This window comes from Triturus cristatus, chromosome 6, assembly GCF_964204655.1.
Source record: "Triturus cristatus chromosome 6, aTriCri1.1, whole genome shotgun sequence".
Taxonomy (NCBI): domain Eukaryota; kingdom Metazoa; phylum Chordata; class Amphibia; order Caudata; family Salamandridae; genus Triturus; species Triturus cristatus.
In genome coordinates this window covers 97,600,598-97,744,776 of record NC_140589.1, presented here as the reverse complement: position 1 = coordinate 97,744,776, position 144,179 = coordinate 97,600,598, and the positions used below count along the sequence as shown (strand labels likewise).

The 144,179-nt window shown below is 48.9% G+C and overlaps 1 pseudogene; it reads left to right on the top strand.

The window, feature by feature from the left end:
- The first annotated feature begins 32,392 nt into the window (after positions 1 to 32,392).
- LOC146813823 (uncharacterized) lies at positions 32,393 to 106,498 on the top strand (annotated as a pseudogene).
- The last annotated feature ends 37,681 nt before the right edge of the window (positions 106,499 to 144,179 follow it).

Here is a 144,179-nt window from a genome sequence, read left to right as displayed (position 1 = left end):
TGTGTTTGTGTGTGTGGTTGTGTGGGGTTGTGTGTGTGGTTGTGTATGTGGTTGTGGTTGTGTGTGTGGTTGTGTGTGTGGTTATGTGTGGTTGTGTGTGTGTGGTTGTGTGTGTGGTTGTGTGTGGTTGTGGTTGTGTGTGTGGTTGTGTGTGTGATTGTGGTTGTGTGTGGTTGTGGGAGTGGTTGGGTATGGTTGTGGTTGTGTGTGTGTGGTTGTGGGTGGGGTTGTTTGTGTGGTTGTGTGTGTGTGGTTGTGTGTGTGGTTGTAGTTGTGACTGTGTGTGTGGTTGTGTGTGGTTGTGTGTGTGTTTGTGTGTGTGTGGCTGTGTGTGTGGTTGTGTGTGTGTGGTTGTGTGTGTGTGGTTGTATGTGTGTGGTTGTGTGTGTGGTTGTATGTGTGTGGTTGTGTGTGTGTGGTTGTGGTTGTGTGTGTGTGTGGGGGTGTGTGGTTGTGTGTGTGGTTGAGGGTGTGGTTGTGTGTGTATGATTGTTTGTGTGGCTGTGTGTGTGGTTGTGTGTGTGTGGTTGTGGTTGTGTCTGTGTGGTTGTGTGTGTGGTTGTATGTGTGTGGTTGTGTGGGTGGTTGTGTGTGTGTGGTTGTATGTGTGGGTGTTTGTGTGGTTGTGTGCGTGGTTGTGTGTGTGTGTGGTTGTGTGTGTGTGATTGTGTGTGTGGTTGTGTGTGTTGTGTGTTTGGTTGTGTGTGTGTGGTTGTGTGTGTGTGGTTGTGTGTGTGGTTGTGTGTGTGGTTGTGTGTGTGTGTGGTTGTGTGTGTGTGGTTGTGATTGTGTGTGTGATTGTGTGTGTGGTTGTGGGTGCGGTTGTGTGTGTGTGGTGTTTGTGTGGTTGTGTGTATGTGTGGTTGTGTGTGGTTGTGTGTGTGTGGTTGTGTGTGTATGTGTGTGTGTGTGTGGTTGTGTGTGTGTGGTTGTGTGTGTGGTTGTGGTTGTGGTTGTGTGTGTGGGTGTGGTTGTGTGGGTGTGTTTGTGTGTGTGTGTGTGTGGTTGTATGTGTGGTTGTGTGTGTGGTTGTGTTTGTGTGTGTGTGGTTGTGTGTGCTTGTGTGGTTGTACGTGTGGTTGTGGTTGTGTGTGTGGTTGTGTGTGTGGTTGTGTGTGTGACAGCAATACTAAAAGCATCTCAAAATAAAGGAACACAAACATCGAGTTTGTAGAAAGAGAAAGCACTTTGTTAGTCAAACGGGCGCAGCAAAGCATTAACACAACAACAAAACAAACAAGATCACTTAGTGAAGACTGAGTGCTTATAATGGATACACATAGCTCATCATCTTAAGAGTTCGATTGCAGCCAATGTGCACTCAAACCTGCCCCCTCCTTGTGAGTTGCACCCCATATTTCATGAGTTGTAACTGCTGCACCCACCATAGCGCATTGAGATCGAAAGCGCTACATAGGTCTAATCGATTAACCAGTCGCCAACATGCTGTGCTTTTAAAGAGAATGTGCCAAAAGTTTCCAGCTTCCTTATCATGTCCTCATGAAAGCGCCAACGAAAGGACTCCCTGAATAGTGTAACGGACATGAATCAGCCGCTGCGATCAGAAATAAACACTGTGAACGTTGTCCAGTCAAACGGGCGCAGCAAAGCATTAACACAACATGTTCTTTGATGTTTGATGTTCTTTGAAAGAGAACATCAAGGGGGCGCAGCAAAAGTGTTCGCGGGTGAAAGTGAAAGTGATGGCGGGCGCTTAATGAGCATGACGATGTTTGCCAGCCTCTGCTCCTAAGCGCGCGCCCGCGCTCATGCCCTGTAGCTCTAGACTGGCCATGGTAGCATTTTTTTGAGCCCTCACAAAAAGTATAGCCAGACCAGCGCGTGCGCTGGGTCAGGCAAGACCTAAAAAGGGGTGTTAATATACACACACTATCCCTAAATAAAGTTCTAGCGATTATCGTACCATTCCATTCACAGCTCATTAGAGATGTCATGAGTGATGTCATGAGTGATGTAACTGACCATGTCATGAATGATGTAATGTTTGAGGTCATTAGCAGTACATTTCGGGGGCGTAAGTTATAGTTAGCTCAGGTAACTATAACTGCTGAATTTCACTGGTTGTGTATGAGTGAAATCTGAGTCTAACTATACCGTCACTGTAATCTTTGTTTTTTTCAGCAAATTTCTAGTTTTTTTTAACGTTAAGTAAGATGCATTTCACAAAGGATGGTGGGGGGTTGGAAGCAGGGCCTGACATTGTGCTGCCCCCACCCAAGCTTGCTGCTCCTGCCTTCCCTCCTCCTAGCCATCCATTGTCCAAGTCCATGACCCTGCTCCCTTATTACAGCCCTCTGTGGCCGTTGTTCTGCCACTGGCCTTCCCGCCTTCTCTGAACAGTTAGCTTGCTGCCCCATCCACCTCCTCCCTATCATCTGATGTGCTGCCACTGCCCTCCATTTAGCATGATGTACCAGCCCACTCCTCCTGCCCTCCATTGCCCAATTCTATGCCTCATCATTGACCTCCTGCTTAGCCTCTGGGCTTAGCTTGCTGCCCCTATTCTCCTTCCCCCGCCCTCCGATGTCTTTGTGCATGCCCCTGCTCCATCCTTTTTGCCAACCATGTTCCATGGACCTGCCCATCCTATCTACTCTGAGTGTTCTGTTGAGCTGCCACTCCCCTCCCACCTGCCTAGCATTGTCAGATGACTGTAACCTGTCCCTGCCACCTCCACCCTGCCTGTCCACATTCCATGCCCCTATCCCCTTCCTCCTGTTCTCCATGGTGCATTTTACTGCCACACCCTTCTGCCCTCCCTGGTCTGTTGTGCTGCAACTGCTCCTCCTGTCTGCCTCGCGTGGTCTGTTGTGAGGCCCATTCCCCTGAACTCTCTTGTCTGTGCCCAGATCCTGACCCTCCCTTCTATCCTCCATGGTCCTTTGTGCACGCCCCTGCACCCTCCTTCTTGGCCATCATAGCCATTGTGCTGCCACTAACCCTCCCGCTTGCCATGCATGGTCTTCTGTGCTGCCACGGCCCCTCCCACCTTCCCTGAGTGGTCAGCTAGCTGCCCCTTACCCCTTCCCACCTTCCCTCCATGGTCTGTGTGTATGCCATCATAGTCTCACTGTTGCTCTCCATGGTGTGTCTTGCTTCTAGTGCCCATCCTGCCTGACCTCCATGGTCATCTTGCTGCTCCTACCCTTGCCCCTTGCCCCCAGCCCTCTGTTTCCATGTGCAGACCCCTATTCCCTCCCTCCTGGCTTGTCTGTTCCATTGTAATGCCCCTGATCCATCCCTCCTGCCCTTTATGGTCTGTTATGCTGCAGCTTTCTCTCCTGTCTGTCCATTATGGTCAGCTAGCTACCATTGCCTCTTTCCACACTGTTCTCTGTTGTCCATGTGCATGGTTCTGTCCCTCCCTATTGCTTTCTATGGATTGTTGTGCTGCACTCCCGTCCCGCATGCCCTGTGTGGTGTATTGTGCTGCTGCAAACCCTGATGCCTGCCCTGTAGGGTCAGTTTGGTGCACCTCTCCATGTCCCTCCTGTCCTCTGTTATCCGAGTCCATGTCCCTACCCCAATTCCTCCTGCCTTCCATGATCCAAAGTACCATACTTGCGAACATTTTGAACTTGGTAAGAGGGAGATTTTGAAAAAAACCTGGGGTATTAATTTTCCCCTTTGAGTTATATTGAAAAAGAGGAGATTGTAGACAGGAGACAGATCAAATAAAGCCCATTTGAGCTTAAAAACATTGGACGTTTCCTCGCTGAATCGGGTCTGTTGGCATGTATGGTTGTACTACCACTGCCTCTTTCTTCTGCCCACAATGGTCTATTAGATTGCCACAGCCTCTCTTGCCAGTCCTGTATTGTTGGTTTGTTGCCCCTGCCCCCCTTTCCACTACCCTCCATAGTCTGTTGTGCTGCCAATGCCCTTCCTGCCTGCCCAGTGTGGTCAAATTGTTGCCTCTGCAGCCTCCTACCTGCCTTCAATTTTCAGAGTCCGTGCCCCTGGCCTCTGCCTCTCAACAGTATCCTAATGAACAACTAGATTGCTAACATTCTATATTTATTACAAAAGTGTGGAACGCCTGACGTCATCTTGATGTAATCAAAACTATAATACCTAGAGCATTTCCTTTAGAAATTACATATATGAGAGGGTCTTATTTGCATCAAAATGATGGTTAGTGCTATAAAAAACTAAAATGAGGACATATTTTCTGAGTTTTCAAATAGCGACAAAGCACTTTAAAATTATTTGTTATCTTTATATTTTGTATCCAGTTGACCACTTGATTAAATGTTGCACTTAGGGGAGAGGATGTTGTGTTACTTTCAGAGCTGCAGACTTTGCAACTGGGGAACCAGGTTGGAGTTTCTGTTTCAGCTCGACATTCTGTGATTCTGGTCAAATCCCTTAATCTCCCCATGTCTACAACCAAAATTAATTTGTTCTTGTGTGATGTAACCAATCCTCATTTAAGCACTCCAATACCTGACAAGTCTGCACTATATAAAACTGAAAAACACAAAAAATAAAAAGTGTTTTGCACACTTCTGTCATTGGGCTACATGTGGGCCACATCTGGGTGATATTTGTGCTGCATTTTGTCTCTGGTGGCCATTTTGGGAGATTTATTGCCTTTCGAAACTTTATTCGACAATTAAGTCATAAAAGTGTCATACATCAACCATTTACATCGATACAGGTTAAAACAAAACATAATTATCAATATAATTTTTATAAATAAATGCCATGAATTGCGCTATTCGCCATTTTTAATACACAATGTTGATGCCTATACATCCAAATGGATAGAGACATTTCATATTTACACAACAATGTTTAGTCCACCTCTAGAATAAACTATAAAAACGACAAGATATCCTAGAATAACATTTTGTATATATGAATAAATATATAAATGAACAAGTAAGTAAATAAATACGGGCGCCTATTCGTTGGGCACTTTAGTATTAATCTGTCTGGACCGTATTATCCAAGCCCACTTTATATATTTTGCCATTGCTATTGCAATTATCGGGCTCGGATCTGTACACAGAATTCTTATGGCCTCCTCATGCCTTTGGAAGCCTATTAGTCGACAGACAGGTAGTACCCATATTTTACGTGGGAGCACATAGAGGGGGCAAAAGAACACAAAATGACTCAAAGATTCGATCGTATCCAAACACTTGGGACAATTATCCTGAGACCCTTTAACCCATTTAGATGTAAAAGTGCGAATCGGGAGGGTACCTATTCTAAGCTGGAAGTAGAGTTTACGGTCTGTTGGGGCTTCAATCAAGCCCCAGAATGGTTCCTGTCTAGGGTAGGCCTTAATTTCTAGATATCTGGATGTTAAGTGGGATATACTCCCCTTAGCTATTGATTCTAAACCGATCAATTCCCAATACTTAGCCTTAAGAGTTTCTTTTGAAGGGAACACCGCATTTTGGGGATCATCCCATAGGTTGTTCCATCCCAGTCTATAAAGTAATGATTTTATAGACCTCAGCCAGTCTATCTTATGAAAAAGATCTTTATCCATAATTTCCTTTAGGCCCATAGCATAATGCTTAAGCTCCTCGGTTGACCAGACCCTACGCCAATACAGCAGAGGCCGCAAATTGGCTGTGTCTTGTAAGGGTTTCAGACCAAGGTCCCAGAATAGAGGTAACAAGGGAGTACTTTGCGGCACACCAACAACTTTCCGAATAAACTCGCTCTCCATAACGTTCAGACGTTTTGGGTTATTGCCGTACCCCCATAGCTCAGAACCATATAGAGACGAGCTGCGAATCTTCATCGAGTATATCTCGAGGAGTGGGCCAATTGGTTGTGTCTGCGAGGTTTTAAATCTTTTTAGAAGGAAACCTGTCTGTTGTTGGAACTTCAATATAGACAAGTCTAATGACTATTCCAACGCATATTCTTCTGTAGCGTGACTCCCAGGTAAGTGAATGCGTCAACCTGCTCTAAAGGTATACCATTCATAAGGATTACACCATTGAAGGGTTTATAAGACCTACACGGATTAGGACCGTTAAGGACCATAAACTTGGTCTTGGCAACATTTATTTCCAGTCCGCGCAGCAAACAAAACTCTTCAAAGCGCCGGAGGGTAAGCTGCAGGCCACTAGGAGTTTTAGAAATCAGCAAGGTGTCGTCCGCGAACATGAGGACTGGGATGCGATTACCTGCCATAGCCGGGGCATCCGAGGGGACCCGGGAGAGGAACTCGGCCACCCCGTTCACGAAGAGTGAGAACAGGGTCGGTGCCAAAACACAACCCTGCCGAACTCCTCGCTCGACGGGGAAGGACTCCGTAACCTCACCCTGCCGTCCCCACCGTACCCGGGCAAAATTGTCCTCATGCAAACGAACGACCAATGCCAACAACTCCGGTGCCATCCCCAGCCCCTCCAGTACTTGCCATAGTTTGCTGCGCGGGTCTAGTTCGAATGCCGCCCGCAGGTCAACAAACACTGCGTACAGAACCTCTTTTCCTAAGACCACGGTCCTCCAATAGAGGACAATGAACCTGAAAACCTGGTCTATAGTGCTGGTTTTTGGACGTAACCCAGCCTGGAGAGGACTTAAAATGTTATTATCCTCCATCCAGGTCTGGATCCTGCCCAAGACCAGCCGGCCCAAGATTTTTTGCATAGCATCAATCAAACTGATGGGCCTGTAATTGCTGGCCAGCGATGTATCCCCTTTTTTGTATATCGGGACAATTTCAGCACCTTTTCCAGGATTGGGGAATGGCCATTCTCTGAGCTATAGCATTGGCTAAGTAGGTGATATATAGGCGCCATCTTTGTCTATCGTGCAAAAATACATCGGCCGGGATACAATCCATGCCGGGTGCACGTCCCTGGGTTACTGTGTCAAGCGCCATGTCAACCTCCTCAACACCAAAAACAGGATTATTGTAAAACACCCTCTCCTGGTGAAGCATACTGACTTCCTCAGCGCCTTTTGCATATTGTGGTTTAAAAAATTCGACCCAGGAACTCTGAGGTACATGATTGTGCGGGATGTCAGTAATTTCACCCCTCTTCCACTTAAATATGTCCCAAAACTTTTTCTGGTTTTTGTCAATACATGCTGTCTTTAAGTCTTGCCACTCGCTCTCTTCCCATTCCTTTTTTGCTTTCCGTTGGACCTTCCTATAGGTGTTGCGGGCTGCTTTAATCTTGCTTGGATCTTTTAATTTCAGAGCAAGTCCCAGATCACTACGAGCTAGTTTACAGGAGGCGTTGTACCATTCCTCCTGTTTGCTTCTAGGGGCTTTTTTTCCTGAAAAAGGTCTACAAAAGCAGGATTTAAGGTTGGTAAATAGTTTTTCATGTATTTTCTCAATTACAGCTGGAGGTTGACTTTTAGTTCCTCCTGCCATTATTGATGTCAACGCATCTTCAACATTAGTCTTGATGCTGTCTAAGAGATCAGGGTGCTCTGCAACTTTATGCCACTTAAGGTGGCGTTCATCATTTGATAAAGCAGCAGCCTGACATGTCATTTCAGGAACTCGATCCATTCTATCTCCCAGACCCAAATTAAAAGTAGCAACTAGTGGGTTGTGGTCACTTTCGATCCGTGACATAACCACCATATCCACTAGGGTATACCACATCTTCAAGTGGACCAGAAGGTAATCTATATTACTTGCCCTGATTCCATTATCATAAGTTTTGCTACATATCCTGTCTGATATGGTTCTGCCGTTTGCTGCCCTCAGTTGGTTACCCAGGCAGAACCCTTTCAAATACAGGGCCGCCTCTGTCCATTTGCTGACTGACTTAGTCTCAAGCTGTGGGACGCCCCATCTAAGGTCTTCCTCCTCTGTTAAAAGCGTGTCATGAGGCCCCAGTGGCTCGAAAGTCGTATTAAAATCTCCCGCAACCAATGGGAGCACATCAATGGGGCTGGATTCAACGAGGGTATTTAATGCTGAAACCACCTCCGATCTTTTCCCTCCTGGTAAGCCCCTTGCATACACATTATATGTAACAATTTTAAAATTTGGCAGGAAATTCAACCTGATTCCCAAAATGTCATTATTCTGAGTTGGGACAGGTTGAATGTTACACTCCAGACTTTGTTTAATCCAAATAACCAAGCCTCCTGCTGGCCGGCCCTTAGCCCTTTTTTCCGCTGGGACAAAAAAATTCAAATAACCCAACATAAACACGGGCTCTAGTGACCATGGGGCATATGTATCAAACGATTTTTTAATCGCAAACGCTGCGATTCGCAAAATAACAGCGTTTGCGATTAAAAAATCGGTAATCGGGATGTATGAGCCAAATCCCATTGCAAAATTAAGGAATTGCTAATTTAGCGATTTCTTAATTTTGCGTAAGCATTTAAGAAATCGCAAATTGCGATTTCTTAAATGATATGTAAAAAGCACCCAAGTTGTGCGAATTATCCTTAAGAAATCGCAAATTACCACCAACTTCCAGTTGGTGGTAATTTGCAATTTCCTTTCAAAATGCACTTTTTTGGATTTTACAAAGTGCCACGTGGCGCTCATACATGCCTTTAGGGCATGTATGTGCGCCATATGCACACACATGCTCATTTCAGGGGTGCATCAGGGTGTCATCATGACACCCTTGCACCTTTGAAATTATTCTCAAATTGCGATTAGCAAATTGCGATTCACTATTTGAGAATTACTTCCCATTCATTCCTATGGGTCTCCTGGCCCATAGAAATGAATGGGCAGGTATTCCTTAATTGCAATTTCGCAATTTGCTAATCGCAGTTAAGGAATTTTAAGAAATCGCAAAAAGTTTGCGATTTTTTAAATACATCCCGTTTTGCAATTCTCAAATAGCGATTCTTTAAAAATCGCTATTTGAGAATCGCAAATGGTGATGTTGATACATATGCCCCTTGGTCTCCTGAAAAAGACAGATGTCATGCTTGTTAATAAAATCTGACCAGAGGGGAGAAGATAGTTTAGATCCCACGCCCGCCACATTCCAGGATAAAAACATGATATGGCCTGTAGTATTGATACCCCCTTCATCACTTCTTATATTTGACATAGGAGGAGCAACTGCAACATACCTAGAGAGATTACCCACGTTGCTTAACATTTCTTTTTGTGGCACAACTTGTAGGCCTTGTTCCCCAGCCCCAGTAGTATTTATTAGAGCAGAAAGCTCAATTTCACCTCTGTTGCTACTTATTATACCCTCCTTTATCTCTCGAGCTACAGATGGCTGTTCATGATTGAAATACCCTCTTCCATCTTTCAGTCAATCACAGGCCGCTAACCCGGATAACACATCAAATCTATTAATGGACCTTATGTCCTCCAAAGAACATCCATTTGTCTGAGGTCCCCCACGTGTTACCCCTCCTAGGGGCTGAGATAGAGGAGCGTAAAAATAAGACAGTGGCATTGTGCAAATAAAAGATGAAGAATCATCCTGGGGCCAAGAGCAGATATATTCCACACAACGCCTGTCCCTGAAATTAATGATGATGCAATCCCCCTTTCTCATCTTAGATCTCCTGCCCACCCAATTTACTCTTCTAGCGTACAACATTTAAGCACACATATGGGCCGGCAATGGACGCTTAACATTGAGCCAAAATGTACATTTGTTCTTTAGGTCCCTATAAGATTCCCTTGCTCCTTTAGCCAATGGTGGAACCCCTGTTAGGACCACCACATAGGGGGCTGCTTCGAGGGGTAGATGTATGTCAATTAAGCCTGATGAAGCCTGCGCTAAAGGCTGTACAGGTGTCGGTTGCTTAGCACTTCTAGCCCTACCTATCCCGGGACTATTTGATACAACACGTTGAGGAAGATGTTCAGCTCTTGGTTGATTGTCAGCGACAGAAATAGCTTGGGGCACCTTCGAGATAGGGGGGTTATCTTTCACAATACCACTTATTGGATTATCAGTGGTAGATTTAATCTCAGAGCATTGGCCTACCCCACGAGGACATTCCTTTTGCAGACCCGCACCCTCTCTACGTCCCCGTGACTGAGCCGAGGCAAGTGAAACTTCCATACGTACAAGCCTACTTTCGATGGAGCCTAGCCTTTCATAAATTGGATCACATAAATTCTTTACAATACTTTCCAATTTTTTCCAAAACATTACGTCTGTGTCTTCCGTAGTTTGTATCCCCAGTGATAATGATGAGTTTGTCCTCGCCTCAGCAGTTGTGGGTTTTGGGCCTGGAACTATGTCCTTCCTTAAAACAGAAACAAAGTCAGGTGTAGCATTTTTCCCAGCTGCAGACTGTTGGTTTCCCCTACGTTTTTTTTTCAAGGTTTGGGCTAGTTGTTGATGGACAGGAGCCGTTTTCCCTTTACTAGCAGAGCGAGTCTTTATGCTTGGTAGAGGCTTAGAGATTGGGACCATTTTGTCAATATTCGAGATATCTTCAATTTCACCCGGTTTTTCAATTAAAGTTGGGGAGCATGTCGTTATTTCGCCAGAGCGCTCCTCCATCAGAGAAGTTATTGAACCCTGAGAGTTCGACATAACAGACTGGCGACACGGTGGTGATCTTACGTTGGCCATGTTTCCCAGTGAAGACCTCTTGTCACAAAGGATATCTAGGGATAATCTTTTTTCAGTTAGTTCTATGTCCTTGGCAAGCACTGATTGTACTCGCACTAAGAAGTTATCTAAAGTTCCCAATAGAGCTCCCCCGGGCGATTGCATAATGGGTCCATCCTTTTTAGCAAATTTATCCATTACTAGGTATTGTTAGCAACCTCAATTAACAGATATCCCTCTAAGATACAAACTAGGTGCTTGGGCTTACCCTCGATAGTTTGATGTCCTTGATCTGTGCTTGTTAGAGGAAGGTCCCGTTCCGTTCTCTGACGATCTCGAACGGGCTCAGACGGGCCCGCCCTTGGCCCGGGCTTCGCCCGGCGCTCGCCCGCGCGCGTCCCGCGGGGCGGGGCGGGGGCCGTGAGGAGTATTATAGCGTCAGGGTGGGAGGACGGGAAGAGGACACAGCTGGTTGCAGTTACGGGGCTGCTGGTCCTCGCAGTCCCGTATTAGATTCCCTCAGGCAGCAGTCACCAGTGGTTGATTAAACAACACCTCCGTTGGCAGCACTCGTGAAGGTAAAATGAGCAAGTTAAAAAGGCACGCTAAGGCTCCAGCCACGAACGGCACGGAGATTTATTTGTTATGAAGTTTCCTAATTTCCTCATTTACTGCAGTCTCCTCAGTAGGAAACACTTTCAGTTTCTTACTTTGATTCCATCAAGAAGGTATTCAGATATGTCATACATTTGCCATAAATTCTGAATGTTAGCACTCTAGTTGCTCATTAGATCCCTGTAGTAAAGCTACTACTCACCACAATAGTCTGCCGCTGGTATTAAAAGTGCATGTTTCAGTCTGCATGTCAGAATATTTTAATGAAATAGAAGAGGACTGGAGAAGTCACTCAAAATGTGCCCTACTTTTTCTTTCTTCAGCACTAATCATAATTTCTGTGGCAAAATGAACCCCCTCATTGTGTTCCTTTTTAAATTAAATGTTTTAAGTGTTACCAGTTTATTCCAATCAAGATGGCTTCAGATGTGCCATACTTTTGACATAAGTAAGACAGTAAGCGCTCTAGTTGTTCTTAAGAACACTCTGGGACATTCTGTCATTGGGCTATACTTGGGCTACATCTGGGTGATATTTATGCTACATTTGGGCTCTTTTGTCTCTGGTGGCCATCTTGGGAGAGTTATTTGTTATGAAGTTTCCTAATTTCCTCATTTACTGCAGTCTCCTCAGTAGGAAATACTTTCAGTTTTTTACTTTGGTTCCATCGAGATCGTATTCAGATGTGTCACACATTTGTTAAATTCTGAATGTTAGCACTAGTTGCTCATTAGATCACTGTAGTAAAGCTACTGCTCACCAGGTAAGTCTGCTGCTGCTGGTATTGAAAGTGCATGTTTCAGTCTGCATGTCAGACTTTTTTAATGAAATAGAAGAGGATTTGAGAAGTCACTCAAAATGTGCCCTATTTTTTCTTTCTGCAGCACTAATCATACTTTCTATGGCAAAATGAACCCCCTCATTTTGTTCCTTTTTCAATTAAATGTTTGAAGTGTTACCACTTTATTCCAATCAAGATGACTTCAGGTGTGCAATACGTTTGTCATAAGTAGGACTGTTAGCGCTCTAGTTGTTCCTTAGAACACTCTGGGAAGCTGCAGTAGAACTCAAAGGAATCAACTGACAGTCTCTGCCCTTGTTGGATGTACATGTTTTACTGAGAATGTCAGACTTCATTCTCACATGACTGAGAAAGATAATGTGAATTTACAGAAAATATTCTCTCAGTTTAGCTTATAGATCACATTCCAAACCTCTGTGGGAAAAGCATGAGAAAATAGTTTTCTCTCAAACATGATTCATGATATCCCATCAGAAGGCTTTTTCACATGGTAAAATCACCTTAGAACACACCACAATTCCTAAAATGAGTATGGTACCATCAACAAATGATTCATAATGTAACTAGAGTCTTAAAACTGTCTATTAACTGCAATGCTTTTCAATGGGGTGCTATCATGTATATTGGTCCCAAGATGGCTGCCAACACTTCTTGGATGAATTGCTGACAGCCAATTAGATCTCACGATGAGATGTGTGGTTAGGCTCCTCCCAGATATATATGTGATTTTACTTTTGATTTTTCAGGAACTACTGAACGGATTTACACCATTTAACCAAAAGGCACGACTCTGAACTAACGGCTACCTTTTTGCCAAATTTGGTTTAATTCCGTTCAGCAGTTTGGGCTGTAGCTGAGACTAAAGGTTCCTATGGAAAATTGCATGGGGAAAACACGTTTTGGGACCCCCCTTTTTTCTCGGCCCCTGCTTGACGAATCACCCTGAGACTTTCAGGATAGGAGCGGACCGGAGCTGGCCAAAAGTTTTGAAAATTTTGCAAAGATTCGTCAACGGGCACTAAAGTTATTGTGAATAGAATATTGTGGATTTCCTATAGGAAATAGGTCCTAACTATAACTACCTACTGGCCAGTAGGTAATTAATATATATATATATATATATATATATATATATATATATATATATATATATATATATATATATATATATATATATATATATATATATATATATATATATATATATATATATATATATATATATGTATACTTTTTTTTTTTGCCTATAACTTTGGCTACCATGGACAGATCTGCACCAAATCTAAAACCCATGAAAATGAAATTTACAACTTGTACGCTATGAGAATCATAACTTGCGCCCTCGCTATGCACTGCTAATGACCTCACATATGACATCACTGGTGACCTTTCAAATAATATCACTGATAACATCACTGATGGCAAAACATATGCCTTGTCCGTGGGCACAAGGTATATTTCTCTAAGAGTACCAGAACCGGAAAATATCAGAAGTTTTGAAGTTTTGCAGTTGAACCATAACAGTTAAGCCAGTTTTTGTTCAGGGAACACAAAACCAAAAAAGCCTTGAGATTATAGTTATGGTGTGCAACACACAATGCACACCATAACACACAATGTTAATGTTATCAGAACTTATAAAGAGCACTATCACCCTACGGGTACCCTGGCGCTGAGATACGCATGCCTTGCTGAACACAGATGCTGCAGTGAAAGGCAGTACTCATGAAGAATGGAAGAGGACTAAAAGTATACTCTGGGAAAGAGCCAGGTCTTTATATTCTTCCTGAACTGCAGCAGGTCTTCCATGTGTCTAAGTCCAGTTGGAAGTTTATTCCAGAGGTGCGCCGCTGCGGCACTGAAAGCCCTTCCTCCCGATTTTATTCTTCTAAACCTAGGCACTTTCACCAATTTGGCTGAAGATGAGCGAAGATTACGGGTAGGGCCATTCATATTTGTTCTGCAACGGTATAGGCACAAGACCATGCAGAGCTTTAAAAACAGTACAGAACAACTTAAATTGTATCCTCTGTGATAATGGAAGCCAATGAAGCTCTGTAAGAGTCTGAGAGGCTGATGATCGTCGTGGTCTCATTAGGGCTTGTTTGGCCGCTATTATCTGTATTCTCTGGAGTCTCCCAATCAAATATCTTGGGGACTCCAAAAGCAGGGCATTACAATAACCCAGCCGGCTCAGGATAACACTTCTTACTATCAGTGCTCTGGTTTGGGTTGGTAGTATCGGAAGAATCTGACGAAGCACTCCTGACTATTTTATTCACTTGAGTTTCCAAACTCAACTTGCCATCAAAAATAACTCCCAATTTACGCACCGTCTCAGAGGGTATCAATGGTGTATCCGTAGGGATAGGCCAAAAATTAATCGGAAGTAGGGGTGGAACTTTTCCAGCCGCACAGAATAGAATCTCCGTCTTATCGCCATTAAATTGCAAAGAATAGTTTTTTAACCATTGTGCCGTGTCCTGCATACACGCATGGAAATTTTCCAATGATGTGGATTGGTTTCCCTCCAGTGACAGGATAAGGTGGGTATCGTCTGCATAGTTCACCAATTTAACATTGTGAGACTTAATGACAGCAATCAACTGACTCATATAGATATTAAATATTATCGGGCTAATCGCAGATCCCTGAGGGACACCATGCTCAATGTTGGTAACCATGCCATTTTTTGCTCTTTGTATACAGGATTTTCATTTTACATGTCCTCCACCAAGAGCTGTACTGAGCATGACGTACGTGTAAGTTACTGTGTGCATTGTGCGGTTCTCCCCTTGATAGATCTGCACAAAACTGAAAATAGCAAGAGAAGTCTGCATGTGCAAAGTATGCGACAAATCTAATTCAGATCCGTCTTAAACAGTACCAAAGATAGTAGTTAAGTATCACTATAGTTGTCAGGCCCACCCCCCCAGGGCCTCACAACCATAGTGTCCTGCTGTGAGGCCCTTGGGAAGAGACAATCCTCTTCCTTGGACCTCACAGCCATGGTCTGGTGCTGTGAGTCCCAGGGGAGGATGTCTTTTCCCTTCAGATGCACAACCATGGTCCAAGGCTGCAAGGCCTGGCGAGGGGGGGGGGGGTGCTGACTACTCTGTACCTCTCAGCTGTGGTCTACTGGTGCAAGGCAAGGGGAGGATGTCCTTTCCCTTCAGACACACAACCATGGTCTATAGCTGCAATTCTGTACCTTTCAGCTGTGGTCTACTGGTTCAAGGCCAGGGGAGGATGTACTTTTCCCACAGACACACAACCATGGTCTAAGGCTGAAAGGCCTAGGGGAGAATCCCTGACTACTCTGTACCTCTCAGCTGGAGTCTGGTGCTGCAACCCACAGGGGAGGAGAACCTCATTAATCCTGCAACGCCCATGGGAGGGCTACCCTGGGCCTCACAGGCATAGGAGAGCCCTCATCCCTGGACCTTGAAGCCATGATCCAGTGCTGTCAGGTCCAGTGTCAACTCTTTGAAGCTCTGGGCAGACAGGCCTTTCTCCTGGGCCTCAAGGGTGTGGTCCAGCGGTGTAAGGCTTTGGGGCCAAGCCTTCTACCATAGACTATACAGCTATGGGCTAGAGTTGTGAGGCCCAGGGGTAGAGAGCCGACTCCCCTGGGCTTGGCACTATGACCCAGCACTGTGAGGCCCAGCCTAGGAAGAGAGAAAAAGAGAGATGCAGGCCCCATGTTGGTGACCTCAGCACAGAGCCTTGGGCAATTGGCCATGTCTATTGCTGGCCCTGCTGTCAGTACTACTTTCCGGCCTACTCCTGTAGATGCCAACCCAAGTTCATTCCCCTCAGAGGTGCTGATGAATGTGCACCCATATAGTTCCAGCACAATGCTTGGGAACCCTGTACAGATTCCTCAAGAGGCACCTATTGTCATGCCTGATCCTACCTGGGCACCCCATACCTCCCAGGGTCAGTTCACTGCACAACAATTCATACATTTCAAAAATCATGTTTGTGGCTTCCAATGCTATTTTCTGAGACTTTCTTTAGGTCCTACTGAGAAGACAGAAAAGGGACAAGGGAGGGTTCAACTGCAGCAGAGAAGTTGACAGGAAGAGAGGATTTAAGTAAGAGGATTGAGGGCCATTCAGAGCAAACCAAACTGACAGTGTGTAGAAAAAGACCTGAAACAATACAGAAATGTCCATGATGCTTTTTCGAAAGCATAGAATAGATCCTTATGCCTGGTTCCCCAGTCCCAAAGTCTACTGCTCTAGCGGTAATGCCACAACCTACTCAGAGGCCCACCTGGAGTCAGGGCAGTAGCTGGCTCTGTATACGAGCTCCATTGCCTCTCTGATTGTAGGCTCTCCCTCAGACCCTTAGCCCTCTCCAGTGCCTTTGAAAGGTATAAAAGACGTTTGTTTTAATTCACTGCCCCCCCCTCCCAATACAGTGCAATGGTCCCTGAATGTGTCTGAGCCAGGCAATGGCGCTCCCTGGGGATTAAGCCACATACCTCAAGGGGGCACGCCCCACACTTTGAATGTTCGACTATAATATGCAAACAATGTCCATATTATGCCCCGGCCAGCTAGAGACCCTCACTATACCAAAAGCGGCCTATATTAGCCAGGTAACCATTTTACTATGGCTGGCCACTGTATACCAAATGTGAGAGGGCGCAATCAGCTATTCACACCCTCATTATACCAGGATACCTTTGCAGTGAATATTATAGTATTAGCTTTCAGCTGAGCCGGGAGAGCGAGAGAGCCGCTGTTTCGATATTGGATACTATAATAATAATCACTGCACTCTAGAATCTCGTCTCATAATGCTTTGCGGTGCCTTTGGTTGGGATTGTATTTTTGCCCATAACTGTGCTTGGGTAGTCCTAGGAGGATGGGACCACCACCAAATCGTTCAGCATGATGTGCTCTTTGTGTTCAAGGCATCTGCTTGGTTCTCTCCCTAGGGTAGGGAGGACCCCAAAATCATCACCTCTCTCACTGTTTGCTATATTTTCAATTTCACTTTTGTGAGATGACTATATGCATTTTTGCATGTAAAGATAGAGTTACTTGTTGTTTTACCAAAGGTATGTGAAGTTTCTGTTTAATTAATTGGGGTGAGACGGAGCAGAGTGAAAGTTGAATTCCGCGTAGTGGTACTCAGCTAACTTCGCCCACCCTTACTACTAACATGATTCTGGCAAATAATTACCCACAATGCCAATCCAAGGACTGTTAAGCTGTTGAGTTTGTTCATTGGAGCTTCTGTCACTATTTTCCGGATTTAATAGATAGATTTTAGCACTTGGCAGCCTCCATCTTTCCCTCTCTTTGGTATTCTCTGACGTGTGCCACTCATCCAGTGGAGAAGTGTGGCTCAATGGTTAGAGCGGCAGACCCTGATGCAGAGGTCTGGCCCGGACCAGGGTTCAATGCCCGCCTCGGCGCGTCTTGGTATCAGTTTCCCCAGACCCGATAATTCTTGCCTCGGTGCCTATTCTAATCATGGGTCACACTCTGCAACTCTGGGCAATAGCTTGCTTAATCTCCACAATGGCCCCAACAGTGCTAGGATGCCTAGGCTTCACCTTGGGGGTGCCCAGGAGTGGGCACTTCACAGGGAAAAGGCCAGGAAGGGGTGCACAGCGCCTGAGAGACCCTTTTGGGGGTGTGCGGAGCGCTATATAAATGCACTACATTTACATCCACTTTAAATGTGTTTCTATGATTAAAAGTAAACAAGCATTTGGGAAATCCAACAAGTCTGACATGCCTGTTATTATTGGCACCAGGTGGCATCATTACTGCATGTATTTTAGATTGTGAAGACTAAAACCTCGGTTACTGGGTACTAGGTGGAAAGAGCACCACCAGCAACACTCGCGCAGGCAGCAACCACAGGCTTTAACAGTCCATTGAACCCAGGGTGCAGTAGGTTGCCAGAACAGCCCTTCAGCGTGATATGCAGCCGACGCAAAGTACCCAACATGAGGCAAATAGTTTTCACTCCTGATCAGAACAAGGCCACGGGGGTGAGTGTAGGGAGCCACCCGACCACCATGCCCTGGCCCGACATGGATGTGATGCACTGCATCCTCTGGCCGGGCGTAGGTGGAGGCTAAAAATAAAAGGGAAAATACCGCTCAGGGTCTTTGTCCACAACTACATTACTGGTGTACGTGTGCAGTCATTCCTGGCAAGCGACCACTGCAGAGGCCTTCAAAGTAGACTTCACCACACTGGCGATGAGGAAGTGCCTGTCTCCTCCTACCACCTCGCTCCTGCCTGGTATCCGCAACCACTCAGCCAGGCTCCACCCTCTTGTCCCTGCCAGTGCGACCACTCCCTGTGCCCGCAGTGCTGTTCTCTCTCTCACCGGACAATGCCCAATAGCATCAGGGTCTGCCATCAATTTGCTCACACCCCGGGTGCCTCATTACCCTTCACTGCTGGCCCACTCCAGGACTTGGCAACATGCCGGTTGAATGGGCGTGGAGTAGGGAGACTCTGCCGCCACTTGGCCTGAGGATGTACAAGCATTTGAACTTTGGGATATATTCAGCAGCTGAAGTGTTCCAAAATGCCAGAAGGGAAGTGCTCTCAGGTCTCAGGTAGGTATGAACATCAGCGATGACATCTTGATTTACTTCACCACAGCCGAGGAACACCACCAAAGGCTGGAGGGCTTGCCATCGCACACAAGTGCTCCCTCAAACTCACGACCCACAGCTCAAGCCACAGCCCGCCCTCCACCGAACACCTCCACTTCCAGATCTAGACCAGCCCCAGAACAACTCTAAGAGGCACCCTCCCGCACCTCGAACTGCGTTCACCACCACAATCACCAACCTCACCCCCTCCATGGACTACATACTCATCGGAGACCTCAACTTCCACCTTGACAACCTCAGCGACCCCAACTCCGCCACCCTCTTGGACAACCTCACCAACCTCGGAATTAAACAACTCAAAACCACCCCACCCACAAACCCATCTTCGCAGGAGGTAACAACATCCACTTCAGCCACATCACGCAACCCCCATGGACGGACCACCACTGCGTACACTTCCATGTCGACAAACCAACACCACCCAAACCTGCACCCTGCCCTCCATGAAGAAACTGGCACAAGATCACTGAGGAGCAGCTCAACTCCATCCTGAACCGCGAGGCCCCCACCACCACGACCGACGCCAACCTGCAGCCAAAGAACTTCACAGATGGATCTCCAACTGCGCAGGTGACCTTGCACCCCTACGCAACCCCAACAAACAACTTCCCAGGAAGGCCACCTGGTTCTCTGCAGACCTCCAAGAATCCAGGCGCATCTGCAGATGTCTCGAGAAGAACTGGAGAAACAGCAAATCCTAAGAAGACCACGCCACCTGCAAAAACGCCATGACAGAACACCACTAACACATCAGATCCACCAAAAAGACCTTCATTCAGAACAAGATCCTCGCCAACTCCAGCAACTCCAAGGAACTCTTCAGCATCATCCAGGAATTCACCAAACCCCCTAGTGAAAACACAGACCTCTGCAACAAGCTGGGCTCCTACTTCTATCTGAAGATCAAGGGCCTCTACGACAATTTCAATAACCAGGGACCTGACTTTGAAACCACTCCTCCCTCCAGCACCTCCAGACAGCCTATCATCTCCTCCTGGACCCCAGTCAACACCGAATACACCGTATCGACCATGAAAAGCATCCACTCAGGAGCCCCCATGGACCCATGCACCCCGGCCGTCTTCCACAGAGCCGCCGCTGCCATCGCCCCAGAACTACAACGCATCATCCACGCCACCTTCAAAACCGGCATCTTTTCCAACGCGCAGAAGTCAGACCATTGCTCAAGAAACTCTCAGCAGATCCCACGGACCTCAAGAACTACCACCCCATCTTCCTCCTTCCCTTCATGGCAAAAGTCGCTGAGAAGACCGCCAACATCCAGCTGACGAAATACATCGAAGAAAACTCCATCCTCAACCCTGCCTAATCCGTATTCTGCAGCAACCACAGCACTGAGACCACTCTTCTTGACACCACAGACGACATCAGCACCGAAGAGGAACCTCCGATCCACTGACCTCGCCCCACCCCCACTCATCCGCAGAGCAAGAACACGTGGAAGAACCTTCTCCTACATCCCTGCCAAGGCCTGGAATGAACTGCCAATCGGCATCAGGCATGCCCCCATCCTGCACAACTTCAGGAAGACCCTCAAGACCTTGCTCTTCGACTTCGGAGCTGCTACCCCCGCCCCCAGAGCCTTGAGACCCTCACGGGTGAGTAGTGCGCCTAAAACTCCTTGGTTGATTGATTGAAAGTCACTCTAAAATTACTGTTTGACCACAGCCTCACACTCCACCGGGAGAAGGGCTCCTTCTTCGAGCAGAGCATTGAATTCTTTGGCTACGTTTTTACCAAAGATGGAATCCAGATTGACCCATGGAAATCATTATCAATCCAACATGCCCAAGCGTGGGGCAACGTCACCGAAGTTATCAGCTCATCCCTAACTCGCCGACCATCGCTGAACAATTCAAGGCACTGATGAAGGCTGATGCCAGGTTGTACTGAGGCCCTCGAGATGAAGTGTTCCAGAGTGTCAGGTCGGCGCTCCTCAGCAACACCACAATGGCCTACATTGACCCGAAGCAAAGAACTGTGCTAATTGTCGATGCCAGCCCAGTATGGCTGGGAGCTGTGTTGACATAAGACATCGACCAGGGCGGTGGACACTCCTTGCTTTTGCTAGCAGTGCTCTCTCCCCCACGAAAGCCACATATGCCCAGACTGATTGGGAGGCCCTGGCTATCAAGTGGGCCTGTGGGCACTTTCACCTGTATCTGTGTGGACAGTCATTCCAAGTTATCACAGACCATCAGCCGCTGGCCCCACTTTTCAAGAGCGTGGCACCACATACGAGGATTGAATGCTGGACGAGTCAGCTGCAACACTATCAGCTCGAGGTGGTGTACCATCAAGACTCCAGGAATCCACAGACTTCCTGTCCAGACACCCACCGCAAGCAGATGGCAGACTAGGACTCAATTAAGGACGGACAGAGGAATACAACAGCATGATTAGCTTAAGTTCATGCCCAAGAGCGTTAAGTCTACTAGAGTTCAGCCAGGCGACTACGGAAGACACAGTACTTGTGAAAGTCATAGAGATATTGCAGAAGGGGGCCTGGAACACGTTCCTGTGGAACGCCAACCAGTGGGGTGGCGCTGACAAAGAATGCTGACGCAACTCTGAAGCTGAGTTCCCCCTTACGGTCTGGTACTACGAGGGCACAGCATTGTCATACTGCAAGTCTGCCATGGCAGGTGGCAGAGCTCAAGGATGCAGGGCACCAAGGGATGGCCAAGACCAGAAGCCAACATAGGGGTCGAAGGTCAGAAGGGCTCCGAATCAGTTTCAGTTTGCCAAAACCGACCCGGAGCCCTTGTTTCCGACTGCTTCGTTCCCAGTTCTGAACGAACAAGTACGATGCCTGGAAACCGTTAGGGCTGACCGAATTGGTTCCGAAAGGCATTCTTAGAGGTCAAGCCTTTCCGGAGCCGATTCGTACAGCGATTCGTACAGCTCTATGGACTTGGTTTCCGAACGAGCGAGTACAATGACCGATTCGGACAGCCTTTCCGATTCAATTTGCCCGGAACGAAAAGGCTGCTGGAATCGGTCTTTGGGGGCCCGTAGCAGGCCCCCCCTTTACCCAAGGCCCTCCGAATCAGGCCTGTGGGGATACCCAAGGGACTCCTCATCCTAACCATGCACAGTGTAGCACGCACCCACCACAGGATGCACGATTTTCCCCAGCCACCCCTTCTTCAATGGGAGACTGTGTTCTCGTTCAGAACATAGGCTCCCATTGAAGTCAATGGGAGTCCAACCGAATCGTATCCGGATGCATATGGATGCATCGTACTCGCTCGGTCGGACTCCCTGGATCCGAGTCGTACAAAAAGCATTCTGGAACCGATTTGGTCAGTAGGCTTTCCGAACAAGATTGTAATTGGGCCCTAAGAGGAAAGTTTGGTTTTCCGGATGGGAAACCATGGTGGATGATCTTGAGAGGAGATGTGATGCATGTATAATCACCAGCAGCCCGGAAACTTCAGCCCTGGTAATTACAGAAGAACCATGTGACACTCCGTGAAAGGAAGTCAGCCCAGACTATGGCAGCTTCCCAGATGGAAGGACCACCATGGATAGCCAACACAAGGGGATGATGGACGGAGCACTGAAACTTTTCAGACACTCATCCCAAGTCACAGATCTGGGTTGAATCCATCATAGTTCTTTAGTACACTTCGCCACCCCAGTTCAGACCCAGCCATATGCAAATCAGTCTTGAACCTGTGCCTCATTGGAACAGTCCATCCTGAACAGCCAGGCCAAATCCTCCCTGGACCAAATATAAGCATCCTGGGAGCGGTTTCAGGGTAACACCCCTCATCAGCCAGGCTAGCTTGAATCCAGTGGCAAAGTGAGCAAGGGTAACTCGCCGCCGAGGGGCGGAACTGGTGATCCGGAATGTGGCACGGTTCAAAAAGGTGGACGCCTTGGAATGGGGTAAGATGGATGATGAAGGGGCCCAAGAGGAAGAAGACATAACCGCAGAGGGAGAAGGCGACGCAAGCCAAGATGTAAATTGTAAATTTGTATAGCGCACTACTGACCCGCAAGGGTCTCAAGGCGCTTGTACGAATACCACTGTGGAACCCATCCTGGCTTTTCCTGTGAGGCGTCCACTCCTGGGCACCCCCAAGGTGGAGGCCAGGCATCCTTAGCGTTGTGGGGGCCGTTGTGGAGATTAAGCAAGCTATTGCCCAGAGTTGCAGAGTGGGACTCCATGATTGGAATTGGCACCGAGGCGAGAATGATCAGGTCCGTGGAATTTTTTAGCCCAAGACCCGCCGAGGCAGGGAATTGAACCCTGGTCCCGGGCTAGACCTCTGCATCAGGGTCTGCCGCTCTAATCATTGAGCCACACTTCTCCACTTCTCCAAGATGAAGTACCCAGTAGTTCCCGGAGCCAGCACTGCAACCTACATCCAAATACTCAGCCAAACCAAAGACTCAATAACGTTTTGTGTAGAACTCAGTTGCAAGAATCAGAGTAAAGTGGGGAAGGGATTTAGCGAGCCACCCAGCCACTGTCCTGATCCCCGACCCAGATGAGATGCTCTGTATCCTCCAGCCGGCTGCAACCACAGGCTATAAATAAAAGCAAAAAGAATGCTTGGGGTCTTTGCCCACAACTATGTTACGGGTGTACGTGTGTGGTCATTCTTGAGAAGCGACCTCTGCAGAGGGCTTCCATGCAGGCATCACCACAGTGAGACCCTGTGTGAACACTGTGCGGTAGAAATCCCCATCCTTCAACTCGGGTAAAGGTCCCCTGGGACGTCTCTTAGAACAGCAGGCATGAGGAGAGCCCAGCACCATGCAGTGTTGACTAGTATGGAAGGATTCTAACAAAACTGAGATTACTCTCCAGAGGGTTAACAGGGAGTCGGTAACAAATAAAAAGAGTATATGTTCCCTTGGACTTAACTTACCCACCAGTTCTTTATGTAATCAATCATACACTATACAACAATAAATCTTGTCAAAAACCCAAACTGTAATTATAAACGACACAATCAGTTAAAAAAACCTGTAAATTTATTCAATGTACATCATTAACAATCATCAATATACGAATTTAAAAAGGCAACAAACACTATCCATAATTCATAAAAACAATACTGATAACGAAAAAATTTTGTTGTCATGGGCACACGTAGATCATGGGTGTGTGCCATGACATATGCCTGTCTCACGAATTGCAGCCTTCTTGGAACACGAGAGGTGCCCAAAGTTCTACCCTCATAGTAGTGAAAGGTTATTGTTATTTTGCCAGGAGTAAAGCAGCATGAGTGTAGTGGTGGCAGCATACTGTGTAGTGATCAGTAGAAATGAATAGGCCTTTCTACCTGTGTCACTGGAGTGAGGCCTATAGGTTCACTCATGTAAAGCTCCACTGATGTGTGCTTGACTCACCTTTGGCCTACAAACTGAACGTAAACTAAAAACAAGATTAACTGAACACAAAAGTAATATAAGAACAAAAGTGTTTAAATCAGCGGTTGCCAACCATTTCATTGAACAAAATCATCAGATTAACCAGATCAGAGCATGTATATTGGAAATTGTGGAAAAAAATGAAGAGAGAGATAATAGAAAGACTTTATTGACACGTGAAAATCACTGGATATTCCACTTGCAAACCCTGCGTCCTCAGGGGATAAATGAAAGAACTGAATTTAGTTGTTATTTATAAATCCATTAATATTCTGTCATGATTATGTTAATTGTACATTATGATACACTGTTTCCGTGGTATAATATATTGTAACTATCATCATTGTCATTAAGTGTTAGTATTGCTTAATATGAAACACACATATAGACACTGGCCCTTTAACTGATACATGCGCGACTTTAAAACATCGTAGTACAGCCCACACGCGTCACACGCCAACTTGCATCGCGCTGAGAACGTTCTGCTTACAGCGCTGATAGAATTCAGTTTCCTGCATATTCGGTAAAGAAGGAATTACGTTCAAATGCTTGTAACCCACCCGAAGCAGCTTGCACTCATTTAATACCGGAACCGTGAGCATTTGCTTTAAGCGCTTACAAACATTTGTCGGCTAATGTGCCACGCCACTTAACCTGTCTGTAAGTTGAAATAGTAACGTTACCACGTTACGTTTAATGCTTGCAGCCCACTTGAGGCAATTTGAACCTTTTTAACATTAGAACCGCTAAAATTGGTTTAAAGCGTCAACGAATGTTTGTTAGTTAACGCGCTGCGCTAGCCAATCTGACTGTGAGATTAATTTGTAATGTTACTAGGCTCCAGTTAACAGCAGAAAAAACACGTACGCATTTGGTTTTAACAACGGAAAATAATCCATACGCGTAAATGTAAATGGCTACTTCAATTGTCGAACGTAACATAGTATGTATATCACTTGATGGTGCCAGATAATATGTGACAAAGATTTAGTGAGTTAAACATTGTTTGTTTTTGAAGAATTATTAGTGATAGATACCACTCTTTGTTTCATAGATTTCCCAGATGAAGGCCAGCAGGCCGAAATGCATTGGAATAGGAATATATGGATTGTTGGGAACATATGGATTGTTGTAAAAGGAATTGAATACCAAGTATAAACTATTGAATACTTCCATGAATATATCTTCATAAGTATGAATAAAATATTGCAATGAAGAGCAACTTCAAGTTTGGAAAACTTTATTGATCAAAATTTGCTGGTGAATCCAGCACACCAAAAATCAGTGCCCTTTGTGACACTAGCACTGACCAGCGCTAGTGCTTTCCTCAGTTCATAGCATATACTCCAAAGCAGGGAGTAAACGAAGGAGCACGATTTACGCCTTTAACCTAAAGATTACCTTGGAGCTGTGCACGACTATCATCTAAATCATTGTAACCTTTTGATACACATATCACTGAGGCTGACATCTAGGTGAGAACCTCTAGACAGAGAAGGACAGGGTAGAGAAGAGGGCACTTCACCCCCAACACAAACTTCAAATACTCATACCCTAAAACAAATTTGGTGTCTGGAAGTGGACTATAAAAAGGGCAGCTTGAGCCCCCAAGATTGTCAGCTACCAAGCAGCCAGTGGGGATGTGTGAAGAGAAGACGCTCTGGAAGACTTCCGCCTGTGACCAGGTCTGGGAGTTGAGGCCTGTCAGTCTCCCAGCTAGACGAAGGGACATCACCCCAGGAAAAGCCAAGACCACCTCCACTGGATCATTGACCACCAGTGACTGTCTGACTTCTTGCCAAGACCAGTGTGCCCTGTGAGGAAGAGATCGCTGGAGGAAGCGAAATCCACTGGGCAATACTGGCAAGCGGATCCCTTTAGCGAGGTGTGAGGAGAGGACTGAGGTGATGAACGGGCTGTTGCCCGTGTGCAGTGTGAAAGTCGATGTTCCTTTACATCTGAGGGAGCCGCTGTGAAGTTAACCATGACGATTGGGCTGTTGTCTGTATGTGGTATGAAAGTCAGTGACTCTGTATGCCAGAGAGGGCAGTTGTGAAATTATCCATGCCAATTGGTCCGTTGCCCATGTGCAGTGTGAAAATCGACAACCTAGTATGCCAGAGGGAGCCGCCATGAATTTAACCATGATGATCGGGCTGCCACCTGTGTGTGGTTGGAGAGTTGGGGACCGTGTATGCCAGGGGGGCCACCATGAAATGGAACTTGCTGCATTGCTGATCGGGCCATAACCCAATTGCGAAGTGAAAGGGTGACCCTTTATTCCAGAGAGGGCCACCTGAGAGGACAAGGATTGTAGCCTGGTTCAGGCCAATGTCAAGAGAAAAGGCCGCTGTGGCGACCTGTAGAGGACCGGGTCCGGACTGAGCATCAGAACCAGTAGCTGTTTAATCCTCCCCACCTGTGGGAAGGAGCAAAGGAAATTGATCACTACACTGAAGGATCACCGAGGACACCAATCCACTGCCCCTGCAAAGTTACAAGGGTTACGGACCAAGGGCAGCCGCGGCAGCCTCCACACCCATGAGTGAGATGCTCTTGGAGACTCCTGTCATGCAATCCCTGTTGGTGCGGATAAGACGGAAGGTCTCGGGGGGACTTGTCTCCCAAATAGCGTTTCAGCACTGGGACGTTTTTGGCTTGTCTAAGAGTCAGAGTGGGACTCACAAGATTCGGGCTGGTAGTGGGGCCCAACCTGATTGTCGCCAATTGTTAATGAGGAATAACCACTATCGCTATGGAGAGGAAAGTGGGACTCAGGGGCTGCCTATTGCACACTAGAACCCTGACCTTATGGGTCTGTGTGTACTGTTTGTATATGCCGTATTTTACTTTGTGTTTTTATATAAACACTGCTTTTGGCATCAAAGAAAGTATTTAACAGGACAACCATTTATTGCTATTGAATGTATTTTGAATTGTGAGCCTGTGTTCACTGTCTTGTATCTACCTCCCCTCCAAGAATCCTTGGACTTCTCAATCCACACCACCACTGAGAGCCAAGTGCAGAATGGGAACTTTGACCAGTTGCTCAGGATCCATAGAGGGTCGGGTGCTGGAACACCAGGGGTAATAGACCCAGGTTGGGCCCAACACCCCTCAGCGTGCCCCCAGGCTCACTGAAAGAGGTTCTGACAAGCAGATACTGAAGAGGAACACTACCAGAGAACCTCAGGCAGAAGTGTAATCTTCTCCTGCCATGTCTCTTGTTTGCCTACCAAGAGATTCGCAGAAGTGAGTAGGGTTTAATCACTTTGAGGTTCTGTATGGACACACGGTGAGGAGTCTACTAACCTTGTCAGCAAAGGGTGGGAAGGAACTTCATAGTCTACACAGAAGGATGTGGTGGGCTATGTGATTGGCCTCAGGAACTTGATGATGCAATACATGAGTCAGGCAAAGGGAAACCTCAGGCCAGCCAAGTGCTGATGAAGGAGTGGTAAGACCATAAAGCTACACAGACTTGATATCAGGAAGGTCAGGAGGTGCTGGTGCTAAAGCCTATTTGTCCTATTTTTGGGGGGACAGATAGTGTGAGCCATACAAGGCAATCCAGAAAGTTTCTGAGGTTAACTACATGGTGGACACAGGTTCCACAAGGGAACCCAAAAGGGTGCTCCAAGTGAACAGCTGAAACATTACTGGAGAGAATACCCAGTGAATATCATGGCTATGGCAGAGGACGTAGAAGACTGTAAGTAAGCCTCTTCCTCATTTGCTGCATAGTAACATGAAGGATGCTACTGTGTAAGGGTTCAGCTAGCCTCTGAGTTAACAGCTGAGCAGCAGAAAGAATGTGGAGGGGTGTTAGGACGGTTTGCTAACCTCTTCTCGCTGGCTCCAGGGTTGACACCTACCTGTGTGCAAGACGTAGACACAGGAAACAGTCTGCCAGTGAACGGCAGGATATACAGAATGTATGACCAGGTTCAGGGATGCATTAAGGCGGCACTTGCTGAAATGTTGGACCTGGGGATCATTGAAAGAAGTCATATTCTGTGGTCTAGTCCTGTAGTGCTAGTACCAAAGCAAGGGTCTACTGAATTGCAGTTCTGTGTGCTCTACCAAGCCTCTATGAGATAACCAAAACCGATACCCGTCCAATCCCCAGAGCGAAAGAGCTTGTGAATCAGTTTGGTGCTGCAGATTACATCAGCATCTTTGACCTGACCAGTGATGCTAGCAGATTGCTTTAGATCCAGATGCCAAGGAGAAGACTGAATTTTGTGCATCAGAGGGGCTGTATCAGTTTAAGTTGATGTCCTTTTGTAGTATGGGTTAACCACTCCCTATGTACAATGCTAAGTTAGCACAACCGCGTTAGCTGATAGAAAGCCATCTTGCCGCTTCTGCTGCTTTTTGCACGCGACACTGTTGTCACATGTTATTGCTTGAGAAATGCTGACTCGACTTTGCTTCACATGAGAACTGTCTGTTGTTTAACATCCTTAACAGTGAGTAGTGACCTTGGTCTGTACATCGTGTAAAGAACAAGTCTGGGTCACTAGACGGTGCATGTTGTTGTGTGCAGGTTGATCGTACCACCTTTTAGCCATAACATGCACGCAGCTGCAGATACCTGAAAGACGAGTGCTTTAATATTGCAGAGCAGCATGTTTTTAGATTCATTCGGAAGAAGAGCTGTTGCAGGAGAGAGCCTAGCTGATCCTGTGATGTGATTCCACTAAGCTGATCTATACGGTATGGGGTCCCCCATTCAAGCCTAGAGACCTTCTATTAGTCTAATAATAACCTATTAGTTTACTAAAGAAAGGAGGGTGTCTGATTTCACTGTCATTTTATTATGATTGCTCCTTTCATTTTCTATGGTATTGTAACAATGCTGATGGTTCTGATCTTAACCATTTTTCTGCTTATGTTAGCCAAGTTACTGCATCTCAGGACGCGAGGTTTATAAAATAAACTCTTTAAACTTTACCGTGTCTTTGTTTATTCTGTTGTGGACTGATATAATATTACGGACAGGTATTTCCGATTCCCATCATTCCTGAGAATATACAAAGTCGCTTGTTCTGGGTTGTCTATACATTGGGACCGGCAAGCTAAATCTCGGATAACGAATGGGACACTAAGCTAGTCGGATAAGGGGTTCTTGGTTCTGAGGGGAGTTTCTGGTACACCACAATTCTCTGAGGTCCTGGTTTCCTGCGCATAGTTCTGTGCATAAGCAGAATCCCTACAACATGGCGCACCTAACGTTTGGTCTGTTGATTTGAAATGCCTTAGTAGTGCTTGTATTAGTCCACAACGCCCTCACTCTGGTTTCCGGTTGACGGGAGTGATGGCTTAACCTACCTAGGTTTCGACTAAAGGTTCCTTCAAGCTTGATCATTAAAAAGGTTAATTTCTTTTCTGAACCCAAGTGCTACTGTGGATATCGTTGTTACTCTTTAGGGTGTCCTTATGGCGATCGATATTGCTGCACATAGTCGTGTTCCTCTACGTCAACACTTGAGGACATATGCGGTGCCTGATGATGGACTGCCTGTGATTTTTGTAGTGAGCGCAGATGCGTCTTACCCGTATGAGTTGTTTTACTCATGGGTGACGTTCCAGGCGGTGGATGCAGACGATGATACGTGTCACACCTATACTCACTCGCAGGTTCCTGCAAACTATGCTCCATATAGGACACTCGAAATTTCTCTCTCTGCCTGGCAGCATACCATTTGGTTTAATGGCGCCCTTCCCCATGCGGTAGTACTGGCGAGAATGGGCCCTTTGTCCATTGCAGGGGCCACTTGGCCGGTGCTAGCCGGCTTTACACCCCATCCCCGCTACTTAACGGTGGGGGTGGCTGACTTACGAGTACTACACACTGCCCTGATTACGATCCATAGGGCTTTAGTGCAGTACGTGTCACGCAACGTGCAGGTGGGGGCACCTGCAGTTGCGGGTCACGCGACTAACCACCACGCAGTGGTCATTAGTCCTATTATGGTTAATTCGATTGTTGGCAAGCACCCCCAAAGTAAGGATGAATTTCCCTACTGGCTTGCTGAGAAATTTGACCAGCTGGAAGCAGTTTATCAGAACACAACTCCTGTGGAAAAACAGAGGATACTCACCATTACTTTGCCAAAGGACCTGGTGCCGGATGTTGTCGACTGTGACAATTGGGGCAAGGTCTTTGCAGCGACCTACTCGAAGTGCTACGGCACTCCGTCTATGTCTGTACTACCCTCCGTCATCAAGAAAGTTCAAGACAATCATGGTGCGGAGGCAGCTATTGAATTGGGGATGAGGCTTGTCGACAGCTTCGATGTGGTTTGTTCCATGGTGATGGGCAACCTCAAAGGAGATGCAATGCAATTCCAAGTTGGAAATATGCTGGCGCTTGTGGATGCAGCTGACAGGCCCAGGGAATTCGCGAAAATTATTGCGAAAGCCTACAGAATGGTGGGGCGTAGCGCCCTTGGTGTGAAGCCCACCGTGATCATTCCTGATGTCGTACAGCGAACTAAGGTGAGTTCGTCTACGAAAGACGAGAAGCCCAACTTTCCTAAGCAAAGTTGGCGAGCCAAAAAACAGGGGAAACAGCAACAGAAACAGGGGTCTCGTTCTGCCTCACCCGTTCAGTCGTCCGGTGACCGCACGTATGATCTGCGCGATCGTTCTCAAATTAAGTCACCTGATAGATTTCAGGTTTCTGAACAACGCTCTCCTCGTTCTTCACAGGAAACATCGGCTTCACAACCCGGTGGCGGAGACCGTTGGAAAGGAAGAGGTACTCAAGGTCGTGAGCAACCTCGTCAGACTGACGGTAAAGGCAAGCAGGACGAGTCTGCACGTCAACGACCCCCGTTTCAGAAAAAGAAAGTTGCTGCACTAACTGCGAGGTATGCCTCAGATGGTACGGACACAGCTTCGGAACCAGACATGGGCACTGACGCTGCTCGACAGCGCGGCGGAAGTTACAGTAGTGCGGGAAGCATTGCATCCATATCTGGCGGCGACAGCAACTGATACATTTGTGAGTGTTGAAACTGCTGATACTCGCGTGGCTCCCCCTGAAAGACTATTTGAAATTGTCCTTATAATTGAGGGTGACATACAACGCAAAATTAAAGTGGTTTTTTGGGATAATCTGACCTCCACATATGATATTCTTTTGGCGGAGGCTGATTGGCCCCCGGCTTTCATTTTAGATGCTCCTCGAGGGGAGGACGTAATCCTCCCGTCCTTTGGGCACACAGTGCCGACGGCACATTCTGTTAGGTTGGCCGGGGAGTGGGCGCAGGTGCTAGCACCTGCGTTGTATCGTAATCAAGTGGGCTGGGATAAATTTTCTCCCAACCATACGATTCCGTTGCGGTCCAATCCCCAGCCTCAACCCCAAAATCCCATGCGTCGTGAAGCTAGACATCACGTCGCATCAATCCTTGAACAATTAGAATATCAGGGTGTAATTGAAACGTGTGTGTCACCAATGAATAACCCTTTATTCACCGTGACGAAGCCTGACGGGTCGTACCGACTAGTTTTGGATTACCGGCACTTAAACTCACACTGCCGGACGTGCGCGGTACAGAATACCCACTGTTCGGCTCTCGTCGATAGTCTTGTGAGAAAACGGTTTAAAACCACACTTGACATTTCCAATGGCTTTTACAGCCATAATCTGTCCCCTCATAGTTATGAGTGGACGGCGTTCACCTCGGCTGGCAAACAAAAACAGTTCAAAAGGCTCCCGATGGGCTATAAAAACAGCCCTGGGGTCTTTGCCGCTTGCGTGGTCTCTCTCTTAGAGATGGTAGACCCGGAAGCGTACTCGTATGTAGATGACATCTATCTGACGGACGACGAGTTGCTTCCACACCTTGCTCGTGTGGATAACATAATTACTATGTTTGCAGGCTTCAGTTACAAGTTCAACTTTGCGAAGTCCCACATTGCTGAGTACACAGTGTTGTTCTTGGGGTATGAACTCAACAATGAAGGTCGAGGTTTGGCTCCGCACTTCTTGAGAAATGCGCACGCCTTCGTGCTCCTACGACACTGAAAAAATTACAATCCTTGCTGGGCTTTCTGAATTTCGGTCGTACCTACATTCCTGACTATGCCCAGCGTATCAAGCCACTTTATGCCTTGGTACAACCTACTTTTTCCAAATCTTGTTGGCTGCCAGAGCACTCAGCTGCATTGCAATCATTGCAGGCTGATCTTCTTGCTTCTAAATTTCTACAAACTCGTGATAACCACACTAACCTGGTCATTAGAATTGTCCCGGTTGCAGTGGGTTTCACTTACTTAACGTTCAATGAGGGCGACACCGTCCCCATTGCCTACAAATCTCATCTGTACACTTCTGCTGAACTGCGATTTTCCGCTGTCGAAAAAGTGTTGACAGCAGTTCAGATGGCGATCCTGAAAGAATGAGCGCTATCACAAGGGAAACGCATGTTGGTGGTGACACCTTATCCTGCCCTTGAGGCAGTGACTAAAGCAAGTGTACCGAATTCTAAAGCTTTGCATCCTCGGTGGATACAATGGGCCACTTCCTTGACTTCGCCCGACGTCACATATATCTTTGACGCGGCATTACAGACTCAGGAGTTCTTGGAGTATGAATTCGTTCATCCGGCCCCTCTGACTTTGCGCCCGCTCGAGGATTACCATTGTGTCATATACACTGACGGGTCTGCGCAACCCGCAACTGGATCAAAGCACGCCTATTCGTCGGCTTGCGCAATTGTAGTCGGTACTTTCGTGAATGGTGAATTCATATCTGATGTCGTGCATACGCAGTCATTGGGTGATTGTACCGCGCAGTTAGCAGAGCTTCGGGCTCTGGTGCTTGCACGAGAGTTTGCTGAACCTCGGGTCACTACTCTTATAGTAAGTGACTCGTTCTACTGTGTACAATCTTACAACGACAATCTACATTTTTGGATTCAAAATGACTTTCGTGATTCCAAAGGTAGCACAGTGAAGCATAAAACGCTTTGGGTTCGAGTGGCAGATCTTAAAGAACGTCTACCACTCGTGAATGTAATTCACACTCTTGGTCACCAACGAGTTGGTGTCCATGCTGTCGGTAACAGTTTGGCTGATGAGGCAGCAAAAACCGCAGTGGCGACATATTTAGTAGCAGCAGTTACAAGATCCAAAAGTAAGATCGATGATGACATCTTGGCAGCTATTGCTGCTACAGAGACGGGAAAGAACTTTCCAAGAGGTTTCCCTTCTCGCTACCATTATCGCTTAAGTCCTGATAACGTCCCGTTAGTGAGGATTAACGACGTTGGTGACAGATTGATTCCCAACGCGGACTGCAGACCATCTTTGATAACAGCGGCCCATGAGGGCATTGCGTCCGCGCATGCCGGAGTTTCGGCTACTGTGTCTCTGCTACAGGAGCGTTACTGGTGGTATGGTTTATATAAACAAGCGCGCGCATATGTCCTTTTGTGTGACATTTGCCAGCAGATAAAACCTTCATCTGCGGCGCGTCCACCACAAACGCAACTGTGTATATCTAATAAACCGCTTGCGTGTGTTTATTTGGATCATTGCAGTCCTTTTACCTCTGATACTGCGTACAAGTACATCTTGGTTGCAGTGGATTCGTGCACACGTTTTCTGTGGGTGTGGCCACAAAGGAGTGCTGATGCTCGTACTGTCATCAAGGATTTGCGTGTCTTTGTTGGAAGTTTTGCATGTGGTACCCTTCATTCTGACCAGGGCCCTGCATTTGGCTCTAGGGCGTACAAGGAAGCCATGAGAAGTTTGGGGGTCCAAGTCAAATTTTCGTCTCCATACCGGCCTGAGGGCAACAGTGTTGTGGAGCAAATGAACCGTGACCTAAAGCAATCTTTGACAGCAAGGGTTTTAGGTACTGGCCGGGACTGGCTAGCCCACTTGTATGACGTGCAAAGTGCACTTAATAATCTCCCTAGAAGGTCTCTGGGTGGGCGGACCCCGTACATGATGCTCTTCGGGATACGAATGTTTGTCCCAGACCTTGATGGTCTAGACATGGCGGCGGCCGCCGCGCCTTTTAACCTAGATGATCACTGTGCTGTATTGCAGAATCTACAAGAAGCCAGAGACACTCTAGCGAAGGAACACGTACCCTCCACAGCTGATGCTGCACTCCAGATTCCGGTAGTTGGCTGGCTACCTCGAGTTGGTGACCTGGTCCGTGAGAAGGTGGTGAACAAGAAGGAGTTCGGCCCCTCTTATCGTGCACCAGTTCCGGTGCTTGGAGTACAGGGTACACGTACAGTCATTTTACCTCCACTTCCTAGTCGCACGGATAACAGGTACATCTCAATTGACAATGTCAAGCTACAACGCGTGGCCGATACTTCATAGTATGACACCAGCGGTTTCTTGTCCTTCGATGCTGAGAAATTCTATTGTGGCCCCTACTTCTAACACCTTGCCTGATGTTGCCGTCGAGATGCATACAGTTACTGGTCCTTTGTTGCCACCGACTGCTGGTGGTTTGCCTGAAGATACTGAGTATGCTTATCCATCAGAGGTCCCTGTATCTCTTTTGCAATCTACTGCTATTGATCAGTCACGTTCCTCCTTTGACACTGATTCAATGACTTCCATTGCCCAGTCAAAAGTTTCGATTTTTGTTGCCTGGTTTAAAAGACATTTTTTAATTCCTCCTTGGATTTACATTTGGCTGCTGCTCATATGTATTTTTTTATTCATGTCTGTTGGTTTTGTGGTAGTGTTTTTTAGACTTATCAATGGACACTACCTGAAAGAACGATCTACAATTGGTTTAATTGATGGAACTTTGCCCCCCCCTCCTCATCACATATTATGAAAAGGGACCAGACTTTTGTGAACATCACCGCCTGGCCTGTCCGTGATGGGATCGCTTGGGATGCTGTTAAATTTCAAATTCACGGCCCCACCGAAGTTATTAATGTGCCTAATGTCTTTCGTGTTTCTATGGGTGATGTAGTTAAGCAGAACATCCGATCGGATGATTGGGATGTACAAGCCATAGAAGCACTGTTTTCTGATTTGAAATATTATGCTGCATTTGATGCTGAGGATTTGTATTTAGATACTGCAAATTATGATGAGCAATTTTGCTATCAACATTATGGCACACATTTCCTACACAGAGCAAATACTTTTAGAAATTTTGTTAATTTCACACAATGGGAACATTGTCCCGCCCCTATGCTTGGCAGCTCCACCACGTTGGTGAACAAATTCACATACTTTTCGGATTTTAGTGTGTCTGATCCAGCCTCTTTTTATTTTAAAGTGGCGGCTGAATCTGCTTCTAAAGTTAGACTGACACACACCAAATTATTGTATTCCAAATCCTTTATGGATGACTTGGCTATCGGGGGTTATGACCTATGGAAAGCTACTATCGATCTTAAATCGGTTTGGTGTTCTAAACCGTGGCAGGTACAAGGAACAGAGGCTTTGCATCGTGCCTGCCTCATCCCGAACCACATTTTGTTTTTAAATTCATCTATTTTTCACACCACCTGTTTTGGATTGGCTATAACTAAAAAATTAAATTCGCCCTCTGTCCCGGATCTGATGCTTATCCTAATTTGGAAAATCACACAGATCTTACCCTTGATGAGTTGCAGTCCTACATTTCAAACGCTACCTTCAATGTTTCTTCATTAAATCCTGAAGGGTGGTTGGTGTGGCAAACGAGCTCTGATTCCTGTCAACATCGTTTTCTGGGTCTGAAACCAGGGTATACACAGGTAGACCCCCGTTTTGAGTCTTCACACACGGTAACTACCTACTCAGTAGGTAAGTTATGCCAGTCATGGCTGTAACATTCCACCTTAGGAGCTGTTAAACTTCATTTATCGCGTTTAAACGACAAAATTGATTTGAATGATTTTGCTAAGGGTCCTGCGACTGGCAGGTCCAAAAGATGGGTATATGCTATTTACAATGAAGTATGGAAACTATCACAGATTGAAGCTGCGTCAAGATTACGAGTTATTGACCAAGCAAATATGGAGAAAGTGTTAGCTGTGATAGATAATAGCATTAACACTTTGTCTTCCAGAATTTATACCTTAGATAATATTGTTTCTTCTGTCGTAGACATTGTGCAGGATGATTTGTCTGTATTGTATCATGGTCAAAATCAATTGCGTTCTATTATGCAGTTTGCATGGACTTTGCAAACTTTAAAGGCTGGGAAAGTCCCTTGGGATTACATGAATACTTCATCTTTGTTCCTTCCCTTTAATTTAACTGCGAGACAACAGTTCATGTCCATGAAGGACGCTACATACTCATTGCTGCACATTGAAAAGTTAGAACCTTTGCCTTTTTCTGTTGCTGAATTAAACTCGGCTGTGTGGCTTATTCATGGGTTGATAACTTTACCGTTTCCCCTGTTTAAGTTCAGCTCATGCATGAAACACTATGCCCTGGGCAGATATGAACAGCTTGGTACTGCCTTCCTGCATGAGGTCTGGTCTCTCCCGTTCACTTATAGATGCGTGAGAGACGGCAAGGAAGTTTACTTAAAAGGTGAAGAGTGCACTACCACTCCGGATCACTCTGTAGTAAATGTAAATGTTATATATTTGTAAAGCACACAGCTGCCCCAGCAAAGGGGCATCCCGGCACTGTATACCACTGGGGAACCCATCCTGGCTTTCCCTGTGAGATGGTCCCTACTGGGCATTTCCATGGTGAAGACAAGCATCCCTGGCACTGATGGGGCCGTAAGTGGAGATTAAGCAAGCTATTGCCCAGAGTTGCTGAGTGGGATCCATGGTTAGAGTAGGCACTGAGGCGAGAATTATCGAGTCCACTGACCTTGGCCCAAGACCCTGATGCGTCAGGAATTGAACCCTGGTCCCAAACTGACCTCTGCTTCCGGGTCTGCCGCCTCTGACCAGTGAGCCACACCACTCCACTTGTGTGTAGACACATTCAATTACACGGTGCATGTAATGTGCACGCCCCTAATTTAGCTTGCATTTTAAAGGGGATTCCGGTGCCTGTTATAACGCCATCTTTTACCTGCTTGCTAATGGCAGTTATTTGCTGTTAAATAATGAAGCTTGCTGTGGGATGCTAGTGGGAATTCCTTACATAGTGACTGTATCACAACGAGTAGTGTGCTGTAATAACGTCCTTTTGCCACCCCCGCATGGACGGCTCGATGTATCCATCTGGCCTTCTATTCCAACCTTGAAAGCAGAGTTCAACAAGATGAGCAGAATAAGGGCTCTATTGTCTCAAAAAGAAGTCGTGTTGACTTCATCCTGAGAAACATTTGTCCTTCACGTGGCTAACACCCGCACGGAGGTACAAGCGCTTCTGAATACTGATCTCCCCCTGCATTTTGGGACCTTGATTCAGACTATCTTTAATGCCTTGTCAACAACTGGCCTGGTACATTTTTTTAAAATTGTGGGCTCCAGCCTCGTGACCTCCTTTCAAACTATTTTTGGTGGGATCCCCGCATTTTTTCATTCTATTTTTTCCAGCGTCTTCGGAGGTCTCCCTTTACTTCTCGCCCTTGTAGCTGGGGTGCTATTATTGATCTGCGCTCTATGCTATGGCTGCACAACTTGCGTAACAAGACAGCCTGCCCCGGCAGCTCCATCTTCGTAACCGGATGCTTGAATACTATGGCACTCTGCCGCTGGTGACCTTAAGCATCGCTTATGGATTGTCCTTCCGGTTTCCTTTCTTTTCTTGTGTGCAACCAGTCTTTCATTGCCTAGATTGTCCATTCCAATGGGCTCTGGATTTGTGCCTCTCGAACACGGTGTCTCCTGCCCCGGATTATGACCGGCTGATGAGCCCCTTAGTGGCTCATGAGTTGGACTGTTCTGGTATCAGGATTATGGCCTGCGGAGCTGCACATGGAGTCCTAGGGAATTGGGACATCGGAACGGCAGCTGTTGAATTCTTGGAGAGAAGTTACCTTGAGGTGCCGATCTGTTGTCCTCGATTGGTACTGGAAGCTCCGATTGTCGAAGAACATGTGTGTTCTTTCCCCTTGTTAAACTGGATGGCAGATACTTTTGCGGAACGTTCCAATGATTTTCTCTTGGAAGCCGTTGCAACTTACTGTGCCTATACCTTGATGGATTGACTTTTTTCCCTCGTCACTTCATGGTGCATCCATCGATGTTATTTTTTTTTCCTCCCCGTTTTGGATGGTTTTTTTCTCACTGAACATCGTTTTTCTTTTTAATTTATTTTCTACTTTTTTCTTCGAACTTTTCACTTACCTTATATGGACTTATAGTTCATGCCCTTGGTTCCGTTCTATCTAACTTGAACTCTGCATTCTTGAAATTGCGCCCCTAGTGGTTAGTGGTCCGATCAAGGGGGGGTGTAGTATGGGTTAACCACTCCCTATGTACAATGCTAAGTTAGCACAACCGCGTCAGCTGATAGAAAGCCATCTTGCCGCTTCTGCTGCTTTTTGCACGCGACACTGTTGTCACATGTTATTGCTTGAGAAATGCTGACTCGACTTTGCTTCACATGAGAACTGTCTGTTGTTTAACCCCTTCGGTGCTCATGACGGAACGGTTCCGTCATGAGCCACGGTTGAGCTGTGCTCATGACGGAACCGTTCCGTCATGACCACGCCCGCGCAAGATTCCGTCAGCACAGCGGCGGAATTTGCGCAGCATGGAAGGGGTTAACATCCTTAACAGTGAGTAGTGACCTTGGTCTGTACATCGTGTAAAGAACAAGTCTGGGTCACTAGACGGTGCATGTTGTTGTGTGCAGGTTGATCGTACCACCTTTTAGCCATAACATGCACGCAGCTGCAGATACCTGAAAGACGAGTGCTTTAATATTGCAGAGCAGCATGTTTTTAGATTCATTCGGAAGAAGAGCTGTTGCAGGAGAGAGCCTAGCTGATCCTGTGATGTGATTCCACTAAGCTGATCTATACGGTATGGGGTCCCCCATTCAAGCCTAGAGACCTTCTATTAGTCTAATAATAACCTATTAGTTTACTAAAGAAAGGAGGGTGTCTGATTTCACTGTCATTTTATTATGATTTCTCCTTTCATTTTCTATGGTATTGTAACAATGCTGATGGTTCTGATCTTAACCATTTGTCTGCTTATGTTAGCCAAGTTACTGCATCTTAGGACGCGAGGTTTATAAAATAAACTCTTTAAACTTTACCGTGTCTTTGTTTATTCTGTTGTGGACTGATATAATATTACGGACAGGTATTTCCGATTCCCACCATTCCTGAGAATATACAAAGTCGCTTGTTCTGGGTTGTCTATACATTGGGACCGCCAAGCTAAATCTCGGATAACGAATGGGACACTAAGCTAGTCGGATAAGGGGTTCTTGGTTCTGAGGGGAGTTTCTGGTACACCACAATTCTCTGAGGTCCTGGTTTCCTGCGCATAGTTCTGTGCATAAGCAGAATCCCTACAACATGGCGCACCTAACGTTTGGTCTGTTGATTTGAAACGCCTTAGTAGTGCTTGTATTAGTCCACAACGCCCTCACTCTGGTTTCCGGTTGACGGGAGTGATGGCTTAACCTACCTAGGTTTCGACTAAAGGTTCCTTCAAGCTTGATCATTAAAAAGGTTAATTTCTTTTCTGAACCCAAGTGCTACTGTGGATATCGTTGTTACTCTTTAGGGTGTCCTTATGGCGATCGATATTGCTGCACATAGTCGTGTTCCTCTACGTCAACACTTGAGGACATATGCGGTGCCTGATGATGGACTGCCTGTGATTTTTGTAGTGAGCGCAGATGCGTCTTACCCGTATGAGTTGTTTTACTCATGGGTGACGTTCCAGGCGGTGAATGCAGACGATGATACGTGTCACACCTATACTCACTCGCAGGTTCCTGCAAACTATGCTCCATATAGGACACTCGAAATTCCTCTCTCTGCCTGGCAGCATACCATTTGGTTTAATGGCGCCCTTCCCCATGCGGTAGTACTGGCGAGAATGGGCCCTTTGTCCATTGCAGGGGCCACTTGGCCGGTGCTAGCCGGCTTTACACCCCATCCCCGCTACTTAACGGTGGGGGTGGCTGACTTACGAGTACTACACACTGCCCTGATTACGATCCATAGGGCTTTAGTGCAGTACGTGTCACGCAACGTGCAGGTGGGGGCACCTGCAGTTGCGGGTCATGCGACTGACCACCAGGCAGTGGTCATTAGTCCTATTATGGTTAATTCGATTATTGGCAAGCGCCCCCAAAGTAAGGATGAATTTCCCTACTGGCTTGCTGAGAAAGGTTGATCGTACCACCTTTTAGCCATAACATGCACGCAGCTGCAGATACCTGAAAGACGAGTGCTTTAATATTGCAGAGCAGCATGTTTTTAGATTCATTCGGAAGAAGAGCTGTTGCAGGAGAGAGCCTAGCTGATCCTGTGATGTGATTCCACTAAGCTGATCTATACGGTATGGGGTACCCCATTCAAGCCTAGAGACATTCTATTAGTCTAATAATAACCTATTAGTTTACTAAAGAAAGGAGGGTGTCTGATTTCACTGTCATTTTATCATGATTGCTCCTTTCATTTTCTATGGTATTGTAACAATGCTGATAGTTCTGATCTTAACCATTTGTCTGCTTATGTTAGCCAAGTTACTGCATCTTAGGACGCGAGGTTTATAAAATAAACTCTTTAAACTTTACCGTGTCTTTGTTTATTCTGTTGTGGACTGATATAATAATACGAACAGGTATTTCCGATTCCCACCATTCTTGAGAATATACAAAGTCGCTTGTTCTGGGTTGTCTATACATTGGGACCGCCGAGCTAAATCTCGGATAACGAATGGGACACTAAGCTAGTCGGATAAGGGGTTCTTGGTTCTGAGGGGAGTTTCTGGTACACCACAATTCTCTGAGGTCCTGGTTTCCTGTGCATAGTTCTGTGCGTAAGCAACACTTTCTTTTGAAGAATGCTCCTGCCTCTTTTCAGCACCTGTTGAACCATGATCTCACAGGGCGGGAGGAGTTCTGTGTGGGTTACCTGGATGACACTGCAGTGTTCCACAATTCATGACAGGACCCCCTAAGACACCTAGAACAGGTGTTGGTTAGGACACAGGAGGCGAAACTGACTGTGAAGATGACCAAGTATCAGGTCTGTCAATCCTCTGTAGGCTACCTTTGGCATGATTTGGGGAACTGAAAGGTTCACCCGTGAGACGCCAACGTTCAGTCTGTAATGTAGTGGGAGGTGCCTATGAATCAAACTGAAGTGAAGGCCATTTTAAAGCTCACCAGGTATTACACAAACTTTGCGGCAAACTATGGAAGTATAGTTACCCCATTTACTGCTTCATCCTTCAAGAAGCAGCCGAGGAAATTGCTATGGGCTGATAAGTATCAAAAAGGCATTTGAAGAACTGAAGAATACAGTATGCACTACAGCTGTACTGAAAGTACCTGACTACTGTCAGCCTTTCGTTGTACAGACAGGTGTCTACCACTATTCGATTGCAAGCTACCAGTAGCTCACCGGCACCCTTGGAGTAACTTGCAGCCTTGTGTTTGCTAATATTTTTAATGTTTTTTGAAAATATCAACAGGTCACGTTTTAATTATAATAGCTATGAAATCTTATTTCATTATTATAGTAAGCCTCTGCAATTGAATGCTCCGGGCTCTGGCTTGTCACTTGCCTGAGGCCGGAGTGACACTAGCGGCTGCCAAGCATCAGAGTCTTGTGGGAGGACTAAGGGTGTGGCTGCGGGGCTGACACTGGGACTGTGTCTGTTGGCAGTGCCCAGCACACAGTCCTGCCAGAGTCCTGTCATCGGGCTGCAAAGAGCAGGGCCTTACATTAATTGGTGCGTGACTCAGTTTTTCACCTCCGCACTGTATTAAGGTGCAAAAATAAAACGCGAGGTTAATTCAATTATGGGAGTGTGAGAGCAAGAAGTGAATGCTTTTAAATGGGAGAAAAGTAAAATGAAGAGTTAACTTAAAGACCTTAAGTCTTAAAAATTAAGTTAACTGTCCTTTTTTATACTCTCCCATCTAAAAGTGTCGCATTTACGAACAGCAGGAATCTTGCTCCAAATTGATGTTTGACGCGGTGCCATATTTATAAGAGAAAAACACACCAGGTTTTAAAAGGGAAAAATTGAAAGTGAAGAAAAATTCTTCATAAATCTTTAAGTTTTAATGTTTTAGAAAACATTTTTCCTCGCTTTCAGTCAAGCCGACTATGTCTTATGAAACTTTTTCTTCACTTTCCATTCTTCCCATTTGAAAAATGACTGTTTTTTCTGACTAAATATGCACTGTGCCTACCGACCACTGGGAGCAAGATGGCCGCTGCTTGAAAATGCAACTCTTTTCAATAGGAGAAGATTAAAATGAAGACGGTCATGGAATCTATAAACATAGGGGCTGATTACGATGTCGGGCACCATAGGTCAGCGGTTCCGACCTCAACATTTGACTGGAAAAATTCATCTTGCTATAGCTGCTTGTTTGTAAACATCCCTGCACCATGCGACAGGCACCTCACGATGCCTGCCACATGGTGCAGGGATGTTTAGGGGGCCACCATAGTTGCCTCCCAGGCGCTATAGAGGAGGGCCAGGAGGGAAGGGGGGCCTGCTAGGGGCCCCCAAAGTCATTTTTCAACAGACTTCCAATGTTGGAAAGGCCGACATGGAAAGTCTGTTGGAAAATGACATCATAATGCTGAGGGCGGAGCCGCTCTCATTAGGGGATTATCAGCATTTCCAAAGCTCGGACAGTCGGAACAGAAGCGGACAGTCCCTCCACCCAGTGTCTCTGCCCACCACATGTAATGCGGCGGGTGACCACAGGGGCAGATGTCTGTGTCCAGCACCGATGTGCCGTCGGTGTCGGACCCACCGACATCGTAATCAGCCCCATAATGTTAATTTATACAATGTACATACTTGGACATAAATTACAGGAGTTTTAGGCAGGTCCTTCATGTCAGACGGGTCTAGTGGATTGGTCCAGCGCCAAAAGCATTTTAGAACGGTACGACTGTGGTCAACTGTAAAAACCCTCATTTGGTTCAATTTCTTCTCTCTAGGGTTTTCAACCTACTGGATGGTGGAAGCTGCATTCAAGCTTTAAAACCATTTTTTATAAGCTTTTATCCATCAGATTTAATCTATCATAGTGCTTGAATCTGAGCTCTCTCCTGCTAACTACAAGCTCCCTCCCTCTAAGGAATCGCCACCTACCCCTGCAGGATGTGGCAGACATTGATTGACAATCACAACTCCTCCCTTTTGTAGCATTTGGCCTTTATTGAAATCCAAACCTTTTAACGCACCAGACTCAACTCTCTTTTTAGGCCCTCTGTGAATTGTCGGCTGGAACATTGCGGGGTTTGCTGCCAAGGTAGATAATAGTGAATGCTTGTCTTTTGCTGAAACCTTTGATATTACTCTTCAGGATACGTGTGAGATACCCACAATGTAACATATTGGATTTAGTTGCTACTCTGTTCCTGCACAACCAACTACATATGGTAGAGTAAAAAGGGGCCTATCTATTTGGGTCAGGATATAGTTAAACGTAAGTTAATCCCTGTTAACTTTGCAAGTAACATGATTTAGGCAATTATTGTCAAATGCTAAAAAAATCTTAATTTTTGCTCATTTAACATTTCATACTCTAATACTAGCAATTTCAGGAGCTTGTTTGAGATTGTTGATAGAATTTCTGAGCAAATTGAGGTTGCCCGGGATGGTTTTAATGTTGTATGTGGGGATTTTAACGCTGCACTAAACATTAATAGCCATGAAATAGGCCCCGTTAAAGGTTGTCTGCCAACACTCTCTTCCTCCAGGACTAACCTTAGAGGGAACAAACTCGCGAAATACGTCTTGGGGAGGGACCTGATTAAGTTCACAAACACCATTTAAGCAACAGACCTTTTATGCCAACTTGGACTTTTGTATTCAAGTAAGAACTATGCCACTCCAATATACCCGTGAGTCGAATAACTGCATTCCCAGGTGGGTTGACGCAGCCTACTCACAAGTAAACCATACTATGAGGCATACATTGGGATGCAACCCCAAGGATGTAGAGGAAGTAAAGAGGTGTAGGGCTTTTTACAACAGAACCCTGCACTGGAGAAAGCGGAAGATTAGGGATTCTAATCTCATTGCATTAATGGCCGCTAGTGAGACTAAAGCAGAGGTCTTCAAACTTTTGGGTGCCGAGACCCCCCTGTCAACATTTTCAGTCGTAAGGACCCCCTCCTGATAAACATTTCTAAACCTGTAGGCAGGGCTTCTGGAATTACGAGGCAGGTGAGGACCAAATTACACAACAGGCTTGACTAAATTGTGTGGGAAGAAAACTTAAATAATGTTATGTGATGCAGCGTTATTTTGGGATAGAATTGCTTCATTATTTTTAATTTTTTTGCACACAGTAACACTGAGGAAAGATTTCACCCCATCAGTACCAGTTTATAACCAAAATACAGCAATGAACATCAGAAAGATGTCTAGTCAACCTTTGAGATGGGTCTTCCACTCTGCAGGAATACGTGCTGCCACATTAGTAGCTCACCTGGCCCTGGCCGGGAGCAGCAGGGGTCCCTTAAAACCCTGGCGGTCTTGTGCAGAGTTTACCCATGCCACTTTCCTCTCACCCCTCCCTTCCATCCCTCTCTCCTCTCCTCTCTTGGATCCCTCTCTCACTTTGCAGGCCATTTTCTTCCACCCCTTCTTACAACTTCTAAACTCTCCCCATTCAACTTCTCACTTCACCCTTAATCACCTCTTGCCATTCTGCCTTTTCACTGCCCTCATCTCTAACAGTTTCTCACATTTATCTCATGGCCTCTCTGGCCCTGTCACCGCCTGTGCCCATCTGCACTTCTCATTCATGTCAAGTCTCTCCGTTCAAATTGTTGTCTATTTGTATCTTACACCTCTCCAGTCCCCCATTCATCTTTCACATCTATCATTTGTTTTTTCACAGCTTCTTGAACCAATGTCCCCCTCCCCTGTTACCTCAGCACCAGTGCTTAATTTGAGCAGGTGGTTTCCGGTGCTCCGCACTGGCACCTAATTGTGCACACTGGCACTTTGACCGTCTGCCACATGGTGGCTCTCTCTGTGTAATTTAGAGATGAGCAGAACAGCTGTTTATTAATTCAATATACATTAAAAACGATAAACTCCTGACATCCATGCCATTCTTATAGCTTTGGGGGCTTGAAATAGTTACACTTGTACAGTGTTATGGTTGGTATTTGCATAGGTATCCTCACGGGCCGCACAGGCAAGGCAATGGGTGGGTGGTTAAAGTTGCAGTGGCCTACTGGTGAGGTTCCTGGCACATGTTTTATTATACAATAATCACTGCTCAGCACCCACGCCAGTATTCCCTCTCTTTCCCTAGAGCTGCTGTCCCTCACCCAAGTCGCATCCAATTACTTTTTCGGTCACAGATCATCTCTCAGCTATCTTCTCTCACAGTTTGACAGTAGCCCTCCTCTGTGCCCTCAACCTTCCCTCACACTCACTTCTTGCGTGTCCGCACTTCCCTTCGGCACTTCACATTTCTCCTCATCCCTTACCTCTTCAATCAAATTCCCTCACTCCCTCGCTGTCCTTTCTCATCCTCTCATCTCTCCTCACCGAGCACACGGGTTGGGCCCGTATACTCCTCTTGGCCTGTGCCACTCTGCTTATTGTTCCCTAATTCAGGAAGGCATGAATTGTCTGTCTTGCTGTTTTGGTGCAGGCAGCGCAGTTATGGAACGTGCACCCTCCTTTGCTTCGCTCCACCAAGACTCTATTATCCTTTGGGAAGATATCAAAACCTGGCTCTATGCTCTGCAGGTCACCCCATTTGGCTGGTTCTCCTTCCCCTTCTGTATGTTTCTCATTTGCCTTCAGGCAGCAGATGGCTATTAGCCCCTGGACACCTTTTCGTAATAGCAGCACACTACAAATGTAAATAATAATAATAGTAGTAGGCAGAAGCATGGGAGCGACTAGACCCAAACTTCGCGAGGGGGCCTACACTCCCAGGCAGGGCTGGCCATAGCACTGGCTACACACGGCGCAACAGTCTTTTTTGGTGCCCCATCCCCCTTTCCTCATTCTCCATAAATTCCCTCACTACCACTCATCAACAAAGCACCTCATCTCTCTGTAGCACCTTTCTGACAAACATTTTTTTTTTATAGTGCTATTCAGTTTACTCAAAGATCTGTGATCTGCATAGTACATGTTCTTTGTAGCAGGCACATTAACCCTCTGCACTCTGTGGATGAGAAGTGTGCCCATGTGAGTGCACTGTGAGTGATGCAACAGTGTGAGAGTAGGGAAAGAGGAGTGACTGCAGGGTGAGTGAGGTGACCCTGAATTTGGGTGCGGATGCAAGTGCAGAGTGGGACGAATGAATGCATGGTTAATGATGGGCTTGTTTGAGCGAGTTGCAAATTGAGCAGTGAGGGAGCAGGTGAATGAGGTGTCACATAAGTGCAGATGAGTAGTGTGACTGCAGGCTGAGGTACAGGGTGAACAACGCAAGTGCATTGTGATTGCAGAGTGATCACTGTGAGTGCAGGGTGAGAGGGTGAATGATGTGAGTGCATGGTGATCAGTGTGAGTGCATTGCGATCGCTGTGAGTGCAGGGTGAGCGTGAAAGTGAAGTGCGAGAATGAGAAGTGAGTTCGCTGAATGCAGGGTGCATTCCCAAACACTTGAAGTAACTCAGCATATTATTGACGGCAGCGTAGGGTTTAAGATATAAGTTAAACTATTGCTATTATGACATTAATCAGGGATCGAGGGTGGAGGAAATAAATAATATGCTGATCCTGCAACACACTTCCAATCCTATGGTTAGGGTTGCCTGCTCATTATTTTGATGTCCCAGACGGTACAAAAATAAGCAGTCACCTAAAGCTGTATATTTCAGCACTCATCTGTGCGTACTTAGAACAGCAAATATAAATAGAAAGCACTTTTAATTGTGCTCTAGGGCTGCCTCAATGATCCATGACTGATAATTAAAGGGAACAAAGACAGAAAAGTCACATTACGAATGAATACATGTGATTTTATTTACAATCCCATTTAGTGTCAAGAGGATGCCTTTGCAGGCTCTTTAAACATCAAATGGCTGGTATTTTTCTTCTTGCAACCCTACTTTATATTTATTTTCATGAAATGCATTCTCACACTACTGCAGTAACTGTAAAATACAAATTTAAGAAAAAGGCAGAGTTGGGGTCCAGGGGTTACTGGAACTAGAAAAAAAAACTAAGCCTCAGTAACCACTTTACAAAAGGTATGTAAATCTGCAAATGGTCCTTAACGACCTGTGAAAAACTCAGGAGATAAGACTGCAGACAGCCCAGCGGAGCCCACAGCAGCTCGAGGTGAGACACACTACGGGGGAGGAGGGGGGCTGAATCCCTTGTTGTGCCTGGGCAGAAGTGCGACCAGGAATGCGCGACCCCCTTTCCATCACTTCACGGCCCCCCTGGGGGTCGCGCCCCACACTTTGAAGACCCCTGGACTAAAGGGACCGAGGGCCTCATTTATGAGAAGTGACGCATCGCTGCATGAAAGCAGCGATGCGTCAGTTCTCAGTGCGCCCTCCTTCCGACACCAATGATGCGTCATATTTATAATATGACGCATCATGTCGCAAGGAAGGACAGATACGTCAATATAACTGACGTATCTGTCGGCGCGAAAAGTGGCGCATTGCTGGAGTTGTGTCGGAAGCCTGACGCAACTCCAGCAATGTTCCTTTCACATGGGGCAAGCCCCATGTGAAAGGGCCTGCGTCACCCTTACGCCTGCCATGAGGCAGGTGTAAGGTTTTGACGCATTGGCGTCCTAGAAGTGACGCAGCGAAATCTCGTAGATTTCGCTCCGCCACTCCTACGACCCTTTCTTGCGTGGGTACGCCCACCCTGCATGCATTATACCTGGCGCAGGTATAATGTAGCGCAGGGGTTTACGGAGTGACGCATCTACCTAGATGCGTCACTTCGTAAATATGGCGCAACAGGGCGCATGTTTTACGCCACTGGTTCGTCACAAAAAGTGACGCACCGGTGGCGCAAAAGTGACGCAGGGGCTCATAAATGAGCCCCCCAGTGTTTCTGGCTCACAGTCAAGCGTATTAGGAATGATAATGTTAGTAGGTCTCCCCTTAGTTGACATCCACACCAATGGCTAGGTTTCTCATTTTTCCAAAGTCTACTGTCCTTGCAGTAGCTCTGTTTCCAATTCAGCCCGTTTTGTAGCAGATGTTTCTATTGCAAACCTTACGTTTCATCTAGACGTTATTGCAGCTCTCAAGGACAGTCCTTCAAACAAAGCCCGGCCCCTGACTATTGAATTATTTAAGGGGAGGTGTGGCCTCTGACACCCATGCTTACAAATGTCTACAATCAACAGAAAGTGGCCTCCCTCCCTCCTTCATGGGTTTTCTCTTTAATTGTTCCTATTTTTAAAAGGGGGACTGCACTGGTCCACGCTGTTATCAACCAATATCGCTCATTGACTCCTACGCTAAAATCCTGGGTAGAGTGATCTATAACTGGAAAAAGCTTGGGCAAACGGCAAGGACATCTTGAGCTTTTGCCAGTACGGATTCAGGGAGGGCCTGGGCACAATAGAGCAGTTCAAATTCACATCTTATCTTAGGCAGGTATGTGTCAATCAGGCACTGCCTTCTGTACCTTGGTTTCATGGAGCTGTCTAGTGCCTTTGACTCCGTGAACAGGTCTAAGCTATGTTCAACGTGGCTCGACCTGGGTCTTGATACAACCCTAGTGAATGTTTAAAAAAATTTCCATCTGAATTTATCTGCCAGAGTTAGATACGGCCAAATGGGGCGTTCACTGATCCTCCTGGTCTCTCTGGAGAGGTGCAGCAGGGTGCATTCTGGTTCCCATTCTATTCATTTCTTCCATCAACAAATTGAGAATTTGTTGGAGAGTGGGCAGGAAGGACCACAGATCAGCAAGCAGCTGGTGCCTTCCATACTTGATGCCGATGATGCCATCCTTCTAGCCTGTACACCCAGAAGTCTTTCACTCCTAATATCCTCCTTTTCCTCGCTTAACTCCCTGGATATGGGCATTGATTACTCCACGTCTCATGAGATGGCGGGTGGTGCTAACAGAAGCAATATGAGACCAATTCATGTTCATTCCAACACTCTGTCAGCAGTATCCAGTTTTCCAGACTTGGGGAGTTTATTTATTTATTTATATAGCGCTGAATCGACCCCCGAAGGGGTAACTCTGCGCTTCGGACCGGGCTGCAGGAAAAAAACTGTTGAGCGGGATCAGAATAGAATGGTCTTAAGGAGCTTTCTGAATTGGGGATGATCAGACATAGTCTCAGATGAATAGGGAGCTGATTCCAATAAAGAGGGGCGAGGTGGGAGAATGCTTTCCCGCCCATCCTAGCTTTCCTGACTCGAGGAACTACAAGAAGAGATTTGGTTCCTGAGCGGCGGGTGCTGGAGGGCACGTAATGAGAGAACTTCTCAGCGAGATAGGAGTGGCCGATGTTTTCCAAGGCTTTATGAACAGTGCAGCAGATCTTGAACTTAACCTGCTTACGCACTGGGAGCCAGTGGAGCTGATGGAGGAGAGGGAGGGACGCAGTTCTGAGAGGGGCATTCAGGAACAGTCGCACAGCGGTGAACTGAACCACCTGCAATCTACTAAATGAGGACTCATTGGCAGAGACGAGGAGGGCATTGCAATAGTCCAGATGACTCAGTATAAGTGTCTGAGTCAGAGTTTTCCGAGTGGAATCAGGGAGAAAAGGAAAAACTTGGCATAAAAGACCCAGCGTGTGAAAGCAGGATCCGGCGGTCTGAGCTGCGTGCTCCTTCAGGGTGAGACCCTGGTTCAAACGGATGCCCAAAATGTTAACAAGGGACTTGGGGGCGGGGGGGACACCAAGGTCCACCGGCCACCATTCAGGAGTTCACAACAAAGGGGCCTTTCCGAAAAGCATAATTTCGGTCTTCCCAATGTTGAATTGGATAAAATTACTCTTCATCCCATTAGAAATGGCCCTCATACCAGAGGTGAAAGCAGACTGAACAGAGGGAGTGAACTTGCTAAGGCGAAACAAGAGCTGTGTATCGTTAGCATATGAAATGGGGGTAAACCCACATTTCCTGAGGAGATTGGCCAAGGAAGCAACATAGATATTAAACAAGGTAGGGCTCAAACAGGAGCCCTGAGGTACTCCCTTGGTCAATTCCATAGTTGCCGACCGGTACGAACCTAAATTGATGGTCTGGGAACGGGAGGAGAGGAAGCTCATCATCCATTGGAGAGCAGTGTCTCTGAGTCCAATCTCCTCCAGTCTCCTGAGCGGGATCTGATATGAGACCGTGTCGAACGTGGCGGAGAGGTCTAACAACACCAGTTACCATGATCACAAGGGTTCTTGGTCTACAAATACGGCTGCAAGAAGTCTTAAATTCACACGGTCACTTGGTGTCCTTTTTAACGTAGCTCCTAAAGTTGGAAATTTATCACACGCAATGGGCTCCTGTCATGATCTACGGCACAGGCGTTTGGGGATATGCACATGTCCCAGGCCTGCAAATTGAGAATTGTTTCTGCCGCATATTTTTGTTGCACCTCTTGGCTACTCACACTTTGCGTGCCATGAGGAATTGGGCCTCACATATATTGAGCACTATATTAAACATGCCCCCCTACGTTTATGGCTGGTGGTCTGTAACAATTTTAATGCATTGTCTACCAGCAAGTAATTATGGACTTCCTTAAATGTGATCAGGAGATGAACATCCCATGGTTGTCCTACATCAAAGAATGATTCACGTCTTTAAGTAGACTCTCCCTCTTCTCTAATCCTATCAGCATGAACAAGTCCGATAAGTAGTGGCTGAATCGTACCTTTTTAGAGGACAGGTGGACGAAGAGGGATGCAGCTGAACTTGAGAAGCCTACAGATAGGCAATTCTTCGAGTTACAAACTAGTGCTGTTATTGAGCCCTATCTGCAGTATACAGTTAACCCCTGGCAAAGGGCTCTGTTGTTTAAATTCAGAGTAGGTACTATTTGCAGCCTGCTTTGCTTCTTCTTGGGGCAGTATGGGGGTGGGGTCAGTTTTCTCATTTGTCCATGTGATGATGTTACTCCCAATCATTACTTCATTTGAACCTTTTCTGCAAATATTATGTTATGTACACTAAGTGCTTTTTATTATCTAAATTGAAAACTCATAATCTTAGCTTGTGTAAACCATCCCTCATTTTTGTTCAGACATTGCAAGATCCGTCCATTTGTGTTGGTGTGGGATCCTTTTTAAAATGTGCTGTACCTAGTCGAACTATTATGAACTTTTAATGTGAAATGAATTGTATTGCATGTTTTAACTGTGAATGTTTATGATTAATTATTTGTAATAGAATAAAGTACCATTTGAGTTGAGTAATGTTAAACAGCAGGTAACTTGCTCCTTGAGACTGTTATGCACGGTGCAATATTTATAATAGAAAAAGACAATTTTTTTCTCAAATGGGAGAAATGTGGAGAGAAGAAAAATGTTCCATATTATGGAACAATTTTCTTCACTATAAATTTCTCCCATTTAAGAAAAATAGCTGTATTTTTCTGTTACAAATGTAATGGTGTTTCATATGGTTTGAGCCCGAAGTGTGTCCTGTGCCACAAGTACATACGACATAGGGTCTCAGTCATTCTTGCATGTTTCCCATTCATACACACATGTTCATGATGCTCCACAGATCACACTCTTACGGGCACGCATAGGACCCTTGTCATAGTGCTCCCTACAATCAAGTTTAAGATAGATCGGTGGGTTTAAGTGCCACTGCAGGTCAAACGCAGACCTGTACTATAACCATGGCCTCTGGAATTAAGCAAATTTAGGGCTGCTTCATTTTTGCATAGTTATGGATTTGGCATATAATCCATTACCTGCTCATGATCTGCAGATTTTAACAAAAAAAGATTTCTAGCCCAAACGGATCTAAAGTTACTAAAAAGGCGGTAACACATGTTTGACTACTTCCATGTCTGTTGCTTATTGCTGTATTTGGGTGTTTATTCGAAGAGCCAAGCCTTCATCTTCATGCAGAACTCAAGAAGTGAGGTAGAAGCTCTGATTTGTTGAGAAAGGTCGTTCCATGTCTTGGGTGTGCTGTAGTAGAATGAGCGACCTCCAGGTTTCCTTTTACAGATTTGGGGAGTGTGAGGGTGTGAGGCAGACCGTAGGTGTCTGGTGGGTTGGTGAAAGTGTATGCAGGTGTTCAGATATTCTGGTCCTTTGTTGTGTAGGGCTTTGTATATGTGTGTGTGAGAAGTTTGAATTGGCGGTGCTTATGAATGGAGAGCCATTGAAGTTTCCTGAGGTGCAATGTGATCTGGGTGCAGCATGGTAGGTTGAGAATGAGTCTTGCGGTGGTGTTCTGGATGGTCTAGAGTCTGTGTAGAAGTTGTTTGGAGATTCTGGCATAGAGAGTGTTGCCATTGTCCATCCTGCTGGCTATGAGTGGTTGCGTGATTGTCTGTCTGTTTTTCTGAGGCAACCATTTTTAAGATCTTCCACAGCGTTCTGCAGAACGGGGTAGGGTTCAGTCCCTTTGAGCTTCTGTATGGACACTCAGTGAGGGGGTCCACTCAGCGTAGTCAGAGAAGGGTGGGGCAGAACCTCAGAGTCTCCAGAGAAGGATGTGGTGGACTATGTGATTGGCCTCAGTATGTTGATGGTGCAATACATGAGTCAGGCAAAGAAAAACCTTCAGGCTAGCCAAGTGCTGATGAAGGAGATGTATGACCAGAAAGCTACGCTGACTAGGTATCAAGAAAGTCAGGAGGTGTTGGTGCTAAAGCCTATTTTTCCCAGGGCTTTGGAGGACAAATAGTGGTAGCCATACAAGGTATTTCAGAGGTTTTCTGAGATTAACTACTTCGTGGACACATGTGCCACAAGGAACCCAAAAGGGTGTACATGTGAACAGACGAAGCCTTACTTCCAGATAGATTACACAGTGAATATCATGGCTATCACAGAGGAAGCAGAAGATAGTGAGTCTCTTCCCGACTTACTGCATAGTGACACAAGGGATGGCACTTTTGAAGGGATTGAGCTGGCCCCTGAGATAACGTTCCAGCTGCAGATAGAATGTAGAGCGGTGTTAGGTTGGTTCGCCAACTGCTGTTCACTGGCTCCAGGGTTGATACTTGACTGAATCGTTGACATAGACACAGGAAACAGTCAGCCAGAGAAGGGCAAGTTATACAGAATGTCAGACCAGATTCAGGGAGGCATTAAGGTGGGCGTTTAAAGTTTTTTCGACCTGGGGTCATTGAGAGATCTCGTAGTCCATGGTCTAGTCCTGTGTTTCTAGTACCAAATCTAGGGTCTACTAGCTTGTGGTTCTGTCTGGACTACCGAGCAAGAACTGATGCCCATCCAATCCCCAGAGCGGTTGACCTTGTGGATCGAATAAGTGCTTTAAAGTACTTGAGCAGCTTGGATTTGACCAGTGGTTACTTGCATATTTCTTTAGCAGCAGACAACAACGAAAATAATGACTTTCCAATGCCAGGGGGGCTGAATCAGTTCCCTTTGGGTTGAAGAATAGTCCTGCCACTTTTCAGCACCTGGTGAAATATGTTCTCGCAGGGTTGGAAGAGTTCTGTGTGACCTAGCTGGATGATACTTCAATGTTCAGCAATTCATAGCAGGAACACTTGAGACACATAGGATGGGTGTTGGCTAGAATACAGGAGGTGAAACTGACCATAAAGGTGACCAAGAGTCAAGTAGGGCAGTTCTGAGTAGACTACTTTGGGCATGAGGTGGGGAACGGGAAGATTGGCGTGTTGGAGACCGAGATTCAGTCTGTCATGCAATGGGATGTGCCTAATACCCAGACTGAAGCGAGGGCCGTTTTAGGACTCACCGGTTATTACAGTAACTTTGTGAACTATGGAAATATAGTGGCCTCATTTACTTCTTCATCCTCCAAGAGGCTGCAGAGGAAAGTGATAAGGGGTTAGATATGGGATAAGAAGTATCAAAAGGCATTTGAATAACTGAAGAGGGAACTATGCCCTTCACCTGTAATGAAGCACTTGACTATAGTCAGCCTTGCATTTTACTGACCAGGTGTCTCCAACCAGTCGATTGCAAGCTACCAGTAGTTAACTGGCACACTTTGAGTAACCTGCAGCCTTGAGGTTGTTAAAGTCAAAGAAAGTTTATTTTAATATAAACGTGGCACATTTTCTATTGTAATAGTGATTAAGCCTTATTTCATTATGCAAGCAAGCCTTTGCAAGTAATTTCTCTGTGCGCTGTGGTCCAAGTCCCGACTTTGGTCTCAGTTTGCATTCCACTTTCTTAGTATATGGTTTGGTCTCCCCCAAGAGACCACTGTGTATTGTGCTTACCCACATGTTTACAATTGAAGTATTGTGTGTATTTGCATTGATATCCACGGGTAGGAGATATACCAATGTGTTAGTGAGTATTGTATAATAAATAGACATATTTTTATAAATATATTGCGTGGTTTTTTTAATTTAACCTACACTTTATTAGATTCACTAAAACAAGCTGTGTAAAACTCCTTCTGGACTAAGCCTGAAGGCTACTCGCCATAGCTACCACTTTGGGAGCTTTCAATGGTTGTCTAAGACCCCTAAAATCACCATAAGGGTGATTTTCCATTTTCCATGCATATCACAGACATGTAGATATTGTAAATTACATTCTTTGACAGCGAAGGAGGGATTATCCTTGAAGTAAAAAGTAGGAAGGCTATGGTTACCTTATGTGGGAACCAAGAATGTCATTTACCTTGCAATCTGTGACTGATAAATATGAGTGGAAAATAGTGGAAAAGAATTAAGCTTGAAAATGGAAGGACGGATAGTAAGACGATGTGTCTGAGTGTGAGGCAATAATGACGTGGAGGTTAGTTAAGGTTTGTGTTTTGGTGAACCCCAGGCACTGAGAGCAAGATAGTGCTATGAAACAATTAGCTTTTTATGTTGGTCAAGCCGTTCTCTAACATTTGGTATCAAATGGAAATTAAGTTCTATGCCTGTTGATCAGTATCTGATCTTTTAAAGATATGATGACGATTTTTTGTTAGACTGGTGTAACACATTAGGATATGAATGTCAATATTTTGATAATAATAGCAGTATTTATGTGTTTCTGAATACAGGTTTTTTTTGTTTTTTTAAACTCTTTTTATTTGTTTTCTCATAACATACATGTGAGAAGTTGGCCTGATATATGATGTCACTAATTCTAGTGTACACCTTGTATCAGTCCAAACAACCCTTATGGTGATTGGTTGTAAAGTCAACCTTATAGACCAGCTATCCTAGTGGTAGCATGGACAAGAGCAGTCTTAGGCTAAACTCTGTATGGCATGTGAAGCCAGCTGTTATACCATTTGTAATCCCTTGAATACCAAATGAAAGGACACCATAACAGATATATATAAAAATAGAATGTATTTATTCTAGTCAAAATACCCTCAGCACTCTTTATGAGATTCGACGTAAGTACAACACAGTCTTATTCAAGCATACATTAAGTCACACAGGTAAGTAATACAGTTAGGCACTAGGGGCCACGCAAACCATATACTAAGTAAGTGGTATAAGAACCACTGTCACGAACACAGGATAGGCCTAGGCCTAGGGAATCGCTGGGGCTACACTATACTACCAAAGGTTAGGAAGTGGGAGGCCCACGGGATTCAGGTGCAGAGTGGAAACACTCATGCGTAATGCGTAAAAGTCAATAGAAATAGTAGTTATTAGAAATTAACAGTTTTAGGACACTTCTGGAATAGTTAGGAGTTCGAGACTTGGAAACTAGACCCTAGGATAGTCAATACCCTTGTGAGCACCGGAGTACTCAAGTTACCTAGCCCACGGGCTGCGGGTGCATAGGTGTGAACTTGCGTCGGGTTTTGTCGTTGACTCCTATGGATGCCTGAAGGAAAGTTGCTAACAGGCAGTCAGTGAAGAGTGTCCGGTGGATCCCAAGGATGGAATCAAGAAGGAAGGATACCTGCAAGCAGAAGGGACAGAGTCTAGGTCACCAGCCAGGAGCCGGGAAGGAACCAGGAAGGAACCAGGCGATGTTGTGCAGATGCAGGTGAAGAGGTGAAGCTTGTCGCAGCAGCCACGGGTACCAGGAGACGTCGAGGACGACCAGGACCAGCAGGCGAGCTGTCCCACAAAGGCTCTTGTTGTCGGCGGCGTCGATGTCGAGTTAGGACCCAACAAGCCTTGGCAAGCGGAACCCACGCAGAATGGAGGACTTGCTTCTGGTGCAGACCAGGAAGGTCTGGGGTGCTTCTCTTTAACAGCGGAGCGAGTGCCAGTCTGGAGGAGCCGGACCAGCAAAGTGAAATCAAAGGTTCATCGTCGCAGAGGTCACTAGCCAACGGGCCAGCAACCGGACAACACGTAGAGCAACTCAGGTGCAGAAGGGCCCCACACAGAACACGTGAAGTGTGGGGAGCTGGTCTTCTTTGCAGATGGTGCTCGGGATGGGGGCTTCTCAATTCCCCAAGCACAGCTTCGAGGATGCCTCAGAAGTCGCGCTAGTCAGTTACTAGCCACTTTTCCCAAGTCGCCGGTCCCACGTCCCTCGTCGCCTCCACGGGTCTCAGCTTTGCTGTTAAGGTGGACTGGTTCAGAGGTGTCTGGAAGTCTCGGCGCTGGTCAGTCTCTGCAGTCGTCCCTCGTAGGATCAGTCGCAAAGCAAGCAGCGGTCGCTGAATGGTGCCTGGTTGCCCAGGGTGGTCACTCCTTGGCCACAAGGGAGATTCTTCAGTCTTCTTACTGAGGTCGAATGTCGAAGGTCCAGAGTTTCTGTTCAAGTTGCAAATTCAGGATAATCTAATATTGCAGGGCTCAGCTACCTTCTAATAACTGGGCTAGTGGGCTGGGCTACCTGCAAGGTCCCTCCTATGGGTGGGACCAGGACGGAGGGGGGCTACACCCCCTTTCCTTTATCCAGTTTCGCGCCTGAGCTGGGGCTGGAGTGCCCCAGCACCGGTTTGAACTGGACTATGCATGGAGCACCTTGTGTGCCCCAGGCATGTCTCATTCCTTTCAGCCCTCCCTGCCCCAATACACTAAAGTCCATCTGGGGAGATGCTAGCACCTCCCCAAGCAGGAAACCTATTGTCCAGGCCTCCCTGGCTGGGAGGGCTCCCAGCTGCAGGAGGTCAGACTCGTATCTGTGGCAGCAGCATCCATTTTGTGACCTCAGTTCCGGTCCACAGGAGGGACTGTGGAGGGCTTGGACCAAGTGTCCTGCAGAACGTCAATGAGGGCCTCATTAAACTGCAGCAGAGGCTCAGTGGAGCTTGCTGTCGGTTGAAGGACCTCTGCGACGACGTTAGTCCTCACGGCCACAGCAGGCAACTCGAGCCCTAGGGCTTCGGCCGCCTTGCGCAGCACCACTGAGAAGGCTACACCCTCCTCCGAGGCCACAGTCGGAGGAGAGATGAAACCAGCGTCCGGGGAGGTATCCAGACCGTTGGCATCCCCCAATTCCTCTGCCCAGTCCTGAGAAAGTTGGGCCTGAGCGGCCATAGGGTCTTCAGACCCCTCCCAGTCGCCCTCGTCATCCGATTCCCGATAAACAGGAGGAACGATCGGAGCCGGGCAGTAGATGAAGCGTTCACCAATCGGCGCCGGTAGCGGCGCCGGGCCGGCGTCGGGCCCGGACCAGGGCTAAACTGGGGAACGACGTCGTCTGGGGACGGCGTCGGAGGTGGAACCGATGTCGGCGCCGGCAGAGGAGGCGTCGTGAGGTCGACCGGCGCCGACCGAGATCCAGGCCTGGATCCCTCGGGGACCTGCGGCATCGGGGCCGGAGCCGTCGACGGCGCCGGGGCCGGAGCCGCCGGCACGCGAGGTCACCCAGTCGAACCTGCGGGGCCTACAGGAATCAACGGCGGAGCCAGGCCCCTCATGGCCGAGAGGAAGGAACTGACTTCCGCCGGAGTCGCGTCCGTCCCAGGGACCGGCGGGTATGGGGACGGACGCGGGTCCTGCAGCTCCGACGGAGCCGCGGGGGTGGGACCACCCTGACCCTCAGCCGAGTTGCGCGACCGGCGAGGGGAGTCCGAAGAGCGATGTCGTCTCTTGGACTTCTTGGAGTGCTTCGACTTACCCGAAGACCCCGACGAGCGATGACGATGGCTGCGGAGCCGAGTGCCGAAGCTCGAGAAGCTTACGGGACCGCTCCCGCCTAGCTTTCGATGTCAAGGCCTGGCAATCGAGGCACGACTCCACGTCATGGTGGGGCCCCCAGGCAATAAAGGCACCGGCGATGGTGATCCGTCACCGACATCAGGCGATGACAGGCGTCACAGGCTTTGAAACCAGGCATCCTACCGGCACCAGAGTCGAGTCGATAGACCAAAATAAGTAAAAAAATTACTAGGCGTGAGCTCTTCCCGGATCGGCGCTTACTGGCGCGGAAAAAAGAAAAACTGACGTCAGCGCGCGAGGGCGGCGTATAAGTACTCCGACGACGTCATTCCGGCGCACGACGCCGACGACGGACGTGGAGCCGCAGATGACGCCTAGCGACGCGCAAGGGGTATTGCTACAAAAATCTTTCCGGATCCAGCCTGACGCCTGGGGATATTTTAAGGTGAGGAATCTAACTAACGTGTTTCTTTCAGATATGGCTCTTTTGTTGAGATGGTCTGTAAGGAGTCTATCCTCCAATGGTGAGGACTCTGCCAGTCGTGTGCCCGGTGCGATCACTGCCATAAGCGCATGCCTGATTTGTGTGTAACAGAACTGTTCGGTGTCTGCCATGTCATAAGCAGTCTGCAGTTGGGCAAAGGGAAGCACCTCTCCCTTCTTCCAGAGGTCTCCGACTCGCGAGATCCCTATCAGATCCCACTACTGGAATCCTTTAGTATTACGTAACATACCCAGTCTTTTTGTGTCCCATAATGGCATAGCCTGCGTTATCTTCCCCTCCCATCCCAACGTCCTCTGCGCCTCAAACCAAATTTGTATAGTGTGTGCCGTCGGGCCCGTGAGGTTGCGCCTCTTACTCTTGTTATACAATGCCCCCATGACTCCACCCTCGCCCAGCAACTGTCGATCCATACGGTACGCTGGGTCATCCCCAGATGCGTGAAGCCATTGGTTTACAACCACAAGTTGCGAGGCACAGTAGTATATTTTTATGTTAGGGAGGGCGATGCCTCCATCATAGCAACTTTTGGTTAATTTATGAAGTGCTATTCGCGGTGTCTTTCCCTCCCATAATAGACTGGTCACTTCGGCGTTTATCGCTGTAAAGTATGTGTGGGAGACTGGGAAAGGCGTGTTTTGTAGTGCGTACAAGAATCGTGGGAGCGCCATCATTTTGAAGAGGGCTGCTCTGCCCAGCAGCGTCAGTGGCAAGGAACGCCAATGCTTGACGTCGCAACGGAGCCGTGTTAGGGGCTGTGTGAGATTTTCTTTGATAAATTGTGTCCTCTCAGTTGTGACATATATCCCCAGATATTTGAACCCTTCCTCTGCTATCTGTATCCCGCATCCCCTTGGAAGCCGCGGTGGGGGGCCCTGGAGTACATAGAGGTGCGATTTTGCCCAGTTAATAGTATATCCAGACGCTTGTCCGTACGATGCACATATGTCCAAGAGACAGTTGATTGAGCGCGCCGGGGACGCTAAGTATAGCAGGATATCAACTGCATATAAGGATATGCGGTCTTCCCATCCCCCTGCCCATCTCAGGCCACGGATAACCTGATCTTGTCTTATCCAGGCCGCCAAGGGTTCCAGTACCAGTGCAAAAAGAAGCGGTGAGAGGGGGCATCCCTGCCTTGTTCCCCGCCCCAGCGGGAAGGTGGTTGATATGTGACCGTTTACTACGACCTGTGCTAGTGGGCGTGTGTAAAGCAGTTTGATCCAGGCACACAACTTGGGACCGAATCCCACATGTTGAAGGACTGCAAAAAGGAAGGGCCACTCCACCAGATCAAACGCCATTTTAGCATCTAACGATAGGATAACGGCCTCCTCCTCTATAGTGGATTGGCGTGCAAGGACACCGTGTAGACGCCGCAGGTTAAGGGCGGTATTGCGATTAGGCATAAATCCGGATTGGTCCGGGTGTATTATTGTGGCTAGATATGTCTGCAGCCTCGTCGCCAACACTTTTGCCAAGATCTTTGCTTCAGCATTGATCAAGGAGATCGGTCTGTAGGATGCGTATTCGTGCGGAGGTTTGTGGGGTTTATGTATGGCCACTACAGTGGCTAGTCTTTGGTCTCTTGGTAAGATCCCCTTTCCTAAACTATCGGTGTACATATTTAACAAATGGGGCACAATCTGCGTTGCTGCTTTTTTATATAGCTCCACTGGTATTCCATTCGGACCCAGTGCTTTCCCTGTGTGTAGTGCGGCTATTGTAGACGTCAGCTCCTCGGGAGCCAGATCTTTTTCAAGGGCTGTCACCGTGGAAGGGGCCAGTTTGGGCATAGCTATATCTTTGAGAAAAGCTAAGTTGTCCTCTACGGTGTTTATGGCTTCTGGGGTATATATTTTACGATAATGTACCGCAAATGCCTCCGCTATTTGCTGAGGTTCCGTCGTAGACGTGTCTTCATTCAATTGGATTTGTGCCACCCACCTATTGGCCCGCTCCTTTTGTTCTAGCCGCGCTAATAATTTATCCGCTTTATCTCCTAATTCGTATACAGTGTGTCGTGTTGCGGTGATTTTGCTTTTCGCCATCTCCCAGACATAGGACTTATATATTCCTGTTGTGTCAGTTGCACCTGGTGTGTTGTGTTTTCGTCGACATGTAACGCATGTTCTGCTTCTGCCCGGGACACCCTCTGCTCCAGACTGTCCACCTCTCTTTTCTGGGTCTTTTTATGATCTGTTACCAGTAAGATTGCCTGCCCTCGAAGGACCGTTTTGTAGGCTTCCCACAATGTCGTCGGGGATGGGACTGTATTTTTGTTTTCCGCAAAATATTGCTTCGTTGTGCATAGAAGCCCTTTAGCAATTTTTGGAACTTTGAGGTATCCGGGGGACAGCGGGAACATCCTACGTCTCTGAGGGGTAGAAGCTGTGTATGTGATTAGGACTGGGGAATGGTCAGAGATGCCTCTAGGGAGGTGTATCACTGCCGTCACACCCAGCACTCCAGTCGCCAGCGTGAACATATAGTCCAGTCTAGAAAGGCTATTGTGCACCCCGGAATGGAATGTATACTGTCGTTCTGTCGGCCATCTGAGTCTCCATACATCTACCAGTCCGAGAGCCTCCGTGAATTCTAATAGTTGAAGATTGGCAGTGTTGGGGCCTCTAGGGGGCTGCCTATCCATGGATGCGTCCATTGTCGCATTAAAATCCCCCCCTATTATTAATTCTCCGTGCGGAAGTGCAAGGAGGAATTCCCCCAACGCCCGGAAGGCGGTCTGGTGCAATGTAGGAGGGATGTATCCAGTCACTATGTTGTACACCTTCCCCTCCCATTGGCAGGTTATCGCCGCAAAGCATCCCTGGTCGTCTTTCCGGGAGTCAGTGATTATCAGTGGAAACGCTTGTTTACCAGTATACCTACTCCTCGTGACCCTGAGGTAAAGTCAGAGTGTATCAGCATTTTAAAGCCCGACCTATCTAGGGCTCTACAAGCCGAGCCTGTCAAATGTGATTCCTGGAGCAATGCCACTGCCGGACCCCTACGCTTGATGTACTGCAATACCAGCCCTCGTTTTATTCTATCGCCCAACCCATTCACGTTCCAGGACAGTACTGTGAATAGTGAGGTGGGCGTGCGGGGAGTCTGTATGTTCTTTTCTGTTTCAGCCATTGGGGTCTGAATTTGCGTCTTGACTGTCATCTATTGCCGTGTAAAGCCCCAGGATGTACATCATACCCCGGATTGCAATGCTCTGAATGCCATTTGCTATTAACCAATACATCACCACAATACTACTAAATGAACCAATAGCAACCATTAGAAACTGTACCCTTCCCTCCTCCCCCCTCCCTGCCTCCTTGCCCGGCGGATTCAAAACTACCCACCACCCCAACTCAGCAGAGTGCTTAGTCCCCATAACTTTGTACTTGCGTAGGGGGAAAGAGTCACTTCGTGCCGTTCAGCCACCCCCGGAATATGCCGCAGTTTAATGCAAAAAACTGTGAGTCCAAAAGGCATGAGTCTCGTACAGTGCGATGTGCGCGGATGCACATTTCAGCCAGCCTTCAGCATCATCCACCTCCGTCACCTGCGCAGTATCCGTGAATCAGTTTGCAGTGCGTATCTCATTCAGCTGTATGGCGTCATCTACTTCCGGGCCAGTATCACCTGAGAGTTTCGATAGCTGTGTCCGCTGCACGCGTGCAGGACCTGCACGTCTCGAGTCCTTTGCTGGTCGCCAGCCTTCCAGCCAGTCAGAGGCCTCTGCGGGCTTATTGAAGAACCACGTCTTCCCTTCCGCCTCTACACGCAGTTTTGCTGGGTAGAGCATTGCGTATATGAGTTCACGGCTGCAGAGTTCCTTTTTTATATCCAGGAAATCCCGACGTTGTTTAGTCACCGCAGCCGTGTAGTCTGGGTACAGTGTTATTGTAGAGTTGTCCACTCTCAGGGGGGGGCAGTGCGTGCCCGTTGTAGGATGGCACCCCGGTCCCGAAAGTTGAATACTCTTGCCAGGATCGGCCGTGGGGGGGCTCCTGGTCGGGGCCTACCCCCGGGCACCCGATGCGCCCTTTCCACGGAAAAGAAGTTAGACAATCCACGAGGCTGAAGCTGGTCCATAATCAGTTTCTCCACGAATAGGTCTAGGGCCGGTCCCCTTGCGCTTTCCGGCACGCCCACCAGGCGTATGTTATTCCTTCTGGACCGTCCCTCCTGATCATCCAGCTTGTCAATCAATTGTTTCTGCATCATTTCCAAAGCATGTATTTGCTTTTTGAAGGTTGCTGTGTCTTTAGTAAGAGTCTCGGTGGTCATTTCCACCTCTTTAACTTGTGTGTTCATTTCTTAGATGTCCGCGCGGAGCAGCCCAACATCGGTCGAGATCGCCCCCATGGTGCCCTGCATCTGAGCCAGCGCGGCCATCACGTCTTTGAGAGTGATCTCCGGTGATGTTTCTGGCGAAGGATGGGGTCCACGGCATCTTGCGGTGCCGGCGCCTCGGTGCGCCCTTTATGATATGCATATTTGTCCAGTTTGTTGTGCGACATCGTGCGTTGCCCCCTGCTCCCCATCACATCCAGCGGGGGAGAGCGAGATCCCGCACACCAGGGGACTTACCAATAATGGCGGTAACCAGCAGTCGCTGCCGCCTGCCACGAGGGTTTTTTCTACGTGCGGCCTGTCCGTTTTACTGGTCCCTGACTAGCAGGTTTTGTGGGGTCCAGACAGCCTTCTTAAAGTTAGACAGAGCTGGATGGTGTCTTTTGCCTCTCACCGGATCTTGGGCCCCGGGATCACGCCAGGCCACAGGGGTCCGCCCCGGCCGTCCCGTCGCTGGCGGTGCTTATTGAAACCCAGGGGCCCTGGGGCATGTATACACCAACACGATTTCTCGCACCCTCGCACAGGGCGGTACCCCAGGCAGAGGCCTCCACATACGGAGCAGCGGGACCCGGGGAGCGGCAGGCTCGTCTCCCTCTCAGCAGCATCTGCCCCTCAAGGGCTTTTCCAGCAACAGAGCCCACCACGATAGGCCCGCGCATATCACGCTCCCCCTGGCATCACGGGGTCCCTCTCACCTCTTTGCCGCTTCTCCGGGGGGAGCCTCAGGACCCTTCTCTCAGTCCCACCTCCGCAGCAGGCGCAAAGCCCAGGAGAGCGCCACACGCAGGCCACAGGGATCGGGACGAGCGCACCTCCTACAAATCGAGGCCCCGGTCCGCTTGCCGCCGCGAGTCCCCAATCGCTCTATCTCCGTTCGTCCAGATGTAGGGCGGAGCTGTCACCATATATCATCTATCGCCTCCAGGTCCCTATCTCCACATCGTCGCCAGATCTCGCGTAGCGCCGCAGTCCGCGCCCTCATGCGCGAGAGTCCCACGCCTCCAAGCGCCTCCCTCAGTACAGGTGAAATCGAGGCCCCGGCTCCCCCGCCATCACCAGGCCTCAGTCTGCAAGCACCGTTGCGCCGCAACCAGGTGCCCGCGCGGGGTCGGAGCTGCTCTCAACCGCTGCCGCGGCACCTCCAGATCGCCACCGCTATGTCGCCTCTCAGTTTTGTGCCGGATTTATGTCAGGATTGTTCGGCGGGCGGGTTTCAGGCACGGAGCTCCCCTAGGCTGCGGCCATCTTCGTTGGCTGCTGGCCACGCCCCCTGAATACAGGTTTTAATCATTGGGCCCGATTCACAGAACTAACTTAAGACAAAATCCTAAACTTACTACTTTTGGTATTCAAAGAAGTTAGGATTTTGTCTTAAGTTTGTCTTAAGTCTGTCTTAAGTCTGTCTTAAGCCTGTCTTAAGTTTGTCTTAAGTCTGTCTTAAGACTGTCTTAAGACTGTCTTAAGTCTGTCTTAAGACTGTCTTAAGTCTGTCTTAAGTTTGTCTTAAGACAAACTTAAGACAAAATCCTAACTTCTGTGAATACCAAAAGTAGTAAGTTTAGGATTTTGCCTTAAGTTAGTTCTGTGAATCGGCCCCATTGTTTTTACACATGAGAGATATTCTTTTGTCTTGAAGGTGATCAAAACCAGCAAAAATTACCAAAACGTGACAACTCCATATATGTTGCTAAAAATGTGGCACATGTGGGGGGGCGTGGCCAACCGGGCAACATGGCGGACGCGAGCTGCTGAGGCTCCGACCGTAATCCCCTGATGATCCTGACAGCGATCCTGTGAGGGGACAGGACGTGGCGGCGAGACGCGGGCCCAGAGAGAGGAGACCGCGAGGACTCCGCGCAGCCCAGCGGGCGGTGATTTCATAGCGCCGGGGCCCAGCGCGGCTCGGGAGACGAGGACGCGCGCGGCGGCCTGCGAGGAGGGGCCGGCCGCTGGAGCCCGCGCTGGCACTCGACGGAGGCCCTGTGACGGTGCCTCGGAGCGGAGAGACCTGCAGGCTGCAAACTGCCGGCGCCTGGGGACGCGACCTGACGAGACCCCTGCCGGGTGCTGGGGCATTGTGCGGGGCCCAGAGGAGGCGGCACGAGGCGGTGCCCAAGACTGCCTGCTGGAGGCCAGCTGCACCCTGCGAGGCGACTGGAGACGTGGCATCGTGGGGCTGTGGCCCGTGCGGACGAAGAGACCCGGACTGCGAGGGGGAGCCTGACGCCTTGAACCATCGCCGAGCACTGGACAGTACGGTGAGCTGGGGCCGGGGGCCTGTGCCGGTCTCCCTGATGAATGTGAGCCCGCCATGACTGCGACGGCGATGTGAGGTGCGGAAGGCCTTGGCGCCGGGGGGTGATCCACGGTCGCGCCTGAGGCAAGACGTGGGCGCAGGAGCCTGGACTGGAGTGGCCTAGAGCCGGTGCACATTGAGGGACGCTGGGCGGTGAGGGGTACAGCGAGCCCGGAGGACCCGGAGGCCGCGCGCGGGCGGCCGCTGCTGAACCTGAGGCCGGGCATAAACAGGGGCGGACGCCATTTCGTCGGAGGCGCCATCTTGGGTGCGGCTGTGGATGCGCCTGGCCCGCAGGACGCTGCGGGGGTCGTCGACCGGCACACAGCGGAGCAATCTGGGGCCCCCCCCATGAGCCGGTGAGCTGGGGAGTGGAGATCGCGGGAGTGGGACCCCACCCGTGGGACTGGCTGATGGGACTGGACTGACTCACGCCCCAGTGGGCACGAAGACGGCGAAGGCAGAGTGCGTCGAGGGGTGCAGCGGTCTGCTAGCGGGCACCGGTCGGGTGTACCTGGCAGGACTGGAGAGGGCCTAGACCGGAGGACGCGCCAGGGACAAGTGCTGTGGTGCGGTGCCCTGAGGAGTGAGGGGTGACTGGTCCCGAGCGCCCCACCTGGGCGGGGAAGCCTTGCTGGTGTGTTTCCCTTTGGAGCCTGTTGTCTGAGCGGACTGTGGGGTGCTCTCTGTCCTCCTCCCGGTTGTTCGCGGCCTGGCGACTGCGCCCTCGGAGCCCGAGGAGGACCCCGGCGGCCGCGCCGGGCGACGTGTTGGTTGGTCCGGAGAGCCCACGCCTGGCTGTGGCCGCGACGCCTGGGGCTGAATCGTGAATGCCGTCCGCCCAGCAGTACGCAATGGGCCGGCTTCGAGACAAATCGCAGCAGGGACAGCTGCGCGCTGGGAGCCTGAACCCCCGCAGGGGCGCTCGGAGGGAGGTGCGGAGCCGCAAACGGCGGCCCTCTCCGCCAAAATGGACACCATGCTCGCGGCGGTGGAGAAACTCAGCACCACCCTGGACCAGACACGGGAGTCCCTTGAAACAAGGATAGACAAGGTCGCATCGGACTTCACCCTCCTTCATGCTGACCACCGCAAACTGGCCGAGAGGGTAGCGGCTCACGACCAAACGCTCCAGGAGCTTCCGCCTGTTGTCCAGAGCCACAGCGCGGCATTGCAGGATGTGCTGGACCGGGTCCATGCCCTTGAAGACCGGGTGGACGATGCGGAAGGGCGCTCCCGGCGCAACAACATCCGCGCAGTGGGCCTTCCGGAAGGAGTGGAGGGTAGGCACCCGGAGCGCTATGTGGAGACCTGGCTGCGTGATCTCCTGCCCCAAGGGGTACTGTCCCAGCACTTCGTGGTGGAACGGGCACACAGGGTGCCGGCGCAGAAGCCCAAGCCGGGGGCTCGGCCCCGGCCGTTCCTCTTCAGGCTTCTCAACTACCGGGACAGGGATGCAGTTCTGAGTGAAATCAGGAAGTCTGGCGACCTGACAGTGGGCAGCAGCCGTGTCATGCTGTTCCCGGACTACACTGCAGCCGTGCAGCGGCGAAGAAGCAACTACATGGCAGTGAAGAGGCAGCTCCGGGAGCTGGCGCTACCCTACTCCCTGCTGTTCCCGGCCCGCCTCCGAGTGGTGGCGAAAGAGGGGGCCCGCTTCTTCGACTCCCCGGCGGACGTGTGGGACTGGCTGGAGGAGACGGGGCAGTGGACGGGGGCGAGACCCAATGGTCCGGACAGCGAGGACCGCCCTAAGCGACGATCCAGAAGACGGGGGCGCAACGGGGCACGGCAGCTAGCACATCCAGGACGAGTGGCGCCTAGTCCAGAAAGAATGCAGATGGAACGGCAGGAGGCACTTGAGGCGGTGGCGACGCTTGGGGCATCGCCTGCCAGTGGGCGAATGGAGACTGGTGCGCACAGCGCCCCGGGCACGAGTGGGGCGTCGTCCCCGTCCACTGTGGTCTCGGAAGACTTGCTCTTGCCTGTGGTAACCCCACAAACTGCCGACCTAATGGTGTGATCAGCTGTTGCAGTGTTGTGGACTGGGTGGGGACCATGCAGGTTAGATGGTGCAGAGTACTTGCAGTGGCGCCGCGCTGGGTGACCCTGGGGACCCTAAGCCCGGTTTGGGGGGGGCGGGGGACAGGCGCGGGGAGTGACTGGCCTTGTGGGGGGGGTGGCGCATGGCACGCCCCACTAGATGTCGCAGCCGCGGGCTCCCACCGTTGCGCCTTGCGCGGGGTCTGCGCGGCAGTTTGGGCCTTGCCACGATGCTGCCCCTCCTTCTATCAGCGGCGATAGGGGAAGGGAACGGCCACTAAAGCGTAGTTACACTCGCGCGAACCCCATTAGGCACCACCCTGCCATAGCCGAATCTTGCTTAGCAACTCAGAAGTTTGGACGGATGCCCCATTGGGAATACGCCCCATTTGTTAACTTGTTCATAGTAGTTATATTGTTTGTATGGCAGCGCATTAACATGCTCCCTCCGCACTGTGGCCCGCCTTCCTCCCCCGGCGCTGACGCTTTGCCCCTGGCCCGGCTTGCTCGACTGGCTTCGCAATGGCGCACACCAACATTGTGACCTGGAATATACGGGGCATGCACACGCCGTCCAAGCGGTACTCCATCTTTTCCTACTTACAGCGACATTCCGTTGGGATTGCACTCCTGCAGGAGACGCATATGACCCAGACGGAGCTAGGCAGACTCTCCAGGCGCTGGAGGGGGCGGACTTATGGCACTGTTTACTCGGCGCACGCACGGGGCACGATGATCTGGGTGCGGGCAGGCGTCCCCTTCGACTGCAAGGAGGTGGTGGTGGACAGGGAAGGCAGATACACGCTTGTGCGAGGGAAGCTGAATGGGCAGGAGATGTTGCTGGGCTCACTCTACGCGCCTAACGTAGATCAGGCCTCCTTTTTGGTGCACTTGACACAGCTTCTACATCCTTATGCTGGGCTCCCCTGGATGTTAGGGGGGGACTTCAACATGGTGTTGGATGTCCAGTTAGATAGATCCTTCCCTCCCCTCCGTGCAACGACGGCAGAGTCCGGTGCCCGGGCGCTGGGAGACTGGCTCACACACTGGTCGCTGCTGGACCTGTGGCGCATACTACACCCTCAGGACAGGATATACTCTTACTATTCGGCAGTTCATGACCTACACGTACGGCTGGATAGGATCGTGGGCTCCCGGTCCTTGCTCCCGCTTATCGAGCAGTCTGAGTACCTGGGGCGGACACACTCCGACCATAACCCCTTGTGGTTTAGGATTGGCTGGGTGGCGGATCGCCCGCCTGTGCCTACCTGGCGACTCCAGCCGAGCGCGCTGGAGGACCCGGAGTTCCGCTCTTCTCTTGGCACGGCTGTGCTGGAATACTTTGACACCAATGAGGGGACGGCGGGTAGCGCCTTGGTGGAATGGGACGCCCATAAGGTGGCCGTTCGGGGGCACTGCCTGGGGGCCCAGTGGAACATACGTAAGACCCTGTCCGACTCCTTGGCGCGCCTGGAGGATGAACTCCTGCAGTATGAGAGGGAGGGAGAAGGAGGGGGTAGGTACTCCCGTAGCCTGGAGGACCTCCGTGGGAAACACGCGGAGCTCTTGGAGCGGCTCCGTTGCCACAACTACGCAGCGCACACGGCCAGAACGCACGCTAGAGCGGACAGGGCAGGCCGCCTGCTGGCCTGGTTGATCCGCCAGGACGATCGTCGTGACCCGGTCGGGGCGATCCGCACGGAAGAAGGGGTGGTAGTGTACACGCAGCACGAAATACACCGGGCCTTCACGGCTCACTACAGGCGACTGTACACGGCCAGGGGGACGGGTCCTCGACACCTCCTTGGGGAGTTTATGGCTTCCGTCCACCTACCGGTGGCCTCCAGGGAACACAATGCAGCGCTCGGTGGCCACCTTTCCCTAGAGGAAATTGGGGAGGCGATACAGTCCATGGCGTCGGGAAAAACGCCGGGGCCGGACGGACTGCCCGCGGAGTACTACAAGGCTTACCGCGAATCTTTAGTGCCGCTGCTGCGAGCACTCTACAGTAAGGCGCTGGAGGACGGGACGCTCCCACCCTCCATGCGGGAGGCGTTCCTGGTTTCTCTGCCTAAGCCGGATCGTGACAGCACATCCCTGGGCTCCTACCGACCCCTGGCAATGCTCAACGTGGATTACAAAATCCTAGCAAAGGCTCTGGCGGACCGGCTGGCGCCAGTGGTTCCTCACCTGGTGCATCCGGACCAAAACGGGTTTGTCCCTGCGAGGTCCACGTCATTGAACCTTCGGAGATACTTTCGGGTGGCTAGCGAGGCCGTGCACAGGTGGCCCAGAGCGGGGTGCCTTCTTCTAGATTTGGAGAAGGCGTTCGATTGCCTGGAATGGGGCTACCTGTCCACGGTACTGTTGCAGTACGGACTGGACGGGGAATTCCTCCAAATGGTCGACCTGCTCTACAGGAACCCCACGGTTCGTGTCCGGCTGGGCCCCTATGTCTCGGAGGCGGTGCCGGTGGGCCGGGGCACCCGGCAGGGATGCCCTCTGTCCCCACTGCTGTTCGCCCTGGCGATGGAGCCCCTGGCGGCGGCCATGCGGATGACCCTGGGAGATGGTATACCGCTGGGGGACGCGGTTCATCAAGTGTCGCTCTATGCCGATGACCTGTTGGTATACGTCAAGGATGTGGGGTGCATCCCGGAACAGTTGGCCCAGTTGTTGCAGACTTTTGCCACCGTCTCGGGGCTCCGCGTCAATGCAGGCAAATCTTGCCTATACGCTTTCAGCGCAGAAACGGAGAACCCGGGTTACCGCCTGCACGGCACGCCAGTTCAGTGGCGGGAGGGCACCTTTCGGTACCTGGGGTTGCAAATATACCGCTGCCCGACTGACCTCTTTGATGGCAACCTGGGAAGGGCGGTCACGGCGCTCCGGTCGCAGGTGCGTTTTTGGAGCATGCTCCCCCTGACGACCATGGGCAGGGTGGCACTCGCCAAAATGGTTATGCTCCCCCGCCTCCTGTACTTCTTTGTTAACCTGCCGACGTATGTTCCCCCCGCCTTTTTCGGTACGCTCACTAGGATGTTGCGGGATTTTGTTTGGGGAACCGGGAGACACAGGCTTGCGCTCGCAAAACTATATTTGCCGACGGACAGGGGTGGTCTGGCGGCTCCCTGCTTTGAGCACTACTACCTGGCCGCCCAGCTGCAATGGGTAGCACGATGGTTGGCTGATCGAGGCAGGGACGACACAGCAGCGGCGGAGGCACCCTACTCGCTGGAACGTGTGACCGGTCTCTTTCACCCCCTGGCCGCGGTTGGGGGGCCGCTGCCGCTCCTCTTAGCTGTGGCACACAGGTGCTTCCGGAGGGCACTGTACCTCACTCGCGCGGTCGTTCCATACGCACCGGCCATCCCCCTGGAGGGCTCCCCCGGAGGCAGGGGGGTGCTTGCGGCCTCTGCATTGGCGGGCTGGTGGGAGGCCGACGTGCACACGCTGGGGGACCTATATAGGGACGGGGAGCTAATACCATATGAGACTTTGGTGTCGGAGGATGGGCTCCCGCCCGGTGGGTTTCTTACACACCGCTCGCTCCTGGCGAGGTTAACCGCTAAATGGGGGAACTTGACTACGGAGCCCCGCCAGCACCTGACCGTGCAATACCTGCACGTCATGGGGAGGGGCGGGCACCTGGTCCGCTGGTTCGCGGCTTCGATGCGGGAGCACGCGGCGATTGATCTGGGCCCACTCCGCGTCAAGTGGGAGCGGGACCTGGGGCGGCCATTCGCCAATAAGGAGTGGGAGAGGGTGCTTAAAAGCCCAGTGCGTGTCCCCAGAAACATGCGGTTCCGCCAAATCCAGCTGTTCACAGTGCACAGGGCCTACCTCACCCCCGAGTTGATCAATAAGTACTTTCGCCGTGATGACGCATCCTGCCCGAGGTGCGGAGAGCTGGGGGCGGGGTTCTTACACATGCTGTGGAGCTGTCCTGGGTTGAGCGCCTATTGGAGGGAGGTCAATAGGCTACTGCAGGGGAGCGTGGGCCGCAACATCCCATTTGACTGGCCCGAGCACATTTTGCACCTCTTCAAGAGACCACCCAAAGACAAGGTAACGTCCCGATTCATGGACCTGGGGCTCGTAGTTGCAAAGCGCCTCATTACCAAGAGATGGAAGGCACACGACTCGCCACACACGTGGGCATGGACCTCCTCCTTCCAGGCGTGGGCTAGGGCGGAGGGGACAGCCATCCGCAGGGAGGAGACTCTGGGGCTGCGGAGGGAACCTATGGCGGACCGCTGGGAGCAATTACTTGCTGAGCTCAGGCGTCGGGGAGGGGCGCACAGACCAGGAGGGGATGGATGGAAATGCCTGCGCGAGTGACGGCGTGCGATCAGCTGCCCCGTAGATGGGATAGCATAGTCCCTGATGCTTCTGACCCGTAGACAGGGGCGCCTGCGGCCATATGGAGACAACTGCATTCTCAGGGCTGGGCGGGGCGGGCTTGGGGGGGGGGAGGGGGTCGCGGGCGAGAAAGGGGGGGGGGAACTTTCCGTGTACAACTGTTCAGGCTGCCACTGTTCTGAGTTTTTTTCGTTTGATCAGTTTGTGATTCATTGGTTCTCCATGTCTAAGTTGCTTGGATGGCTCACACTGGCTTGTATGGCTAAGTGGCTGATGTGTGGTGGCTGCTGCCCCCTTTTAAGAGACACCACTGGAACTGATGAGACACAGGCATCCAACCCCCGGGCAGGTTGCGACTGGTACATTTCTTAACTGTGGGGATGTCTGGCTGGCTAGGCCAGACACGGATCGGCGACCCGCATATGTTTATATACTTCCATGTGTAATGTATCCTGCTGAACCACGTATGCTTTCTTTGTTATACCTTGAAAAAAAGCAATAAAAACAGATTTGCAAAAAAAAAATGTGGCACATGTGGACAGATTTGAGTGAATTCTTACAGTCATGTGTCCGTGTTGATGATTTGCACATATTAGCATGTGATGAAGACAGAGTGCATTGTCTCTGTTGCTTATTATGAATATTTAATTTATTTGTTTTTTTTTTTAATTCATGAGGAATTCATAATTTTTTAACAAAAGAAGACAGGTTTTTAACTGGTCATCAGTTCTGTACCTGGATGGCTCATTGAGTACTTATGATGTAATATGATGAGATTTGTATTTAAGATTTTATATTGTTTACGTTTTCGTGGGACTTTAGTTACTCAGGCAAGTGCATGTATGACTGAACAATACTGAAGATATTGGTGTTATAATTAGTGGACCCAAATATTTGTGACTTCACAGTCTTACACGGAGCCCTGTCCCTTTGGATTTGAGGGCCACTCTCATTCAATTCTAGTTGTATTGTTCTTTTATACATGTAACAGTGTCACGTATGGTAGAAGCCTGAGGTATTGTTCTGTGCCATAATTACATACGATACAGGATATCAGTCACCCATATGTATATTTCCCGTTCATACACATGTTCATACGTTTCCGCAGACCACACTCTTACCGACACTCATGGCAGCCTTGTCATAGTGCCCCCCTACAATCAAGTTTAAGATCGATCAGTAGGTTTTAGCACCGATGCAGCTTAAATTTGGACCGGTCATATTACCAGGGCCACTAGAATTATGCAAATTTAGGGCTGCAGCATTTTCTACATTATTAAGGATTTGCTGCATTGGCCACATAATCCATCATCTGCTTTTTTAATCTGAAGATTGTAACAAAAAAACTGTTTCTGGGTCAAACAGATTAAAAGTTACTTAAAAGGCAGCAATACGTGTGCTGGGCAGAGGAAGTCTATTTGTAAAGATTGACTGGTCTCATATTTTGCTTATTGCTGTGTTTGGGTGTTAAACCAGTACTAATGAGGTCAAACCTTTGCCTAGACAGTTTTAACATATGTAGTAAATCTATCTCAAAATGTGCTTCATTACGCGACATCATTTACCTTTTTTCTTGCTGCATAATTAAGTCAATCCTACCGGATAATTTGGTCATCCCATTCCTCATAATTCCAGTGGCCCTATCTAACTAAATCCAGTGATGTTTGGTGGTTAATAAACCAGAAGAAATAGGATCACAAATAGTTGCACCATAAGTCTTTTCAATAAGGCTTTCTTGTTTGAAACCAATTTTGAAAGAGTTATTTTAAATTATTAGTTCTGTGGAATTAGTTAATTGAAAGGTCCTGAAGCTCGATGACAGTCCAGCATCAGTCTTATCATTGTTCCTATCTAGGGAACTCTCAGTATTTAGTTCAAACACAGTATCTAGCTCCATGGAAATTAGGCTTAAAGTCACTGAAGCTGGGTATGGAGATCTCTGGTAACAATGTGCAAGATACTTGGCCTTTAGTAGCTCACGATGATTTTCACTTATCAGATGTCGCGTTTACAATAGAGAAGGTTGGCGACCCCTGGTACAGACGGATGCACCTGACAAGGGAGTTGGAGCAGTGTTAGCTCAACTGGATGACAAAGGTAGATAGCGTCCAGCAGTCTTAATTAGTAGGAACTTACTACCCAGAGAAATAACTGGGCAGCAATTGAGAAAGAGTGTTCGCCATAGTGTGGTCCTGTGTGTAAGTTCCGCTGTTGTTTGTTTGACAATGATTTTGTGGTGCATATGCATCATAAGCCAATGAAATATTTATTGTCTATGAAGGTAAAGAATCCCAAGTTGTTGCAATGGTCTATTTCTCTGCAAGGGTTAGAGCCGGATTGAGTTACGGAAATGCTGATAGACTTTCCCTCTGGTTTTACCGATCTGACCACCCAGCAGGTTAGGAGTTAGTTTTGGGGTGGTCTGCTCTGGGAAGGCAGTCTGTTAGGACAGGAAATTCCTTTGCCTGGTAGGAGATGTGTACCCCTGCCCTGAGTGTCCCTGCTTCAACAAAGTCTGTATCCCTGGTGCTGTCTTTTCTTGTCATGGGTGAACACGGATCATGGCTAGGCCTGTCTCACAGACTGCAGTCTTGTTGGAATGGGAAAGGTGCCCAAAGTTCTACCCTCAGAGGTAAAAGGTAACTGCCTTTGCCAGTAGTTTAGCAGCATGAGCACGTTGTGGCAGCTTACCGTGTAGTGATCAGTAGAAGTGAACAGGCGATTTTACCATGTGTCATTATAGTGAGGTCTAAAGGCTCACTCATGTAAAGTTTCACTGCTCTGTATTTATCTTACGCTTGGCCTACATCAAATTATAATGTAGGCCTGTGTAGTGTGTGTGTTATATGCATGTGCTGAGTGTATGTGTGCCTGTGAATGGTACGATACATATAATATTCTGGGTTCCATTATGGGATACCCAGGGCTGACTAGGGGAGCATGAGGAGGTAGAGGAACACTCCCAGACAGATTTGTGTATTTCTGCATTTATGTGAGCTGGGTGGGACACATACTGGAGGAAGAAGAGCCTGGTTCTTCAGTACACTTCAAAGGGTGCTCATTGATTCAGAGAGGTGCCATTGGAAAGGGGCCTGGGCACATGCCATGAAGCAGATGAGGCTGATAAGGGAATTTTAAGGAGTAGGGCCGGGAGGCCCTGTAGTAACCTCTCAGTACACATATCACTGAGGGTACAATCAAGGTGTGAACTTCTAGTCACTTCCATGGCCTTTGTTGTGGGGTTACCTGATTTGGATTCCCCGCTGCTGTGACAGACCTTTTTCCAACTTCGACAGCCTGAGTGGAGTCCAATATGCCCTGTGGAGTGAAACAAGATGATCCCTTCTTAAATTGGCAGGATTAAGCACCTTATAAAGCAGATTCGGTGACATTTACCATAAGCTTTCCAGTTAGGTCTTCCGGCAGCGTAAAACCCCCATCAGCCAAGTCGATCATCAGCCAATACCATGTTTAGAATTCCTTGACCAGAGTCTTTCTTCCAGTTCGTTTGATCCACCTATCTTTGTACTAAGTGTCTGAAACCAGAGGAGGGCGTGGCCAGCTGGCCATGATGGCGGACACGCTTTAGCGAGGCTCTGCCCTGGGATCCGCAGATCCATCATTTATCCGGCACGAAGCAGCGCCATCAAGCCGGCAGAAGCACTCCACCGCACAAAGGTGTTGTTTTCAGTCTGTGTGGCAAGTTTGGAGCTCCCTGCACACCACGCAATGGCTTCCTGAGCTGGAGTGGCGCCATTGTATCGTGACGAGAGAAGTACGGCTGCGAAGAGTGTTGGATTGTAGTGGCCGATTCGGATGACCTCGACGGCGAATAGGAGACGAGGCGACCCCCGGACATTAACTGAGGTGTACGGTCTGTTCTCAAACTCAGTGTGGGCGGGTGACTGTTCGGACCGGCTGGGAGCCGCCACAAGGCCCCTGGACATAGAGAAAGGCCTTTGGCAGACGTGGATGGCTGGGTGCAGCCCTGCTGACTGGCGGCGGCACCCAAGTGTCAGCGGCAGATTGTACGCGTCAAGCGGGGTCCTGGCCTTGAAGTGAGGAATGCGTGTGGTATTGCTTCCTGCGACGGTAGGCTGGGAGCTCGTTAAGCGCCACCCCTTAGACGCCGGCTGGGAGCTGACCCAGGAGCAACGTTGCCGAGGCCTTTGATGCGGTGTATGATGTGAGTTACTACTGCAGCAATGACAGCAGGCTGAATTGGGCCCTTCCCTCCGGAGGTGCTACGGGGAGCAAGTGTAATTAGCACTGGCGCGTTGGATCCCGGCCCACTGCGCACCGCACGTAGGCGGACTATTGAACTGTGAGCACCCAGGCAGGTGGATGGTGATTGCCGTGGGTCTGCTGGCTGGCAAGACGTGCTGTGAGAACCCCCCTACTATCTATGGCACCGGCGAAGTGTGAAGCGTGAAGCGGGGTGCCGGCTAGACAGAGTAGCAGTGGATCGCCTGAGGGCCTGCTGTAAGAGGCATCGGAAGCTCACTCTCCAGTGAGTACGCTGGACTGCGAGCTGGGGTGCACCCTTGAGGCCAAGGACAACACCGTTGGACTGACAGAGTGGGTGTGCGGGCCTGGCTGAGTGGACAGGTGGGTCAACGCAGGATACGTGACTACCTGTCGGATAGCATAGGCGAACTCCTTCCACAGTAAGGCTAGGTGCACTGGGCTGCAGGAAGATTGGCTCACGCCACGTGCAAGGGACTTTGCATTCTCAGTCCGATGGGTAGGCAATGCCCGGGAACAGGAGCGGCGCCCGTGCGCTCGGCGTCAGGCCCAGCGCAATCAGATCAGAAATCCGAAATATCGGGGGGCCTCTGAGGCTGGGCCGATACCTTTCCTGATCTGCCTCATGAACTTTAAAGACAGGGATATAGTGCTTAGGGAAGTCAGGAAAAAGGACGCAATCAAAGTGGGCAACTCACAGGTCTTCCTTTTCCCAGACTAGGCCCTTGGTGTGCAATGGCAGCAAACTGCATTTCTAACTGTCAAGAGACGGATGCGTGACATAAATTTACAGTACTCCCTCATATTCCCGGCTCGGCTGCGGGTGGTAGCGGATCGATCCACACACTTCTTTGGCGCAGCTGAGGACGCAAGGGAATGGCTTGAATCTAAAGGACACCACACTTCGCCAAGTCAAAGGCAGGGCAGCGCAAACCCACGGATGGGAAATCGGAGAGGCCGTCGACCTAGGTGTAGGTCACATGCAGCGGAATCCCTGGTACAGTCGGCGGCTGCTCCGGACCGTGAGCAGGTACTTCGAGAGAGGAGAAACGCACTGCAGGAGGTGGTGGATTTGAGAGACTGGGGGAGCAGCATAGACGCTGATGCCTCTTCCGAGCAGTCGCAGAGTGAGGACAGCACACAGGCGATATGGCAGACTCCTGAGGACTCGCAGACACTTCCAGTTGTAACGGCCCAGACTGCTGATGATATAATGTAACGGTGCAGCGTAATTAGTGGTTACGCAAGTATTGTTTTGAATGGTCACTGTTAGAATTGGGGATCTCTGGTTGGCACAGGTAGGTACTTGTGACAAGCAGGGACCCTCTCCTCTAGTCAGGGTAAGGGGTTACACTCCTAACACAACCCCTGCTCACCACTTGGCGCCAGCAGACAAGGCTTATCTCAGAGCGTTATAGGGTAAGCATTTGTGACCATATACAGTAACTCAGTGACAACACTGTGAGAAGTTGGCCTGATATATGATGTCACTAGTTCTAGTGTACACCTTGTATCAGTCCAAACAACCCTTATGGTGATTGGTTGTAAAGTCAACCTTACAGACCAGCTATCCTAGTGGTAGCATGGACAAGAGCAGTCTTAGGCTAAACTCTGTATGGCATGTGAAGCCAGCTGATATACCATTTGCAATCCATTGAATACCAAATGAAAGGACACCACAACAGATGTTATAAAAATAGAATGTATTTATTCTAGTCAAAATACCCTCAGCACTCTTTATGAGATTCGAGGTAAGTACAACACAGTCTTATTTAAGCATACATAAGTCACACAGGTAAGTAATACAGTTAGGCCCTAGGGGCCACGCAAACCATATACTAAGTAAGTGGTATAAGAACCACTGTCACGAACACAGGTTAGGCCTAGGCCTAGGGAATCGCTGGGGCTACACTATCCTATCAGTTGCTAGGCAGTGGGAGGCCCACGGGATTCAGGTGCAGAGTGGAAACACTCACGCGTAATGCGTTAAAGTCGACAGAATTAGTAGTATTTAGAATTTAAGAGTTTTAGGACACTTCGGAAGGAACTAGGAGTTAGAGACTTGGAAACTAGACACTAGGATAGTCAATACCCTTGTGAGCACCGGAGTACTCAAGTTACCTAGCCCACGGGCTGCGGGTGCATAGGTGTGAACTTGTGTCGGATTTCGTTGTCGACTCCTATGGATGCCTGAAGAAAAGATGCTGACAGGCAGTCAGTGAAGAGTGTCCGGTGGATTCCCAGGATGGAATCGAGAAGGAGGATACCTGCAAGCAGAGGGGACAGAGTCTAGGTCACCAGCCAGGAGCCGGGAAGGAACCAGGAAGGAACCAGGCGATGTCGTGAAGATGCAGGTGAAGAGGTGAAGCTTGTCGCAGCAGCCACGGGTACCAGGAGGCGTCGAGGACGACCAGAACCAGGAGACGAACTGTCCTACGAGGGCTCTTGCTGTCGGCGGCGTCGATGTCAAGTTGGGACACAACATGCCTTGGCAAGCGCAGAATGAAGGATTCGCTTCTGTTGCAGACCAGGAAGGCCTGAGGTGCTTCTCTTTCACAGGGAAGCAAGGGCCAGTCTGGAGGAGCCAAACCAGCAGTGGAAAGTCAAAGGTTCATCGTCACAAAAGCTACTAGCCAACGGGCAAGCAACCGGACAGACGCGTCGAGCAGGAAAATGCAGAAGGGCCCCACGCAGAACTCGTGGAGTGTGGAGGGCTGATCTTCGGTGCATATGGTGCTCGGGGCTGGGGCTTCTCAATCCCCAGAGCACAACTTCGAGGATGCCTCAGAAGCTGCGCTGGAAGCAAGTAGCCAATTTTCCCAGGTAGCCGGTCCCACGTCTCTCGCCGCCTCCACGGATCTCAGCTTTGCTGTGGATGTGGATCAGGGTCGGAGAAGTTTGGAAGTCAAGGCGCTGGTCGGGCTCTGCAGTCGGTTCCTCGTAGAACGTTGAGCAAAGCAAACGGCAGGTCGCTTGATGGTGCCTGTTTGCACAGGGTGGCCACTCCTTGGCCACAAGGGAGATTCTTCAGTCTTCTTCCGTAGTCGAATGTCCAGAGTTTCTGTTCAAGTTCAGTTATCAGGATAATCCAAAGTCCTAGGGACTCAGCTCCCACTCTTATACTAATCTGGGGGGCTGGGTTACCTGCTAGGTCCCTCCTATGGGTGGGACCAGGGAGGGGGTGGTTACACCCCCTTCCCTTTGTCCAGTTTTGCGCCAGGACTGGGGCTGGAGTGCCCCAGCACCGGTTTGAACTGGACTATGCATGGGACAACTTGTGTGCCCCAGGCAGTGTCTCGTTTCATTCATCCCTCCCTGCCCCAATAAACTAAGGCCTGTCTAGGTTGGTGCTAGCACCTCCCAAGGCAGGAAACCTATTGTCCAAGCCTCCCTCGCTGGAAGGACTCCCAGCAGCAGGAGGTCAGACTTGTGTCTGTGGCAGCAGCGTCCATTTTGTGACGCTGGGGCTCTAGTTAACTTTAACCGGGTAGTAGGTCTTCAACATGTCTTCTCCCTCTAGAAGGGAGGAATACTATCCTCATCGCCAGAAACGGTGTGGGGGTAGTATTCCAAAGTGTTAGACACCTTACACGACATGTTTTGATAAAGCCAAACCATAGTTACCATAACCGTGAGGATTATAAGGCACTTTAAGAGTATATGGTAGGCGATATCATAGAACAGCTATAAGGACATGGTTCCGAAAGCTGCAGACAGGCTCAGCTCATGCTAGAGCACCATCTCACATGTTACCAAGCACTCTGCCTTCAGGATTGTTAAGGCCTGCCATAGGAGTGACTGATAGGTTACCCATGTGTCTATATATAAGGTAGGTATAGGAATACTACACCTAAGCAAGGGGTGATTACGCGACCTTGCCCAAGCTGAGTGATCAGCCAGTTGTGTCATAATGGAAGGCCAGCCAGGGGTGGCATAATACATGCTGCAGCCCCTGGTAGGCCTAGGGTACACCTATGCCCTGGGTACCTAAGGTACACTGTACAGGGCCCTAAAAGGTGATCCTTACCAATTAGGTTATGTACCTAAAGTACATAGTGTAAATTTAGAGAGAGAACAGCTGGACTGTGGGTCTGATTAGCAGGCCCAGAGCCACATCTAAGTCGAAAACCTGTGAAGCAAAAGCAAAAAGTGGGGGTGAACATAGAAAGCAGACCCTACTCTCCTACACACACCACAAATGGACACCACACTAGATTTATAGCAAAAATAGTGATCTTTTATATAAAAGCTTAGCACAAGACCAATAACGACAAAAATGACATGCACAGTTCAAGAATATGCTTTCAGAAAGAGTTCTTAGGCTAGCGACAAAATCATTCACCTTAGCGTCTGTTTTAACCCACAGTACCTTATGATGCGATAAAAAGTTCCTAGCGGCACTCCAGCATTGAAAATCAAGGTGTAGCTTATCCGGTAGAAATTTACTCGCTAAGGCACAATGCGACAAAATTCGGCCCGCTAACGAGCGGGGCGACAATTTCACCAGCGGTTATCTTGGTTGGGTCTGCAACGATTTTCGCAGCGAGAAAATTACTCACGCTAACGAGCGGTGCGATGATCTTGGCTTGCTCTGCGACGATTTCACACAGCAGCGGCAGGCTCTGCGACGAAGTTCGCAGCAATAGAATTCTTCCCGCTAACAGGCGGAGCGGGGATCTTGGGCTGGTAGCGATCAAATTCGGTCCGCTAACGAGCGGGGCGACGATTTTCCCAGCGCTGATCGGGCTCAGCGGCAGCAGGCTCTGCGACGATGTTTGCAGCGATAGAATTCTGCCCGCTAACAGGCGGAGCGGGGATCTTGGGCTGGTAGCGATCAAATTCGGTCCGCTAACGAGCGGGCGACGATTTTCCCAGCGCTGATCGGGCTCAGCGGCAGCAGGCTCTGCGACGATGTCCTCAGCGATAAAATTCTGCACGCTAACGAGCGGTGCGACGGAAATTTTCTCGCTAAGCCGCTAACCTGTGTGTGAAAAAGTGGAGAGCTTTGATTTCTTTCTTCTTGGCCAGCTTCCCAACAGCAGGCACAGCTCCCAGAGGCCCCAAAACTGGTTCCAGCACTCTAGGAGAGACAGACCTCACACAGCAGAGTTCAGGGGGAAGCTGGGGGTGAAGTCCTTTTGTTCCTGGGACTTCTTAACAGGAGGCCAGCTCTACTCAGGCCCTTGGAGATCTTTTTTTAAGCACAAGTTGAAATAAAGTCTTTTGTAGTCTTTCTCCTCTCCTTCAGCAGCAAGGCAACCACTGTAGGCCAATCCCCCAGGTCAGGGACAGTACTCCTCCTTACAGCTTTCCCAGTTCCTTCTCCTCAGGCAGAGGTTCTTCTTGTCAAGCAGGATCTAATTTCTTGGGAGCAGGGTCCCAATACTTATACACCTAATTCCTTTGTTCCTCTGGGGTAGAGGGGCCTTTGCCCAGTCCAAACCAGTTACTGAGCACTTTGTTGACATGTCTCTGACTTTCCATTAAAAGTGCAGGGCAGAGACATCAGCCGCTCCACAGGAGGTGGAGCCAGCATTGTGGTGGCAGAGCACAGCCCAATTCAGAGTCCAGGTGCACTCCTCCCACCCATCTGGATGTCAATCTCTCTATTCACCACCAGGCTGCCCCAGCCTGTCTCCTGGAATTCCCCAGCCCTGTCACTCACAGAAACCAGACAGCAGATACACATCCTAGCAGAGGCGGGCTGAAATGGTTAGGCCAGCAAATACCAAGGGCCCGATTCACAGAACTAACTTAAGACAAAATCCTAAACTTACTACCATTTTGGTATTCACAGAAGGCACTTACTCATTTCGGTATTCACAGAAGTTAGGAGTCCTAACTTTAGGACTCCTAAATGCCTTCTGTGAATACCGAAAGTCTTAAAATTAGGATTTTTCGCAGTTTAGTAGTAGTATAGTTAGGACTCCTAACTTTAGGACTCCTAAATGCCTTCTGTGAATACCGAAAATCTTAAAATTAGGATTTTTCTCAATTTAGTAGTCCTAAGTTTAGGACTCCTAACTTTAGGACACCTAAATGCCTTCTGTGAATACCGAAAGTCTTAAAATTAGGATTTTTCGCAGTTTAGTAGTAGTATAGTTAGGACTCCTAACTTTAGGACTCCTAAATGCCTTCTGTGAATACCGAAAGTCTTAAAATTAGGATTTTTCTCAATTTAGTAGTCCTAAATTTAGATTTAGGACTACTAAATTGAGAAAAATCCTAATTTTAAGACTTTTGGTATTCACAGAAGGCATTTAGGAGTCCTAAAGTTAGGAGTCCTAACTATACTACTACTAAATTGAGAAAAATCCTAATTTTAAGACTTTTGGTATTCACAGAAGGCATTTAGGAGTCCTAAAGTTAGGACTCCTAACTTCTGTGAATACCGAAATGAGTAAGTGCCTTCTGTGAATACCAAAATGAGTAAGTGCCTTCTGTGAATACCAAAATGGTAGTAAGTTTAGGATTTTGTCTTAAGTTAGTTCTGTGAATCGGGCCCCAAGTTTCTAAAAGTGGCATTTCAAACACAGAATATTAAAATAACCTTTACTAAAAGATGTATTTTATTATTCTGAGTTCAGGCATACTAAACTCGAATTTCTACCATGTTCCCTGGGTCTGTTAGGATCATAGGATGTAACAATTCTAACAGCCCATTCTGGCCTATGGAGAACAGGTAGCCTTACAATAGTGAAAAACAAAAATGGCTGTAATTCACTATTAGGACATGCCACACACATCAGGGCTTGTCCTACCTTATGCTTAATGCACCCTGCCCTTGGGCCTACCATAGGGGTGACTAATATAAAGTTAAGGGAAGGTTTAGGGACTGGCAAGTGGGTGCACTTGCCAGTCAGCATGACAGTACCAGACTGCACGCAGGTTCTGCAGTGGCAGACCTTAGACACATTTTACTAGGCCGCTTCTGTGGGTGGCACAACCAGTGCTGCAAGCCCACCAGGAGCATTTGTATTTACAAGCCTTGGGCACTCCTGGTGCACTTTACTGGGGTCTGACAGTAAACCAAATAAGACAATCATGGAATCCAACCAACATATACATTTTACAATAGGGAGAGCATATGCACTTTAGCACTGATCAGCAGTGGTAAAGTGCCCAGAGTCATAGAACAGCCAACAACAGGTCAGAAAAAATACAGGAGGAAGGCAAAAATTTCAGGGATGACCCTGCAAAAAGGGCCAAGTCCAACAGTCACATGGCTATAGGCCACTTACATTTCACGCACGACTCATGCCTGGGGTGCCTTGTCGCACTACACGGAATAACGCGGTTGGGTGGACCTCTTTAGTGGGGGTTGCACGCCAATCACCTGATCACGCACACATGCTATGCAATGCTGCACAGCGCACACATACACGTGCATAAGACGGATCCAATTTCATACACCCCGTTCCTTGCCAGATTAGCCTACCCCACCTCCTAGTAGAACTATAGCAGCCCATGTTGCCGTGACTTGCCCTAGGGCATTTTTGACAGTTTGGGCGAACAAATATTGTTTCTCTGCCCTATCCCAGTTGAAGCGATTAAAGGTTCCCCCTGCATTTCCTGTTCGTGTTATTAAACTCCTACCCGCCTGGACACTGGAGCTATTTTTTTTTATCACTTGCGATACCCCATGTTGCAGATATGTCCTTAACATTGACGGCAGCCTGTGAAATATGTTCCTCATTCAACATGGCCTTTGCCTCCCACAAACGTAATCACTTGGGGGGCTAAAAACACCAGCTTGCAGGAATGGCGCGTACTCGTATCTTAACTGGCATTCCGCTCATGTGGCACTCTTGCAGGAAACTCGCACATCTCCCAGCCAGAAGTCAGTAGATTGCAGCAGAGGTGGAGGGGTCAAATATTAGCCACAAGTTACCTGGCTTATGCCAGAGGAGCTCTGATTTGGGTACAGCATGGCACTCAGTTTGAATCAGAGGAGGCCGTTATAGATCCCTATGGTAGATATGTTCTTGCCAGAGGCCGTCTAAATGGAATACATTTGGTGTTGGGGTCTATATATGCTCCGAACACGGACCAGGGGGCTTTTTGGCAGACATTGACGGACTTACTCTCACATTGGTGTCACATTCCTTGTTTACTGGTCGGTGCCCTTTTTTACTGTCTTTGACATGACATTGGACGGGTCATTTCCTCCACTACCACAGACGGCCACGTCAGCCAACACTAGGAATCTAGGGGAATGGCTACAAAGGTGGGATCAATTAGATGTATGGAGAGCTCTCCACCCACGGGTGCGGAGGTATTCGCACTACTCACACCCGCACAGGCTGCATGTATGTATAGATTGTTTTGTTGCAAGTGCACAGTTTTTGGTGAGATCTCACTGCGGGCTACCATTGCAAAACACATTCCAACCATAGCCCGCACACGATGACACTGGGAGGTGAGCATGGGGGACCAACCACTCATCTATGGAGGCTCCAGCCTCTGGACTAGAGGACCCACAGTTTAGAGCAGTGGTACATACAGCGATAGACACATTCTTCAACCACAATACGGGGTCAGTCACAGATGAGTGCATTCTATGGGACGCGTGCAAGGTGGTGGTCAGGGGTGTTGTATGTGGCTGAGCTGGAACATTAGAAAACAGCTAAATGAAGAGGTGAAGCAAATTCAAGATTTATTGACTAAACTTGAGGCTGATTAGCACAGGGCTCTGATACACAGCTCGACATTGATGCGCAGAGGGCTCAGCACACTGAGGTGATGGAGCGCCTAGGTTGTTTGAATTACGCATCGCACATTGCACGCACTCATGCGGCAGCTGACAGAGCGGGCAGACTATTAGCGTGTATGATCCAGCAGGAACATGCGCAGACACCTATACAATGGCTACACTCAGCGACGGGTACACTAATCACCACACAGCATGAAATACATGGTGAGTTCACTGCACATTATACCAGGGTATATCAAATGGTAAGCTGCGCAACGCTAGCAGACATAGAAACTTTTCTTGCCCCTTTATCTCTGCGAAAAGTGAACTGAGTGAACCGCTCACACTGCTGGAGGTTCACAGTGCTCTCAGCTCCCTAACTACAGGCAAAGCGCTGGGCCCGGACGGATATCCGGCGGAATACTATAGGGCTTCCCAGCAACTCCTGGCATCGTGCCTCCTTGCACTCTATAACAACGCACAGGAAATGGGCGTGCTCAGGGACACGCTCCGTGGGTCCCTGCTGGTGTCCTTGCCCAAGCCTCACAAAGATGCGGAACTGATTGGATCTTACCACCCTTTGGCATTACTTAACACTGAGGGGCCGATTCCAATCCTGGAAAAAGGCTGTACGAATCGTTGTACGGAGCGTTTTCTCCGTACGACTCGTACCCGGTAAACTTTCCTTACAACCTAGGAAGTACGATTCGTACAGAAAGCCTATTTCAGTAAGAATCGTACAAAAGACCGTACGGGTAAAAAAAACCAACGATTCGTACACGCCATGAACCCCATCGTACGTGTCATCCTGGTCCTCTTAGCCTACGACCTGGTGCACCGAAACCGACGTACACGCCGCAGAAGGTGAGAACAACATCCAGGGGCCAGGGTGGGGGTAAGGGGCAGGAAACATACCCCATACCCAAAGCCAAACCTATAATATGGAGCCCATACATTACCACCAGGGTCTGGTCCCTTGGGGGGGCGTGTCCAGCAACCCCTGTGTACCGCAACAACGGAAGTGGAAGTGTACGTTGCGTTGCACACGTACCCGTACGGCACCAGTACAATAGTGATACGAGGCGTACACACGCAATGAATGCGGGGGTACGGTGCGTTTCACACGAACCCGTATGGCACCAGTACAATAGTGATACGAGGCGTACACACGCAATGATTACGGGGATACGGTGCATTTCACACGTACAGGTACGGCACCACTACAATAGTGCTACGATGCGTAGACACGCAATGAATGCGGGGGTACGGTGTATTTCACACGTATAGGTACGGCACCAGTACAATAGTGATACGATGCGTACACATGCAATGAATGCGGGGGTAAAGTGCGTTTCACACGTACAGGTACAGCACCAGTACAATAGTGATACGATGCGTACACACGCAATGAATGCGGGGATACGGTGTGTTTCACACGTACAGGTACGGCACCAGTACAATAGTGATACGATGCGTACACACGCAATGAATGCGGGGTATGGTGCGTTTCACACGTACAGGTACAGCACCAGTACAATAGTATTACGCGTACACACGCAATGAATGGTACGGTGTGTTTCACACGTACAGGTACGGCACCAGTACAATAGTGATACGCGTACACACGCAATGAATGGAACGGTGCGTTTCACACGTACATGTATGGCACACGTACAATAGTGATACGCGTACACACGCAATGAATGGTACTGTGCGTTTCACACGTACCCGTACAGCACCAGTACAATAGTGATACGCATACACATGCAATGAATGGTACGGTGCAATTCACACGTACCCGTACGGCACCAGTACAATAGTGATACGATGCGTACATACGCAATGAATGCGGGGGTACAGTGCGTTTCATATGTACAGGTACGGCACCAGTACAATAGTGATACGCGTACACACGCAATGAATGGTACGGTGCATTTCACACGTACCCGTACGGCACCAGTACAATAGTGATACGATGCGTACACACGCAATGAATGCGGGGGTACAGTGCGTTTCACATGCTTACAATGGTGATACGAGGCGTACACACGCCAGGAATGGAGGGCTACGAGTCACACAAGGATGTCCATCAAGTACTTGTCATTGCATACTTTCATGTGCAGGCCCTAGGTGTGGCAGCCAGTGATATTGCACAGGTCATCCCATCTAGTTGCACAATTGATGTGTGATGACCTGTGGACACGTCATGTGTGATGGGCCACTATGTGGCACACATCACTTTGCCACTTGCCACATGTGTGTCTGTAGTCCAACTGTGTCATGCACAGTAGCAGTGGGATGGCACAGTCATCAACACCCGCACCTGTCTCCTGATGCCAGGGACAGGGACACTCTATCAACTGACATGTCACGATCAGCGTGCCCCTATGTGACTATGTCAGGTGTGTGTCATGTGTTCCCATGAGCTTGCTGTTAGTGTTCTGTCAACTGCATCTGCTGTTGGTGCATCCAACATGGGTCTGTGTGGAGATGGGCATGGCACACATCTACGCACACCATGCCACATGTGGACTCCCACGGCTGTAGGGTCTGTGTGCATCGGACATATATATTTTCCCAGGCATACATGTCTGCGTCGTCTCAATGGCTGTGTTTTTTGGTTGTCACCTGTACCCCTTCATCGCAATGTGTTTGATATGTATATTTGACATTCCATGTAACCTGTGTGTGTGCCTTGCAGTCAGCTGTCTGGATGAGATGACATCCTTCCAATGAAGCTATGTGGATGTGTGTCACTCTGGTGATATCTCTGGCTGTTCACTCAGACTGGCCCCCAGCTCATTTCAGGGCATGTCATGTAGACTTGACAATCAACAGGTGTATCTGGCTTTTCGTAGGAGTGCCAGCAAGCTGGCATATGTGTCCTGGATGTATTGCACACACCAGACTCCATAGTTACCTGATGTTTAGTAGCAGTTTAGCATGTGCTATGTTCATTGACATTGATGTTGGCAGACTCTCAATCTTCATTATTCCAAACAATGTCCTGCAGGGCACCGCCTGTCCCAAGACCAATGCCAGACTTGGCTGCCATGAGGGAACGTGCCTGCATCTGACGTTACAGATTCACTCGACAGTTGATTGAGGACTTGACTGACAAGCTGGCACCACACCTCGAACCGCGACACAGGTATCCTGCTGCGCTGACCCCCAAGATGAAGGTGATGGCAGCCCTACATTTTTTTGCCACAGGTACGTTTCAATTGACCATAGCTGATGTTGGTGGGATGTCACAGACAATGTTCAGCCGTGTACTGCGTGATGTTTTGGCAGCCATGTTGGAGCACCTTGATGAATTCATCAAATTTCCTACTTCTGAGGAGTTGACAGATGTCAAGGGTGACTTCTATGCCCTGGGAAAGATGCCCTATATCATTGGGTCCATTGATGGGACACATGTGGCTTTGGTACCACCACAGGCACAGGAGCAAGCCTATTGCAACCGAAAACATTACCACTCAATAAATGCCCTTGTGGTGTGTCTTGCTAACATGCTGATTTCCCATGTTTGTGCACGTGTTCCAGGATCATCACCCGATGCCTACATCATGAGGCGTAGCAGGGTGCCACAAATGATGCTGCGGCTGCACAACGAACAAGCATGTCTTGTTGGTGGGTATACTCTGTTTGTCCTGTGTGTTGCAGTATATTTGGCTCTTACGGCATCTCCTGACCCACTTATTGATGTTTCCATGTAGGGGACTCTGGATATCCCAACATGCCATGGCTACTGACACCTCTCTGCAACCCAAGTACAGCTGCAGATCACCGGTACAACAATGCACACGGGCAGACCAGGCGAGTGATTGAGAGGACGTTTGGCCTCCTGAAGAGCCGATTCCGGTGCCTTGACAAGACAGGCGGGTCCCTCCCATATGCACCGGAGAAGGTCTGCAAAATCTTCATCGTGTGCTGCATGCTGCACAACATGGCAGTTGAGAATGCAGTGCCACTCATTCTGGATCCGGATGAGCAGGAACATCCACCCGTGGAGGATCAAGGGCTTGGTCACGAGGCAAGTGATGAGGTGAGGAGGAGGATGATGATATCCGGAGTCAGCTCATAGGCAACTTCTTCTCACAATGGTGAGTCACTGGGTATGAGTGTGCAAGCTTGTAGCATTGAGTGGCATGTGTTGCAATGTGTGTGTCCAGCTGACTGGATGCAAAGTGACTTTGATGTGTGTTCTGATGTGTCACTCGAGTGATGATGTCATGCCACACAGTTTTGCGGAGAGACTTTCTTTGAAAGTTGCATGTGTCCATGTTTCGTAAATGACCATGTGTGCGGCAAGAATTGTTTTAGGTGACTTCTTGTGTGTCTGTCATTCCCAGGTTTTTGCGCCTGTTGTCTGCTCGTGTCATCTTTGTCCTCCTGCTATTCCTCATGAGGATTGCAACGTGTGCTGAATCAGCGTTCCATGCATGGACATGTGGAAATGTCAGTTTGGGTAAGGATTGCAGCAAGGCTTTTTGGTGGTGGTACGGGTTGGGAATGTTTGGGGACTGCTTCTGTGCATGTTGTGGTACCATGCATACATGTCTTCTCACCATGGAGCATATAACATGTAGCATCACTCCCATGACATGATAGTCACCCTTCTTGACAGTCATCTGTAGTGGAGTGTGGAGTCTGATGAAGGCATAAATGTGTGTAAACCTTGCCTCTGAAACATTGCGGATGCTATGGGTGGACATAGTGTGGGACATCACAACAGCAGGTTCTATGGGGAATTGCAGCCTCTCCGTGTGCAGCAGTATGTGTTTGGCTCATCCCCTTAACTTGTGTGCCAGTTCATTGGGTTACAACATCCGTGTTGTGAAGGGGGGGGTCCAGCGTATGTCCCACATGTTATGTCAACTGACCTGTGAGTCTGTTCATATGGATGCATTTCCCTTTGTGTGAGTTTGTGTAATAAAGGTGTTCACCACAATCCAAAGTGCCTCATCTCTGTCACTGCAGATCTCTTGCCAGTTTGCATGCGTCATCTATGGCATAATTGTCTAAGATTGAGCATATGAGTGTATGTGTACTTCGGCAACATGCATGCAGTTCTTCATGCCTAATAATCTCTATTGTGCATGAAGTACCTGGTTGTGTATGTATTTGTGCAGGTTGCTCCCCACAACGGGACGTCAACGCCTGCTGACAGTGTGTCTCCTGTGCGCAGCTCCGCATTTTGTTGCCTGATCCTGTGGCCGTCATTTTTGGTGATTGTTCATACATTTTCTCGGAGTGACCCATGAGTAACCTGGCACTCCTTCCTTTACATACACCTGTTGCACTCTGCCTTTCTGACCTCCTTGTCTTTGTGTGCTACTTTTTGCCTAGTTTCTCACCCCTTCCGCCTGCTGCTGCCTCACCTGCGGCACCGCTCCACCAAGTGCCCTGATTCTGCAACCCACACGCCACCAAAATGCTCCTCCCTTCCCCCTCCACCCATTCTTAATGCAGCCAGCAGCTTGTCTGTGCCACTGTTGCGCCAACGCCGTGCCAAAGGCAGGACCGTCTGCGCCTGCAACGTGCACAGTGCACGACCCTCTGGTCCTTGCATGACCCACGTCACACAACAGGCTCATGCTGCAGCCACTTCTCCAAGCAATGTCCCACAGACAATCAACCTCCTGCTATCAGGCAACCCCTGAGTGCATATACGACACCTTCGCATGGTGAGTGTGCAACTCCAACTGCCTACACAGCGCTGCTCCGCCTACCAGACCCTGTCAGAACAACCAGGTCATGTGCCTCCTACTACACACCCACTCCGTCCACCAGCACGCCATTGGACTCTATTACCTCCTCAACACAACAGCCCCACACATCACCTTCATGACAGTAACCTGGATAAAAGCATCCTCAGCACACAACTTCTTCATTGCCATCTCAGACGGATACAAGATCACCCGCAGGGACGGCACCAACAATCCCGGAGGATGAATTGCAATTTATTCACAAGTACACCCTCAGAGTCACAAATCCGGTTTTGCACCAACCCCTGGCAACCCTCAGAGTAACACTCATCTACAGACCTCCAGGCCTACATCGACAATTCCGCTAAGCCATCAACACGTACATCTGCACGCACGCCCTCACCTCCACAGGCTACATGTGGCTGGGGGCCAGTAACTTCTTGCTGGAGGAGAACCACACCACCATCCATCATTGGTCCATCAACATTTGCATCCATGTCTCCGACAAGCAACACACTGCCCCACACCCCGCTACCGATCCCCCAAAGATGCTTGATGTAAGTCACCACAGACAAGCTGTGTGGGACACTCGAACCAACACCACCACCACACCCTGCAACCTCACACACTGGATCAGCAACTGATCCAACAATCTTGCCACATTGACGGACTTTCCTGTGAAGCACAACAACAGTTAAGCCACCTGGGACAAGGCAGACCTACAGGACTCATACAGATCTAGCCGGACTCTTGTGCAAACCTTGCAACACAAAGAACCATCAGTTACCTTACAGCCCTGGAAAACGCCACACATAGCCATCACCATATAATCAGCAAGGACAAGTGGAGATCCTTCAGATAGGGCCGAGGCACCAAAACACACGACATCAAGGAGCTCATCTGCATTGTGAGTGAACTGACAGCAGATCTTCATCCAAAAGACACCCCACCCTTGCAAGGCAGATCAAATCCCTTGCAACTTTCTACCACTGCAAGCTCATGGACATACACGACAGCCTTGGCACACAGAGGCAGACAGCACTATTATCCGCAGGACAAACCCCCCTCAGGTTCTGGACTCCCGTCAGCAGCAAATGCACCACCTGGCTCATGTGCACCATCCACTCTGGCTCTCCATCAGGCCCCTTCCCACACAACATCTCAACCATCTCATTCACCATCCTTGAAGCCCACGTCCAGCGCGTCATGAATGTCTCCTTTGAGTTTGCCACATTGCATGGGAGCTGGAGGCATGCAGAGACCCAGGCCCTTCTTAAACAACGGACGGCAGTACCGCAGGATCTCCTGGAACATCACCCTGCTTCCCTACCCAGTAAATGTCATCAGGAAGACACTCAACGAGCAACTGACAAACTTCCTCCACGCATACAGCTACAGGCAACCGGCACCAGACCATCTTCCACAGTAATCACACCACTGCAACCGTCATCATTGCCACTACCAACGACAACTTTGCCCTGCTCAACAATGGTGAGACCACCCCCCTTGACCTCTCAACGGCATTCTACACCATGTGCTACCACACTGTCAGCTCACACATCTCCAACACTGGTATCCAGAGGAGGGCCCAGGATTAAATCAACAAGTAGCTCACCAGCAAGGCCCAGGGAGTCGGCCTCCACCCTTCAGCATGTAGTACACTGGGGTCATCTGGCCCATGCCCCAGGGCTCATCTCTCAGCGTGACGATCTTCAATGTCTCCATGACCCCCCTCTCCACCATCACATGCGCACACGACCTCATCATCATCTCGTATGCCATTCACACCCAGCTGCTCCTCACCCTCACCAAAGACCCAGCCATTGCCAGATCCAACCTTCAAGAAGGCATGAGATCCGTTGACGAATGGCTGAACATCAGCCACCTGAGGCTGGACTTGGACAGGACTGAGGTCATCATCTGAGGATTGTCCCCTTACGGCTGGGTCAACTCCTAGTTTCCCACTGGCCTGGGCACCGCACCAACACCCAGTGACCAAGCACGCAAGCTGGTGTTCATCATGGACTCATCGCTCACAATTACCATGCAACTCAACACCATCTGTACCTCATGCTGCAACACCCTCCGCATGCTGCAACTGATCCACAGATAGATCCACTCCCATGCAAGACAGACCGTCCCCCAGGTCCTCGACACCAGCCGTGTCAACTACAGCACCGCCCTCTATGGAGGAACAACAGCAAAACTGCAGGATAACTTGTCCACATCCAGGGTGCATCCGCACACCTCATCTTCAACATCCCCCGCCCCAGCCACATCACTGTCCACATGAGATAGCTACAATGGCTCACTGTCTGCTGCAGGATCACCTTCAGACTCCTCAACCACACTCAGGAGGCAGTCCACAACCCCAGACCCAAAACCGACCTTGGATGTCTGTCATCCAACACCCCGTTGGCCAAACTCCGTGCAGCCAACCTTGCCCTGGCCACCATTCATCACATCCACAGAACAACTGCATGCAGGAGATAGTTCTCCCACCTCGCCAAACAGACCTGGGTCTCCCTCCCTGGGCACCTCCACATGACCCATGACCTCTACACCTTCATGATACTTGTTAGAATCCGGGTTCTCTCGTTGGCACAGGTAGGTACTTGTGACAAGCAGGGAACCTTTCCTCTAGTCAGGGTAAGGGGTTTCACTCCTAAAATAACCCCTGCTCACCCTCTAGGTAGCTTGGCGCGAGCAGACAAGGCTTATCTCAGAGCGTTATAGGTTAAGCATTTGTGAACACATACAGTAACCAAGTGACAACACTACAAATGGACACCACACAGGTTTTTATATCAAAAATAAGGATTCTTTATATAGAGTTACCACAAGACCATTAAACGACAAAAATACACAATACTGTTACTTAAGATGGTAGAAGTTTGCTTAGTTCTCTTAAGTTCTTAAATGCGACCCTTTAAGTCAATGTACCTTAGTTGCGACACGCAGGGCAACGAAAGTGTTGCAACGATGCTGATGCGATGAAGTTCTTGGTGCAAAAGAAATAAAGACGTGAAGATCTTCCAGATGCGTTCCGCTTCTCCGATGTTGCGAGAAGACTCGACTCGATGCGTCAGCTACGGCAGCGTCACCCATTTACGCGATGCGACGACAGCGGCCTTGGCAGCGGCACTCTTCTCCGACGTTTGCGAGATGCTTCCGCTCGATGCGATGCTGCAGCGGCGTCACCCCTTTACGCGATGCGATGACAGCAGCTCCGACGGCGGCACGCTTCTCCGTGGATGCGAGGCGCTTTTCTTGATGTGGTGCAATGCGACAACTATGATGGCTGCGATGGTGACACGCTTCTTCCTCGATGCGAGACTCTTCTCTTGATGCGGTGCAATGCGTCAGCTACGATGGCTGCGATGGCGACACGCTTCTTCGGCGTTGTGAGACACTTCCGGAATGATGCGAGACGCTTCCGCTCGATGCGATGCTGCAGCGGCGACACCCTTTGCGAGATGCGACGACAACAGCTCCGACGGCGGCACGCTTCTCCTTCTTGAGTCACGCTTCCAGCTCCTTGCGACACGCAGTCCCTCAGAAGGCCCAACAACAGCAGCAGGCACTTCCAAAAGACTCTGGGGAGCTAGGGGTGAAGTCCACTGGTCCTGGGACTTCGTTCAGGGGGCACGCTCAGTACAAGCCCTTAGAGATCTTTTAAGCACAAATTGAAATAAAGTCTTTGTAGTCTTTTCTCCTCTCCTTTCAGCAGCAAGGCAACCACTGCAGGCCAATCCCCCAGGTCAGGGACAGTACTCCTCCTTACAGCTTTCCCAGTTCCTTCTCCTCAGGCAGAGGTTCTTCTTGTCAAACAGGGTCTAATTTCTTGGGAGCAGGGTCCCAATACTTATACCCCTAATTCCTTTGTTTCTCTGGGGTAGAGGGGCCTTTGCCCAGTCCAAACCAGTTCTTGAGCACTTTGTTGACATGACTCTGCCTTTCTATTCAGGGTGCAGGGCAGAGACATCAGCCGCTCCACAGGAGGTGGAGCCAGCATTGTGGTGGCAGAGCACAGCCCTATTCAGAGTCCAGGTGCACTCCTCCCACCCATCTGGATGTCAATCTCTCTATTCACCACCAGGCTACCTAGCCCTGCCCCTCTGGGTTTCCCCAGCCCTGTCACTCACACAAACCAGACAGGCTGATACACATCATAGCAGAGGCGGGCTGAAATGGTTAGGCAAGCAAATACCAACTTTTTAAAAGTGGTATTTGCAAACACAGAATATTAAAATAAACTTTACTAAAAGATGTATTTTATTATTCTGAGTTCAGGCATTCTAAACTCGATTTTCTACCATGTTCCCTGGGTCTGTTAGGATCATAGGATGTAACAATTCTAACAGCCCATTCTGGCATATGGGAGCAGGTAGCCTTACAATAGTGAAAAACGAAAATTGCTGTAATTCACTATTAGGATATGCTACACACATCAGGGCTTGTCCTACCTTATGCTTACAATGCACCCTGCCCTTGGGCCTACCATAGGGGTGACTAATATGAAGTTAAGGGAAGGTTTAGGGACTGGGAAGTGGGTGCACTTGCCAGTCAGCATGACAGTACCAGACTGCACGCAGGTTCTGCAATGGCAGACCTTAGACACATTTTACTAGGCCGCTTCTGTGGGTGGCACAACCAGTGCTGCAAGCCCACCAGCAGCATTTGTATTTACACGCCCTGGCACTCCTGGTGCACTTTACTGGGGTCTGATAGTAATCCAAATAAGCCAATCATGGAATCCAACCAACATATACATTTTACATAGGGAGCACTTGCACTGTGGCACTGGTTGGCAGTGGCACAGTGCTCTGAGCGGCCAACACCCTAAAAACACATGAGGCACAGCGACAAAAAGTGGAAGGGAGACTCACGCCAAGGTGCCAGGTCTAACAATACTCTTCCAAATTGGTCTGTTCGAGCAGTATTGCAAGCCCCCCCTCAGCAGCTTGAGGCCATCACGGGTGAGTATTGGGCTCCATGTCTGTATTTGATTATACATTGTGACCCATGTGTGTCCTCGACCGGACTCAGATCCCAGTGTATGGATGGCTGGAGTTAGTTCCACACTCAGGCATACTTTGACATATCCCCACACGTATGTTGTGGACCCATGCTAAATGACTGCAACATAAAATTTCAATTATTCTTTTTTGTATTATAGGTCTGGGGCGTGATTTGTGCAAAGAAAAAGGTGCAATACAGGGACCATAGAACCCAAAGTTCACAGGGGGAGATGGGATCCTTGGCATTTGAAGTCAGCAGAGTCCAGACCACAGTGTTTGGCATCATTGGTCAGACTGGGACCAGCAAGTCCATGTGGCAGATGATGTCAGTCAATGAGGTGATGCTGTCGCACATGAAGGCCAGGTGCCAGGCCAGGTGAACTGGGAGATGTGGATGGGCCGCTGCCTCTCACGGTCTTTTCCGTGGACGACCCACCTTCCTCGGGGGACCCTCAGATGCAGGCCTTGACGATGCTTGGGACGCTCCGTCGGACGAATCCTCCTCCCTCCCTGTGGCTGGTGATGGTCTTCGCCTGGTGGCACAGGTAGGGTTGCCCATGTTGTCGGCGATCCGACGGAGTGAATGGCTTATGTCCCTTTGCACCGCCAGGAGCTCAACCAGTCTTGCCTCCATCCGTCCTTGGTGTTCATGTTGACTGGCGTGTTGCTCGGCCTGCTGGTTCTTCATCTCTGTGATGGTCCCCTTTATCTCTGTGAGGGTCCCCACTACCTGGCTGAACTCCCTGGTGTCACGCCCATATGCGTCCATGATGTTGTCTATGTGTGACATACCGGTCCCTTCAGCTGGCTGGTCAGGTTCTCGCCTCCGCCTGCCTACCCTCCCACCACCCCTGCCCACACGAGTCTGGGCTGCCGTTGTGGGCACATCGGGTCTACGGGACCCCTGAGGGATGGCAGTGGCGGTGTTGTCTGCCTCCTCCTGGGTACCCAGGGCACCTTGTCCCTCCTGGTCAGACTGGCTCAGTTGTTCACTGCGGGCACGGCTCCTCTGTGTCTCCTGGGATGTGGCAGGAATGGGGGTGGTGGTTGGCACAGATGTTCCTGAACCAGGTGCTGCAGGGGCTTGGACCCCAGAGGGTCCAGGTTGGTCGGGGTCATCTGCGGAGTGTTGAGAGGTGTCGCTGCCGGTGGGATCAAGTTAATGCTGTTTCATGCAACAACCAATGTTTCATACACATTCAAGTTGGCACTATTCCTCCAGGTAGTTGTATGTGCCTAGCATTCTCCTCAATGTTCACTTGTGGATGGGTATGTTGCGGGGGACAGATTGATATGTTCTCCTGAGTCTTTGACATGTAGATTTTTGGCTTGGATGCTTCTTCGGCTATGTATTGGTCTTGTTGTGTTACATGTCCATTGTGACAGTGGGTAAATCCATTGCCTGTCCCGGGGGTGTCTGCTTGTGTAAGGGCTGTGTGTGACAGGGCCTGCTGGTGGGTGTAGTGTGATTTGGCACTGGGGCTCCCAGGTGATGTAGCTGTCCCCCCATGAATCATGCTGCCATGACAGTGAGTGTGAGTTCCTGTCCTAGATATCTGACCTTGTTGTCTTGGTGTTTGTGTTTGCACTGGTCACAGGAGGGCCTTGTGCTGCCTACACCAGGGCCAAGTGTCAGCTATCTTGTCAGTACTTTCCCAATCCCTGTGCATTGCGCATGGTGCATGGGTATGTACCTGGCCCATATGGGATGAGGGCAATTGTGTCTGATTTGGAGTTCAACAGTGCGATTTGTGACACCCAGCCTCCCAGCATACCGGACATCCATTCTTGGGTTAGTGCTTCGTGTAGCATGGGACATAGCATGGCCTTGCTTTCTCAATGGGGCATACACATGTTAGTGGCATTAGCGTTGTTTTTGACTGTGGTTCTGGCCGGTGAGGGCTTGGGGGTAGTTGCGTGCATTTTGTGTAGCTGGGGTGTGGATGCCATTACCCTCATGTTACATAAGTTGTTTGTGTACTCACCAGGCTCTGGAAGTCCTTGAAGTCCATGTACTCCCACCGGCAGAAGCAGGGCCATCACCTTCTCCTCCCAGGGATGGAAATGTACTGGTCTGCTGGGCCCACCACCTCCAGTGATGTTGCTCTGGGCGTAGTCGTCATTCATTTTTCGCTTGACTGACCTCCGCAGATCGTACCACCTGGCTTGGCATTCAGTCCTGGTCCTTCTGATGGGTGCAACAGCATTCACCCTATCAACGATCCTCTGTTCCAAACAGCTGTGGCTCGACTCTGATGACTTCATTGACAAGGATCTCCAGCTACTCCCTTGTGAACTTTGGATTCTTGTCTGTGGGCATGGTGTGGGGTGAGGGTGTGGATGGTTGTGGGTGTGTGGGTCTGAATGTGAAGGTGTGGGTCGGAATGTGAAGAGGGGGTATGTGTGAAGGAGGTTGTGTGAAGGTGTATATGTTAAGGTGGATGGGTGCAGTTGGTGTGTGCTCTCTAGCTGCAGTGAGTCTGTTGCAAAGGCTCATGGTTTGTGTGTGGGTCCTTTTTATTGGTCCATTTGTGGGTGGGCCTCAGTTTGAATTTTTGGTGGGTGTGTTATAAGGGGTGGTTGTGAATTTGCCCCTCTGTTTGCCTGTTTGGATGTGGCCAGGTGAGTCATTTTCATGTTTTGTGCACTGTAGACGTGTTTTGTGGTGTTGTGCGAGTCGAATAGACCCTCTTTGTGCTGTTTTACAGTGTCCGTGGTTCAGTACGACTCATTTCGTTGTATTTGCTTCTGCTTTTTTGTGTGTCCGACTCGGTCATATGCGACGTTCTCCGCGGTACGAGTCGTACTCCGACACGTTCCCAGGGGTGCGACTCGTACAGGGGTACGAGTCATACAGGCATACACCCCATGCGTTGTGTATGTACGATGCGTACCCAAACATTGCATATGTACGGTGCGTACACCAACATTGCGTATGTACGGTGCGTACACCAACATTGCGTATGTACAGTGCGTACACCAACATTGCGTATGTACGGTGGGTACATAGGCGATGTTGTTGTAAGGTGCGTACATATGCATGGGGGGTGTCTATACGACTCGTACCCCTGTACGACTCGCACCCCGGGAACAACTTTTCCCGGGATACGAGTCGTACAAAGTTCGCTTCGTAGCGGGTAAAGTCATTCCCTGTGTACGGGACGTTTTCCGTACGGTTCGTAAATCGGAAAGCCGGTCCGGATCGTACTTGTACGGTCGGACTGTATTTTTAAGATTCGTACGGAAAAGTGTCCCGGTCCGCCTCGTACAACTTTTCCCGATCCCATTCGTATGGATTGGACCGATCCATATGTATTTTTCATGGACGAATTGTACTTCACGGGTCGGACGGGACTTGTACGATTCGTACGGAAATAATTACGGATACGAGTCGTACGTAAAAATAATATACAGGATCGGAATCGACCCCTGAGTATAAAGTGTTGGCCAAAATACTAGCAAATAGGTTGGCCCCCTTGGTGGCGCAGCTAGTGCACGCGGACCAAAATGGCTTTGTGCCAGCTCGCAGCACATCATTAAACTTGCGTCGCTTCTTTCGGGTGGCGGGCTACGCTGGGGATAATTGGGTGCATGCCGGATACCTCGTGCTTGACCTGGAGAAGGTGTTGGACACCTTAGAGTGGGAGTTCCTGTTATCTGCATTGCTCAGGTATGGACTGGAAGAGGTCTTCCTGGGCCTCGTTAAATTGCTTTACACGCAGCCCACAGCCAGGGTAAAGATGGGCCCATACTTATCAGCATCGGTCCCCACAGAACGCAGCACACAACAGGGCTGTCCGCTTTCCCCACTGTTATTTGCACTTGCCATTGAACCACTGGCTGAGGTGCTCCATGTCACACAAGATGACTGGGGAATCCCATTGGGGGACGGCATACATGCGGTCTCACTATATGCGGACAACCTGTTACTATACCTCAGGGATATGATGCAACTGTGTGGAGAAATTGAAGCCACTCTTCTTTGGTTCGCGTCGGGGTTACAGGTCAATTGGGAAAAGTCATGTCTGTATCCGTTTGTAGGGTTAACTCCTGACCCCCACTTAGTAGTCAATGGCAGGGCTGTGCACTTGCAGCCTGAAGCATTTCGATATTTGGGGACCCTCATATATAGAGACACACGGTCAAGGCTCAGATGTCCTTCTGTACCCCCTTGCCATTAGCGGTCATGGGCAAGATCGCATTGTTAAAAATGGTGGTCCTGCCGCATCTCCTTTATTATTTCACAAACTTACCATTACACCTTAGGCCGCCCTTTTTTTAAAACGTGGAATCTGACATGAGACAATTTATATGGCACGGATCGCGAAGCAGAGTGTCCTTGGCTAAGATGTACCCGCTGACCACGCAGGGCGGACTCTCTCTACCCAACATGGAGCAATATTATCTAGCTGCCCAGCTTCAATGGGAAGCACGCTGGCTCAGCGCGCACCACCTTAAGGACACAGCAGAGCAGATGCCCGGGTTCACCCATCCCCAAATCGTCGCATTGTTTCATCCGGGTCGAGTGGGAGGTGTGCCTACGCAGCTGCTGGTCAATGTGGCATATCATTGTTATCGACGAAGCCTGCGCATTACGTGCAATGTAGTGCCATATGCCCCATCATTCCCTATACTAGGTACACCCAGGAGGCTTAGGGCTGTAGCGAGTGTGGAGCTGGTGCACTAGGAGGAGGATGGTATACAAACGTTAGGTGATCTGTATAATGATGGTCAAGTCCTCCCGTTCGCAGATCTAGATGAGAGCTCGGACTTCCCGCATGGTCAGTTTCTATTACATGCCACAGTGACACATGCACTTAGCGTGCTGTGCGGTGACATGACGCAAGAACACCCCACTCACTTAACTATTCAATACCTACACAAGCTGGGCACAGGTCTTCACTTGATCAAGTCTTTGCGGAGTCCCTCAGAATCCACACATAACCAAGCCTGCTGCCCATATGAGCCCGCTGGGATGCAGACCTTGGGCGACTGACCATAGACAGGGATTGGGACAGGATACTTGAGAGTCCCACGCGAATCGCACACGACATCAGAATTCGCCTTATTCAATATTACGTTGTCCATAGAGCCTACCAGACGTCGGAATGTATAAATAGGTATTTTGGTCGAGCTGATACTGTGTGTGCAGGATGTGCGCAGACTGACGCGAATCTACTACATATGCTTTGGTCATGCCCTACTGTTCAAACAAATTGGGGAACCGTCACCAACTGTCTGGCCCAGTGCACGGAACGCACCCTGGACTGGTCATGAGAGGTGTTATTCTGGGGTTATTCCAGAGACCCAAAGGGCACAAAGTGACTTCTAGGTTCATAGATTTGGACCTTATAGTTGCCAAATGTTTACTTATGCGTAGTTGAAAGTGTCCTGTCCCCCCAATAGCATTAGCTTGGTATCAATCCTTACTCTGCTGGGCGCAATCGGAGACTGTGGCGCTTCGTCGAGAAGATGCCACAGGACTGCGTAAACAGCTAATAGAGACGTGGGATGCAATATTGGCTGATTTATGCGCGAACTGGCTTGATCGATTGGAGACACAGGGGAATGAGCCTGTGACGGATAGCAGCTGAGCAATAGCTACTAGCTTATAGCACGCAGGTAGACGGGAGACGCTTGTCTGCTCATTATGAGAGTTTCTGCGCATGGGTGTCGGACATGCTGTTTTCCCCTCTCACTCCCCCTGGCCCCACCCTTCTCTCTAGCAATCCGTTCACTCTCTTTGCTCTGATATATATACACGGCCCCCAAGCATCAACACACACTATCTAGATGGTGGTCTCTGCATACTGGAAGATACGGGACTCCAGGGTATATGCTAAGAATAGTAGTCACAGTTGGGTGGGCTGCTATGACGCAAAAGATAATTCATGAATGTAGGGCATGCAACGGCGCATAGATTTAATGTAAATGTTCCAGGCAGTGTTGTGCACTGTTTAGAGTTATGTATATGTTTTTATTTAATAGCTCATTGTTTACACTGGTATGTAAAGACAATATGCTAAGGATCTACAACTGGAGTCGGTAAAAGCGGATGATGCTGGAAATAAGGAACGCCACACGTGTTAAGTGTTTACGCAAAGACTCAATTTGTAAGGTGTTAGACCTGGCACCTTGGCGTGAGTCTCCCTTCCACTTGTTGTCGCTGTGCCTCATGTGTTGTTATGGTGTTGGCCGCTCAGAGCACTGTGCCACTGCCAACCAGTGCCACAGTGCAAGTGCTCCCTATGTAAAATGTATATGTTGGTTGGATTCCATGATTGGCTTATTTGGTTTACTATCAGACCCCAGTAAAGTGCACCAGGAGTGCCAGGGCGTGTAAATACAAATACCGCTGGTGGGCTCGCAGCACTGGTTGTGCCACCCACAGAAGCGGCCTGGTAAAATGTATCTAAGGTCTGCCATTGCAGAGCCTGCGTGCAGTCTGGTACTGACATGCTGACTGGGCAAGTGCACACACTTGCCAGTCCCTAAAACCTTCCCTTAACTTCATATTAGTCACCCCTATGGTAGGCCCCAGGGCAGGTTGCATTGTAAGCATAAGGTAGGACAAGCCCTGATGTGTGTGGCATGTCCTAATAGTGAATTACAGTCATTTTCGTTTTTCACTATTGTAAGGCTACCCTATTCTCATAGGCCAGAATGGGCTGTTAAGACTGTTACATCCTATGATCCTAACAGGCCCAGGGAACATGGTAGAAGATCGAGTTTAGTATGCCTGAACTCAGAATAATAAGGTACACCTTTTAGTAAGGTTTATTTTAATATTCCGCGTTTGCAAATGCTGCTTTTAGAAAGCTGGCCTTTGCTTGCCTAACCATTTCAGCCCGCCTCTGCGTGATGTGTATCTGCTGTCTGGCTTGCGTGAGTGACAGGCCTGGGGAAACCCAGATGGGCAGGGCTAGGTAGCCTGGTGGAGAATAGGACGATTGGCAGGTAGATGGGTGGGAGGAGCGCACCTGGGCTCTGAATAGGACTATGCTCTGCCACCACAATGCCGGCTCCGCCCCCTGTGGAGCGTCTGATGACTCTGCCCTGCACCTTGAATGAAGCAGCCTGCATCGCGTAAACAAAGTGCTCCAGAACTGAACTGAACTAGGCAAGGGCCCCCCCTGGCCTGGAAGAACAAAAGAAATGTAGTATAAATGTAGGATCCCTGCTCCTAAGAAATTAGATCCTGCTACAAGACGAACCTCTGCCTGAGGAGAAGGAACCAGGAAAGCTGTGGGAGGAATACTGTCCCTGACCTGGGGGATTGGCCTGCAGTGGTTGCCCTGCTACTGAAGGAGAGGAGAAAGATTGCTGATAAACTTTGCTTCAACTTGTGCTGTTTAAGATCTCCAAGGGCTTGAGCTGAGCTTGCACCCTGAACGAAGTCCCAGGACCAGTGGACTTCACCGCCGTGTGAGAGAGCAGGAAAACGAACCGTTTTCCCTGGAATCTGGAAGAGAACTGTTGCATGCGCTTCCCGAACGAAGCGTACTTCCCTGAAGCTTGCACCCGCTGTCCGGCCCGAACAACGTGATTGTGGCCCCTCTACGAGCCGTAGCTCGTATCGCAAAGGAGGGTCTCACCCCGCCTGAGCATAGTGACTATTGGCCCCTACGAGTCGCAACTCACACCGTAACGGAAGGACTGTGACCGTACGGCTTCACTCCCCTAACGAACCACATCTGCCTGCGTACGCGCCTTCCCTCTGCTGTGGGGAAAGTCGCGGCGCGTGTGGTGATCCCGTGCGTCTCCCCTGTGAGGAGCGTACGAGTGTTTGTGCCCCGCAGCGTGATCTTCAAGTTACCCATCACCGGCACGGGGCGAACGCTGCAACCCGCTGGAAAGTGCCCCCGGATGTCCGTCCCCTGAGCCTGCAACGCCCAAGGTCGCCGAGTACCGTAGTACGCATCGCCAGGACGACCCTGCATCCGAGATCGCACTGACTGCTGCGCAGCCTTTGCGCCAACTCCCCAAAGATAAAGGTACTGTGCCCGATCGCACCTCGAGGTGCACGCTCCCCCTTTGGAGCGCCCGCAGAGCGAGTGAGACCCGCTCCCCACCCGAACCGGGAACGAAGTGCACGGACCTTGTAACAATACGCTGAACTGAGAACTCTTTTTGCCAAGTAATATTGTGGGCCCGCTTACACGTTATTGGGTCTTGTGATAATCCTGAATTCTATAAACAAAGTATATTTTTGATACACCCAATGTGGAATCCAATTTTGGGGGTAACATTGGATTGTTGTATGTGATCACAAATGCTTAACCATTACGCCTAAGATAACGCCTTGTCTGCTCGCGCCAAGCTACCTAGAGGGTGAGCAGGGGTTATTGTTAGAGTGTACCCCCCTTTCCCTGACTGGAAGAAGGACCCCCTGTTTGTCCCAGGTACTCACCTGTGTCACCCAGGGAATCCGGATTCTAACATAAGGTGACACAAACGTGTATAAATGTAATGTATACAGTAATTATAACAACAACAATAATAATAAAAACAAAGTTAAAAAGAGTCTGAAACCAGCTTTTTATTTGAAGATTTTGAATTGTGAGACTATTACCCGCTAACTCACAGAGCTCATCGCAAGTTAATCAGCTTACCATCTTCGACTAAATGACCCCATCTCTGAAAGCCAGCCTCTTTTAGTGGAAGCGCTAATTCATCCATAGACCATTCAGGACAGCCCGAAGGCTCCCAAATAGGGGCAACTCCTGAAGTAGGGAATTTTTGTTATTTTCTTGATGCAATGCCATATATCCGCCATGCACTGCAAAACTTTCAGTCTCGCCTTCTTATAGTACTTGGGTTTGCCACATTTGTACATGAAGCCGGAGTCACCGCCCCTAGTGTCTTTCAACATAGCTCTAAACATTCTATCTATTTCTGAACTATCCGGGCTATCAAGTAACATTTTCCCATTCTGCATCAGGAACGCCCAAGCATAGTATCGCAAATCTGGAAGAGCTAGACCACCTTTTTTCTTTATTTCTCTGTAGTTTCTTCCATGCTATACGTGAAGGCTTGAAGCTTAAATGAAGCTGGTAATCTTCCTTTGTAATTTATCTAACCACTCAATCTTAAATGGTAGTGGTATTGCATTAAATAAAAAAGTGAACTTTGGCAAAATAACCATTTTAACCAAATTTGCCCTACCAAATATAGCTAAGGGTGAGACCAACTCAACATCAAATTGCATACCTCTTTCTTAATTTTTATTAAATTCTCCTCCGAGAGTCTCACAATGTCTGTATTTTGACAACTATATAACATCATCTCATTCCTTACCTGCTCATTTCCTCCCTTAATATTCCAGGTCATCATTTCTGTTTTTACGTTGGTAACAGTATATTCAGCTACCTGGTCAAAGTCTGAGGTCAACCTAGCAATTATTGGAAGTGTAGCTTGTAGATCTGATGTATAGATCATAAGATCATCTGCATACAGAGCTTCGTTCTTTTCCCAGTCATTACACCTGAAAGGGGGTATGCCCATTTCCTTTCTGATTTTTCTTGCCAATGATAAGTTAAATAATAGCAGAGACAGGGACCAGCTTTGTCTTGTGCCTCTAGTTATTTTGAAGGAGAGGATCAAATTTCCATTTACTAGAACTTTGGCTCACTGGGAGTGATAAATTAAAGAAAGTGTCCTACAAAATCTACCTCTTAGATTGCAGGATTTCATCATGGCTTGCAGTAATACCCAGTTTACTCGATCAAACGCTTTTGTAGAGTCTAAAGTTATTACTGCCAAAGGGGTCATATATGTGGTAGCGAGATCTAAAGAACCAATTAAGCCATACGTCAATTCATACAATGTTCTTCCTCTTAAGAAACCTTTCTGGTCCTCAAGAATAAGTTCCCTTCAATGTACCGAACTCCCCTGGCGACCCTTTGTGACACCTGGGAAAAGGACTTGGGGCCCCTTGATGAAGAGGAAAGGCAGGAGGCGATTCAGAGTCCCAGAGAAATAGCGATGTGCCCCCGCTTTAGATTAGTCCAACTCAAAATATTGCATCACACATACTATCCTCGCACAAGCCTTTATTCATGGGGCAAGATCAAAGATGCAAGGTGTGCCAGGGGATGTCAGTGGGAGGGAACATTCATGCATATCCTATGGGAATGACCTGAGATTGTCCACTACTGGCGCGGGGTTGTAGAGGTCATGTCCAGGGTGGTGGGTGAGACAATCCCCCTCAACGCAAAGTGGTTACTATTGATGATCACAACAGACGCTAACTGGTCCACACACTGTGGCTGGCTCTTGTGGCAGGGGTGGCCAAAAGGAACATTGCCAGAAAGTGGGGGGGCACCTCTGCCTCCGACATTGAAGGAGTGGAAGCGAGACCTGGACTGGTGCCAACGCGCAGAAGAAACGGTGTACAAAAGTAGGGGGGCCGCTAAGAAGTGGGGAAAAATCTGGGCGTTGGCGGAAATATAGAGGATGGACATGAGATCATGATCCATGCCGGGGGTGTTGTTTGCCACCTATGCTTCAGTGAATTGTATTATCTCTGCACAGTAGTGTCTGCTTGTCATGTAACCCTGATTATGCATACTGTGTCCGCAATTTTCCTGAGCTTTGTTAATAAAATGATTTAAAAAAAAAAAAGAAGTTCCCTTACAATACCATTGAGCCTTTCAGCTAAGACCTTGGCAAATATTTTGTAATCACAGTTTAACAGTGATATAGCTCTATATGATTCACAATTTCTTGCACATTTCCCCAGTTTCAAGATTAATGTAATTATACCATCATTCCATGTGATAGGAGCAGTTAACCCTTTTTTTAATATCTCACTGAATAATTTCACCAGGATTGGCAACAAAGATCCAGATAAGCTTAAAATACCTTATGGGGAAGGCCATCTGGGCCTGCTGCCTTGCCTTGTTTACCAGCCTTATTTGCGTACTTAACTTCCAGGAGGCTTATGTTATTATTTAAAAATGTTATTTTTCTCGTTTAAGGTTTCCAAGTCATCTTGATGCAACCAACTCTTCACCCCCTCCTCTGTAACCTCCAAATCCTCTTGACATACATTTTCAAAAAAACTTCGGAAACCATCCTCGATCTCTTCACTATCTTTTACCACTATCCCAGTGTCCTTGCATTTCATCTCACCAACAAAATTCCTCACTAGATCTATTCTGGCTTTCAAGGCTAGTAGTTTACTACAGTTTTCTCCATATTCAATATGAGGGAGTTTACTAGCCTCCCATCTCGTTTTAACCCTGTCTTCCAGCATTCTGCTAACATAATTTTTAGGTCGAGCTTGATCGACCTGTTATCTATTCTGTGTGGCTTGGCACACCCACCACTTGCCATTGGCTGGTATCTGGGTCAATTACAAATGCTGGCTTGTTACTGGCTGGTGCATTTGCTTGAATGTTCCTCCTTTGTGGGCTTAGCTCCCTCGCTGGCGATTTCACTAAGGGATTGTTTTGTTTGGCGATTACACTGTAACATGTGATGGCACCTCCTCCCTTCATGTTTTCTATTTACTTTCAGATCTGGTTAAGAACAGATCTTCACAAATGCAAGTGTGGCTGCTGCCATGAGTTCCTTGTTTTAAAAGCTGATTCCCCTGGAGTATAGCCAGGAGAAGAGCAGCCACGCACATGCCGTTCCATTTCCAGCGCGATTCATGTTTTTGGAATTCCACTCACGTAGCGTGCTTTTTAGGTCTCGCCTGACCCAGCGCATGCGCTTGTCTGGCGAGACTTATTGAGAGGGCTCTAAAAAGTGCTACCAGGCCAGCCTAGAGCTACTGTGCATGTGCGCGTGTGCCGCGCTTGACTGCGATTACTTTCACTTTCGCGGCCGCACGGCCACTTTGATGTTTTATCGCGATCATGATCACTTTCGCGGCGGCACGGCCGCTTGTTTCCTCTCATTATCAGATTAGCCTAGTGGATGTTTGCGATGGTTGGGGGATACAATTACGAAACACTGTTTCTCACTTGCAGTGTCAGACCCGGATAACAATTCCAATCTGATAAATGAGTGATTATCTGCCTCACTGGAACTCCTTCACCCTAAACGTATGCTAGGGCTGGTACGCAGAAGCTTTAAAAGAAACCTAGTTTAATTGTTGGAGAAGAGAAAGGTTACAGGGAAAGTCAGGCAAACTGACTGCTAAAATCACATACAAAAGTCTTTCACAACAATAAAAAAGTTTTTTTTTTAAACACTATTGCACAACACCTGGTTCATACATTTCTACCATGCTCTTCTGCTACTCGTGTTCGTCCTCTACGACCTAAGTACCAATATTTGATCAATGCACCCAAATACAAAAGAACCAGACAGACGTCAAGGCTGTCCGTACTGACTGCCAAAGGAAGGAATGACATGCCCATGTCTCTACGTGCCCAACCGAATTACGAACGCTTCAGGAAAGGGCTGAAATCTCACCTATTTGCCAAAGAACATCTCTTCTGCCAGCTCCTTATTCCTCCCTTTCTTTGTAGAGTGATTTAAGAAGTGCCCAGACACTTTTTTTCTGAGGTTTTGTGTGCTAAATAAATGCTTAACTCATTCATTCATTCATTCATGCTGCAACAGCTAGATATAAAGCAGTGTTAGAAATACAGCGGAGGTTCATGTTGTTAGGACGCCATGTTTCCAGTCACATATTTTTATATTACACCCGGGTTTGTTGCGGGATTTGCAATCCTGAATTACCTTCATTGAATCAATTGGAAAGCATATAGAAAAAGCACAACATACATTGCACTCACACTTGTTAATGTCCAAACGTTTGTCCTATTTAAAGGAAAACGCACGTTTCCGTACAAATTAAGCTATGTGTAATTCACTACACTACGTGGAAACCGTGGCGAGGACATGGGAAACGGGCCAGACTGGGACATATGCGGGGTGAGATAATTTCCCTGTGAGCTGCTTCAGATAAATATTGTGCATGGGTCCTGTAGGAGTATTTTGGCTTCCTTCTCCCAAGGGCTGTAGTTTTTAGGTCTAGCTTGGAAGGGAAATTGACGTTAACCTGATGTGATCAACCGAAAAAAAGAGCTTTCAGGTGTAATACAGAGAGGGTCTTTGACTCCGACCGCTTGTTGGTGGGCAGGAGTACATGTTTTGATTGGGCAAGAAGCTGTGTGCTTCCCCTCTACACAGCTGTGATTATTTTATTTCTCTATCTGTCTGAGCTAGTGACAGTATGGCCTGACTAACAGTCATAAAGTATCAAACTAACAATGGGATGGAGCTTAACCTTTCGGGGAACACCACTTGGCACTGTACTGCTGGTTAAGTGTCTTAGCTAAGTAGATCATTTAAGGTGTTCTCTGGCAGCAGTGCAGATGGCAGGAGGGCTGTCACAAGGAATATATTGCTATTTTCTAGTCTTAGCACCCTCCTCTTCCCTTTCCATTATTAACTTCTGACTTTAGAGGGCATTTGTTTTTTTGAGAGCAGTATTTTATGCCCAGGGCTCCAATAATTTGCGTACATTTTTACATACGTTAACATGCCATTCCTTGAAAGAATGGTGTTTTTTATTTTTTATTCATTTAGTACAATTTGGTAGACACCCAGTGTTCAGAAATGGAGATGGTATGGGATGGACTAATGTTTAGGAAATGTGTGCATAATACCAAAAATCGCTTTGAAACTAATTTAAAAATCTGGATTGTGAAATCTTTTGGTGTCATTGACATAGTAGCTACAATTGGTTCTAGACGCTGTTATAATGGCTTTCCTGAAAGCTCTTATTCAAAGGTGCACGTTACTACCCAGAGCACGTTCAAGGTTACTGAGAATTTAAGGAGGAAGCATACAGGAAAATGGATTGGGATTGTCTACTAAGCATAGTACAGAATCATCTTAAACATCTCAAGTTGAACTAGCAGATAAATAAACTGCAGACATATGTGTTACTTTCTGTTTCAGGATGCCAGATACATAAAATAACAAGCATTGGCATAGCCAATAGGTCTCGCTTTTGGGACCTTATTAGTGTTTAGCCATGCAACAGTTGATGTTGTTGCACCAAGGATATTGTGCTGCATAGCTAAATACTTATAAGGTCCCAAAAGCGAGACCTATTGGCTATGCCAATGCTTGTTTACAGTGCCCCAGGGGGCATAAGCAGGGACTGACTATAGTATTCTTGTTTCAGCACACACTCTACGGTCCCCCCAGGGCACAAGCAGGCATCCACTCCAGTGTGCCTTTGTTGTTGGGGAAACCCGTGCACTGAAGAGTTTCCCAGGGACTGGCATGTTTTCCAAAGACTCGCGCTGTACGCATGGTGCGCGCTGAGTCCTCCAAGCCGCCTCCTGACATCACGACCGCATTCAGGAAAAGGTATTTTTTGTTTTCGTTTTCTGTGCTTCCACATTGCACTCCTAATTTTATTTCGATTTCTGATGCTTGTTTAACACGTGGGAGTGGGCTTTTGAAACTCTGCCTGGACCGTTGAATGGGGCTCTTGCTTGGTGGGGTAGAGGTGGCCGAGCCAACAAGTTAAAACGGGGGAGCCGAACAAGAGCTGAGCCAATATATGGTCTGGCTCTTAACCTATGCACGAGTTTTTTTTTTAGGAGGGCAAGGGGAAAATATTTTCCTAAAGCCTCATAAGGATTTCGCATGCAGTTGAGCCCATATGCACTCTGAGTTATATTCTGGGATCATACCCTAGGCTTGCGTTGTTTTTCCCCTCCACTTTTCTGTTTTATTTGTGGGCCTCCCCACTTGACACTCAAATACTCATTCGCGTGATTGCACTCATAATTGTGCATTTTCATTTCAAAACATTTCTACTACCCTTAGATGAAGGCTGAGGTGGGGGTGACTGGACACCCTCCCTCCCCCTTTCTCAAAACAGGGAGGGGGCGATGACGCGTTCACCTGTTGTGCGAGTTTCTATTGTGGTGTGCAGCCCAGACTTGCTTCCAGTGGATGCGTCCTGAATATGAAAAGGGGAACTCCTGAGGGCCGAGGGGGTGGGGAGGAAGCGGTGATAGAAGAGCTAGAAGGATACAGCACGGCGCTGGCAGAGAAGGCTGGCAAGGAGGTCCCACCTCGTCACTCATCACCCCTCAGTATCTCCAGCTTTGCCCTGAGTGACTCGGTACTGTTGCTAAGTGTCAGGCCGGCCTCAGGCCCTATGTTAATTATTATTATTATTATTTCAATGGATATGGTCTAATGTTCCTTTCGACCCTCCCCACGGCAACAACAGTAAGCTTTTATAGAACAAATACTCTTCCAATTTGAGGAAAATAAGCCTCACCCTTGCCGCACAGCCTCTTCTGTCCATTCGTCCGCATATTTCTCATTTTCCACGTTTTTTCTGATGTTAGCTGCCCGTCCTTTCTCTCGATCTCCCTGTAATATCGCGAGAGACCATGGGATAGTCCATGGCTCTTGCAATAGTAGGTGTGGTGCCATAGCCCATCACCCCTCTAAAGTTTACGTACAAGGTGGGCTCGACGGAGGTCGAGACCACGTGAGATATGTTAATAAAAAGCCCAGGGTGCTGGGCGTGGTTTTTAGTTACCCTGCTAGCCACCAACTGAACCAACTGTGTTTGGGACGATTTGTTATAGTGCAGGCCCTACATAGCACGACGCTACATTGGCGACGAGGTGGTGTCGGCACGTCGCTGACCTACCCACTATCCACCGTGCCATCCCTGGCTGCCTCCCCGAACCTGCTTCCGCTGTGGAGCTCTCGCCGGCATCTCTGCGTGCCCGGTGAAATGCTGGTGTTCGCCGCGTGTCCCTGCCTGTGTTCACGGCGTGCGAGGCCCCCCGCATGTCCGTCGGTGCTCCTGGGAGCACGCTCATCAACCAAGTGCGCGGGCGTGCACAACAGCCTGCCCCGAAGAGTGCCTGCAGCGTCTGGTGCCGCAGTTACGGAGCGTCGACGTGGTAAGCCTCTCTGCTGCCCCCTCTGGCCTTCGGCAGTAACGCACCACCAGTGTTGTCTACTTAAAGAAGAACGTGGCAATCGTCAGCCTCAGGTGACCCTGCCCTGCGCTCCACACGCTGCCTCCAGGCGTTGTGACATCCTGCTCTCACCAAGGGGCCTGCAGTCTGCCTCCTCTTCACCCTGTGGGAGCCAGCTATCTTGTTAAGGGATACAGGAGCAAGGCAAAAGCAAACAAGACCTCGTCTTTTGGGGAACTCATTCATTCACACACACTCTGCGTCCCAAGGTGGCCGGCCACATCATCTATACTCTAGGCGCACTGGCCCCAGGACACGCAGAGGCTGCCGCAGCGGCGCCACACTTGCGGAGAGTGGTCCAAACGAGCACAACGTGCGCACCATTCGCGCGCCCTTGGCTGGGCCCTGGTCGCTGTCGCCTGTTCCACTGATGCCAGCCAGCGTCTGGTAGCGCCTACGCGTGGTTCCTCACGTTCCGTGCCCTGGTGACCTTCGCTGCACCACCATGACCACTGTCCCACCGCTGGAACCTTTCACCATTACTGGCCCGCCACCTTCCCAAGCTGCGCGATGGAAGGAGTGGGTAGAACGGTTGGAGACTTTCTTCGATGCGGTAGAAATCAAGGCCCCATGGCCATGCTCCTCCACCTGGGCGGTGCGGACATTCACAAAATCGCGAAGACGGTCCATGAAGCTGGACCCCCGAAAACCTACGCCACGATGTGCGACGCCATCACGGCGCACTTCGAGCCATATGCCGACCCAGACTACGAGCGGTTTCTTCTCTGTCAAGCGAAACAGCTCCCGGACGAATCCGTCGACGTGTTCTACGCCCACCTCAAGGAGCTAGCAAGCACGTGCACTCTACCCGATGAAGATGACGAGGTCAGGGCACAATTCATCCAAGGCTGTGCTTTGTCAAAACTACGCGAGCGCGTCCTCGAGGAACACATCATGCCAATGAAGGACATCCTGACCTTGGGGCGATCTAAGGAACTGTCCAAGGCCAGGGCGGCCCATATGGAACTCAAGGCCACGGCAGTCGTAAAAGAAGAACCTGTATGCGCTGTTCGCTCAGAAACACGTGGTCCGCGTCAAAGACCCAGGAAACCTTCGGCCCAAATCTCCAGACAGAACCCCAAAGTCCGCCTCTGTGGATGGTGTGGAGGCCCACTCCCGCATGATGGCGCCTGTCCAGCTCAAGGGAAGACTTGCAGCGCTTGCGGAAAGGTCAACCATTTCTCGAAAGTCTGTCACTCGAAGCCCCCGCAACAGTCGCAGGGGCCATCACGACAAGTGCAGACGCTTGAACCGATCCCGGATGACTCCTCGAGTGGTAACATGGACGAAGATGATGCTGCAACCGTGCACGTAGTGCACATGCTACACGCCTTATCTGCCGCCCCGACAGCAGCGCCCATGTGCACCGTCAAAGTACAAGGTCACCCAGTGGCGACACTCATCGACACAGGAGCAACAATCAACCTTATGGCCGTCAGTGCCTACAGACTACTACCTAATCCACCAGCCCTCCGCAGCACCAACGTCCAGGTGTACGCTTTTGGGACCCCCACCCCACTTCGGATGTGCGGAGTATTCTAAGCTGACCTCTCGCACAACGGAATTCCCCAGCCATCCAAAGTCTATGTGTCCTGAGAAGGATCAGGTTTCTTGCTCGGCTGCCGCACCGCACAAGAACTGCGGCTCATCCAGTTTGCCTTCACGGTGCGGGCACATAATCTATACCGCCTAATAGCAGAGTTTGCACCCCTCTTCGATGGGATTGGATGTCTCAAAGGCCCGGCTGTCCGCCTGCACATCGACAAGTCGGTGTCCCCAGTCGCCCTCCGGCATAGGAGAATTGCCTTCCACCTCCGCCCAAAAGTCGAGACAGAGCTCCGTCTCTTAGAAGCAGCAGGAATTATTGAACGGGTACGAGGCCCTACCCCATGGGGTATCCCCCATCGTGGTAGCGAAGAAGCCAAAGCAGCCGGATGCAGTCCGCATCTGCATCGATATGCGGATCCCAAACCTCGCCATCAAGCGGGAGCGGCACCTGACGCCCACTGTTGACGATATCATAGGCGAACTTGCAGGGTCGAAGTGGTTCTCAAAAATGGACCTCCGATCAGGATACCATCAAGTCCCTCTCCACCCGGACTCTCGCCCGATCACGACTTTCTCCACCCATGCCGGTGTCTGGCGCTACAAACGCCTCAACTTCGGAATCTCCAGCACTGCCGAAGTGTTCCAAAACATTATCAAGACCGTTTTATAGGGGCTGGAGGGAGTGCTCAACTTAAGCGATGATATTCTGGTACACGCCCCCTCTCTAGGAGATCACCTTCTTCGCCTTAATGCAGTATTCACACACCTCAGAGACTGCGGATTGACCCTACACAGGGAAAAGTGCGAATTCCTGCGCCGAGACATCAGCTTCTTCGGATATCGTTTCTCAGATAAAGGCATTGGGCCCGACCCATCCAAAGTAAAGGATGTCCAAGAGGCGCTGGCCCCCACATCAGTGACCGGAGTCCGCAGCTTCCTGGGCATGGTCACGTACTGTGGCCGATTCATCAGGAACCTATCGGACCTGACAGGCCCACTACGTGAACTCACGAAAACCACCACCCGGAACAAGAGCAAGCATTCCAGCAGACGAAGGCCGCTCTGTCCGCAGACACCACGCTCGCCTATTTCGACCCGCGCCACGACTCTCAGCTGGTGGTCGATGCCAGCCCCACAGGCCTCGGCGCCGTCCTGGCGCAGCGTCAAGACTGTGGAGAATGGGCGCCGGTTGCCTATGCGAGCCGAACCCTCACGCCCACGGAGCAGCGGTATTCACAGATTGAGCGACAAGCCATAGCTATCCTCTGGGGTTGCCGCCATTTTCACATCTATCTCTACGGCCATCCGTACACGGTCATTACCGACCAAAGCCCCTGGTCTCACTTTTCCAAGGCTCTTCGTCTCGACCTCCCCCGCGAATTGAAAAGTGGATCCTGCAGCTACAGGAGTTCCAGCTAACGGTGGAGTACAGACCAGGCACCAGAAACCCCGCCGATTTCTTGTCACAGCACGCTCGGCCGGCCACCGCTCCGGAAGCTGTTGAAGCCGCCGCTACTGAAGACTACGGGGCCGATTCACAGAACTACCTTAAGACAAAATCCTAAACTTACTACTTTTGGTATTCACAGAAGTTAGGATTTTGTCTTAAGTTTGTCTTAAGACAAACTTAAGACAGACTTAAGACAGTCTTAAGACAGACTTAAGACAGTCTTAGGACAGACTTAAGACAAACTTAAGACAGACTTAAGACAGACTTAAGACAGACTTAAGACAGACTTAAGACAGACTTAAGACAGACTTAAGACAAACTTAAGACAAAATCCTAACTTAAGTCTGTCTTAAGTCTGTCTTAAGTCTGTCTTAAGTTTGTCTTAAGTCTGTCTTAAGTCTGTTTTAAGACTGTCTTAAGTCTGTCTGAAGACTGTCTTAAGTCTGTCTTAAGTTTGTCTTAAGACAAACTTAAGACAAAATCCTAACTTCTGTGAATACCATAAGTAGTAAGTTTAGGATTTTGTCTTAAGTTAGTTCTGTGAATCGGGCCCGTAGGGCGGATGGTGATAGAGCGGTCCCGGCCACTCCCGATCTCGCTACAAGAGGTCGTAGCCACCACACGTGACAATGACTGCCTCCAAATGGCTATACAAGCGGTCTCCTTCGGGGACTGGCGACCTCTACAAAGTCCCTTACCTGTGCGGACAGCAGTACCCCAAGCAACGCTGAAGTCTTTGAACCAAGTCCGCCACGATCTGTCAGTGTCAGCCGATGGCTGCCTCCTGCGAGGCCCACGTCTTGTCCTACCGGCTAGCCTCACCCGACAAGCCGCCCTCCTGGCCCATGGCGCACACCAAGGGATTTTCAAGTCAAAGAATCGTCTTTGCAGCAAGGTTTGGTTCCCATGTCTGGACCACCAAATAGAATCACTAGTACAACACTGTCCCGTGTGCCTCGCCACGAGCCTACCAAACAAACCGGCACCGGTCATCACGGAAGCAGGCCGGAGCAGCCCATGGGAAAGAGTGAGTGCAGATTTCGGCAGTTTGCCAGGGGGAAAACACATGCTTGTGTTGGTGGACGATTTTTCCAGATACCCAGAAGTCGAAATAGTAACCTCCACGTCCGCTGCAGAAGTCATCCCCAAACTGGAGAAAGTGATAGCCGCCCACGGACTCTTCGGTGAACTCCGCACTGACAATGGCCCACCGTTTACCAGTGCCAAGGTAGCCGAGTATCTAGTCTCCCACAATATAAAGCACCGGAAAATAACACCGAGGTGGCCCCAAGCCAACGGGGAGGTTGAACGGATAATGCGAACATTGAACAAAACAATCCAAATTGCGCTGGCCGAAGGACTCAACCTAGAACGAGCAGTATACCAGTTCCTCCGAGAGTCTCGGCTCACTCCCCACTGCACCACCGGCATCTCCCCGAGTCGCCTGTGTTTCGGCCGGGTGGTTACAGACACCATCACCCACCATCCGGTTTGGGCGGAAACAGCGAGTCCCCCAAATCAGTCAGACCACCGGCGAGGGAAAACCCACGCAGCGGCATCCCAGAAAAGACATGCCAAAGAAAGCCCCATCGCTGTGGGTGATCAGGTGCTTGTACAAGACCGGCACCCAGGCGGGAAATTCCGCACACCTTTCGAGCTCCACCCGTGGACTGTCATCGCTGTGAAAGGCACCATGATGACGGCCCTGCGAGGACTAGAGACAGTCACCCGCAATGTATCATTCTTTAACAAAGTCCCGCCCCCGGCGGAGGGTGAAGCCTCAGAACAGTCAGGACGAAACAGAAGCCCCCCAGGTGAACCCGGAACCCCTAGCCGCGGAGTGGTGGAATCCAGGCGACCAGACACCGGGGACCTTCCCACCGGCCAGTCACCCCGGCCAATCCAAGACCAGGAATCCGAATGATCAAAGCCCGAACTCCATCAGTGGTCCAACTGAACAGCCTCCAGGGTCGCAGCTGCGGAGCAGTCAGAACAGGTACCATCTCCGGCCCTGTCCTCAGCCATCGCAGAAGTACAAAGACTATGTGACCAACGGCTAGTCGGCGACCTTGGGTCGAGTCGCAGCCCGGGTGAGAAGCCATCAAGAACGTCCAAGTAAGACTGTTCCATTTCTTTGATATGACGACCGGTTTTGAACGGTCTGGACTAAGAGTTTGTGTTTATGTTTTTGAGGTTATATTTATCCCATTGACATCTCCTGGTAAAGGAGGAATGTAATATCGCAAGAGACCATGGGATAGTCCATGGCTCTCGCAATAGTAGGGGTGGTGCCATAGCCCATCACCCCTCTAAAGTTTACGTACAAGGTGGGCTCGACAGAGGTCGAGACCACGTGAGATATGTTAATAAAAAGCCCAGGGCGCTGGCGTGGTTTTTAGTTACCCTGCTAGCCACCAACTGAACCAACTGTGTCTGGGACGATTTGTTATAGTGTAGGCCCTACATAGCACGACGCTACACTCCCCTTTAAATAAATACTGTTTTAATCCTCACTGCATTCACCAAACACACCCTGTCTTATTGCACTGCTCATCTCCTTTGAATTATCCCTTCCATCCATGCACTCCCGCCCGGCTCTCTCCCTTCCACCCATGGACTCCCTCCCTGCTCTCTCCCTTCCATCCATGCACTTCCTCCCTGCTCTCTCCCTTCCATCCATGCACTCCCGCACTACTCTCTCCCTTCCGTCCATGCACTCCCTCCCTGCTCTCTCCCTTCCGCCCTTGCACTCCCTGCCTGCTCTATCCCTTCCATCCATGCACTCCCTCCCTGCTCTCTCCCTTCTGTCCATGCACTCCCTCCCTGCTCTCTCCCTTCCGCCCTTGCACTCCCTGCCTGCTCTATCCCTTCCATCCATGCACTCCCTCCCTGCTCTCGCCCTTCCGTACATGTACTCCCTCCCTGCTCTCTTCTTTCTGTCCATGCACTCCCTCCCTGCTCTCTCTCTGTTGTCCCTTTCTGCTTCTCATCCCCCTTGGAGCAAGATGCTTTATTTGGACAAGTATACAGTAAATAAGTCGTTTGACCATTACAATAATAACAACTGCTCTCCACTAACACAGCTTAAAAAACGAACCCCTTCTGTATATGGTTATCTTCAGGCTCAGTCTCACCTCTACATCCCTGTAATCTTTACCCCCTCCTTTTTTTCTGTCCCCTTTTCTCCATTCACACTTGGGTTCCCCTCCTCCTCCAGCCTTCCTTGACCACTTTCCATCAGTGCCCTTAATATCCCCTCTCTGTGTTTTTCGTTAATATCTACTCTCTCCATTCTTTCTCTCTTCTCTTTTACCCTCCACCAATGCCCCAGCCTCTCCATTCACGTGCTAACTCTTTCCTTCCTCCTTTACTCTCTTCTCCTCTCTTTCTGATCGTTTCTATCTCTCTGCCTCGTCTTTTCTCGCCAATCTTACCCCTCCTCCCCGTCTCTCTATGATCCCTGAACTCCAGTCTCCTGGCTGCGGTTCTTGCTATTGCGTCAAGTCCGCAACACCCAAGGAGCAGGTACACTTTTTTTTTATAGCATATCATGTCCCTGCCCGTCCAAGCATATCCTCGTGCTCCTCAGATGCACCGTGTCATCTGGACATCAACAAGTCTTTTCTGCAGGTGTAAATAATATATGCATTTTGTTCTGGACCTCTCCGGTCCCTCAAGAGGAGACCCAGCCATGCATTTGTGTTAAAATCTTCATTGGAAATCTCTGCAATGCTCTGTATTTTGCTCATCTCTTTGTGGGGTTGGGTGCAGTGGAAGGAAAGCAAGTATTGTTCCCTTGTTGGGTTTGTGCAAAAATATCATTACAGGCGCAACTCAACAGCCAACAGGAAATCTCCCAAAGCACTTGCCATGTAGTGTTGTCCGTGTCAAAATAAAGTAATGAATGCATTGTTTAATGACGGACTGTGCTCAACAGAGTCATTTATACATTCCAAAATGCAGCCTTGGGACGACGGTCAAAATACGAAAAAAGCTAAAACTAAATAAAGCAAGGCAAAATGGTCGCAAAGTGGCTACATCAGATTTATTCACAATCACACACATTAGAACCACTTTAAAGACTTTGCCAGAGCACCACTTTACCGACTTTGCCAGTGAAGCGCTACTTTCTTTTTCTCGTAATTCTTTGAACAACATTTATTTCCACTGGTTGGGGAAGAGCACCATTCCTGAAGGTACTCCAATATCTGGTTGATGCATAGAATGGAAACGTTTGATGTGATCCTTATCAGCTGTTTTCCTGATTTTAATTTATGATATGTGTACTGCGGCTCTGTGTGCAGGGATGTGGTCTTTTTAAACCATACTGCTTACATTTTGTGCGATAATGTGCTGCATCGCTAAATACTTATAAGGTCCCAAAGGCAAAAACTATATTGCATTGCAAATGCTTGTTATGTTTGATAGCGCTAATTGTAGTGACTCTCTCTTTATACTCTAGTTCCCAACTGGATAATTTTCCTCTACTTCCCGTATCTGGCTCTCCAGATCTGTAACCTCCCTCACATATACTTTCCTTTTAAAGGCTACCAGATTTCCTATTCTACCCATTAAGAAGGCTTTATAGGTATCCCATACTACTCCCAAAGGGGCAGATCCTATATTGATTTGAAAAAATGGCTCCCTATTAAGTAATCTTACAGCTTCTTGGTCTAACAGCAAGGTACGGCCCATTGTCCATCTAACCCAGCCTACTTTGTTTGTTAGGGCCAGGTCTAATAATACTGCAGAATGGTCCGATGTATGGACCCGTATATGTTTAACATTGTGTATCTGTTTTTTAATGCTACGATCTATCAAAAAATAATCAATCCTAGATTGATGGCAATATTTATTGTTACTATATGGAAAAACCTCTTCTAGATCCTGCTCTCTCTCTCCATATATCACATAGATCTAGCTGTTTATTGGCAAGTTTTATCTGGGGCACCATTTTTCGTTGAATATTGACCTGCTTTTTGTTGATCTGTCTAAAGAGCTGTCTAGAACTACATTAAAGTCTACGCCAGAATAATAGGATCTGGGCAATTTAGCAGCTCCACTAACATATCTCTGCAAGGGCCTGTTACGTCTACATTCAGTCCATAATAACCCACCAACGTGAATCTTTGACCATAGCCTACAAGTTTTACAATAAGCCGACGTTATCTGAAGCACTCTCTTTAATGGTAATCCTAGGAATCTTCTTTATCAAAATATCCACCCCCTTTGTATTTGTTTAATGCGTTGTACATACCATATGTTGAACCCATCTCCTAGTTTAAACAAGTCTATACACTCTTTTCCAGCCATATGTGTCCCTGCAGGATAGTAACCTGAGCAGGAGAATCTTTTAAATATTGCAGTAGTCTTTTCTCTCTTTCTCTCTCAAACCATTCATGTTTCATGATAAAATCTTAATTTGAGCTACCATATCCCCTTCTGTTTCTTTTTGATTTCGAGGCAGATGCCCATAATTCAGGTGCACAATAGTTAAAAGATATTCGAGGACCCTAAAGAGTCTGAGGCTATTTTTTCTTTTTTTTCCTAATGCTCCCCAATCAGTGCCTCTACCCCACACCCCTCCACCCCATACCTGGAGAACCTGCCCTAACTTCCTCATGGTCTATGCCCTTTAGGAGCTAGTCCCAATACTGTGCTGGATCGTCCTATATGTACAAAAAAAAGAAAATATTAGAAAACCTTGTATCACACCAAATAAACATAATATTACATATAAGAGAGGAGAGCGAGAAAGAAAAACAAAAAAAGGAAAAACACACAAACCATCTAAATCTCCTACTCATCTTCTTCTGATCATCAGACCTGATTATTTGCTAGACCCCAAAATACTCTCTGTAAAGTCATCAACTTCTTCAGAAGACCAGAAGCTATGCATCTTGTTATTATTCATCACTTTTAAGATTGCTGGAAACTTCAACTGAACTGTTGCCCCCAACTTTTTTAATGTAAATGTATGGTTTCTTATATAGCGCTGATCACCACTACGGGTATCTCAGCGCTGTATTCATACCACTGAAGGAACCCTTCCTGGCTTTCCATGTGAGGTGTCCACTCCTGGGCACCTCCATGGTGAAGGCCAGGCATCCCAGCGCTGTTGGGGCCATTGTGGAGATTAAGCAAGCTATTGCCCAGAGTTGCAGCATGGGACTCATGATTAGAATAGGTACTGAGGCGAGAATATCTGGTCCGCGGAATTTATAGCCCGAGACCCTGCCGCGACGGGAATCAAACCCTGGTCCCAGACCAGTGCTCTGCATCGAGGTCTGCCGCTCTAACCATTGAGCCACACTTCTCCACACTTAATGGGTCTATCCTTTTCTCCAATTCACACTATTCCTCCTGGTTGGCTTCTAACATTATTTTCAAGTCTTTAACTGAACCTTCCAGGATAGTCGTTCTATTAGTAAGATCAACCATCTTTTCTTTTTCTAAACTTTCGCCGCATGTATATCTTCATCCACTTCCCCTGGGTCCTCTGCTGCTAATACTTGGAATCTATTTGAGCTTGTTACATTTACTACTCCAGTTGCCATTTTACGTTCTGAGAGCGGTAATCTGGGTTCTGGCTATACTTCGTGTAGCACCTCACATGGGCTTTCATCTTCACATACAACTTCACTCAGAATTAAGGTTTTTGGAAATACTTTAAAAAAGGTTCTGAGTCAGGGCTGATCTTAACCTTCCGATCTGCCTTAATATGTTTTTTGCACCCCCCTCTCTCAGAGTTACCCGTTCTGCCAGAAACAAACTTTCCTCTGAATATTCGGGCCCTCGGTGCCTACTCTGCCCTTTCCAACACTTCCCGCTGGCCCTCCCTCATATGTTGTATGCTGTTCAGAGAAGAAAGCCCCTTTCCTGGCACTCCTCAGCGCGTACCTTGAGTTGCTGTCCCCCTCTGCTTGCGACTTGGGGGCTACCTTTTCAGGACTGGCTCCTCGACCACTTTTCCCCACAAGCACTCTTACACACTGGAGAGCTCTTTGATCTCTGTCTTCACCCGGCAACTCCTGCAACTCTTCCTGGGCTCTCAGTTTAGAGTCACCCTCACCTTCACCCTGGCTCTTGTTGCTTTCTCCTCTTCTGCACTGGATGGAGATCGTTGCTGCTGCTCTTCGTCCTCTTTGGAGCTCAAGAGCGGCACTCGCGCAGCACTGCTCCTTGTCTCCCCAGTACGCTGCACACACCGTGGCTGAACTACAGCAGATTTTGGCAGAACCGCGCCAGCAATCTCAAAAGGTTAGCAGAATTATCTCTCTCTTCGCTTCTAACCTTTTTTTCTAAATCAAACGCATGCTAGCTTCCCCTTAACTTATCATTTTGGTATGCTCTGTAGAGCTCACTCCTGCAGCTGGCTGTTAGCCAGCGCCATGTTCTCCTACCCGATCCCTGGAGCATCATTGATTGCTTGCTTGCCAAGACCAGTGCACCCTATGTGGAAGATGACATTGTTGGGGGAAACAAGCCACAATGCGGAATCCTGGTGAGTATGGATCTCTGTAGGGGTTCAGTGACTTAATATCGAGAGACAAAATATCGACTACACAAAATATCGACACCAAAATATCGTAAACCACAATATTGACCAGCAATACTTAATTACAAATGTACTAAAATATCGAACCCACTATATCGACTAAAAAAAATATTGTTTCTAACATTATCGATTTTCAAAATATCGAATATACAAATATCGAAATTCATACAATTAACAAAGAAATAACCATAATATCGAAAATCAAAATATAGACAGCCAACAATATCGAAAATATAATATTATTGATTAATTATAAAACACATTATAACATACAAATGCATAGAAAACACACTTTCTACTGACATAAACATACACTATAACATTAACTAATATAAATAGACATTTTATAAACACATTAAAACCAAAATAGATAGTATTTACTAAAACCACTTATAAAATAAAATATATATATACTAAACAAAAGAAACACCAAAATATTTAACCGTAAATTCCTTATAAATAATATTTAAACAATTAAATATACTGAAAATACATTACTATTACTAATTAGCATCTTCCATATATGGAAACACCCCAAAAAAAAAATTCAAACTGAACACAACAACCAATAAAAATCAAGCAGTAACAAAACCGACCACTGACAGAAAGTAACTAATTAACACAACAGCATAAAAAACAGAAAATATTTTGACTCTTTTCCACTTCAACACTACAAGAAAACAGAAGATAAAACGCTACCAGATTATTTCCTGATAACAAGATACACTTTAGAAAGAAAACGTCAAACAGAACCGAGTAAGTAAATAATCTTTTGTAAAACTTTAATAGTGCTAAAAAGTTGTAAAAAATGATTCTAAATTATATTAAACTAAAATACACTTTCATTTACTTATATCTCCACTACAGATACTTGCAACCACACGAAAATTCATCTACAAGTAAAGAAAGACAGCTAATCAAAAAGTAAGTAATTAATCTTTTCTAAAACATTAATAGTGCTAACAAGTTCTAAGAAATACAATTAAATTAAAATAAACTAAAATATGCTTTCATTTATTTATATCTCTTCCAGCAAGAACAATAATTATCTACAACTGAAAAAATAAAGCTAATCAAAAAGTAAGTATATAAAATAAGTACTTTAAAGAAAATAGATAATGTAGCTAATAAAAACAAACCCTTTCCCAATTCCCATATCACCTACAACAAATACTTGCAAATATATTAACATTATTTTTATTATATCAACAGATATACCTACTCCATACAAAAAATAACAGCCACCAAACGTCTTTAAAAAATTCTTTTCAACATCTCAATCAACATTGTAAGTATATATCAACAAATGTATATTTTTCTAACAAAATATTTCATCACATTATATTAACTTAATGATATCTACTTTTTCTTTAGAACTAAACACACCACCATGACTGAAGGCGCAGAATTCATCCTATCACAAAAAGGAAAAATGCTCCTATGTTACATGGGTTATGTGTATACGCAAGAAAAGCAGACAAAATTAAAAGTCTTCTGGAAATGTAGCAAGTACTATGCTAACAAGTGCTACGGAAGAGCCATAACTCAAGAAACTACTGTATTATCTGTCAATGAGCACAACCACCCCCCAAATATTACTGAAATTGAAATTACAGGAGCTCTAGAAAATATCAAAGAAGCAAGCACTAGCACAGAAAAACCCACTAGTCAAATATTAAAAGAACAGCTACTACAAATACCCCAACATGCATCTGGACAATTACCATCCATTGATGCATTAAAAAAAAATATAATTAGACAAAAAAAGAAAACAACAACTCCCATGCCTATCCCTAAAACTTTCCAAGAAGTAAACATCCCACAAGAACTAAGCATTACCCATAATAAAGAGCCATTTATTTTCTTTGACAATAACAACAATGAAAAACGGATAATAATGTTTGCCACTGCAAATAACTTAACAAAGCTCCAACAATGCAACACCTGGATGATAGATGGCACATTTAAAATATGTCCCAAGCCATTTTATCAACTGTACACAGTACATGCTTTATACCAAAATACTAACATTCCCTTCATCTACTGCTTACTCCCAAATAAAACTCAAACTATCTATATAGAAATTCCCAACGAAATAAAAACTGAAAATCCAAACCAATTCCCACATAAAATAATATTGGATTTTGAAGTAGCCATGATTCATGCTATTTTAAAAACATATCCCCATACAGCTATACAAGGATGCTACTATCATTTTAATCAGTGCCTCTGGAGATTTCTCCAAAAGTCAACACTCAGATGCCGATTCCGATCCTGTAAAACCCGGGTACGAATGGTCGTACGGAGCGTATTCTCCGTCCGACTCGTACCCGGGAAAACCACCTTACAAACCCGCAAGTACGATTCGTACAGAAATACCATTTCCGTACGAGTCGTACAAAACACCGACCGGCTAAAAAATACCCACAATTCCGATCCGGGACAGCGCGTACGTGATCTACGGACCAGCAAGTACGATTCGTGCCTACGTCACTCCGCACGGATCATTTTTTACGGCAGCTAAAAACTCCCGGGAAAGTGAGGACGAAGCGGAGAAGGAGCTGCGGGACGTGACGGACAGCCATGGACCCCATCCTACGTGTCATCCCGGCCCTCCTAGCCTATGACTTGGTGCACAGAAACCGACGCAAACGCCGCAGAAGTTCAGCACAACACCCAGGGCCAAAGGGGGGGCGAGGGGCAGGAAACATAACGTCCACCAAATTTGTAAAATACCATATACTGTCCTAACATTACCTCCAGGGTCTGGTCACTTCGGGGGGCGTGTCCACCAATCCCCATGTACGCGTACCCGTCACCACTACAATGGTGGTACGGCCCGTAACCACGCCCTCAGAGCGTGGGTACGACCTGTACCACCATTGGAGTGGTGATGTAGGGGTACGTGTGGTACGCGCCGTACCCACGCCCTCAGAGCGTGGGTACGGCCCGTACCACCATTGGAGTGGTGAAGTAGGTGTACGCGTGTTACAGGCCGTACCCACGCTCTGAGGGCGTGGGTACGGCGCGTACCCCTACATCACCACTCCAATGGTGGTACGGGCCGAACCCACACCCTCAGCGTGGGTACGGCCCGTGCCACCATTGGAGTGGCGATGTTGGGGTACGCGTGGTACGCGCCGTACCCACGCCCTCAGAGCGTGGGTACGGCTCGTACCACCATTGGAGTGGTGATGTAGGTGTACGCGAGGTACGCGCCGTACCCACGCCCTCAGAGCGTGGGTATGGCCCGTACCACCATTGGAGTGGGTATGGTCCGTACCACCATTGGAGTGGTGATGTAGGGGTACGTGTGGTACACGCCGTACCCACGCCCTCAGTGCGTGGGTACGGCCCGTACCACCATTGGAGTGGTGATGTAGGGGTACGCGCCGTACCCACGCCCTCAGAGCGTACACCTACTTCACCACTCCAATGGTGGTACGGGCGTTCCCACGCTCCGAGGGCGTGGGTACGGTGCGTACCACGCGTACCCCTACATCACCACTCCAATGGTGGTACGGGCTGTACCCACGCTCTGAGGGCGTGGGTATGGCGCGTATCCCTACATCACCACTCCAATGGTGATACGGGCCGTAACCACTCCAATGGTGGTAAGGGCCGTACCCACGCTCTGAGGGCGTGGGTACGGCGCGTACCCCTACATCACCACTCCAATGGTGGTACAGGCCGTACCCACGCTCTGAGGGCATGGGTACGGCGCGTACCACGTGTACCCCTACATCGCCACTCCAATGGCGGTACGGGCCGTACCCACGCTCTGAGGGCGTGGGTACGGACCGCATCTCCCGTACCTCTAGGGCACCAGTACATTAGTGATACAAGGCGTACACACGCCACGAATGTTGGCTTAGGGCCTGGTGCAGCATATAACCAGTATATTGGGGTGTGTACATGGCCAGGACAGCAGTGTACAGCACCAAGGCTGCGGGTGGGTGGGTGTCTGCCAAGGAGTCCCAGCAGTGAACATAGACATGTGAGGGGTGGGTGCAGAGGACTCCCAGCAGTGCCCAGACATATGAGGGGTGGGTGCAATCACTCCCAGCAGTGGCCAGAGACATGTGAGGGGTGGGTGCAGGGGACTCCCAGCAGTGGACAGAGACACGTGAGGGGTGGGTGCAGAGGACTCCCAGAAGTGGCCTGCAATATGAGGGGTGGGTGCATATCACTCCCAGCAGTGGACAGACATGTGAGGGGTGGGTGCGGAGGACTCCCAGTAGTGGACAGACATATGAGGGGTGGGTGCATATCACTCCCAGCAGTGGCCAGAGACATGTGAGGGGCGGGTGCAGAGGACTCCCAGCAGTGGACAGAGACATGTGAGGGGTGGGTGCAGAGGACTCCCAGCAGTGGACAGAGACATGTGAGGGGAGGGTGCAGAGGATTCCCAGCAGTGGACAGAGACATGTGAGGGGTGGGTGCATATCACTCCCAGCAGCGGACAGAGACATGTGAGGGGTGGGTGCAGAGGACTCCCAGCAGTGGACAGACATATGAGGGGTGGGTGCATATCACTCCCAGCAGTGGACAGAGGCATGTGAGGGGTGGGTGCAGAGGACTCCCAGCAGTGGACAGACATATGAGGGGTGGAGCATATCACTCCCAGCAGTGGACAGAGACATGTGAGGGGTGGGTGCAGAGGACTCCCAGCAGTGGACAGACATATGAGGGGTGGGTGCATATCACTCCCAGCAGTGGACAGAGACATGTGAGGGGTGGGTGCAGAGGACTCCCAGCAGGGGACAGACATATGAGGGGTGGGTGCATATCACTCCCAGCAGTGGACAGAGACATGTGAGGGGTGGGTGCAGAGGACTCCCAGCAGTGGCCTGCAATATGAGGGGTGGGTGCATATCACTCCCAGCAGTGGACAGAGACATGTGAGAGGTGGGTGCAGAGGACTCCCAGCAGTGGACAGACATATGAGGGGTGGGTGCATATCACTCCCAGCATTGGACAGAGACATGTGAGGGGTGGGTGCAGAGGACTCCCAGCAGTGGCCTGCAATATGAGGGGTGGGTGCATATCACTCCCAGCAGTGGACAGACATGTGAGGGGTGGGTGCAGAGGACTCCCAGCAGTGGCCTGCAATATGAGGGGTGGGTGCATATCACTCCCAGCAGTGGACAGAGACATGTGAGGGGTGGGTGCAGAGGACTCCCAGCAGTGGACAGACATATGAGGGGTGGGTGCATATCACTCCCAGCAGTGGACAGAGACATGTGAGGGGTGGGTGCAGAGGACTCCCAGCAGCGGACAGACATATTTTATTTATTTTTATTTTATTTATTTATTTATTTAAACTTATAACGCGCATCAGCTACCCGCAGTGGGTTTCCCGGCGCAAGGGATAGACTCAAGAAGAAAACAAACCTCTCAGACAGCACCATGAATCAACTAAGGCGGTATGAAGATCATTGGAAAAGTAAAGTTTTCAGTTTTTTTCTAAAAATTAGAAAATTGGTTTCTGTTTTCAAAGTGGTGGGTAACGCGTTCCGATATTTGGGACCTAGATGGGATAAGGTCCGTCCCCCCATCCTTACAAGCTTGAATCGAGGGACAACAAAGTCGCAATTGGCAGAGGATCTAAGTGTGCGACTAGGCTTGTAGGGTTGGACCAGACTTTGCAAGTATTTTGGGGCCGAGCCCTGCTTGATTTTAAAAAGATAGCATATGGCTTTGAAATTAATGCGGCTGGGGATCCTGAGCCAATGTAGATCGCGCAGAGCCTGTGTGGCCGATGAACTCCTCGGGATATTACAGTGAAGTCGGGCTGCCGAGTTCTGAACAACCTGGAGTTTGTTTACGGTGGCCACATCGGCGCCGAGATAGAGGACATTTCCGTAGTCCAGGCGAGATGTTACTAACTCCTGGACAATGGTTCTCCTGGTGGCAAGAGGCAGCATCCAAAGAATTTTCTGGAGCCATCGCAGGATGGCAAAGCATATGGCGGCCACCTTTGTGGCCTGCTGTCTCAAGGAGAGTTTGTCGTCTATAAAAAAAACGAGGTTGCGGACCACAGAAGATGGCTGAGGAAGGGGTCCCATCTCACTAGGCAAATGTTGAGGGCCCCATAGATCTTTATGCTTCCCTAAGATAAGAATTTCGGTTTTGTCACCGTTTACTTTGAGGAGATGCCTTTGCATCCACTCAGCTATACGTGACAATCCAATTTTCAGAGCCGATATATCGTTACTCTCGCTGCTGGAAAGGGAGAAAACAATTTGGGTGTCATCGGCGTATGAAAAAATAGTCAGCCCAGCGTCCTCCGCAATGGAGGCCAGGAGTCTCACATAGATGTTAAATAACAAAGGGCTGAGTATGGACCCCTGAGGAAAACCATATGCCGATGGACAAGTGGAAGATGTGGCTTTCGCGGAAAAGACTTGGAAAGTGCGCTCACTTAAAAAGGAGGCAATCCAGGCCAAAGCCGGACCGTCCACTCCCAGGGATCGAAGAGAGTTCAAAAGAATGGAATGAGACACGGTATCGAACGCCGCGCTCAAATCCAAAAGGATGAGCGCAGATGTTTCCCTGCGGTCGATACCGTGTCTTAAACTCTCCGTCACCCCGAGAAGGGCGGTCTCTGTGGAGTAGTGAGCACGAAAGCCAGGCTGGGATGGGTGTAAAAATCCCGAAGATTCCACTAGATGGTATAGTTGAGTGTTAACGTGCCTTTCCAGCACTTTGGAAAGTACAGGCAGCAAGGATATCGGTCGGAAATTGGCGAGATTGGACACATCGGCTCCAGCTTGTTTTAGGAGATGAACGACCATTGCATGCTTCCAGTCCTGTAGAACATGGGACTCAAGTAATGAGGCATTTAAGAGTCTCATAAGAACCCGTTGAGGTTCAAGATCCAGCAATTTAAGGATTTTGGCAGGTACAGGACCACGAGGTGAGCCAGATCTTATACTGCTTAAGCAGGTGAAGAACGAGGTGTCATCAAACAATTGCCAGTGCATTACCTTCACCGTAGGAGGAGGCTGTTCGGTCCCTGCGACCTGTCCCGAATGAAGTTCCTTTGCGTTCAAGGGAGTGCTCATAGAGTCATATATGCGCTCAACCTTGGCAATGAAAAATTTCGCAATAGAGTTACACTGGGCCTCCTCTAAAACTGGAGGTGTCGGGATAGTGTCCGCTCCTGTCAATTTTTTGACGACGGAGAAAAGAGTGCGAGGACAGTTCTGAGCTTGTGTTACTGTATCCACAGTATAGGCAGCTCTCGCGATTTTACATTTTGAGTGGTATTCCTTTAGAGCCTCTTTATAAACAGTCTTCCGTGAGACTGAGTAAGAGTGCCTCCATTTCCGTTCTAGGGCCTTGCATTTGATACACAAGGCCTTCAGGTCGGTGGAAAACCATGGTGCCGGAAGGCGATGTGACCTGAAATGTTTCGAAGAGAGCGGGAGAAGGGTAGTTACAGCGTTAGTAAGCCAGTGGGAAACAGTGGTGTTCAACTCCGCGACTGAAGCCTCGCATTCCTCAGGACGGGTATTCAAGAGGTGCTGGTTCAACTTATTAATATCAAGTTTACCCCAACGATAAGTTGGTGCACCCTTGTTGAGGCCACTATTTTCCAGGTTCTTGGTATAGAGTAAGGAAAAGTGGACTGCGAAATGATCGGACCACTCCAAAGGGCGAGCACTCTGAGAGCAATCAAAAGAGAGATTAGAGACAATGGGGTCCAATTGGTGTCCAGCAGAGTGAGTGGGGCCAGCATTGAGCAAGGAAAGGTTGAGAGCCTCCAGATCAGATAAAAAGCGTTTGCTGGTGGTACACTGTGGGTCTTCAAGATGCAAGTTGAGATCGCCAAGAATGGTAAAATTGGCTGCCCTGAGGAGTAGGGGAGCTATAATATCAGCTAGTGAAGATACCCAAGGAAGAGCATTGCCAGGAGGGCGGTAGATCAGGAGGCCCGATAAAGTGAATTGGGGATTGATGACTAATTTAAAAAGTGCGGTCTCACTTCCAGACATGGGAAGGGCTTCAAGCTTACATGTGTAGGTAGACTTAAAAATTATGGCAATCCCCCCCCCTTTTCCGGAGTTTCTGTCCAGTCTCACCATTACATAGTTGTTAGGGACAGCAACGGCGATGTCAGGACCGGAGCAATCCTGAAGCCAAGTTTCCGTAAGAAACAACGCGTCGGGCTGCTCTTCGACAATGAAGTCGTAGATGTGATGTTAGTGTTTCGGGAGGGATCGGCAATTAATACTCCAAAATTGGAGTGTAAAGCTGTTAAGATGTGTATGCAATCTCCTCCGTCTACCACGAGTGTGAGAACGACGTATTGCTTTACAATTGGACATTCTGCCAGTAAGAAAACTACAGCCAGCACATTCAAAATGATGTGTCGGGAAAGAGCAGACAGTACAGTTTGTATGAGGAGTGGGACGTAGGGATTCTAAAACTTCACCTGAATAGAAGAAACTACCACAGGAGCTAGTAGAAAGAGTCATGGCCCCTGGGCCCGGTCTGGCACGGACGGGCACAGACGGGCTGAACTCTGGCGTAACTCCGGCGGAAGTTCGGCGATCCACTGCGCGTATCCGCTGCACGTTAGCGTGACCCCCTTAAGTAGAAGTCTAGCGTCCTTGTGACGTCTAGACCGTCAAGCAAAGTGGCGCCGTCAGGCGACCTACTCACCCAAGATGGCCGCCGAGTTTTGACTACCAGGACAAGGGCCCGCCAAATGCGGTGCTTGTACAATTATTGTGCAGGTGAGGGGCGTCAATTAAAAACAAGGGTAAACAACTCAAATTAAATCAAATAGCTAAACAGGTTGTTTTAAAAGCGCGAATTGCGTGTGAAAGCGGCGTTCAAGTGGCAGTAATAATCGCAGCACGCTCTGAGCGATCTTCGTAGGTGCAGATAGTAGTATGGTCTGTTAAATGGGGGTTGGGTGCATATCACTCCCAGCAGTGGACAGAGACATGTGAGGGGTGGGTGCAGAGGACTCCCAGCAGTGCCCAGACATATGAGGGGTGGGTGCAGAGGACTCCCAGCAGTGGACAGAGTCATGGGTGTGTGTACATCATGATCAGATGAGCACAACTCCATGGGTGTATGTACGCATCCCTAATGTTCAACTATGTTGATAGTTTCATAACAACACATCACTGACAGCAGTGTCCCACTACCATGAGGATGGATGTCCTTCCCCCACTGCATGACACCACACATGTGGGTGTGAGGACAAATGACACATGCATACCCACCCCTGGCGGATGCAGCACAATACACACACAGAGATCATGCCACAAGACTGTATACTCATGTCAATGCCCACTACACTAAGAGAGCCAAAGGGAACACACACTGTCACGCACATCCCAGGACTGATAGGAATGTACAGGTGCCGGGACAGCCACCAAGATGTTGCCTCTCATGGAAGGAATAGGGTGGACTTCCCACAGATACAATGCCCACAATTGTCAGTCAGATGCTCAAATACCCTGCAGAACAAGTACCAAATGTGTGCTAGGCTGGGATAACACACTTGCATAGTGTGGAAAATGCTGATTGTCACCATTAAGGCATGACAACATACTCAATACACAAGTACAGTGACTAGCAAGGATGACTCGGACCCTTACAGAGAGCAGAACCTTTATCTACTAACTAGGTAGACTCTCATTATATTGGGCCATATATCATAGGTTATCTTTGTGAAGCCTAAAAGAGAATTATAACCACAACCTCCTGCAACATAACCCGTCAGAAGTGGAGAATTCGTGATATTGATATTTATACATGGCAATTGTGGCCTGATTGTATATAACGCTTATGGTCTACAACACAACCAATTTCCCTTGGTCTTCTATGATCAGGGTTACAACAAAAGATCGCATTTATTCAGAACAGAAACAGAAATATACTTCTACCAGCAGCATTGTATAAGGCGACTACAGAAGCCCACGCTCCAATTAGGAAACGTGAAGTGATCCCTATAAAGGATCGTCAATATTATTCCAGGGGCGATTTTACATACCCTCTGGCTCTGGCAGACAAAATGTATGTCTTGATAAAGGTGATTATAAGAAGGAGTTATCACCGAAACGCGTCGACGCAACCTAAAGCGTATAATTCAAGTCTCCAACACCATAATAGATACGCTGATTTGGTAGTGATACTACTCTGGTGTCATTAGAGCGGAGAAAGAATATACAAACCTGTCTCCAACAAATGTGTATTGTAACTGTTCTGTCTGCTTGTAATTGTGCAGGTTGCAATTATATATATTGTCCCAATTTTATCTTGTTTTAGTTTAGGGATTTAGTTTAGTTATCCCTATTGACTGTTTTTTAATATATTCAAATAAATGAACTTTTAACTTTTCCATATTTTGTTGCATGTATTTGTTAAATCATAAGGTACATTTTTTATACCTGTTTTTATTTGTGCCTTAAGGGAACCCTCTCTCTTACTTAACTAGCAAGGATGGCACAGAGGATGCAGCCGGAGACATTGCTGAGCACGCATGGCCATAGTTGAAGGTATCCGTCACCAACAAAGGAAATTTAGGCACAGGTCAGCACTACAAAAGTGCTACTCCCTGCAGGGTAGATGTCAGGTGCCACCGAGGAAGGAACAGTCCTTGGGACAATGTCTCCAAACACAAATAGCACACACGACCAAATATACCTTGCAGAGACATTGTGATGGCAAGCAGATACCATGGTCCACCCCATTAGCATCAGACGACAACTTTTTCCTGACACATAACACATTACCACCACCCCAACTCCGGGACCATCAGCACCCACATCAATACCTGAAATGCAAATGTGTTCAAACGGAAAACAAAATGCTTTATTTAGCATTAAAACAAAAAGTAGTTAACGACACTATTAACAAAGGCACATGGCCAGTCCAGATATGAAGTCCTTGGGGGGGACACATGGCCTCGCGTCTCACCTAGCTTGCCTGCACATTAGAACCCGCAGGTTCCTCGACTGGGGGCATCATGTGGGGAAGGACCAGGCACCGCAGAGACAGGAGGTGGAAGGGTAGGTGTGATGGGTGCAGGGACGGACGCCTCCACCACAGGGGGTGGGGCAGCGCCAAAGGTGGAGGTCAGCTCGGCGCTGCACACTGCTGCCAGGTCGTCAAGCGTCTCCCCTTCATCCGAAGACAACACAGCCTCAAAGCCTACCAGTGGAGTGCCGTTCCCGTTTGCGGGCTGGAGAGACAGAGGGGCTGCGGCCCAGCACAGCCAATCAGGCCTCTTTCTCTGGAGGTGTGGTAGGGGAGCCGAGGGGAGTGCCTTTGGAGGGACTGGTTAGTGCGCCATGCGGCCTCGGACTGTGGCTGCGTGTATGCCTGTGTGCCCCAGACCCAGTGGGTGTGCCCTCATTCCCCTGAGTGTGCGTGCCAGGAGGAGAGTGCTTGCCCTTACGTGGTGGTGTGCTGCCTGTGTCTGGTGGGGTGCGTGCTTGTGAATGTCTGTGTGTGCTTGGGACAGGTATGGGAGTGGGAAGTGTGGATGGTGCAGGGGTAGAGGGTGGGACGAAGCGCTGCAGGAGACTCACTGATGCCGTCAGTGAAGAGTCCATGGACCTCAGCAACATCCGTTGGTCAGACATCGCTGATGACATGCCCTCCATGTACGACACCATCTGCGTCATCATTCGGGTCTGGCCATAGAGGACATTCAGCAGCGATATCTGTCCAACCTGCAACTGTCGCAGAATGTCCACAGACTCTGCAGTGAGGGCAGCAGGGGGGACAGGGGCAGGGGTTGCGGTGCCTGGCACGAAGGAGACACGGTATTGCCTAGCACGGACAGAAGGGACCAGAGCAACTGGGAGGGCGGTGATGGGAATGGAGGGGGCGGTGACAGATGTAGTGCTGCTGCCAGGTGTCATAGCAGCCTCCGCCCCCTGGAGGAGTTCAGCATCGGACCCGTCTGCGTCGTAGTCAGTGTTGTCACTAGACAGGTCCTCCGCCTGACTCTACTCGCCCTCCGTGCCACTTGCTCCCGCAGACTCCGCAGCAGTGGTGGCAGTGATGCTGAATCCCTCCTCCACGTCCGTGCAGGTGTCTCCCTCGGTGTCCTCCGATGATGCTGTGGGCAAGGTGAAGAGACAGAAAATAATCAGTCACCTGTATACAACAGACACATGAGTCACAATTACAATGTCACAGTGCATATCAGGAAATGCATCATGAGTAACAGCTAGAATAGTCCGCACATATGTAACCCTGCACTCCCCAGTTGGTTGACCCACCATGACACTTGGAAACAACAGCAAATAACTTGATATCGAATTATACTGAGAAGCTAGAGTCTGGGGACAGTTGAGCACAGCAAGAATATTAATCCATGCCACCTCTTGTTCACTGTGAATGAAACAGTATTGGTGCACCCAAGGCCAAATAACACACCTCAATACTGAAGGTGTCCCCACACTCTGAGACCTGCGAGTACTTAGGAAACCATAGCCAAAAACATTGCAAACCCTTGGGACTCACAACACTTTACACAATGTACATGTTTAGAATGTGTGAATGTGCCACTTTGTGAACAGAAGACACATCTGCCTGCATGACAGAAGTCACACAATGATGTGCACACAAAAATACTTTTACACAGTTATTGTATGAGCTGGCAGGTGAATTCTAAAAAGCCACTGTAAATAATAAATGGTGTAGAAGTAAGTACATATACATGGCACCACGGTGGTCTGGATGACTTGACACTCGTAAGTTCGTATCAGCACCAACTAAGGACTTACACACATGCAAACACACTGTGTGAACATGGATATGTATATTCAGAAGACAAGTGGTAATCAAACTGTGCCTTCCAGTGAAATGTGCCTGCGTGTCCACGGAAAGTGTAAAAGTACTTTCTTTTGCACTTCCCTGGGAGACATCTGTCATGCAGGCACATTATTGTCCTTCACAACCAACTAGCAAAAAGAAGCATAGGAAAAATGCAGACATGTTGACAAGTGTAGTCAGTGCCAAGGTACAATACTTATTGACTGAAAACTTGAATCATGCCACCTGTCACATGGCCATCCGTACCATGATGACACAGTTGGCAACACATCTGACCCACTGCCTGTCATGTGGAGTGGCACACATGTCCAAACACAGGACACTGCATTAGCTAATGGGCCTGCAATGTGTCTGGATAAGGAGCACCTGCACTGAGGAGACACCCTCATGGCAAGAAAGAATGTCCACACAGATGTCAGCACACACAGACCAAACTACGTAGCATCTCGACCACACACTGGTGGCAAAAATGGATGAGCATGAGCCATGTATTTCCATTTTTGACACATGCTGCAAATCACAAACATTAAACCCAGCAAAACCTGACTGGGTCACTGCATGTTGAGTGTCTGTCCAGACAATTATCACACACAGGTCAGACACACAAGGAGACATAAGGTTTGGACATGTATGCCTTGCCCGCACAAACCCCACATACCTGAGACAATGTGATTGAGACAGATCAAGAAGTGACACCTCCTAATCTGGGTTTACTCCAATGTGCATCACAAATTCCTAAATGTACTCCACATCACCTTGTGAGGCTGCCAACACATATTTGTGACCAACAACCATCAACAGATAGTTGTACATAGACACACAGGCACTGCCCAGTGTGAGGATGCACAAGCTAAATGGGGTCAGCATGTACAATGGGCACATGTAGCACACTTCAGAGAAATACAAATGAGGGCAGGGAACTATGCCACAGAGGGCAAACTATGCTGAACACACAGAGAATGGGCACAGTGTTGGATGACACACATGATTCAGAGGCAAGGGTGTCTTAGGGGACTGTAGTGGGAACACAGCTCCATTGTCCTGTAATTATCTGACTGTGACCTGAGCTACCGTCCCTGCACTATGCATATCTCCCACTCATGCACATCATGTCTGAGGCCACAACATTGTTAATGCATGCTGCAAGTCTGTTCATTTGAAAACTCACACTCCTATGTCGAGACTCAGCATCAGTGCCAACTACCATGGACACCCAAATGACTGTACAGGACAGGGCACAGGCAAGGTAACAACACATGTCTCAGACCCCACCCCCCTCCACATGATGCAGAAAGCAATGTGCACTTGGATTAACTGGCAGCCTAGATGACCATGTGCAATAGTGATTACACACAGACCAGGGGAAGGGAGGAGGAACAGCCCCGTTTGACTTTGGGGAACATGATATGCACTACACAAATTAACCCTCGCTGTGTATCCAGGCAACTGAGCACTTACAAAAGCTGGTGACACACAACAAACACACATGTACCTACCCCCTTCCTGCTGCTGCAACTCCTGTAACCGCCTATCCAACTCAGGGTAGACCATCGTCGGCCCCCGCTTTGCTTGTTTGGAGGTGAGTCCTTGAGCTGCCACCGGGCGATCCTCCGGGTCCAGCACCGGATGTCCTGCCAGCGTTTCCTCACCTGGGCGAGGCGCCGACTGCGACCCTCCACAGATCTCACGGCCCTGACGGCCTGCTTCCATATCTCCCCCTTGGAGTAGGCGGTTACCTGTGAGGATGACAAAGTGAGACCACATCACTATACCTGCTCCATGTCACAGAGACACACATTTGAACATCTTTGATATTTAGAACAGGGCATATTATGCTGGCAACCAATTGCACCTTTCTCATAGGGACATTAGCCTATGTGGAAGCCCCAAAGCAGGACATGGCATTGGAAGTACACAGGTGGCATGAGGGGTGCAACACACTCCATGATCATGGCACACGCTGTGCATCACATGCAACACCAGGCTGATGGACAGCACCTCCAAGCAGTCACATGCCGCAGGCCACTGACGCAACCTCAGCAGAGTACACAGACACACACAGGCACAGATCAATCACCTGCCATTGGCAACAGCGGATACAAACCTCACTCTGCACATGTGCCACTTGCCTGTGGGGTGTCACAGGTGTGGTGCTAGCTCAGCAAGACAGACACTCTGCACGGCTTACTTAAACCCCTCAGATGGGTGGAGCTGTTGCCTCCTCCATGCAGCTGGGGTGCAACACTCCACATAGACACTCACCCACATGACAAGGAACATTCACACATATCAATGTCCAGGGGGCGTACACATCATTTGGACACTCAGCACAGCTCCACTCAACTCGCACACATCTGTGGGTACAGTCACCTGTCACACCGGGGGGGCCAGGGAATCAGCTCTGGACAATAGGACACAATTCGGCATAAGGATTGGGTAGGCTGAATGTGCCATGCACTATGCAGTGAATGTCACAGTAAGCACAATGCAAGTGAGGAGTGCACACAGGAACTACATCATGCTCTGCATGGGAGACATAAGCCATTCCCCCCCCTGGGACCCACGCTAAAAACCATTGCATGTGTGTCACACCTGGACACAATGCCACAAGTGACAGTCACAAAAAAGGGGCACAGTCAAAGCTAGTGGAGTCAGCACTCACCTGCTCCCCTGGTTACCCATACAGGCTGGGGTACTGTGGGAGGATGATATCAAGCAATGCCTCATTCTCCTCATGGCTGAAAGGCTGGGCCCTCTCCACAGTCCCTGACATGTTCCCAGAGGAATCACAAGCAGCAGCAGTGGTGGTGTCGAGTGTAAGGTAGTGCAGGCAAGTGCCCTCTCATGGGTTCTGGCTGACTTATATCTGCCTTGCTGGGCTGTTTCATTTACAGGAGTACAGAGTGATTGGTCAGTCTCATTTGCATCCTACGTTTCCTCCAATCCCTTTAAACATACCCCAGTGAGGGCCTTTGCATGGTTCAAAATTTGAGCATGATGTGAAGTCAACAACCACTTTGCAACATTGTATTTAGTTGCCAACTGCCAATTCCAGGCCACATGTTCGAAAATTTGAACTTGAAAATCGGTATCCATGACAACCAGCATGCATTTAGGCCCCAATACTTGGCCCTCATGTGTCCCTACGTAATTTAGCTATCCACACACAGGTATGGTGCGTTTCACACGTACTCCTACCGCACCAGTTGCACGTACGTGTACGACCAGTGTGTACACGTACGTGTACGCCCTGGTAGTCCACGTACGTGTACACACTGGTAGTCCACTTAGGTGTACACACTGGTAGTCCACGTACGTGTACGCCCTAGTAGTCCTTGTATGTGTACACACTGGTCGTACACGTACGTGTACACACTGGTAGTCCACGTACGTGTACGCCCTGGTGGTCCACGTACGTGTACACACTGGTAGTCCACGTACGTGGACTACCAGGGCGTACACGTACGTGTACGACCAGTGTGAACACGTACGTGGACTACCAGGGCATACAAGTACGTGTACGACCAGTGTGTACACGTACGTGGACTACCAGGGCGTACACGTACGTGGACTACCAGGGCGTACACCTACGTGTGCGACCAGTGTGTACACGTACGTGGACTACCAGGGCGTACACGTACGTGGACGACCAGTGTGTACACGTACGTGGACTACCAGGGCGTACACGTACGTGTACGACCAGTGTGTACACATACGTGGACTACCAGTGTGTACACGTACGTGGACTACCAGTGTGTACACGTACGTGGACTACCAGGGCGTACACCTACGTGTGCGACCAGTGTGTACACGTACGTGGACTACCAGGGCGTACACGTACGTGTACGACCAGTGTGTACACGTACGTGGACTACCAGTGTGTACACGTACGTGGACTACCAGTGTGTACACGTACGTGGACTACCAGGGTGTACACCTACGTGTACGACCAGTGTGTACACGTATGTGGACTACCAGGGTGTACACGTACGTGTGCACACTGGTCGTACACGTACTTGTGTACGGTCCATACACACACCCGTACTCCGGCGGGAACAACAGTGTGATGATACGGCCTGTTCACACGCCCTCAGAGCATGTGTACGGTGCGCTTCACAGCTTACACAGGTGATAGGAGGCACACACAAATGGAATGGAGGTGTCAGACTCATGCACGGCTGTACATCAAGTCATTGTCATTCCAGTCTTACATGTGCAGGGCCTAGGTGTGTCAGGCAGTGATGTGGCACATGTCTCCTCATGTTTTAGCACAATAGATGTGTGATGACCTGTGTACACATGTCATATGTGATGGGGCTGTATGTGGCACACTTCCCCTTCCCACAATGCACTGCATCACTGGTATGGCACAGTCACCAACACCCGCAAATGTCCCCTGATGCCAGGGACAGGGACACTAACACCTGACATCTAAGTAACAGCGTGCCCCGATGTGAACATGTCCTGTGTGTGTCATGTGTTCCCATGAGCTTGCTGGTGTTGTTCCGTCAAATGCATCTGCTGTTGCTGCATCCAACATGTGTCTGTGTGTAGATGGGCATGGCACACATATACGCACACCATGCCACCATGCCACATGTGGATTCACACGTTACAGATGTGTCTGGATGCTTCAAAGATGATTTTATGACATGAGGACATATCTGCGCCGTATCCATGTCTGTGTTTTCCTGTTTCACGTGTACCCCTTCATTGCTATGTGTATGATCTGTACATTTCCAATGACATGTGACCTGTGCGTCTAGCTTGCCGCCAGCAGTCTGTATGAGATGACATCCTTCCAATGCAGATTTGTGTATGTATGTCACTCCTGTGATGTCTCTGGCTGTTCACTTACACTGGCCCACAGCTAGTTCCGGCCCATGTCATGTCATGTAGAACGTGACTATCAACGGGTGTAGCTGGCTTGTCGTAGGAGTATCACCTGGCTGCCATACGTGTCCTGGATGTGTAGCACAGACCTGACTCTGTATTTCGCTGATGTGTATTAGCAGTTGAGCATGTGCTCAGTTCATTGACATTGATGTTGTTAGGTACTCACTCTTCGTTCTTCCATCCAATTATCTGCAGGGCACCGCCTCTCCCCCTGACCAATGCCAGACTTGGCTGCCATGAGGGAACGTGACTGCCTAAGACGTAATCGCTTTTCGCAACAGTTGATTGAGGACTTGACCGCAAAGCTTGAACAACACCTCCAACCGCAACACAGGTATCCTACTGCGCTGACCCCCAAGATGAAGGTGATGGCAGCCCTACATTTTTTTGCCACCGGTACCTTTCAATTCACCATAGCTGATGTGGGTGGCATGTCCCAGACCATGTTCAGCCGTGTCCTGACTAATGTTTTAGAAGCCATGTTGGAGCACCTGGATGATTTCATCCATTTTCCAACTCCTGAGCAGTTGGCAGGTATCAAGGGTAAGTTCTATGCCCTTGCAGGGATGCCCCATGTATTTGGGTCCATCGATGGGACACATGTGGCTTTGGTACCACCACAGGCCCAGGAGGTAGCCTATCGAAACCGAAAACATTATCACTCCATCAATGCCCTTGTGGTGTGTCTTGCTAACATGCTGATTTCCCATGTCTGTGCACGTTTTCCAGGGTCAGCACACGATGCCTACATCATGAGGCGTAGCAGGGTGCCAGAAATGATGCTGCGGCTGCACAACCAACGAGCATGTCTTGTTGGTGGGTATACTCTGTTTGTCCTGTATTTAGCGGTATCTTTGTATGTTACGGCATCTCCTGACCCACTTCTTTACATGATGTTTCCATGTAGGGGACTCTGGCTATCCCAACATGCCATGGCTGGTGACGCCTCTCCGCAACCCCAGAACAGCTGCAGATCACCGTTACAACAACGCCCATGGGCACACCAGGCGAGTGATTGAGAGGACGTTTGGCCTCCTGAAGAGCCGATTCCGGTGCCTCCACAAGACAGGCGGGTCCCTCCCATATGCACCGGTGAAGGTCTGCAAAATCTTCCTCGTGTGCTGCATGCTGCACAACATGGCAGTGGAGAAAGCTGTGCCACTCATCCTGGATCCCGATGAGCAGGAACATCCACCCGTGGAGGATGAAGGCCTTGGTCACGAGGCAAGTGAGGAGGAGGAGGAGGAGGAGGACATCCGGAGTCAGCTCATACGCAACTTCTTCTCATAATGGTGAGTCCCTGGGTTTGAGTGTGCACGCTTGGGGGCATATCAACAAGGGCTTAATCTCTGCTTTTCTGGCTTTAAAAGCCAAAAAGGGAGAGATAAAACTAGCGCCCTATCAACAATAGGGTGCTAACATGCAGCATCTCTGGCATAGTTGTCAAAGATTGTGCATATGAGTCTATGTGTAGATTAGCAACCTGCATGCTGTTCTTCATGTATTTGATTCTTTATTGTGCATGGAGTCCATGGCTGTGTATGTGTTTTGGCATGTTGGTCCCCACAACGGGCCGTCAACACCTGCTGAGGGTGTGTTTCCTGTGCGCAATTTGCCCTTCAGTTTCATGATCCAGTGTCAGTCATCTTTGGTGATTGTGCATCCTTTGTCTCTGGGTGTGCCATGGAAAACCGGATGCTCCTTCCTTTACATACACCTGTTGCAGTGGTCCTTTCTGACATCCTAGTCTTTGGGTGGAACTTGTGGCATAGTTTCCAGGACATGCCGCTGCTGTTGCTGCCCCTGCAGCAAGGGCACACAAAGTTTCCGGATTTAGCAACACACACACACATCAAAGATGCTCCTCCCTTCCTCCCTCAACCCATTCTTTTGGCTGTCATCAGCTTGTCTGTGCCACAGTTGCGGCCACGCGGTGCCAAAGGCAGGACCGTCTGCACATGCAACGTGCACATTGCACGACCCTCAGGTCCTTGCATGACCCACATCACACTACAGTGTGATGTTGCAGACACCCTCCAAGCAATGTCCATCCACAAATCTCCCGCCTGCTCTCAGGCATACACTAAGCGCACACACAACACCTTTGCATGATGAGTGTGCAACTCCGACTGCCTACACAGCGCTGCCACGCCTTCCAGGCCCTGTCACACCAACCAGGTCATTTCCCTCCTACTCCCCACCAGCTCTGTACCCCAGCAAGGCCATGGGAGTGGGACTCAAGGCTTCTGCATGTAGTATGGTGTCGTCGTCAGGCACATGGCACAGGTATCATCTCTCAGCGTGTCAATCTACAATGTGTCCAGGACCCCCCTCTCCACCATCACATGCGCACACAACCTCATCATCAACTCGTATGCCATTGACAGCCAGGTGCTCCTCACCCTCACCAAGGACGCAGACATTGCCAGTTCCAATATTCATGATTGCATGAGATCCATTGATGAATGGCAGAACATCAGCCACCTGAGGCAGGACTTGTACAGGACTGAGGTCAACATCTGAGGATTGTCCCCTTACAGCTGGGTCAACTGCTTGTGTCCCACCCGCAAAAGCCCTACACAAGCATCCAGTGTCCACGCACACAAGATGGTGTGCATCATGGATTGCTTGCTCACATTTGCCATGGTAATCACCAGCATCTGTGCCTCAGCCTGCAACACCCTCTAAATTATGCACATGATCCCCAGATAGATCCACTCCAAGGAAAGACGGGCCATCCCCCAGGTCCACGAGAACATCCGTGTCAAATACTGCCCTGCCCTCTACGGAGCAGCCACATCCAAACTCCTGGGAAACTTGTCCACATCCAGGGTGCATCTGCACACCTCAGCTGCAACATCCCGCGCCCCAGCCACATCACCGTCCAGCAGAGATAGCTGCAATGGATCATTGTGTGCTGCAGGATGACCTTCAGACTCCCCACCCACACTCAGGAGGCAGGCCACAACCCCGACCCAAAACCAACCTTGTACCACTATCATCCGAGACCCCGTAGTGCCATCTCCGTGCATCCAACCTTGACCTGGCCACCATTCTTCAGATCCACCGTACTCCAGCATGCAGGACATAGTTCTCCCACCTGGGAACACATACCTGGGACTCCCTCCCCGGGAACCTCCGAATGAGGCATGACCTCTACGCCTTAATGATACTCTTACAAATAGGTCTGTCCGCACAGTATTGCAAGCCCCCCCTCAGCAGCTTGAGGCCATCACAGGTGAGTATTGTGCTCCATGTCTGCATTGAATGATACATTGTAACCCATGTGTGTCCTGTACCAGACTCAGATCCCAGGGTATGGATGGGTGGAGTTAGTTCAACACTCAGGCATAGTTTGACATTTACACACACATATGTTGTGGACTAATGCAAAATTACAGCAACATCTCATGACAAAATGAACTTTTTATTTATGGTTGGGTACGTCTTTTGGTAGATGAACTAAGGTGCTCTACCGGGTGCATAGAATCCAAAGTTCACAGGGGGAGATGGTATCCTTTGCTTTGGAAGTCATCAGAGTCCAGAACACAGTGTTGGTCATCATTGGTCAGACTGTGACCAGCAAGTCCATGTGGCAGAGAATGTCATTGGATGAGGTGCTGCTGTTGCGCCAGAGGGCCAGGTGCCAGGCCAGTTGACCTGGGAGATGTGGATGGTCCACTGCCTCTCACGGTCTTTTCCGTGGACGACCCACCTTCCTGGGGGGACCCTCAGATGCAGGCCTTGACGATGTCTGTGATACTCAGTCGGACGAATCCTCCTCCTCCTCCCTCCCTGTGGCTGGTGGTGGTCTTCACCTGGTGGCACAGGGAGGGTTGCGCATGTTGTCGGCGATCCGACGGAGTGAACGGCTCATGTCCGTTTGCACCGCCAGGAGCTCAGCCAGTCTTGCCTCCATCCGTCCTTGGTGTTGTTGTTGACTGGCATGTTGCTCGGCCTGCAGGTTCTTCATCTCGTCGAGGGTCCCCTTCATCTCTGTGAGGCTCGACACTACCTGGCTGATGCCCCTGGTGTCACGCCGGTATGTGTCCAGGATGTGGCGTATGTGTGACATACCGGTTCCCTCAGCTGCCTGGTCAGGTTCTCGCCTCTGCCTGCCTCCATGACGTTGCCCTGTGTGTGAGAGGGAGACAATGTTAATGCTGTTTCATGCCACATCCATGTTTCATACATACTCAAGTTGTCACAGTTCCTCCAGGTAGTTGGATGTGCCTAGCATTCCTCTCAATGTCCACTTGGGGATGGGTATGTTGCGGGGGAAAGATTGATATGTTCTCCTGAGTGTTTGACCTGTTGAATTTTGGCTAGGATGCTTATTTGGCTATGGATTGGTCTGGTTGTGTCACATGTCCATTGTGAGTGTGGGTAAATCTGTTGCCTGCCCCGGGGTGTGTGCTTGTGTAAGAGGGAGTGTGTGACCGGGCCTGCTGTTGGGTGTAG